We start from the raw sequence: 132,683 nt of genomic DNA, 5'->3' as shown, positions 1-132,683 counted from the left end.
ATGAAATAATGCCACAAAGTCTTCCATATTCCACATTTAAATAAATTTATATGGAAGAGATGGCTGGCAAAAATATTGAGAATACAGAGAAACCCGAGCTGAATATATTGTGGTAAGGGTAGTTTTTTAGATCTTTGCCTTGTTCAATTTTTAATGTATTCATTTTGCATTTCTATACAGCATCTTTCAACACGGAAGAACTGAGCTAAATTTAGTTCCAGTTAATGGGAGCTCCTCACTGAGCAAGGAAGGGTTGTGAATTCATTTGTCAAGATCTGCATGAAGGGCTGTGGCAGCACAAAGCCACTTCCAGAGAGCCCCAAGGAGAGGCTTGGAAGTCAGTGACATGAGATGAGAACTGCATGCAGTCTGGATCAGCATTTCCCAACAGCTCTGCTGCAGGGGGCCCTTCCCAGCCACAGCCAGCTTCAGGCTGCTGCTGTTTTCCAGGCTGGAGCCTCGGGGAGGACAGCAGTGCAATTTTCCTCAGCCCCCAGTTGAGACTGATGGTGTGTTTTGTGTGTTAAGGTATCCTGCTTTCCATACTACCCCCGTGGGCTGAATTATGGCAAGAAAATCTCATTGCAGGACTGCAATGGAAGGGCCAATATGCTGTGGGAAGAGAAAAGCAGCAAAGTAGAGCCTGTAATATAGGAAAGAGCATCCCAGGTGGTTCCACAGACTGAAAACAAACCTCAGACATGATTCTGCAGGGGAAATGTTGGTACTGCAAGTGAAATGCCAGTGGTGCAAGGGAAATGCCAGCTTAGCTGTGGAGCCATGGTGGTGGGAGCTCTTGGACCCTCTTGTCCTGCCAGCCACACACCAAAATCTGCTGCTCTTAGGTCACAAGCATCCAAAGAGCTGGATCCAGCAGCCATGCCTCCATCCCTCCATCCTGCTGATACCCTGAACAAGGCTTGGTCACTGCTGGGCAGACTGGTTAGCTCAGCTGGAGCGTGTGTATCTGTTTGGCCCCCATACTGGGGATTTTGCTAACCCAGCAGAGCACAAGCTGCAATTCTGCAGAGGATCTGTGCTCCATCTGCTCAGCAGGAGCATGTGGCTGCTGGTGGATCACCCCAGTGCAGACTGCTGTGATCTGCTGCCCAGGTTTCACCCAGCTCTGCACAGGGACAGAGCCCAGCTGTGCCCTGTGTCCCTCAGTGTCATTCCACCCTGAGGATGGGCTGCAAGAGGCTCTTTCCCTTCTCACCCACTGGCATGAGGGTGAAAACCTGATTACCCATCACTTGCCTCTCTTCTCAAACTTAATTGCCATGAGATGGCTGTACAGCCATGGGCATAAAGAGATGTTTTGCACCTCACTCCTCAGACAGACATACCAGCAGTCTGCATTAGGAGTACTCTGTGTAAGGCAGTTGTCTCCTTCCTGGTTTTGCTGTTATTTTTACCCTTTTCTTTTACTACATCTCAAAGAAATCTGCAATGTCTTAGCTAATTTGGCTTCATTTACTGCAAGGATTTCAACATTCAGTAAACCAGACCAAATTACTGATTTAAATGTCTGGTGTATAACATGGATAGTCTTGAATCAATTACAACCAGCAGAAATTATGTCTGTACAAAAGTGAAGCCTGGTTCTAGCACTATGCCCCTTTCTATCTCAATGTTTTTCCCAGGAACTTTCCAGCAAGTTTCCAGTTTCCAGGAAGAAACTTTCTCAACAAGACACAGAATCCATGATTTTACAACTCTGCTTTCTAGAGATCAGTCCTGAAGCCCCTGACACTCTAAAAAACAAGGGCCAGCAAGAGCCTTGAGAGTACTCTGTTCTGTGGCTACAGGGTTCTTTCTCATGTGTTTCAGTAAAACCCTTCCTTCATTTGCTCAGGTTTTCTACCAGCATAATCCCAAGTGTGGAATAGTTAAAATTGGGAAAAATATTTGCAAAGTCCATCCCAAAATATTCTTCCCTTCTCTTAGGTAGCAATTTACTCTAACACAACATATTAAATAATTGCATGATATGAAAAATTCACATCAAGATTAGTTGTTCCAATTGATCCAACAGTTTTCCCCAATTAATCTTTCTGTAATATAAAAACTAATCAAGTCATTTTATAGATTTGCAAGGTGAGCTTCTGAATTAATTAATCCAGATTTTTATATTTCTGAGGTGGATTTGTAGTGCTAAAGAGTAGGGGTGTGTGTGAGTCAGGTTAAATAATCAGACTAAATTATCTACAGTGTATATGTAAAGTTGCAAAATATTAACCTTAAAGAAAACACCTTAGAAGAACATTTAATGATTATTTTCCTATTATTTCAGCACTTTTGAAAGGCATTTCTTATGGCTACAGGGTGTCAAGTAAGAAATATTACGGTGTTTTGCCTTGGGGGGATTGTGTTCTTATCTTCCAGCTTGTGAGAGGCCTGGGGTGAAATGTCCAAGCTGTTCTTGCAGTCACAGCCACAGAATTCCACTCTGCAGTGTGTCAGGATTCCCTCTGAGCTGTTCCTCCGAAACCCTCCCGTTACAAGTTGTCTTCAAAAAACAGAAACAGCTTGAGGAACCCTCAAGCTGCAGGGCCATGCCATGCTCCTTTGGACAAGCTGCAGAGGAGAAGAAGAGCAGAGGAGGAATGAAAGGCAGCTGATGTGCTGGGACTGGGGAAACTCACGCCTCCCGAATTCCGCGGATTTGCTTTAATCGGTCCCGCCATCCGTCCGGCTGAGCCGTCCTAAATCCTGCTGGAAGCAACCTGAGGGGTGTTTGGTAAGGCTGAGACAAGGGAGACTTGTTTGCCTGGGCTCATTCCACAGTCAAGGGAGAGAGAAAAAGTCTTTTCCAGGAGGACACCTGGGGCTGTGGGAGCACTGAATTGATCTCACGAACAGATGCTGAAAGAGCAGTGTCTCCCTCTGGTCTGTCTGCTCCCTCCAGCTTGCTCTCACTCTCACTAGGCTTTCCCACCAGCCAGATCAGCTTTCTAACACTGAAGAAAATTATTCCCTGTTTCTCTGCTGGGTTAGTCTGCTGCCAGGCTGTGGCTGAGCTGGCCATGGGGTGACCTGGCCTTCTCTAGGCAGGGCTCCCCTCTCAGGGTGATGAGCAGTGCTTTGAGCCACTGAGCATCTCCACAGAACTCTGGCTTACAGGCACCACCACAATTCTGCATTACATGTATGTACCTCCAGCTATCAATATCATTATGTATTTATCAATGTGCATATATGTTTAAATTCTAACCATAAAGACACACACCCCCCTATATCTACCTAAGAAGGGGTTATACAAATGCATAAAAAACTACATTGAGGAGCAGTTTGTTTAAAAACTGTTGCTATGGCTGCAGTGGCTTTTGTGTACAGTTACTTAAAATATGGGCTTGTGCAGGATGAAGTGACAGACAGATTTGTATCTTCGTGTGGTCAGACTGCCACTGGCTCAGCTCTGCTTGCTGGTTATAACCAGGGGCAGCATCCCTCTGATGTCCTGGGTGAGCAAGGATGGAGCTCAGCACTCAGCTCTCTTCAGGCAGCTGTGACTCAAACAACTGCTCTGGAGCTGTTTGTTTGCTTGAGAAAGGAGGTGGATGTGTGTCATTTCCTTGCCTGGACACATAAGCATCATTTTCCTTTCTCTTTTTTTTTTTTTTTTTTCTGTTTTGTTGGGGTTTTTTTATGTTTTGTTTTGTTTTTGTAATGAGACGGCAAATCTCTTGCTGCAACACAAACTGCATCAGAAGGCTGAGGCTTCTGAGCATAAAAAGACTGAATTTTTTTACAGGTCTTCATCTGAAATCCTAAAAATTCCAAGAAGAACCTGAAATGTCAAGGCACTTGAAATGGTTGTCCTTGGATTACACATGGGTAAAGCAGTCAGAGAGCCTATCAAATAATGAAACTTGTGAAACATGGAGGAGAGTGTGGGGCTGAAAGAACTGCAGCAGAAGTGAGTTCAAGGAAGAGCAAGTGAGTGCTTGGCAGACCTGAAAGGAATATTCTCCATCTCTGTGGATAGTTCAGCCTGAACCATTCTGTGATTCTGTCCCTCAGCTTCCCCAGGAATCAACTGGCAAATGCTGTGTGCAGCAAACAGACCCCAATCCTGTGAGGCCCTCTCTGGTATTTCATATCAGTTCTGCCAAAAATGTCTGCCAAAAGTCAATTTGCAATTGTTTCCATAGCTGTGTCTCTTTATAATGGGGTCATTAATTATCCTCCATGTTGTTTATGAAACAGTTCTAGTGATTTTCAGATTTGGCCTTTCCAGGCTGACATCTGTGCTCCAGAGGTGCATCCACCATCACTCTGCTGCCTCTGAGTTCCACCTGGGCAGAGCCTTGCCCAGGTGAGCTCTCTGGAGATGCAGACCCTTCCCCCAGCAACCACAGCAGACCAGGGCCTGAAGGTTTTGCTCCAGGAATTTCAGAGGTGAAACATGCCCAAGCTTCTAATTTAAAAGACAGGAATAGGGAGATCAGGAATAGGGAGATCAGGATCATACTTGGCTGGTTTGGTTAGAAAGTACCTTTCTATCTACAGAAAAAATACTGTAGATCACTGCCTTTATAATGCTGATGACATTTATATGGGAGAGAGCCTGTGCCCATAACTGTGCCAGCATTGCCATACCTGTTATCCACCATCAGGTGGAAATACTGAAGAGAAATAAGGAAAATGCGTCAGTCATTATCTGGGAGGAAGTGTAGCAGAAACAGAACAACTCCCAAGGGACCTTGGTACACTGTGAGGTAAACACAGCACATCCTTAAAGAGATTTCTGAGTCTGTAGTCTGAGCTAAATGATCCTTCTCTGTGAGTAAATAGGACAAGACCTGGATGTGAGCACTGCATCTGGCCATCCTCCTCATTAGGCTGCTGATGGACACATGGCATTCTTGTCTGCCCATGTTCAGAGTTACCAGGGCCAGCATTTCTCCCTAGACCCACCTTGGTCTAAACACCACGTCCTCAAAGAGAATGTCTCTCCCAGCTTCCACCTGAGAGGTGCTCAAGGTACATTTTGTCAGGAAGAGAGCAAGTGAAAGTGTTAATATGAAGGTAATACCTTCAGAGTCAGGAATCCTGTAGTATAAACCTTGTTCCTGTTCACCTGCTCCTGCAGATGATTTTCAGATGTAGTGCATGAATAGTCCCAGAAAGGGGTTAAAAATCAGGCTGGAAGTCACTTAGACTGTCCCAAACCTTTGTCAGGGACTGGTGCTGGCTGCCCCTGTCTTCAATGCTCTGAATATTCCTCATGGAAGAGTGCATGCACCTCCTTCCTCAGATGATGCTGTCACACATTTTGAAAGAAAGGAGTGGATTTTATTCCTAAGAAACAGGAGGCCCCTCTCTTGACAGGGGGCAGAATATGGATCCCAAATGGATAAAGGCCCAGGCTAACAGCTCCATGAGGTGCTTCATTACTGCCCGTGGGTGAAGTTTATATAGTTATTTCTGCTCTTCCCCCAGCAGCCTGGTGATCCTGGGCTGCACAGAGAGGACCTGCTCCTTGTCTGAGGATGCCAAGCACCCAGCACTGATGATGGATTTCTCTGTGAGCTGTGGGGTTGCACTGATGATGGATTTCTCTGTGAGCTGTGGGGTTGCACTGCTGTGATAATGACACACTTCCACCAGCTCCTGAGCTTGCACTGCTGCAGGGATGCTGACAGGGCTGGCTGGATGCAGCCAGCACAAACCACAGGTCTACATCCCAAACCAAAGTGTGTTGTGCAAACCGAGTAGGAAATGACACAATTTACACACCAAGCACTGTTTGAGCTCATGGAGGAGTTGTTGGGCACTGATTGAGCAAACACACCACTGCTGACTCATCTCTTTGGCCCCTCAGCTCCTCTGTTGGTTACTGAGGTGTTAAAATCCCATTGGAATTGCTGGGACTCCTGAATATTGCCTTTGTTGCCCTGAAGCCAGGGCAGGAAGGAGAGATGGCTGGATCACAGAGCACTTGCCCTGTGTGTGTTTGTGTCTCAGATGTGCCTGAGAAACACACACCATGCTCTGGTTGATGCTGCACTATTGTACCACCTACAGTGACATTACTATTCCAAGCAGGCAGTATTTTGCAAAAATCAATAACCATGTTAATTAATAATGGCTAAAACCTTCACAGACTTTTTTTTCAAGAGATATCCATGTACTTGGCAAGCATAGGAATAATTCATGCTCCTATAACCTTGTCTTAACTTATTGGAAATATTTATGTAGAAGAAAGAATAGGAACATCTGCTTATTTCCTACCAATGGCAACAGAAAAGATGAGTGAGCCTTGTGTGGTTTATTTTCAGAAAATGTCTGGCACTTCTGGCTTGACTGGATGCAATGTTGGCAGTCCATTTTATTTTCTTCTTTGCTCTAACTTCTGGGAGACAAGGTTCCTCCTGGGTCTGTATTTCAGTGCTTTTGATACTCTGCTGGATTAGATTCACTAAATTAAGGGAGGTGGCTCAAGATCCCTATCTTCACATTTGGCAGTGTGCTGGAGCAATCAAAAGGAAGAACTGTACCAGAATAGAGAGAAGTCTGTGTATAAAGGCAGAATTAATGAAACTACTCCAGAATCTCCTACTAGTGTGTGACACTGTCTCCTCTCCTCTTACCAACCTGTGTAATGGATTCTGTATTTTACCACTCTGGTATCACAGCAGGAGTTCTTAGAGATTGGCATGTCAATGAAACAAGCAAGTCGTGGTGTATAAGTGAGATATTTGTCAGGGTGAAATATTGGTTACTTCTGCTGAATCCCCAAATCACCATTCAGTAGATCCTGAAATCTGAGCCAGACAAAATTGTTTCTCATGCATGTTTCAGATAAAATGACTGGGCACAGCACACAAAACTACAAACACAGAAGAAAACTGAAAGGAATAATAGATGAGAAATCACAGAAACATTGAAAAATTCAGGTTGGAAGGGACCCCTAGCTGTCATCCTGTTCAGGTCTTTTCTCAAAGCAGGGCCAATTATATGGGTTTCTCTGGACCTTGTCTAGGTTTTCACTGTCTTCCAGGATGGAGATTTTCCATCCTCTGCCTTGCTCAGTGCTTGTCAGTCCTCCTAGCAATTTCCCTGAGTAGGTGAGCTTCTCACTCCTGTTTTTGTCCATTGTGTTTTGTCCTGTTGCTGTGCACCTCCAGGAAAAGTCTGACTGCATCTTCCAATACCCTGCTACAAGGCAGCTGAAGAGAGCAGGAAAATCACCCTCAGCTTTTGCTTTTTCAGGCTGAACAAGCCCAGTTCCCCAAGTCCCTCCCTGTACATCGTGTTCTCCAGATTCCCACCCATCCTCTCTGCTGAACCTCCTAATTTTTAGGCCTTTTAAAACCAAGAATAAACAAGTCCAGCTGGACAGTGACCAAATTGTGCCCTACTGGAGAGAAGAACAACTGCACTGAGGTTACTGGGGCATTGTCAGAGCTCTCTGGGCTCCAAAACATTCCTCCAGAACCAGCAATTTCTAAAATACAGCAGTCTCTGGATCCAAAGTGCTCATGAGTGTGGCTGCCAAAGTAGTTCTAAATTTCTGCTCATTGCAGTTACTGCTGCAGGAACATTGCTGGCAAAACATTTTCTCCTGGAGTCTTTCTGGAGCACCTGCTTCACTCACCATGTGTGCAGGCATCAGCCAGGACAGATGCTCAGGGAAAGAAAGAGCTGAAACCCCCAAAGCTCACAGAGCTGACGCCCTTTATCAGAAAAGAGGCCACCCAAGTTCTTGTTTTAAGTGTGGAGGCAGGAAAAAGCCTTTGAAGAAGAAGCAGCTTCCTTAAAGTGTTTAAGGAAACTCTTTCCAGAGAGAATATTAAAAATGCATGGGTGGAGTGAGAGAGAAAGAATTCTTATTTATGTATAAAGTTACACATGGAGACAATGTCCAAAATTACGAAAAAAAAAAAAAAAAAAAAAAAAAGAGTCTGTGTGTCTCTGTTTTCCTGAGTTTTGACAGCATGTGTTTAGTATTATGGCTAGTCCATTATAGGAGCCAAAGTTAACATCTTCCAAAGCATAAGGGGTTTTTTGAGTTTTTTTAAAGCTCAGTTAAATTCTAGCACTTCAAACCTACTTAAACAAGGCAAAATAAAAATCTCTGGAAAGTCTTTATTTAGTTTTCTGTAGTCGAAACAATTATGCAACTGGATAAGCAACCAAGTCAGTTCAAATTTGTGAAATTCTGCATTACAGGGCAGGATGAATTACATTTGATCCTGGAGAAAAAAGCAGTGTAAGAAATGTAGTGGAGATTTTTCCCCTTTAAGAAAGGACAGACACACAGGTCTAGTCTAAAGGGGTCTTGCTGTAGCTTGAGGAAACAAACCCAGAGACTTTGTGGGGTGATGCATCATGCACACCTTGCAGCACACAGCTGCCACAGGACAGCTGGATGCAAGGAGCTGGAGGCTGCAGAGGGGGACTTTGGAGGCTTTGCACAGTTCTGGCACACAAGTGCACAACATTCCAGTCACTGAGGGTGCTCTCTGTGGGTTTTATGTGCCCACAGTGCACATAAAGCTTTGCTGGAGTGAGCAGGCTCTGGAGGCAGCAAAGGGGAGACAGGAGAAATTTGTGCCTCCCCATCCTGTCTTTTCAAGCAATTCATCCATCAGATCAGCAAGATGGTAAGGCACAAATGTGCTCCCCAAATGGCTTAAGTCACTTGTCTTTACAAAAAACTTTTTGTTTGCTGAGTAAGAGCTTCCCCTTTTAAGAAGATCTATTCAAAGCAAGCTGCTGGGAGTGGATGTTCTGTCAGGGACTTTCTGTGGAGCTGCTGGTAGGAACAGCATAAAAAGGAAGAACAGCTGTTTTAATGAGTATTTCTTATGTAGGAAAGGGCATAAAGCTCAAAGAGATGATACTTCCCAAAAAATCAGTCCTGCCACATCCTCTCCCTGCTGGTGGCCCCCAACTCTGAGCTGGCTGGCAGTGGGACATCCTGGCTGTGGGGCTGTGCTGCCAGGAGCTGCCCCTGAGACGCTGTGGGAGCAGCAGGGCATGGGCAGGCTCATCTCCTGCTGCTTCTGCCAGGACCAGATTTTCTGCTCTGGTCTTCAGTTCAGGACTAACAGATTTGGATTCTTTTTCCAGGTTCTAATTGCCTAAGAAGATATAATACTGCTATGTATTGTTCACACTGGGTTTATCTTTAACAATTTTCTTGTCTTAGGGACTTAAAGACAAGGGTCAGGACAGTGCAGCACTTCATAATGCCAGGAGAAAGGGACCATTGAAAGCAAGACCTGTGATCCCTTCCAAAAGTCAGCTCTGGCAGGACAAAAAAAGCACAAAGCTGATGGAGTTTCTCACCTCATTTCTCACTCGTCCAAGGACAGTTAATTCCATATGGTTTAAAATAGGGACACTGAACAAGAAGCAAAAAGGCCCCTTAATTAAAACCTGAGGGATTCAGCACAGACTCAGTGCCACCCAATGTCAGCCAGAGTTCCCATCCATCCATCCATCCATCCATCCATCCATCCATCCATCCATCCATCCATCCATCCATCCATCCATCCATCCATCCATCCATCCATCCATCCATCCATCCATCCATCCATCCATCCATCCATCCATCCATCCATCCATCCATCCATCCATCCATCCATCCATCCATCCATCCATCCATCCATCCATCCATCCATCCATCCATCCATCCATCCATCCATCCATCCATCCATCCATCCATCCATCCAAACTCAATTTCCTGCAATTTAATTAATCTCACCAAAACAATGAGTAACAAATCACCTTCTCAGGCAGCACAGAGAGATAGCCATAATTCCACAGCACAGCAATTGGAAACACAATGTCACTGAGGACTCCTTGGGTAAAGAGCAGCCCAAGCACAGAGAAGATGAATTCTGGTGGTTTCTTACATGAGCAGAGCAGCTCAGTTTTTTAATCCAGCAGAAGGAGGAAAACACTGAACTGTTAACTTGATTGATACTGGCATTGTCCAGGCTGCCAAGTATTCAGCAGCTGATAGCTAATTTGTACAGCTTCTTTCATCTGACTGATCCAATATATTTTCCAGAGTTTAAGGGGAAAACATGGCCAGATCGAATTTCTATATTTTCAGAGAACTGACAGAAAAGACAAGCACAATTAAACACAGGCACAACTTTTTTCTTCACAAAAGGCCCGGAGAACACAAATCACAGGAAAAACCATGAATTTTCAATGCTTTTAGGGCTGGATGGATCAGGTTATCTCCATCCAGTGAGCCAAGGAAAAGAGAGGAGAACAAGTTTTACTACAGATCATCACTGCAATGGCACAGACTTGTGTGACAGAGCCACCTCACTGGAGTGTTTGCTTGGTTCTCAGCTTTGGCCCCTGAGTTTTATTTGTTCTCACCTTCCTTGCCATTACAGTCTCTCCACCTCACTCCCTAAGTGAAACTCAGAAAGGAAATATTTTTGACAGCCTGCCTGCTCTGCAGGGATGTTTGGGTAGGTACAATATTAATTGCTTTCTCTCTTTGGTGGTTATAACATTATTAACCCTGCTTTTACCTGGCCACCATTCTCCAGTGTTGCTCAAACTTTGCAGTGGGACCTTGGATACACTTAGGTGAAGTTCCTTTAGGAGGATACAAGCAGCAGTTTCGTAATTGTCACTGTTTCTCCAGCCCAGCTGCAAATCCCCCCCTTCCCCATGCAGGCAAAGACAACCTCAGATATAAAAGCCTCACAGGATCTTGTAGGTTTGATTAAGTGGGTTAAATAGCCACAAAGATGAAATTTGCAGAGACCTTCCTGCGAGGCTGCTCAGTGGATGGGAGCAAGAACCTCCTCTCTAATTGGATCACTTGAACCCCTCTGTGTTTTAGAGGCCCAGCCAGCAGGCAGAGATGCAGGAGGAAAGCCAAACTATCCAAAACTGCTGTGAGGGTCCCGTGAGTGCTCTCCGACACTGAGCACCTACATGTATTTAGGTAACCTATTATAAATCACTTATTTAAGTTCCAAAACAACCTCTCCTTCTTTCACTGACTTCTCAGAAGAGCACAAAGCAGCAAAACCAGCTGGACTCAGGCCCTTGGTTGAGTTCTCTGCCTTTCCCCTTCACAGTAAAACCCCAAGTATGTGACAAAACCAGCACTCCTCACTGTGACTGTGCTCCCCAGAGCCCATCACAGCCTGGAAGCAAAGCAGATGAGCAATGGATTTATTCCATGCAAGAGGCACGCACATCTCTCACCCACAGCAGACGCCTCACAGCAATCTTCCCCATAGGTCAGCCATCAATACAACCACATTTTCTTCCACAAATGAGCTTGTGTTGCTAAATATAAATGCCTGCTAGGTCAGAAAGTCCCCTGACAGTTCTCTCTGACAGAGACAAGAAGCAGATTCCTGGGGAAAGAGGTAGGAAATACAGCACATACTGAGTTACCTGTTTCCTGCTTTACCATTCCAGCCTAGATCCCTGCAACCAGTGCTGTAGGGACTGGGAATTACAGGGAACATCTGAATTATCTTATTCAATAGCTCTCAGTGGACTTCTTCTCCCTGAGTTTGTTGAAACCTGTGCAGGCTTTTGTGCTCCACAACATCCTGCAGCAATGAGTCACGATTCAGTTATGCATTGTGTGAACAAGGACTTCCCCTTGTTTATTTTCAAATAAATCTGCTACTTGCTCTCTTCACTGGACACCCTTCAGTTCTCGTGTATGACAAATAATGCCCTGCTGCTCCTCAACCATCTTGTCTTTGGGACTGTAAAACCCTCTTAATTTTCCCCCTTTAATAATTCCTCATGTTCTTCTCCTTTTTTTTTTTTTTTGCTATTTTTGCTTTCTTGTTATTTAGTGCCCCAATGCCAGGAATCCAGCAAGGCCAGTGTCCTCAAATGCAATCCAATATTTTCTGCCTGACCTAATAACGATCCTTATGAAGTGGATCAATTATTTTATGACCCAAAGGAAAAAGTACCTATGAAAAGATTAAAAAATCCCCAGGTGTATCACTTTAGGATGGTTTAGGATGCAGGAAGATACTCCTCATCTACTTCAAAATTTACCAGTTCTTATACCCAATCATTTTGCTACAGTTGGTTTAGCCACAGGAAAACTGAGCTCAACTGGGTGAATGTTTTGAGCACTGATAGAACTCTCTCCTGGCTAGAAACCCCAAACACCTTGATTTTGTTTTGTACAATAATTTATCCTTGCACATATTAGTCCAAAGTACATTTCAACAGCATTCAAAGGAGATAATTGATGCCCAGTCCTCACCAACTTGACTCTGCTTGTCTTTGAGTCACACAAACATAAGATGTTGGATGTTTGAGTTGTGGAAATGCTGCTGAAACCAGACACGCCTTCAGGTGGTAACAGGAGCATCCTTTGGCTCAAGGGCTTGCTGAAAAAATGGAATGAACCTCAAACAACACCTGGAGTAGTTTTGGGCTGTACAAAATTAGCAAATTGTCCAACACAGGGCAAGGATTTTTTATGAGAACAAGCAAATGCTTGCCATTTTTATTGGCATCTTGTGACCACTAAATAAGCTGGGACACTCTTCTTGCAAAACAGCTTGACAGTGCAATCTGAAATGAGTATGAGACACAGGACTGACCCCATAGGATGATAAAAAGGAAGGGTATGGCAAAGAAATCTGACAGATGTGCAAAAAAACTGTCTGCCCACAATGCCCCTTATGAGGCAGCTATTTTAACAAAACTGGTTTTGCACACTGATGAATATTACAGCCAGGCAGAGGAAATCACATGTGTGAAATATGAAAATATTAAATTGTTATGAATAGTGGTAGCTGTAGATGAGCCCTTAAATAGTGTCAGAGGTCAGGCAGTGTAAAGTAATCTCCTCACCCTGATGGCCAGGGACTGACAGACTCCAGGCTTGAAGTTTGGTGATGGAATTTATTCTCCATAAGTGATGGATTGAGGTTACATTTCAGCAGCCAGGTCACAGCAGGAAGATAAGGAAATCCAAGGGAATCTGTTACTCATCATGGGTTTATCTCACTGAACCACAGTGTTTTACTCCTAATTTACAGCAGTGCAGAGCTGAGCTGAAGGAGTTCACTGCTGCATGAGTGGCTCTGTGAAGAAAGTGTGATTTGCTCCACCAGCTATGCCAACACTGAGCTTTTCTTATGCCAATGTGGGGATTCTCCATGGGGAAACATTTGATACGGGGCTGGAAGGGAACTGTGATGCCCAAACAAGTCTTGTGCTCCAAACATCATGGGCTGTAATATTAAAGTGTCACAGACTGACCTATGGCTATGAAAAAAAATCTGTGATGAGCCTACAACTCAAACTCTCCAGCAATGGAAAAAGATGTCATACTGATGTTCTTTCTGCCACAGAGAGATCCCTTCATTCACTGCCCTGGAAAACTGCTGCCATCAGGGGGTTTGGTTGTTATTTTTTTCTCCCCCTACCTTCCTTGGTGGAGAAAGCAATTTTTCTTCTTTCTGAGTTTGGAAGTTTATGGCCTTTGACCCCTGTGTGCACATGGAGCTGTTCAGGGTCAGCTCCTGGGTGAGGAAGGGTTCCAAGCAAGGGATACCAGAAGGGTGGCTCTGGAGAGCCTCACTGCAAACATTTTTGAAGGACACTGAAGATTGTTGCTGCTGTGTCTGGTGAAGAGCCCTGGCAGCCAATGCAGATGAGCTCTCCTGCTAGGACCAAGGGGATGGCAGGGAGCTGTCAGACAACCCTGCTCTACAGCTGCCAGCCCTTGTTCTTTCAGAGAAAAAAGGGGCCTTTCCCTTGTCACTGTCATATTTTCTGAAAAATCTCTTTGCCCAGGATTCTTCTCCTGGGAAGCTGAGAAGCCTCAGATAAAAATGAAAACAATATTATCTCATTGCTTCTCCTGTGTTTTGCTGCTTTGGAATGTGGTTGGATATTGTTCACCAACAGGTGGTTGTTTCATTGGTTTCATGTGAATTGTTTTCACTCATTGGCTGATCAGTGCCAAGCTCTGTGGAGGCTCTGGAAAGAGTCACAAGTTTTCTTTAGTATCTTCTAGACTTCTGTCTGTATCCTTTCTCTAGTATTTTGTCTAGTTTTAGTATCATATTATATAATAAAATAATAAATTAGCCTTCTAAGAACATGGAGTCAGATTCATCATTCCTTCCTGCCACGGGGCACCTTGCAAATACAACATTCCCTTAATTCCTTCTTTTCCTTCTCCTAGTCTGTCTCTTCTAATTCACCACATTGGAGGGCAAACTTATTTTGGTGTGGGCAGAGTTAATTTTCTCTCTAGTATCTGGTATGCTTGTCTCCAACCCTGCTTGCCTGCCAGGGCTGAGACATGAGAAAGGGAAAACATGCAGTTTCTCTTGCCTCTGCACCCCCACACCCCTTCCAGATCCTCTGGGAGGTTCTGATATCTCCATCTCACTGCTGGATGAAGCCCCTGCTGTGGGGTGGGATAAGGCATCCCATGCCCCCAGCTTACTGGCATGGAGAGCAGGGGTGCACAGAGAAGGCTTCAAGAGGCTCATTTTTAAATTTTTTTCTGGGACTTCCACTGCTCTCCCCTGTGCTATTCACATTCTCTGAACAGAGAGAGACATAATTCTCTCTCCCAGGATTTTTCCTGGGAAGGGAGTGAGAAGCACAGAGAGAAGAAGAGAAAACAATTCTTATCTCTATTCACTACTCCCGTTGTTTTGCACCTGTAGAATGCATTATGAAGATTGTTTACCCAAAGTGATTTATCAATTAAGTTTTAATGAGGATTGTTTTGTTTCCTTAGCCAGTTGGGTCAAAGCTGTGTCCTGACTGTCTCAGAGAGTCACGGGTTTTTCTTTAGTATCTCTTCAGTATAATTTTAATATAGTATTAATGTAATATGGAATAGTGTTAGTAAAGCAATTGTTCATCCTTCTGAATCATGGAGTCAGAACACATAATTCCCAAGCTAGAAGATCACCTGCTTCTACAATACTCTCCTAAATAAGGCAAGTGCTGGCTGGGAGCCCTGCTCCACATGGGAGCTGAGATCTTGTGCTAAATGGGATGGGAAAGCTTTCATCTGGCTGCACTAAGAGTATTTTCCTCACTTTTGAAAGTCATCTGAACTGTGCAGTTTTGTCGCTGGTGGTATGGGAAGGACAGCCCTCCAGGGGGAGAAAACTTGGCCAAACTGGCCCCAAACAGTCAGCACAGGCTGATGTTCAGCTGAAGAGCAGCTTTACAGGGTTTTTGAACCCCCACAATCCTACAGTGGCAGGGTGATGACCAAGCAGAGGCCCTCCAGGAGGGAAGTTTTGCTTTGCCATCATATTTGGGCAGCATCTCCCCAAGGGATCATGGAGGCAGCTACACCCAAACCACCACAGGACTGCACTGGCCAGGATTTAGGTGCATCCTGGGTGCTCTGGATATGATCAGTCTTGCTGCCTGACTGTTTGCTGTAGGTGCAGCCACGGCTGACAGCTTCAGGGGGGGCTCCTCAGAGGAGCTCTCTGTAGATGCAGCAGCAGCAGGATGAAGCATTAGGATTTTGCACACATCCATACACAACTGGCTGTGCCAAGGGAGGGAGGTTGCAGAGCTCCATGCTGGGGCTGGGGCCTGGGGCAGGACACCAGAGTGTGGATGTGCCAGAGGGATTGGTGCCCATCCCCAGAGAGCCCCTGCATCCAGGCCAGGGAGAAGGAGGGTGCTGCACCTCCAGCCAGGTCTGTGCAGCCCCACAAACAGCCCCAGTGCTACCCACACAAATTAAGGTGAGTTCCCACAAGATCAGATTCCATCCCTGCAGCCTTACACTGTCATCTTGTTTGCTTGCTTACCCTTTCCCTACATATCCCAAAGGCAGAGCAGTGAAACATGCTTTTTCTGCTATGGCCATGCCTGTGTGCTTCTGAGTAAGCTGACACAGTTCCAGCCTGAGCTTTTTCCATTCTAATGGCTTCAGGTTTAATCATAAAGCACTGCTATAAATAATGGATTGTGAGAGACAACCTCTTCCAGTAAATCCTGCTGTGTCTGCTTGCGTTTGGATGGCTGCATTATGCCAAAGTCAGTGCTCAGGAGCTACTGATGTGGGGAGGGACGGAGGGGGGGAGGGAGGGAGAGAGGCATTCAGCTCTTTGTTGGGTGGTGATTAAGGGGCAGTGCTGGGGTGACTGGTTTGATCCTCAGAGTGGCCTGACTCTGCTCTGGGATAAACCATGGGCAAAACCAAGCCCAGTAGGAGCTGGATCAGACAGCTGTGTGCTTGATTCAGAGCGTAAAGGGGATTTGAATTGTGGATGGATTCACCTGGGATCCCTGGCAAAGGGGTCATTTGACTGATTGGCAGCCAGAGAAGCAGGAATATGGCAGGGAACTTCAGTTGTGGATCAAAGGATATCCCCTTCCACTTTTACAATGTATTCATAGAGATTTCAGGTGGAATCTGCTAAATGCACAGTGGAAATGTTCCTACTGCTCGTGCAGCTGGAACACACCACTCCTCAGCAGCAGGGTACACAGGATCAGCAGCTGGAGCTTGTCCTTGCTGGGAAATTTCTAATATTAAACCAGCTTCTCTCTGAATGCAGTATCATGATTAGATAAGACCTGAATCAAATTAAACACAATTCAGAAAATATAAATGGGACTTACATGGCCTCCTTTGAGCAGCACCCTGAGTTTTGATGGATTTAATCTCAAAACTCCTGTGAAAGTATACATCCTACAGCTCCCAGTGTGTTACCAGAGAGCTGAAACAAGAGGAGCTCAGCTTGGCAAGACCTGTGTGATGCTGGTGACAAAGAGTGAGCCCCTCTGTGTGAGAGACACCGTGCAGGCACCCAGAACGAGCATAGGGTGGGCAGGCTGTAGGACTGGAAGCTGGATAGCTGGGCTGTAGCAGTGCTGTTCCTGCAGGAGCATCTTCCAGGGAAGCTGGGCTGTGCCTGTCCTGGGGCTCCCTGCTCCTCTTTCAGTGCTGTGTGCTGTGCTGTACCACCCTGCCTGGCTCCCTCACACCTCCCTGCACACAAATGCTCTGAATCTCCTCCTCAAAAGCAGCTCAGTGCAGGTCCTCACTCCAAAGGTTTGCTTTTACAATACCCCCACACAGCTAGCCATGAATAAAGTACAGGAATGCTCTTCCCAGGGAGGTGGTAGAATCACCATCTCTGGATGTGTTTAAAAAAAGACTGGACATTGCACTTGGTGCTGCAATCCAGTTGAGGTGTTAGGGCACAGGTTGGACTTGATGATCTTAGAGGTCTCTTCCAACCTCACTATTCTGTGGTTCTGTGAGTTACTGTCAGTGGACACACAGCACTTCACAAGCCTACCCAAAAATGGATGGATTGGGAAGTCCTCACCGAGCTGTTTTAATGACAGTAAATGACTCTAATGAAATACTGTGCTGTGAGCAATCACATGCTGGCTCTGGACTGATTCATCACAGTTCCTGAGCTCTTTGTGCCCTGCATAGCTGAGGGCAGCATCATCCCCAGCAGGCACAGCCTTGCCCCTGGATGGAGCCCAGTTCACCCCCCTTTGTTTGTGGGAGGTGCAGCCTGGGCCAACCCATCCTGCTGCTCAGCACTGCCACGTCCAGACTGGGCTGGAGCCACAGGTAATGCCCCAGCCCTGCAGGGCAAGGGATGTCTTATACTTCCAAACATCCCATATCCCACCTCCTTGAGTCAGACACAGCCCACACCCAGGAATATTAGGTGTTACAGGAATCTGGATGGCAAATTATGGTCAGAACCTGAAGTGTTGTCAGTGAGAATTGCTTTTGAAATGAGAGATTATTTTTCAAACGCCACAAGAGCTATGGTTGTTCATTAACTTGCTCAGCATTCTGAATTTGCAAACAAAAACTTTATTCCATTTTGATGCAGAATGAAACATTTCCTGGTGTTTCACATTTCTCACTTGTTTAGATTTTGCATGGCTGCTCCTCCTTCTCTGCTTTTCCAACCCAAGTCCTCCAGTCTGTCACTGATGGACCTTGGAGAGGAAGAAAATAAATAAAGAGAACCATTCTACTCTTCTGTTGAAATATGATTTACTGGAGATTCAAAGAATTCCCAGGAGAGTGTTGGGTGGGAAGGCCAATGTAAGTTGTTATAATCACCTTCTGACTAGGACTGCTCCCATTTCCCCCAGCTTCCAGACCCAAAGCCTTGCTGAGCCAGCAGTCCTGAGCCTGCTGAGGGCTGCTGCAGTGTCCCACATTCCTGCCTGCAGCATCTCAGCCTCCAGCCAAGACTGGGAGTGCTGCAGACCCCAGCACTGAACCTTTCAAAGGGCTCCTCTTGTCTTGGAGACACACTGTGCAAATATTCTGCACTTAATGCGAGCTCCTGGCCTGGCCCTGAAATACTGAGTGGTTATGGCAGAGAAGGAGTCTGTGATGGGTGATCAATTAGAGATGGTAAACAGGCTGTCAATGACTGTTCCAGGAAATACCAATTTTTTTGAGTTATTTTTATGTGAGAACATGAGGAGGGTAATTAGAAAAGCTAACAAGTGTATTCACTTGGAATGAATAGCATCTCACTGAGATACACAGGCTTCCCATTAGCAGTGGAACAGAGACACCCTGGAACCCAGACTTTAGAAACGGATTAAGAATAACAAATGCAGGTGATGTCACCACTGAAAATCAGATTTTTCAAGACATCATTCACCTGTTAGGCTGCTCCTGAGGTGCACACATGTTTGGGGTGGCATTTTATTCTCAGATCTGACTATTCTGGGCTCAGAGAGCCTAAAGGCCCAGCTGGTTCAAATCAGCAATATCCCCATCTCCACCCAAAGCCAAGAGAGTTAAGGTATTTACACCTGTGGAGTACTCCTCAAGAGATTTATGGAATGATCTTAGGGAGGGCAGAGAGCTGAGAAAGGGCTGTGCAAGAGGAAAGAGTTTCTGACCTGCTGTCCTGACCCTGGAAGTTGCAGTTTGAGAAAAACATTGGCATTAATTTTGTTTATCTCTGTCTTTTTTCCCAGCACCAAGAAACAAAAGTTTCACAACGGGCCTCTGAGCCTCATGAAACTTTCCAGGGATGTCTGGATCTTCCCTCATCCAGTCTCATGAGCCTCAGACCCCTCCTGAGGGCACAGCCCACCTCCCTGCCAGTCCCCCAGCCACTGGAAAGCAGGGTGTCCTCACTTCCAGCAGCAAGGATGAGAGTGGGCCAGCACTGCCAGCAGCTCACTTGGTGCCAGGGGTGAGGACAAAAGGCAGAGCCCACCCACCCAGGGCTGCCTGCAAGAGAGAATTGCCCCTGGGCTGCACCCTACAGGGCTTGGTAGGCTGCTCATTTGTGTGTTTCTGTGGGGTAAGTAAGTTGGGGAATTTCTCAGGGATTGCTACAGTGAAAGCAAGTCAGAAATGAAGTGATGTAATGTTCAGACAAATTAAATTATGTAATATTATCCCAGAGAGATTTTCTCTTCTGATTACCCCGGAACACTCTTGTCCTTATCCTGTCACAGTTCTTCACCCTCTCTCTGGATTCTTCTCTTGCCTCTAGGCCATGTTTTCCCTTCAGTCCCTCACTCCCTCATGTCTGCCAGGTGTGCTGCCTGCATCCTTCACCCTGGCCTTGCTCTGTGCCATTTTCCATACCAGTCCTTCCCTCAGGAGCATCAGCTCCAAGGTGTGCTCTTCCATGAATCCATTGATCCAGACCCACCTGCCACTCCTCACTCTTGCTGGTCTGTGCTGTGCTTCTCACATGCCCTCCTCCCCTTACCTCCATCCTAGAAGTCTTTTCCAACTTAAGCAATGGTTTTCCATGGTTCCTGTGCCCTTGGAGGAGGTGAGTGCACAAGCCAACCTCTCTGAGCTTTCCATCACAATTAGGCAACATCAGAGCTGCAGGGAGAAGGAAGTTCTGGATGCCTTTGGTGAGAACCAAGGCTCCCGTGGGCAGGAGCACAGGAGAAGCTGAGGGAGCTGCAGAGCTGCTCCTGGCCAGAGTGGGGCTGTGAGTGGAGCACCAGGGAGGCTTTCTGCACGGGGTCCTGACTGCAAAGCATGCTTCACTCACCCTCCCACTTCCAGGCACTTTGGCTATGAGGTGCTTGTGATAACTTCCTATTCTATTTAATTCCTGCTGCCATAACTTAATATACCCCACTTGGATCACAGCCTGCTGTCTGTTATGAGTTTGTTGTTAAAATGTTTGGGGAATGGGGAGTTACTTGTTGTGGGGGAAAGGAAAAGGGAGAGTTATTTGTTGTGGGGGAAGGGAAGGAGTCCAGGACTTGGTGGGGGCAGAGGGTGGACAATTCAGAGAGTGATTGGGCTGGAGCACCAACCAATCACTCGACGCCCTGGAGAAATGATTGGTCCAAAATGAACATCGATAAGGACCAATCAAAGTGCCCGAATTCCACCAATCGGCACACGGATCCAAAACCCACCAATCCTGGACCAGGGATGCGTATAAAAAAGGGGGTTTTCGGTTCAGTTGGGTTCTTTTTTTCTGTTGTGGTCAGTTGTGTTCAGTCCTGTTCACTTCTTTTGTTCCTCTTTCGAGCTGTTGTGTGGGGATCTGGGCGTATCCCGGATCCTCTGTTCTCCCCGGCTTGTGTTTTAATAAACGAAAGCCTTTTTCTTCGTTCGCTTTTTATATCACTGTCTGCTGGATATGACCCACCCATGGCGCACACTCAGAAGTGCCAAAGGAAGGTAATAACAACATAAATGTCTTTTTCATCGGTGGAGCTCCGTGGGAGTGCTCTCATGGGAGTGCTCCATGAGAGATGCCAGGACAGTATCCTCTCCATGAAGGGGAAGCTGAGACTGTTAAAGGCCTTGTCCAAAGTCACCCAGCAAGCCAGGATTCCAATCCAGGGTTCCTACCCTACAGGGCACTCCTCTTTGTTGTAGGTCTTTAAACAAAACGGTATGAAACACCTTCTCCTCAATTCTCACCTCCCCAGAATAACAAGGATCACGTTGAAGTGCCAGGGCACATTTCACACATTGCCTGCAGAGAGTCTGCAGCCACCCTCCCCTCTGGCCTGGGACCAGGAGCAGTGTTCCAGCCTGCTGAGAGACTGGTGCACGGACAAAAGCCTCTGGCATGGACACATGAGGGTTATTGCAGTTTCAAAAGCCCATATGTGAGTTCTGCTGGCACAATCTGGGCAGGAAATTTCACAAACATGCCAACTTTGTAACTTCATCTCTCCTGACAGTGTATGTATGACTCATTCAGACATATCTGCACTCCATACTTCTCTCATTCCTTTTTCATTTATTTGAACTATGTCTCACTCTGCTTTCTTCCAGAGAATGCCCTGTCATCTCACCAGTACACAGGAAAAAAAAAAGTGACCTTTGTTAAGAATAAAAGGAAAAAAAATAATATTTCAGTAATATTTTTTTTTGGTGAGTACTATGATGACTGAAATCATCAACAACAAGCTTCAGGTCAGGAATCACTAAGCCAATTAGGCTGGAAAAGGCTGACACAGTCAAGCTCTTTAGCTCACATATATATATATATATATATATGTATATACATATATTTAGACATACACACACACACACACATATATATATATATACATACTCAGTTATTCATTACAATCCCTTCTTTTATATCTTCCTTTTTCTACTAACCACATCTTTTTTTTGCACCTTTTGGATCACACTGTGGTTTAGGCATGTATTTCTGTTTTCTTAGGCTCTGAAGCTGTACAGATGAGTGCTGGCTGTGATGGATGTTACAGCCAGGGAGTGATTAGCAGCAAATTAGGCAAGGATGAGTTCCTCACCCACACATTTCTTGCAGCAATCCAGATCTGCTCATCTCCTTGGTATGGTGACCTGGCAGAGCACAGGTGAGCCCTGGCCCTGTCTGTCTGCAGGGCTGAGCAGCAGCTGCCCAAAGAGGCCAGGAGGGATCTCAGAATGGCCCAGATCACAAATGGGGTGTTGGTTTGGACAAGGGAAGCCTCAAGAGGTCTCAGCAGGGACAGTCACTCCAGAGGTGGTTTTTTTCTACAGCTAGAGAAGTGGCTGAAGGTGCACAAGCCTTCCATGGCAATGTCTGCTCTGGCTGATTGCCAGAGACAGAAAGTTTTGCCACAATAATAATTAGCATGTATTGCCTAATGGCATTTCTTTTGGAGGTGGATGTTGTCTAGGATTTTGCAGGGAAGAAGCAGGGTTTGGAAAAAGGAATTACAGCTCCTAAATACCCAGCTTAGCCCCTGCTCTCTGAAAGATACCAGAGCATCTGACCAAGCCTGGGCATGGAGCTGGGCCCAGAGGATTGAGGTGCAGTAGCTGGAGGTAACTTTTGGCCTTCTTCTGGCCAGGACAGCTCCTGACTCAGTTTCCCCATCTGTAAAGCAGTGCTAATTATATGTTTAGTCCCTTTGTGAAATGCTTTGAAGCCTACTCATACTATGTGTTACCTACAGGGCTGGTAATGGCTATTATAATGAAATTAAAATAAAATTAATTAATGTGTGTATATATCTATAATTTGCATATACATAATAATTAAATTATAATTAAAACTGGTATTAATTTTTTCATTACTTCAGACAACACACACAACAGCTCCCAGTAAGCCAGAAGACTGCAAGTTTGTCCAGTAGAGAGCAAAAATGCAATTAATTTAAAGGTGGAGTTCTAGTGTAAGCAAACCAACAAAGAAAAGCCTAAATTGAAGAAAAAGTATCAAGGGATTCCAGGGTTGTTAGTACTTTACTGAGTATTTCAGTTATTTAAGCAGAGGTGCTTTTCAATGTTGTTTTAACAATTGTTTTAACAATTACATAAAAGTAGAAGTAACACAGTTCAGTTGTCTGAATCTAACCTGGAGATCCAGATCTGGTTTTGTCCATTTTTTGTCTGTTTTTTTCTGCTTAAGCTCAGGATTACTAATTCATAATTCAGACAGATGTGTTGACATTTTGTGGAACTGGCAAATGGTTTGATTCTTCCTTAATTTAAGTGGCTGTTGGCTGCCAGTCAGAGGGAGCTTTACTCTTTCCCACTGGTTTGCAGTATAAGACCAGTTCAAGCTTTGCATTAATTTAAAAGCTCTTTCCTAAAACTCTAAATTCCAGCAGTTGTTCAATTTAATAAGAAAAAGCTGAACTGACATGTAAGACAGGTTGATTTATTTGTGACTCAAATTGTCTGGGAACATGATCTCCAAAAAAGAAAAAGAAAAACATTAAAATAATGAAGCAATGTCAGATGCAGGACACAGTTCTGTGGCTGAAGATGGAGTGAGTTGCATTTCCAATTTACCAACACATCAGTCACCTCTGTTTCAGAGGCACTGTGACATTGAATGAGTTTTTACTCCTAACAGGGCACTGGAAGTATTACAAAAATTAGGGTTAGAACCAGAAATGCATTTATCTGTTTAATGCCTAATTTCCATTCATTTCAGTCAAAAGGCAAATTTTGCTTAAAATGTTCAACTCTCTTTTTTCTCTTTTTATTTTTTTAATTGTTTTGGCAAGGTCACCAAATCCCACCTTCCAGTGGCACCTTCCCTTCCAAGCCCTCCCCCTGGTGAAGGGGCTCAGTCAGTACTAACAGATTGTGGGACCCCCTTTTTGCAGTCACCACCTAAATCCCCCCTTAGCAGTGGGGTTTCTAAACCCAGACCCCACAATGCCCCTCCAGCTTTGCAAGCCTGGGATTTGTGCAGAAATTGGGCAGGGTGAACACAGGAGGATGACCATGCTGAGGTCTCACTGAAATGAAAGGTCTGTAGTTTGTGCCCCCCAGGCTCCAGGGCTGAGCCCTTCCCACCTGCTGGATGTCACCTAGAGGGTCTGGGCAGCAGCAGAGCACAAAAAGCCTTCTCCAAGAGCAGGCAGAGAGAGCTCAGCTGGGCTTGGCTGCAGCTCTCACGAGCTGTTTGGAGAACATTTGCCATGTTTAGAAAGATGCCCTCAGCTCACCTGCCTTCTCCTGCCTCTCACTTTGTGTTCAACAGGTGCTGGGAAATCACACCAGGTCTGAACTCTCAAGAAAGACAACACAGCCCCCACAGTCACAGCCTGGAGGTTGCTGCTCCTTCAGGAGAAGCTCCTGCCACGTTTTGTCTCTTTGTGCTGAGCCAGCAATCCCCACTGCTCTGTGCTATGTGATTAAATAAATTACTGCTCTGTGGAAACCATGCCTGCTGCACATCTCCAGCTCAGTAGCTGGGGGAAAACTGGGGCTGATTTAGGTTATCTGCTGATAAAATAGCCCCTGCACTTCTCCTGTAGACATGAAAGCTTTGCCACCACCTGTAGTTTATTTCTGCTGTGTTGTGGGTGAAGGTGTGTTAGAGCCCCAAACCAGAGCTGGAACTCTCAGCTGTGGATGCTGCAGAGAAAGCAGTGTGTGCCACCCAGTCCCAATGCACCTAAACAAGCAAGGAAGGCATCAGGAGGAAGGCAGGACTGCCCAGGCTGGGCCTTGAGGCTGAGCTGCACTGCTGCAAGGTCCTTGGCAGACACTGACCCAACTCAGGGCAATCAGGTACCTGCATGGGCAAGAGAACTTCAGTCTGAGCAACCTGCTGAAGATTACACAGGAAACCTGGGATAAAGTTAGGAACTGATAGAAAATGCCAAATTGCTGGTCAGTACCTGGTCCACAGGGCAATTATCTGACAGAACAATTTCACAGCTGCCCAAGAAAGAGGCAGAGGGCTTGGTCTGGCAACTTTGCTTGTGTGAATTTTCCCTTTAGGACCTAAAGGTTCCTTCTTTCTCTTACCCCTGAGGGTACCCATTAAGCCTGAGTGAGTGCTTCCAAGCTGTAATTTCTAGAAATACAGGTAATTAATTTTGCCCTGAGTTGCTTTTTTCCAGCAACAGGTGCTGTTGGAGAGTTTTGCAATGGCTCAAGTAGAAGTGACTTCACTGGGGGAGAAGGCAAGGAGCCTCCTGGGAGATCTGAAGAGCCTCTGGGTTGAGAGAGGATTTTTTGAAGAAGCAGAGAAGATTTTCTCCATAAAGAGAGTGAGCAAGCAGGAGCCACACTGCAGCAAGAGACAGTGGGTAATAACACTTGATAAAGGTGCTTTGTTCTGTTAAAACCTGGTTTATTTTGCTGAAACTCCTTCAGTAGGAAACACCACTTTGGAGTTTCTCTTTCTCAGCCCCAAGTGAGCCCTTCACAGTGCCACCAGGCTACTCAAGGTGAGTCCCTCGGGGCTCATGGACACACCAGGTGCACCTTTAAGACAGAGAGAGGTTTTGCAAGAACTGGGAGAAATCAAGATTTAGCACTCGAGATAAAGGTGGAAGCTGCTTTAATTATAGATTCAGAGCAGGTTGCATTAAGGATTACTCAATGTTGAGATGACCACTCAGTCCCCACATAACCTCATTAAAGACTGATAGGCTTGTCTCTTAAATATGTGCTTTTCCCTGTGCCAGATCTTAAATGCTTCTCTCCTGGTAATGCAGCTGCACCTTTAGCAGACCTTTAGCTTTTTTTAGGTTATTGAAGATGCATAAAAAATATGAATCTGCAATGCTTCAAATCTTGGATCTTAAATGCTGACTGCTTGGCCTTGTCAGAAGGCCTGGGGAGCAGCTGCTGGGCTTCCAAAGGTTAAGTGAACCAAATGCCAGGATGTTTTTGGCAGCCAAGCCTGTCAGGCTCAGTCACCAGCTGGTGAGTGCCACACTGGCAGCCCTGTGTGCTCAGAGGTTTGGATTGGCCTCATGTCTGCATTGCAGTTTGCACTTGTTTCCCTGGATCTCTCAAGACCTACAGAGTTTTCAGTGGTGGTTGTGAAAGGACCACAGGGGATGTGAGCCTACCAGGACTCAAGTGAAAACTCCAGGGGGATGGAGGAGGAGTGATGGAGACACCACCAAACAGCACCTGGGTGCTTCTGTCTAACTCCCACTCATCCTGAAATGAGCTTAGGACATTTCTTCTAGGAGAAAAACAATCTTATGCATCTAGGACACTCTCCAGAGTCAATTCAACCTTTTCATAGATTCTTCCTGTGACTTCAGACAACTAAGCTACCTTTTCCCTGCCCTTATCTCAGAAAAAAATGAGAATAACAAAATTTGCCTATGATTTATTTCCCTCCAAAGTCGAGGTAAGGCAAGAGCATCTCAGCTGGGGTCAATGGATTTGCAAAGATGTAAAAGCAGGTGAAATAAACAATGTTCAGTTACAAGTCTAGTGAGGTTTGAGGTGTCCCTGGCTGTTTTTGCACCTTGCTGTATGATGTGTATATAATACTTGGTACACTATGTCACCATCTCAGCTGGAGCCATCAGATGATTCTATCCTGTAATTAATGAACACTGTTGTCTAAATATGACATGCAACATTTCTAACAGCAGAGTATTTTTCATCTGAGAGTCTTAAAACACTCTCAGAACAAACACTGATTTCTGCTTTAGAAAGATGTGCTTTTCACTGGTCTCATGGAAAGAAACCAGCCCTCCCCCTTGTCTCTCAATCTAGAGAACACAGGGTAAAAAAGCATTTATATGTCTTTGCATTCCTGCCAAAGTGATTATCAGTGTCTTGAACAATTACAGTATTCTGAAGTGAATCATCAGCCCGCATCTCATCTGAGCATCTATTTTTTCCCCATAATCTGCTTTTAGAGAGGCTTTTAACTGCATCAGATTTTACTTTCCCATTAAAATGCTGTCTGGATGACTGGAAAATAGAATAGCCAGTCCTCACTGCTTAGTTTCCATAGTGAATGTCTGGAGCAAAGGGCTGTGGGATTATTCAATTACTGCAATAATGGCCTTTGACCTGCTAAAAAAAAAAATCCAGAAGACAGAATTCATGTATTGGATTATTTTTAACATTAATCATATTCTATTTAGAAATCACAGTGAGGCAGCTAGGGTTGAAGAGAGACTGTAAACTATTTGTATATACTTTATTGAAGTGGTGAAAATTGTTATGCTGCATAGCTGTACAAGTGATGCCTTCAGGGATTTTCCTCCCCTCCCCACATTTCTGTACCTTGCTAAATGTGCTTCAGACTGCAAAGCCTCCTCCCTCAGCAGTGCATTACTAAATGCAACAGCTGGTGTGATCTGTGTAGACATTAAATTGCAGATAAAGAAATGTTCTTGGTCCTGGAACTGCAGAAGAGAGGGAAAGCAACAACACCTCACACTTGAGCCCAAACTGGGCATTCCCATGAGCTACAGGAAAGAGACAGCAGACTGAAAGAACTGTCCCCCCTTAACTGTGCCCCCTGTCCACATGTCACAACCCTCCCCACAACTCCCCTTTTCAAAGACATTCCTTTGGAAGAGTGAATCTCTGCCCTGGACAAATTCCAGGGAAAGGTTCCTGGATCACCAACACATGTGTCATCTAGATGTGCTCCCCTGATGTCCTGAGCCACTGACTGATGCCACAGCACAGCCATGCCACCACTCCCAAGGAAGGAGGAAACACACAGGGCTTGAAGAGGAGATCTATGGGGCTATAAATCAGGATTAGGTTTTAAGTTCAAGTACCAGTTGAAAAACACTCATTATTCCTGCCACCTAACACAGGATCAGATGCCCTTGCTGAAATTTCGGGAGGTTTTTATTGGCACCAGAGCTACACCCACAGCAAGGACACACTGAGGACACTGGCAATACAAACAAACATCTGAGAAAGGAATTCACACAGCAGAAACACTGGCAATACACAGCTTCCCACCCAGCTGTTGTAGAAACTACAAAATCCATCTGCTTGGAAACCTGGTGGCTGCAAAGAAGAATCTCTCCTTATCAGGAGCACCGTGACTGGTTCAAACAGCTTCATCCTCTGTGGGAAGAAGTAGATTTGTGTTTTGGCATGGAGGCAGTGGCACCAATCTCTCCATCCAGGCCCTCCCATGGGAAGCACTCCCAGCTCGTTTGCTGCATGCTGAGGAGCTCTCTCTGTGCTGTCCCCTTGTCACAGCGTGTCTGCCACTGAGAAGAGACTGGTCCTGCTGGGCTGATGGAGATGAAGGGATGGGAGCCCCCTTCCCCCCAGTGAGATCTCCCTCCTGCCAGGTCTGCTCATCCAACTACTCCCAACAGCACCAAAACCACCCAGTGCCTCTGCTCCTCTCCTGCACCTCCAGGGCTCTGCAGGGGCAGATGTGCAGGCTGCCTTTGTCTTACACCAACAAACACTCCCACTGAAAGCTCCCCTCCAGCAGCATGTCTGCGGGGACATGTTTACTTCAGACACACAGCAAAAGGAAAACTTTGCTGGCACAAAGGGAGGTCAGCCCTGGAGCTCCTGAGCTACGAGGTGTGAGGCAAACCCTACAAATTGTCACCACAGAGCAGTGGCTGCTCTGTGATGTTGTGGCTTTGTGGCTGTGCCTTCACACTGGGGCCAAGCACAGTCCATGCTCACTCTGTCCTGGCTCTGCCCAGGGCTGGATGACTTTCAGAAATCCCTTTCAGCCCTTATTTTTGATGGTGCTGCGATAAAATTTGAGAGGATGAAGAAAAAAATGTAACATTTCCCACTCTAAATGTAAACTAGTAATTTCCTAACGTCGGCATAGTGAATAAATCAGGTGTGTGCTCACTCTGACAGCAGGGTCGGTGGCACCCTGTGACAGTCAGTTATAAATGGCCCAGCAGAAATTCACACTGGGCAAGATCAGGAATCATTGTCAGAGCAGGTGGCATGGATGTGCTGAGGGGAAAATCAGATGTTACAAATGAACTGTTACCTGGAGGGAGAGGCTGAATGCAAAGGGGGTCTTAAAAGCTCAGTTCTTCCCTGAGAGCCCTCCAGGTCCCTTCCAGACCATTGGAAGCTTCACTGCTGCTTCCTGCCAGACAGGAATGTGTGCACACGCGCGTGTGTGTGTGTTCTGTGTCTGTGGCCAAGATGCACAAAACACTGCCCTGGTTTATCAGCCAGCCTCTGCTGATAAGGCTCTGTCTGAGAGCAAGGAGTTCTGTGTGGGGGAAAGATTCACCTGATCTGAGGGGATGGTTGCACAGAGCATTCTTTTGCAAAAGCTGTTTATGCTTTACCTCCCTCAAATGCAATGCAAAAGCAAATCTGAAGCCCCCCAGAGCGCACTGCAAGAACAGACTGCAGAGCAGAAAGTGTGAAAGTGAATCTGGAACTTCACATCCCTGCCTGAGGAATTGCCCCACGGGTGTCAGTGGTGCAAGGAATGAGAAAAGCAGCTGGCACTCGGTGCCAGTGGCAGCTGGGACAAAAGGAGTGCTGCAGATCCCTGGCTCAGCTGGGGATGCTCCCGAACACCTCCCTCTGCACAAGGGGGTGGTAGTTGGTGCAGACCAGGGCTGTGCTCCAAGGGGAGCAGGCAACCCTCACAAATTGGAGCCTTCCAGCCCTCCCCAAACAGCTACAAGCTGTCCCTCCACCCTCCACCTTTCCAAGCTCAGCCTGAAAATGAGGCTTCTGTCTCCAGGCTGCCACCAGCCAGGGCTGAGCTGCTGAGCACCATCAGGTTTCTATCAGGTTCAGGGCTGGCTGGATGTGTCCATTTAAAGGGATGGCAAACCAGTGTCAGTTGCCATCACTCAATGGCAAAAGCTCTGTATTTTGGCACAGGGGAGTTCCAGAGCCCTGCCTTGGAGCAATGACCTTGCAGCACCACACCAGAGCTTTTGGCCTTCCAGCTGCTGGAAGTGACATGCAGCAACCTGGAAAGAAATCCATGGCTTCAAGATGGGAGAGGTACAGACAGGTTATAAAAAAGCCAAGCCCACACTAGCACAGGTTTCTGTAAAAGCAGGGAGAGCTAACCCACTTCACCATGGAAGTGCTGCTTTTGATGGGGCTCTAATTGGGGATTTTTATTCAGCGTTGACTCTCTTTTATCAACTCCTTGTCTGCATGAGGTTCTTGTAGGCATGGTAAAATGAGATTCACATTACCACATTCCTGCTCCTCCAGGCATTTTCACATCCCTTTTCCCCTCTGCAGATGAAAAGCAGTGCAGTAATAAGTGGCATTTCTGTGGGATATACTGCCTCCAGACACAAACTGCATGCACAATTACTTCTCCCTATGGGGAAAGCAAGGTGACTGAAGACATAATGATAACAGCACCTTGCCTTTGCTAGGCTGCTTTGATCCTGGAGGATCTCACAGATTTCCAGAAAACCTTATCCTGAAGCAATAAATCATGTGATCAAGGCAAAACACTTCCGAAATTATTTTTTTAAATACAAACCCTGGTCATACATGGACAAAGCCCAAGAGGTTCTGTCTGATGTCTCCTGTGACAGCTCTGCATAAAAAGAGTGAGAGAGAATGAAAAATGCCCATGGATAAGCATACAGCCAAACATTCTGTATTTTCCTTAAAAACTGAATCTCTTACCTGTGTTTCCTACATCATGACAACCTGCATGATGTGTGCAGGTAGGGAGAACTTTACCCCCTCTAAGTGGGGCTGGGCACAGCCCAGAGATTAGGAATAAAAACATTTTATTTCTTCAGTGCCTGCAAGGGATTGGAGTTACACCCATCTAGCTGTGGGAAGACCTGAGTGCCCATCTCAGCTCCCAGAAACCCCTTATCCCAAGTATCCTATAGCCTGGAGGTCAGGGAAATACCCTGTTAGAGAGCTGTTTGCATTGTACCATGTGGAGAAGGGCTTAGGCATGTCTTCTCCATCCATAAGTACAAGATCTCTGAGATCAGCTGGAGCCACGTCCCTCCAAGTTCACGTTCTCAGGGCACAGGCAGACCTGCAGCAGCCCAGAAAGAGAAATTACAGAAAGAGAAATACCTGGCAGCACGAACCATATTAGGCAAGACTTGAATGCAAGTGGCATTGCACTTTTGAAAATCTCCATTTCCTTTCCTTATTTAGCTTAAAGACAGGTGATGTCAAATGGGTGCTTTGCAGTCAAATAGCACATTTAGTGCCTGGGATATTCCATGGGAGTAGAAAACATAGCCTGACCACCCAAGTCACTGATCTGATGTAGCTTTTTTAGGAGTGAGCTGTAAAGCACAGTAGGGGGATTTAAGAAAACTTTTGGTGATCTGGCTCCTAAGTCATACAATGAATGCAGAGGGCCAGTGAGTGAATATACTTCACAGTCAGCTGGAGTTTCTGACCACTGGCTGGCTTGTGACAGCACTCACTGACCGACAGGCAGAGACACCACATGAAAATTCTGCCATCAACAGAGCTGCACATCTGAGAGTTTCCTTTGGTCTTACCCTGTGCTGATGGAAAACTTTACCTCCATCACCTAGCTTTCAGCCAGATTTCATTTTCACTTGGTGTTAAACAGACTCATTAGACCATTCCTGAGATGTGCTTTGGTTGGCAAAACATCACTTCCTGAGACAAAGTGAAGTGAGAAAGGAAAACTTGAAAGGTAAGGCAAGAGGATTTTGCTTATTTTCTTGAGGAGATGGTTTTGCAGGCGTGACCAGGAAAGTCTTCCCAAAATCTGCTTTCATAAGCTCTCCAATCTGCTCTCTGCTGGCTGGCTCACAGATACTTTGCTGGCTCGGTAATGAGCTGTTATAAGTGAGACTCCTGGAAATCAGATGACTCTGTAGTCATTTGATGCTTCTATTTGGCCTGCTGAGTCACAAGGACAGGGGTTACATCATGTCAAGCTAATCATGCAAAACGAATTACAGATAGAGCAGAGCTCTGGGGTGTGCTCAGGGTGGCCCTGAGGTGGGGGAGCTGGGCAGGCACCATCCTGCCCTAACCCCATTGTCACCATTGGTGGGGCTCTGTCCCTCACTTCTGCTCCTGCCACAGCTCTTCCTCCTCCTCTGGTAGGAATATCTCCTTTGAACAGCATTTACAGCAGACCTCTAGAAGGCCCCCACCAGATAAGGTCTGGTCACACACCCAGGTTCAGAGCAAGGTCAGACAGGGCGTCCCAGCACAGCCTTACAGAGGATGCTATTTTTCTTTAAGACAGAAAAGCCAAATCATTTTCTTTTCCAACATAGTGTTCCCTCTAACAGCCCATCCCTGACCCCGCCTGTTGGCTGCACACTGAGCCATGCTTCTTCCTCCCTCAGGTTCCTCCTCTTCTGCACCTTCTTGCTCCCAGCCATGCACCCCCTTCTCATCTTCACACCCATGTGCTGGCACTTACCCACTGATAAATGCCAGGCAACCTTTAGACTTCCTAAAGAAACCAGCCTTCCTTGAAGGGCTTAATGCAGGAGGGATAATTGGAGTTGCTGTCAAGTGCTGCCCTGTGCTGCAGCTGGAGGTACCCACCTCTCCCACCAAGCTGTGGCATCTCTTTGTACCTTTGGCTGCTCAGTGCTCACACCAAAACCACGGAGACAAGCAGAGTGGTAAACAGACCTATTAACACCTTTATTTTTTTATAGGGATGCAGCAGTTCAGAAGAAAGAGCATTTCATTCCATTAGTCTTAGGGTAGTCTTGCATCATGAAATAACTGAAAAAACCTGCAAGCTGAAGCCAGGATGAAAATCCCATAAGTTTACCAAAAAGCAGTGTTTGGATAATGGTATTCTGGTGTTCCCCAGTGAAATATTTTGCAAGTTATCTCTCACAGGTCACTCTCTTTTCTTCAGATTGTAGAAAGCAAAAAAGCCTCAGCACATGCATCAAGGAAAAAACTATGACTTTGATGGTTTAGCAGTCAAGCCACTCACCTAGAAGAAGGGGCACTCTGCTCCAGAAAACCACTTCCTTTTTTTTATGTGCTAAATATTTAATGCAAAATGTACAACAAGGTTTGGCAGCCACCTGCTTACCCTGACCACTAAATCACAGTTGTATTTGCAGTGGTGCCTCTCTATCTGATCAGAGTCTGAGCTTCTTGCTGCACAGCAGAGCCATTTTCAGGAAATGTGATGGGAATTCCCACAGCTCCCACTGGACTACCTGGTGAGCAAGCATGGATTTTAATCCCATTACTCAGCAAATGTGGCTCCCCCAATTCCTGAACCAAAGCTCCAGATGCTGTGTAAGCACTGAAAAGGAGGAATGGATCAATTCAGACAGAAAAAATTCAGCTCTGGTAAGGTCTGGGAAAGGAGGTGTGTGCTTCAGGGAGAGGTCCTGGGTGGTGGATCCCAGCTGGCTGTAGGTGTCTCCTTGCAGTCCTGGAAAGGACACTGGTCCCACTGAGGCACAAGTGCTCAGGTACCAGCCTGGGCTGGGTGGTGGCACTCCTGGGGCAATGTCAGCCACTGACAGTGTGAAGAAACCAGTGAACTTACTGGGCCACTGCAGCTGGGCACCAGGAGCAGGGCAGAGGGCAGGTGGCCAGCAGACCCTGCTGGCTGCAGGAGAGGGCTCTGCTCCAGCACACAGTCTCTGGCTGAGGATTCAGTCTCTGCAAGGCACAGTGCTGTGCTGAGCCACCCCCAGCTCCCACAGAGCAGCAGGTTATTCCTCAGGGAGGGCATTATCTCTGATGGCACTGCAGCTACCCTCCCTCCCAGCAGCTCTTAGCTCTCCTCCAGCCATGCATTTCAGTTATGTGACCATTTTCTGTTTGGGATCACACTTTTGTTCACACCCAGAGTATTTTCCTAGGGAGACCAGTTCAAGAGCATCACACATTTGATTTTTGTTCCTATTTTCTGGAAAACAGCACACCATGTACCACTTGATCTCCCCAGGACAAGTAACTCTAGAGCTGTCTGCTGGTGCCTGTGGGGACCAGCAGTGCCTGTCCTGGCAGCCCTCACGTGTTGCTCAGGGCAGGTTTCCTGCACAGATCCAGGAGCTGGAGGACAGCCACAAGTAGGAAGGAGATGAATACGCCCTCTCAGTAAATGATAAAGGAACAGAGCAAATGCTTTTGTTTGTGAAGCAGCATCATTTGGAGCACCATGAGAGCCTCCTTCCAGAGGCAAAGGCAAAGTGTGGAAATCACAAGCAGCTCCTAACCCCATGCCAGGCACTGGGTGTCACTGGGTGAGCTGTGCAAGTCAGCTTACACTAGAAAGGACCTTAATCATTCCCACCTCTGAACAATGGCCCCTTTGGAAATCCCACTGATAAGGATGGTGATCCACTTGTTATGAACTCATCTCTATAAAAGAATTTTCTTTATCAAAAAACCAGCATTGAGGAACCAGGGGAAGGATCCTGGCATGGAGGAAGCAGAGACAATGAGAGAGCAGATGCAACAAAGGCTAATGGAGTGGGGGGCACTGCTCAGGTGACACATAAACCTGCAGCAGATAGAGGAGACCCACAGCAAAGATGGACTGGGCAGGTTTCAGCACTGGGACAACACATGGAACCCTGGAGTTAAAAGGCCTTTTTCATGTGGGAGATTATTTTGTAGGGATGAGTCATGAAAGACTCACATCAGGCATCCTGCAAGGCAGCAAGCTCTGGCAACACAGAAAGAAGAGATGCCCACCAGCCACAGCATTCTGCCAGCCTGGCCAGAGCCCAGTTCACACTTTTGCTGCTGGGTTGAGGGGTGTTTTCATGCAGGGCACAGTGCCTCTCTCCTGCTCCATGGTGCAGCCAGTGCTCTGTGAGAGGTCACCTTTGGGCACCCTTCTCTAGGAAATGGAGGGAATTGCTCTTCAGCTTCTCACCTTCCAGGAGTGTCCTGCTACTCGGTGCAAAGGCAGGTGGCCTCTCCCCAGCTGTGTTCTGTGACAAAAGGGTGGCTTGGACATGATCTCCAGGGAAGAGTCCATGGTTACAGATTCCAGGTGAGAGCAGCTACTTCTACAGCCCAGAGCTAAGTGTCTGTATCTTTGCAGGTCCCTGCTACTCTCCTTGCCATTTTCCTCAGGCTAACTTAGGGATTTGCTACTTGTTGGCCTTGGTGAATCCCACTTTTATATGCTGAATTCTCCCAGAATCTGCACAGAACTCCAATCAGAAGTGGATAGAGAAATGTAAGGGTAAAGTCCTGAAATACTCAGCCCTGCATCCCTTCTATCTGGGCAGTGCATCTCATCTGGGTGGCTTTTCCCTGGTTAATGGAGGAGCACTGATCTGACCATTGTGGAAGAAAAGACCTGCCTGCACTGATATTTTCTCTTCAGCTGGGAACAGGAGATTGGGAAACTGAGCTATGGAAAACAAGCAGATTTTAGGTAACCAATACCTCTTCATAGCCCAAGGAATGTAACACTGAAAAATGTGTCCTTGTAAAAGGGAAGAAATTTCTGTAATTGATTTTCTGGTACTCAAATGGTTGAAAAAGAAAGAGATAAATGAACTGTCCTCATTACTGGACAAATCAGGGTATGCAGATACTTTCTTGTAAAAATTAAAGCTTTTGTATAGTTGAGGTTGATACATCTCACTCAGAAATTTTCAGATATATTTTAATGAAACTTTCAAAGTTATTTTAATAGAACCCTAACTAGGAGTCTTTTTGGGTAAACCAATAAGGTATTATACCTGATTGCCTCAAAAAGGAAGCCTGAAAGCAAGTGTGTTTTATTAGGAACATCTGTACTGAACTTTAGCATTACCACAGTGTGATGAGAGTGTAGGAGACTTAACCTGGTCTAAGTTTTTCTCACTGCTTAAAGCAATGAAATCTCTTCTGCCCAAGCCTTGGTCTCTGCCTAGAGACTTATCAGGAGGAGGCTAAAATCAGACAGCTGAGAGGGGACTCTTCTGAAAGGTACAATGAGGAATAGTAGAAATTCTCCAGAAAAAAAAAAAAAAAAAGGAATTTAGGCACACGGGGTCCAGCTGCAAAAGCCAATATCTTTACAAATAATAATCATGAATGGATCAGTCTTTACAGGTCCTTACCAGTCAGCCTGAGACAGATGCTGAACTATATTGAGACATCCGGTGTCTGAATAGCTTTGAACAGCTGGTCAGTAGAGCTTGGCCAACAGAACAGCTGAGTCAGGACACCAAAACATGACCCTACAGAAATTCACTGGGCACTGCATATTTTCCTCCTTCCCTGCCCCATGGGTGTACCAGTACATGCTCACTTACATGCACCAAATACACATTAAAAAAAGAGAACAAGTGGCCATGACAAGATCCTTTACAGTCAGGAACCAAATTCTGGAGTCCCCACTTAGTCCAGCAAAATGGTGTGGTGCCAAGTTACTAAAGGAAAAGATCTCAGGCTAGAAGGAAACCACCAGTGTAAAGAGCTGTGCCAAATTTTGTTAGGAAAGGTCCATTTTTTCATGCACCTGGCCTCTGCACACTAAAGGCCAGTGCACCTAGGCTCCTTCTGCATCAGGGATGCTGCAGCAGAAGCTGAGGGTGCCTTGAATGTTCATTTTGGATACTCCATGTGCACAGCTCCAACAGTGGTGCAAATCCCAGACATATTTAAAAGGGAGGGATGGGCCTGGGAGGCTGAAGTTGAGAAGGGTATTATTATTTTTTATTTCAGGCAGAATATTTTAATATTTTTAATCTAATTTTCCCATGTACAATTATTAGCTCTGCTCGCCTGTAGGAACAATTTCAGACAACTCCTAAACTTGCTTCTAAGTTCTCTGTTCTGTTCTTGCTGTACTGCTTAAAAGTACATGGCAGGACATGGCAGGAATGAGTGACACCCATTTGGCTCCAGGGAACTTTGCTGTCTGACTTTCCCATTTCATTTGTGCCAGAAAAGGTTTGTGCATCTGAGCTGAGAGCAGCTCCCTAAGCAGATTTTTACCTTGGGGGAGTGATGAGCTGAATGTTACTGTTGGAGGAGATTGTGCAACTCAGCAGATACCAGATCACAAAAGTGAAGTGGGAAAAGTCACTGGAACTGGTCCATGTCACGTAGACTAAAACCTCCAATCATCTAGAAAGTTATGTAAAACACTCTAGGAAAAAAGCACAGAGTCACATAAAGAAAACAAGAAAATGGGTAATTCAGGAGATGTTGCAGGACCTTGCAGATCTCAAATAGCTGAACTGGCCACAGTATAAATCCAAGCAGAAGACATCTGGAAAATAAGAATGGGCACACTCAAGAGGCCATTGAAGGGGAGAGGGAAGGCTGAGGAGGGACTAGCTGAGCCTCCTGTTGGACATGGAAATGTGAATGTTTCCCAGGGCAATGCGTCTCCCCTCTGATCCCAACAGACCTCTGTGGAAAAATCTCCTGCAACCCATTTTCCATAATTGCCCATGCAGTGGCAGCCCCATCTGACCAATAACCAACCCCTGAGGGTCAAAGGGAATGAAGAGAGAGGAATCTGGGCCCTCAAAAGAGCAAGTATATTAATTTGGATGTAGAGCACAAACGCTGGGATGCACGTAGGAATCGAGGCTGGGAGATAGCTCTGCAACCTGGAAAGTTCCAGTGCAGAGTGACAGCAACATCCATGCCCATGGGAACAAAGGAGTGACAAGTGCTCCCAGTTCAGCAATGAGCTGCTGCAGAGCAGCTGAAGGGCTGGAGCAGGCACTGCTGAGAACAGATGCTGATGCTGAGCAGCCTTCCCCCAGCTCCGAGTTCCAAAGGCACGAGCTGTGCTCCCCACGTTTTGCCCGAGTATTTGAGGATCAGGGAGGCATTCAGCCTCATTGACCTTTCAGTGGTATGGAAACTGCAGAGCAGAAGGACAGCTGGAATTCCTCCTCCCATAGGCACTGACCTAGGGTGAAGTCATCTGAACACTCGGGTGTGTGGGGACATGGTGAGTGCTGACATTCTCAGGAACTGCTCAGGATGTAACATGGACCTGCTGGAGTGGGTCCAGGAAAGGCCACAGAAAAGATCAGAGGGCTGGAGCACCTGTCCTATGAACCCAGGAGTTGCTCAGCCTGGAGAAAAGAAGGCTCCAGAGAGACCTTATAGAACCTTCCAGGGCCTGAACGGGCTCCAAGAGAGCTGGAGGGGGAGTTTTTACAAGGGCATGAGACGAAGGGGAAAGGTTTCAAACTAAAAGATTAGATATTAAGAAGGGATTTTTGCATTGAAACTGGTAAAATACTGGTTGCCCAGAGAGACAGCAGATGCCTCACCCCTGGAAGTGTTCAAGGTCAGGTTGGGTGGGGCTTTGAACAACCTGATCTATTTGAATATCTCCCTGTTTACTGCAGGGGGTTGCACTATATGACCTTTAAAGAACCCTTCCAACTCAAACTATTCTGTGATACCTCTAGGAAGTATATTGCCAGCCCCTACTTTCTGGCAGTATTTACATTTTTTGCAAGTCTATGGTGTTACTGTGAGAATCGAGGAGATGGGGTCTGTGCCCTGACCTCACCCTGGCACTGTGCTCCTGCAAGGCTGCCCTCCTCCAGCACCACAGAGGGAACGAGGTGTGCCAGGCCAGAGCCATAAATCCCACTGGAGGAGTCTCCCCTGTGAAATGAACTGGGTCACACATCCAGAGGAGGAAGTTTCTAACAAGAAGCCCTGAGAGGTGTTGCTATCCAGGAAGAACAGACAGGACAGAAACACAAGCTCATTTGAAGAGCCATCTTCACTTGTGCTGCACTGTTTGGATGAGCTGAACTGCAAGGGAAAGAGCAATTCAAACAAAACAAGTAGGAAAGAATGCAGGAAAATAAATATGCATCTCTGAACAATTTTGATCTACCCATTATTCAAATTGCCAAGATCCAGAACAGATGTGTTGACTCAGCTTTAACAATGTCAAAGTGCCAGGTTCAGCTGTCCAAGTGTAGGCAAGTCGTGTTCTCTGAGACCACCAGGATTTGCTGTCTTGCCTCTGCTGGCCTCTCTGGAAGGGGACAGGTTTATCCTGGGTCCTGGGTCAGATCTGCCAGCCCCATGTAGATGTCATGGGGCCTTAAGGTACCTAGGATGGGCATCAGGTACCTTTGTGTACAGAAGAAAATTGAGAAACTGGACTGAATCCATCCTCCAGGCTCCTTGAGCAGTTATGGAGAGATGTGTGTGTCTGCAACACCCATCTCTAGAAGAATCTTCCTCCACAGGTAGATTTCTCTTTCCAGACACTATTAAAAAGTCCTTGAAAATTACCTTGTAATGGTAATGTCCCCCTTGAAAACCTAAAGACACTTCAGTTACTCTCTTCCTTAGTCATGCAAACATACTCCTCCCAGTATCTCACTTTTGGGTCTTTGTGGACTCAGTTGGAAACAAAAAGCCCAGAAATACCACACCACCACACTCTGGCAGCCAGTGACTGCCTGGCTCTGGGACATGGCTCAGTTGGTGGCCTGGTCCAACTCAGCCTGGTCCAGGAGACATGACAAGAACTGAAGGGACACAGAGCAGCAAGGCTGCACAGCACATGGAAAAAGGCTCCCAGACAGGCAGTGCTCCCAAAACCGCTCGCAGCAGGGATTGCTCCTCCCTCACCACAAATTTTCTGGGGTACAAAATGTCACGAGGAAGGTCTGGTATTGTCTTTTTATCTTATTTTTGTTCACAGCCCCTGAGGGAGCATTAGCACTTTGCAATTGCTTTTCCCTGTTTTTCTGTCATCTGTGGATATTTCCATGACACACTTGCCCTGAGGCCATCAGACTCAGCTGCCAGCCCTGAGGGCATCTCCACCTGGCTGAACTAATGAGCAGAGCAGGGAGGGCATTTTCAGAGGACAAGAGGCTTGGATTTTACAGAGAAAGGGTATGATCAGAAAACTGTAGCATTAGCCCTATTCCCTGGTTGGAAATGCTTGCAGAGAGCAGCAGGAAGGCAGGGAAGAGCCCGGGGAGGGCAGGCTGAGCTTTGGCCCTGCAGAGGCTGGCCAGGTGGTTGTGCAGTTCTAAATCTCTGGTCCCTTCTATCAGCACCCCAGACCTTGTTTCAGCAGAGACTATGGTGACATCTGGCCCATGGGCAAGCAGCTACTGATTTATGGCCATTTCCTTCAGGAAGGGGCTCTCACTTTCCCTTCATCTGCATTTGTGAAGACTCTGATGGAATGCATTCAGCAAGCAAGAGACACAGAGCTTTCTTAATGCTGTCAAGAAAGGATGTTTTCCAGATCCAATGAAGCTCCATATTTATGTCTCTGGTTCTGCTGAGGTAAGGAAAATGTGAATCCAAACTCTCACCCTTGCAGAGCAAGCTGAGAACTGCACACAGACCAGCTGCATGCCAGGAGAGTGCTCCATGGACTGGTGTGTTATGACAAAAGTAGGCACCACCCCTAAACCACTGCAGCTGGAGAAACCCAAACCTCCTACCGTGGATAAATTAAGCTCCAAGGATACCTAACAAAACATCTCTGGAGATCCAGCAGCTCAGCAGACTCAGGAATCCACTGAACTTCTCCTGCAGAGCAGCCCCCTCTGGGCCTGTGTGGGAGAGATTCAATCTCTTGGGAAACAGAAACGAGGTCCCTCCAGAGGATATTTGTGTTTAGCACAAGGCAGCAGCCCAAGCAGGGATCTAGACTCATTTCTGCACATGTCCTGCTTCAAGCTCTGAAACCTCATTTAAATCTATTCCCCAGTTACAGATCTCTTCCAGGTCCTGCCCTTCTGCTTCCTGTGCTGGACAGTGACACATTGGTGCATTCCTTATCTATCCTGCACACTTTCTGCATTCTACAGGAATTCACTACTGACACCAGAAGCAAAAATAAAGCTAACCAAAAATATCTGCCCCAAGAGGTATTTTGGCTTTCTAGGTGCAAACATATGGCTGAAATGAGTAAATAGGGAGATCTTCCAGCTGAGTTGTTCTCCTGTGTGTGCATGCACATGTGCTTGTATCTGCATTTTTACTTGAACTTGTCATCGTCACTAAATATTTTACTATGTTCAAAAGCATTTCTTTAAAGGGCTTTCAACAGTAGGGAAGAACACATGGATTTTTTATTCCTCTACTGCACTAAGAATAATTCACTTGTCAGATCCTCCACTGCTCTCTTGATCAGCTGGTTCTGCAAATAGAGAGAAACCACATCCTATGCGCACAGAGAATCCCTGAGTCACCACTCTACCTTCTGATCCATCTTCTCCATGTTTGAGCCAGGACAAGCTGGGGCCTTGGACTGGCTCTGCTGCTCAAGGATTTATGCCATCAGGCACAGTTAGCAGAATGTAAATGTTACAGATACAATCAACAAAATATGGTTGGATTACTACAGTCCTTTGGCTGCAATGGGACAGAGCATGAAGCTTTTATTCTGTAGATATCTAAAGCCATGGGAGGTGAACCCTGGCCTCAGAAGCCCACAGACCTGACTTCTGGTGGGGGTCACCTCTCCTGTGATCTTTGAGGCATCAAGTCCCCACAGAGCTGCTGGGGCCAGGCTAACTGGTGTCATGGGGATCATGCTCCTCAGGACAAACTAAGGGCTAGGCATAGTCTAAGGTGGATGCCAAGCAGCACAGCCACACTTCTTGCCTTCCTTGCCATAAATGCCAAGGAGGCCAACGCTGGCATGAAGCCTTGAAGTCCCTTCCCACCCTGTGCTCTTCACCAATGCCACCGAGATAGTCACAGCCAGAAAACAGTGGTGATGGTATGGACACATTGCCTGTCTTTAGCAGCACTGCTCTCTTGGCTCAGCCTGGCTGCTCTCATCTCTCCTCAGCCTCCACTAGGACCAGGGAAACTTGTCCTGTTGATCTCAGTGGGCACTGGATCAGACCCAGTGCACATTCTTGCACAGCAGCTGGTTTTGGCCCCAGGCTGGTTACATGTGGAATGGCAGCATGATTTTCCTGTTTTTTGAAGATTACTAATGAAATGTCTGAGCATTATAATAAGTTCAACACAGAAAGTCTACATGAAATTTGTATCTTGTTCTTTTTCATTTTTGGTGGTGGTAAGTAGCTGGCCATGAAGACAAGTTTGTTTCCAAGATGTGTCCCAAACCCTTTCTTCTGATGAGTGTCCAGGGTTTAAGAATGTAATTTTAAACAGATGAGTGGGATTCCCTTCTGCTGATTTTGGGGTGGGGGATGTGGGGAGGGGGGGGAGGTGCATCAGATCTTGCTCACAGGGAGGGGAAAATCCCAGGGTCTGCTCATCCTTCTTGCATGCTGCCCTGCATTTCCTCAGGGAGGCATGCAGAACACTTCCCAGCCGCACTGCTCCTGGCTCTCTCCATCACCGGGAGGCTGCTGTGCTCTCCTGTCAGCGTGGCCTCTCCGCTGGAGCTCGGGGAGTGCAGCAGCCAATCGGGCAGCCCTCATCAATCTCCCTAAGTGTGTTCAGACTCTGCGAGGAACATCCTCACCACTCCTCTTCCCTCTCTGCAATGACCTGAACTCCAGCTCTGCAAGCAGTGAGGCATAATGCAATGCAGGGCAGCCCGGAATAATCTGGTTGGCATCCAAGGATGTATATTCACTGAGAGGCTGGGCAGTGTGTCAGCATTTAGTTTCAGTCTAGCCGCACTTTTCCTGCAGCACAGAATCACAAAGTCTCCGTCTCCTCCTCTGGATTGGGACTGATTCTGCACCGGGACCCTCTGAAAAGACAAAGTTTTCCTCTCTTGTTCTTGCTGTACCACCACAATCTACCAAGATGTGTGACTGCTTTCATCTAGTTCTTCCTAACTGGCAAGGATCTCCAGCCAGTGGTGGGCTTACGTTTTCTATACTTTTCTGTATTCTGCTTCTGCTTCCCTGCGCTCCGCTCGCTGCGACTCAGCCTCCCCGGCAAGCCCTGCAGCTGCTGGGGTGTGGCTTTCTCTGATGCTGCATGAATCAGATAAGGAAAAATAGAGTTAAGAAAAGCCTGTCGTTACCTCCTCTAAACTTTCCTGCACATGTCGAAGCTATGCTTAAAGAAGCGTTTGACTTTGTAAACAAATTAAATTCAAGCTGTGTCTAAATGACCTCTTTCGGGTTGCATGCCTTAATTCACGAGCTTGCCCTTCATTTCTCAGAGTAGCAGGATTCCTGCATGATCCAATCCACCCGGCATTTACAATGGCTAAAGCTGTGCTCTGCAGTGTATGTTTGCAAATTCAACGTGTCCTGTGCTCTGTATTCGGTCGGTTGGCTGGACAACACGGCACTCTGGAAGAAGGGATTGTTTCCTGGGTTTCCCTGCAGAGCAGGGGGAAATTAGCTTTTTTTTTTTTTTTTTTTAAGGGGAAAATATACACATTTTAATATAAAATATTGCTGAAGCAGAGCAGTGATGACTGGAGGGATGAGTCTAAAGAGTAATGCAAAACAGTGCTTAGCTGGCAGAAGAGTATCAATAAATTACAAATCTGCTCTTTAGTTTATGCAGAGATTGACCTGTTTTAAAACAAGCAACTTGTAGTCTTAAAGTTGTGTCTACAAAAATGGCAGGAATCTGAAAATTCTGCAGTATTTTTTTTCTCCCTAAAATATACAAAAAACTATGTTTATCTACATTCTGCAATAAATTTCCTCGCTATTTATTCTGGTAGAAGTTATAATCTACGAAACACAATCTGTTAGATTTTGATAGTCTGAAAGAGGAGCACTTTTATTTTTTTTCTTTAAATGCCTGATTATTTCTGTTTTCTTTTGTAAATAGTTTAGGATTTTATTTTCCGTAACAATGGAAAGTCAGAAATTGCTTGTCAGGCTCTGAGTCCCATTATTGCCTAAGTTGACTTGTTGGAATCAAGGAGACAACTCAAGGAATAACTCGTATCTCTCCACCCAACAAAAGATACATTCTGACTCTCTGCTGGTTACCTGGTGATTAGATAAACCAATTGAATAAGATTATAGCAAATATTTTGGGATTACACTTTGACAGTATTTAAATATGATTTATTCAAAATATATTTGACATAGTTTTGGTGAAAATACTTTCTTTTATAAATGTGACTTTTCCAGTAGTAGCATTTTCTTAATGTTTGTCTGCCTGCACAGATTTACTTGTTTAGCAAACAAACTAGTTTTGTGGTTCTTACTACTCTTTCTGTTTACCACATCAGAGACATTCTTGGGACTTCTGGGTGCTACCTAATAGAAACAAATACAACCAGAACACTAACAGTGCACTCCACCAAGCCAGTCTTTCCTCACCAATAAACAAAATGTTTAGGGTGGGTTTTTTTTTTTTTTTTTTTTTTTTTTTTTTTTGGGTAAGGAAACAGAATTCCCCCATTCCATGAACCGGGGTTGTTACTTCCATGCTTCCAGTTTTCTGATGGTGTGAAAGGATGCTGTTGGTGTGTCTCATGTAAGAGGAGCATCTCCTGCACGGGGTCGTGCCATAACCAGCTCCTGGTACCTGGGAGGTGCCAAGCAGGATCAGGACCTACAAAAGATCTGTGCTGGGAAGGGATGCAGCAGGGAAAGATGGCTGCATGTGAAATCTGGCAGGCATCTGCTTTCCAAACAGTTATTGCTGATGTTTCCTGACAATGGGTTATCACCCTCGGAGCTCGGGGTGTGGCAGCTCTGTTTTTCTCAGACAGGTAGGCTGGCTGGCTGCCCAGGCATGTGATATGGGCTTGAGAAAGGAGTATCAGCGTGGTGATGAGGCAGGATCATCTGAGCAAGGGTGGGGAAAACCACACCATGAATCCCACATCAAGCAGAGCCTATTAAATGCCTCGTTTCCTCCCCAGTGTGGAAGGGAAGGCTGGCTAAAAATAGGCTGGTTTTGTAAGCTCCTGTCTCTGCTGGCTATATTCACTGCTCCTGCTTTAGCTGACTGTCAGTGATGACACAGGTGAGAAACAGATAAACAAAAATTTGCCAGTTTTCTTTATTAGCCAGACAGGAACAGGCATGCACTTGGATCTGACATCTGGAGGAGGCTGGGAGTGTTTTGCTGTTGCTGATGAACATGTTTTTCATGGATCATTTTTGAGTCAGAACGACAAATAAGTAGAAGAGAAGATCTCCATCAGCAAACTGCAGCAAATCCTAAAATATAGAGGTCTTTCTAGCACAAATGTTTTCTAAACCTTTTCTTCATCTTGTTTTGGGGCACGATCTAAATCCCCAGAAACTAATGGCTGTAAAAGATTCCGTTCACTGAGACACTGGAGCAAGTGTGTGTGGCCTCCTAATTGCCAACAGATTGGAGCAAGGGTCAAAATAAAACATGTACCTCAGTCCTTTGCTGAATGGACACCTGGACCACAGGATTGCTGCTTCTCAGGTGCCATGTTGATCTTTGCACTGTGTGGGAATAACACAGCTGAGGTCCTGAGATCAGCTGTAGAAGTCCCTGGTCAGGGCTCCACTGCAAGCTGTGACATCCAGAAAAACTCTACAAGTACAGTGACATCCCTTCTCCTCTCTTCTTGTCTGCCATGCCAAAGGCTGTGTGCCCATTCCACTGTACAAACTGCTGAATATGGTCCACAAATTTTGAGGATCTAAACCAAAATGCCAGCACAGTTGCACTTTTTCGTAGAAATATTTTCTTAAGATGTTTGACTGTGAGCTGCAACAGCATCTATTCCAGCCCCATCAAGACACAGAGCTAAAAAAATCCTGTAGGAGTCAGACTCCCAGCTTGGGTGAGGAACACCCACACTGGCTCACAGGAGAAGCTCTGACCCGACACACCAGCATATTTCCCTCCTTTTCCTTCATTCAGTGAGTATATTGTTAAAATGACAAGCACTTTCAGCTTCAGCAGACACTCACTCTCTGCACAGTAATGCTTCCCAATATCTACTCTTGTTCTACCCATGGTGACACCAAAATAACTGTGGTGCCAGCACAGACTGAAAGGGAATCTGATTCATCTGGCTCTGGCAGAGAGCTCCCTGCCAGCATCATGAATCAGGCTCAGTAAATTGCATCCCTCTGGCTTCTCTGGGTCTTCCCTCCCTCCTGACTCATCTTCTTCCCTCCAGAGTTTGTATTTTTAGTTATTAGTTTCACACTTCTATTTCCAATGGGTACGTACAGGCTTGTTGGTGACTTATGAGCACCAGTGGAAAAGAAACATCGGCATGACAGAGCCCCACGGGCAACAAGGCTCTCTTTGTCCATGCCCTGTGCAATGAAGGGTTTGCTGTTCTCCATCAAGCTGCAAGAAATGGGGATGGTATGTACCCGCCAGAGGCACAGCACATTGTGTTTGCCACAGCTTCTGATTCATGTGAGAACGGACATACCCCAGCAGCAAACCAAAACCAGCTGAAAAATGCTGATTTTTCTTTACTGCTGCATTTCAGAACTTCAAGAAGGAAGATCAGCAGACATCTCAAGTCTGCTTTGGTAGTGTGCTCCTCCCTGGGCACCAAAGCGTGATGCATTTTGCCTAGCAGTTTGGGCACCATCTGTTTTTGTCCAAGACATGTGGCTGCAGCAGCCTCTTTTGCAGGGCTCTTGTTACTGTGTGAGAGGTGGAAGAATGTGAAGCAAAGGCCAGGGAGAGCCCCCACAAGCCAGGGCCTCCAGGGCTGCTGCTATTGCTCCTCGCTCCGGCGAGCGCTGCCACCACCGGAGATAAATGACACCCTTGGTTTGAGGTGGGGGCTTGCTGCCAAGACAAGGAATCAGCCAGGCTGGGCTTGTCTGTACAGAGGAGTGGCTGCAAAACACTTCTGGATCCAAGCTTGCAGCACGCATGGTCACCAGTGCCAGTGCCCTGCGCAGATGGACGTCGTGTTTTCCTCCTTTCCGTGTTTCCCATGGCACAGGGCAGTGCACCCTTGTCCCAGCAACAATGACATCCCAGTGTGTCTGTCCTGTAGTGTCTGTCAGTGCAGCCACCATGGCTAACCTGGGTGTGTGGGGTGCCTGGGGCTGCATTACTGAGCTGTGGGATATCCCCATGGGGTTTTGGTTGGCAGAGAGGCTGCAGGAGGGTTATTTTCTCCCTGGTCTAAGGGAGAGCACACCTTTGGGGATGATGTGGCAGAGCAGGAGGTGCAGAGAGGGGATAACAAGGACCTCCTAGAGCCAGTGTTGATGTGTAAGAAAAAGCACATGGAGCTGGTCTTCTATTCTGCAGGAGGGAGCTTTCTCCATCCTGGCCAGCCCATGCTAGAGCGTGTTCACTGTAGGAAATTCAGGGCCCCAAACTCTCAAACACCAAAGGAATAACTATTTCTCAAGGATACAGCCCTGCCTTTATGGCAAGACAGACAATTACATAACTGTGTCCAGTCATGAGACACAGATGAGTTTGAAAATGCCAATAAGGTTCCAATTTTTCTAGCCTTAAGCCTCTGTACTTATTAGTAGTAGATATTACAACTAAATAGCAGTGTCTGTGTACCAAAACTTGCTGGCACAATATTTTGTCTTGAAGTATCTTCAGGGCCATGAGAGTTGGACAAGTGTAACCTTTCATTCCTGTTTCTGCAGTAGTTTGTTCCCCTACTAACCCTGCCAGCCGTGTGCTTGCACAGAGCCTCACCACGAGGACAGCAGCCAGGTCTGAGGTTGCAGTAATTAGTCCTGGCTGGGCTTCCAGTTTTCTTTAGTGCATGTTACCATTAGATTTCTATCAGTGTATCTTCCTCTGTCAGAACAGGCTGTACCAAAAAAAAAAAAATCTATCTAGTTGTTAGAATTACTGTGGGACAAATATTAGTAAATTAATGCTAGCAAATTAGTTGTAAATTACACAGGTGCATTACACATATACTCTTCTACCTGCACTTAGAATACACAGAATACATAAGAGACAAGCAACAAATCTGTTTCATCTGTCTTTCACTGCCATGGGGTTCTCCATATCAGCTCAATACAAACTTAATGAAACACACAGCTGGCATGGACCAGCAGACTAGTCCTGTGTGAGAACATCATGCATGCTCGTGGGCCAAGAAAATTAAAGGAAACAGCCCTACCACCTTCACCTTTTTCTTAGGGCACAAAAAGCAGATGCACTGCATAATCTGGGAAGTTTTCCAGGCTTCTATCTTTTTTTTGAGTTCATGACACACAGCATGAAGCAGAATCCTTTAAGCTCCTGTGTCATCAGATGTGTTTCAGGAGAGGTGCTGGGAATGAGGATGAATGCAGAACAGATCAGGTTCTCCACACTTTTGTTTTCAAGGTCTGGTTTGTGTTGTGGCTAAAGCTGTGTTTAGCTTGGACTGACGACCAACATCAGTAAATCCCTTTGGGACTCAACAATAGCATGGAAGGGAAAACCTATCCCCAAATCCTGAGGGACCTGGAAGCTTGCTGCCATGGGCTGGAAGAGGAAATGTGATAGCCCCAGTGAAGACAGTGGCATATGGAATGGCTTGTCACAGACAGTTATATTTCCTCTGACCCTATTCAACAAAACACCAACCCCAAATTTGACACAACCGTGGCATGGCAAAAACCATTCTGTGGCACCCATTTTCCCAGTGGGATCAACATTCTGGTAAGACGTGGACAAGAGAGAGGGACTTTTTTTTTCCAACTCCTATTGCTGATTTTGAGCCAGGAAAATCAATGCGGGGTTTCACCACAGAGCCACGAGGGACTTTTCGTGTACGCCTTTGAGAACATTGCTGCCTTCTTAGTGCCTCGCCCTGAAAATGATAACCCTTGTCTTTATTGGGCTCCTATACTTAATTAATGGCTGAAAAGCATCTGGAGAAGGTTGAAGTAGGTAAATGATGCAACTTAAGTCCCAGTCTGATGATTGGTATCACTGTTCCCAGACTACAATCTCTCTTTGATATTGGAAACAACGGCAAGAAAGATGCTGATGATGGTGACATTGGTTTTGGCTCTGGCTCCTGAAAGGTACAGTCATCTCATATCTTATGATCCCAATTACACCAGCAGATTTACTCCGGATTCACACTAGTGGAACTGGAAAAGGGAGCTGGACCACAAAAAGCTTTAGTTAATGGGGATTACAGCTATGATTAGAAAAACATAAAGGATTACAAGACGGTATGGAAAAAGATGGAAAAGGTGGGTCAGCATGGATCTAAAAGAGCTGGATCTGAAGTTGTTGTGAAGAACAGAGTAATTTGTGATCTGGCCCAACAGTCAGCATATCTGAGCCTCCAACAGCTGTTCTCTATATTACATAGAAGGGCCAACAATATCATGAGAAGAGTGAAGCATATGAGGAAGAGCAGGAGAAAATATGAGATCTGGAAAGAGCCACACAGATCCCACCCATCATCAAAAGGCAACAGTGACATTAAAGGGAGGAGGAAGAAAACAGCCTAAGAAAGCTTTGCCATGAATGATCATGAAATGATGTCAAGCACCTATAAACAGTCTCAGGAAAAAGCTAAATAGCAGAACTTTTTTTTGTCTCACTCCCTTCCCTTTTGTGCCCTCCCCTAATCCAGAGTGACCTTAGGAAAACAGCACAATAATAGCTGAGCTCCACCTAATTTGGACTAAGGATAACTCACCTCCTCCCTACCCTATTTCTAGTTCTTTGCTTGACTTGTGTCATGTTTGTCTCTTGCACTCTGATCTCTGGTATGTGCCACAGCAGGAGAAGTAGGGAAAGGAGAGATGTTAACCTTTCCCTTGAAAAGCAAAACATGACTGGTGTGAGGGTGAACACAGTGCCTTTTCTTGGCCACTGAATAAGGCAAGCAGAGAAAAAAACTGCCCTTTGTATGTGCCTATCCTGATTTCCAAAGGGGAAAAATTCATAAAGGAGAATATACTTCTCGCCACCATCAATCCTGCAATTAAACTGAACTTTAGCAAAATATTTGCTGGGTTATGTAATAGGAGCGGATTACAACAGGCTGCCACATGGCTGGAAACTGCAGTTTTAACCCCTGGACAAACTGCCTTGTGGTAGGTAAAGATAAGTGACATCATGGAGCTGTAAGAACAGTCAAGCTCAGACAAACCTTTAAAATACAGTTTGATGGTCCATCTGATAGAACAACTCCAAATATCTGAGGCTGCTTTTCTTCCTGATGTTCTTGCCTATACACGGCCTTTCTGTCTTCCTCCTGTCTCTCCCTCTGAGCAGTGTCAGAGCAGTTCTCCCATTCCTCACGTGCCTCTTTCTCAGGCTTCCCTCTCTTTACGGCTGCGGAGGATGCCTGGAGGTGTTCCTTTGCACCAATGTGTTCCTGGTGTCCTCCTTTCTATGTCACAGCCACCCCTCCTGCAACTGCAGGTGTTGATGGCTTCCCCTCTGTCACCTGAGCCCAGTGATGGGTGCCAGCACCAGGAGCACAGATGTGGCAGTTTTGGCTGCAGGGCACTGCAGATACCAAGCTACAAACCCCATTATGATACAGACCCCAAGCCTCTGCGTCTTTTCTGATGTTCTGTGCATGAGCTGGATGAACCTGCCACTGGTAGAGACCACCTTCCCTCCCCAGCACACCTTCAGCCCTGGCTTTAAAATCTCTCTAGGTCTGACCAGCTATTATTTGGGCAGAACTTAAAAACTGGAGAAGCCGAGCATTGTAGCTAATTAGCTGAGCCAGAAAGGCACAAAGGACGTTTAAAACAGAAGAGAAAACAAACAAAGCCTTGGCGAGGACTCAAAGGCGAGGCAGGCTGGCTGCAATTCCCGCTCAACACGCAGAGATGCTCCTCAGGAGGGCTCACAGAGACATGGGACAGAGGAGCACCCTTTGGGAAGGGCTCGCTGGGCAGGGCTCACATCATGTGAGGCGGGGTTTGGAGCCAAAGCCGCCCCTGCTGGCCCCACCCAGGGACCTGGGTGCATGAATGGCCCAAAGCTCCTCATCCATCACAGCCGGGACACTGCCAGCAGGACACCGGCACCGAAACCTGCCCGTGGCTGCCAGGTAGGAGCTCGCTTCTTGCAGCACATCTGCTTTGCCCCCACTGCCTTGCTGCTCGTGTGTGTGAGAAGAGGCACCTGGTGCCCTCAAGAAGATGTAGTTTCTGGCTTCTCTGAGCAAACACCACATCAAGACTTTCTACCTGCATGTTAAGTTTCTTCTCTCTCTTTTCCCCAGCTGCTGGGGTTTGAAAATCTTGTTGGATGTGTGCTAAGGTGATAAACTGGTTTTATTTCCTTTCTGCCTGGTTTTGCTGTCATGACAAGCAGAGAAAAGTAGGAATACCCCCTACCCTGACAGAGCAACCAACATGCTACTGGGCCATGTACATTTGCTTTCTTTACAAATGCCTGCAAAACAGAGAGTGGCAAGGAGCTTCTTGAAATGGTTATGCATCACTGAACTTAACTGGCACTCACCCAGACCCCCAGATGGGAGAAGAGGAGCTTTTTGTAAGCCCTTCCCACATTCTTGTGCAAATAGAAAGGATGAATGATCACCATCCCCTGTGCCAGACAGCTTTCTGGGCCAAATTCACACACAAGGGTAGGAAAGCCAAGGGGAACTGGAACTGGTGAAGCTCTCCCTTCCTTCCGCTGCTCACAGTGACTGCGTTTCATATGTTCAAATCCTTCTGGGATTGCTTGGACTGACTTTGTGTAATTATTTTCATCCTTGGATTAAATAGGCCAAATATGTAAGCTGGATCTCAACTTGCTGAGATCTTACTTTACACCATATTTTGTCCCTCTGGCATATATATTACACAGCAGCAGATTGCATTTAAGTAGTTTTTTCAGAATAAAAGTCTGTCTTTGCTTGAGGGTGTAATTTTTCTTGTAATTCTTGCTGTTCTGTCTTGTATGGATACTTCAAAGGATCATGGAAAGGTCCTAAACCAGGCATCCACCCATACTGGCTTTCAGTACACTCAGTCTGACTGACACCTCTCCAGACTTGGAGCATGCACAGATTTCTTAGCCTAGAGGTTAGAGGGAAGGTGTGACTTGATGCAAAAGCCTGTAACTACACCCTTATTTCTACCAACTGTGCTTGTCCTTCATTGCTTGTGATCACTGATGAGAAGGGCAAACTCATGGATGTGCCTAAACCTGAGGGACAGCCTTGTTTTCAGAATGAGTAGACCATGATGCTTTTTGAAATTAAAGACAAATGGATGCAAGGGGCTATGGAAGCCCCAAGGTAGGAGTAGTGGCTTTGAAATCAGCTTTTAATTGCCTTGTGAGATGCCAGTGTGTACAGTAGAAAGGGTGGCCATTCAGTGTGTCATGCCATGGGAGGTCCTGAGTGCATCCTGTCCAGATGGACAAAGAATTTATGCATTATAAAACATTCACTGTGTTCCATCTGTCACCAGGTCAGGGTCATCAGGTACGGCCAAAATTAAAACCAGCACTTTTGATGTGCACCACCTTTCTTTCTGCTGGCAAGGTGCCACCTTAAAAGAAGCCTAAATCTTTCATGAGTGAAAATTACTTGCTCAGCAGTCAGAGATTTCCAGGGAAATAACAATAGTTTTGCAATCACCAGCTGTGGGTGGTGGTTTGTTCAGTCGGTCCTAACTTTTTCTTTGAACATTTGGGGTCTAAAATAGGAATTGTGGTGTTTGGCCATCACTGGATACACCTTGGCTAAAAATCTTACCACTCAATTACTTCATCTACTATTAAGGGATGCTCAAAATCTTCCTCTAGGCTCTTCCCCATGAACCTGTGTGCCAAAGGATTTGTGAAAAGCAGTTGTGGTGAGCAGAAAATGCACGAGGGGCAAATCCTAGCTACTACCCACACTCCTGAGAGGACTGTTTCCCACTCAACCCATCTCTCCAACACTCCCCTCCTCCTTGTTCCATAGGAAAATTAAATTCCAGCTTCTTCTCTATTGCTGGCATCTGCGTCCAAGAGCTCTGGAGGTTTCCACCACACTTCTTGTTCAGTCCAGGTGAAGATGTTCTCTCCTTGGCTGAGCCTTGACTAGGTCCAGCTTGTACCTGAGCTTAATCCCTCCAGCCTGCCACAGTTCTTGCCTGCTGTCTCCCCTCTCCACCTCTACCATCTGCAGGATTGATCCCAAGCAGAGGCTGATGTGCTGCCATCTCTCCTGCCACAAGGGATGGGTGTTCCTGGGAAGGACATGTTCTGTCCAGAAACAGTGAAGTTTTGGGGGGTGAACAAGGAGGACAACTGAGCTGAGAAAATACTGCCATGGTTGGGAAGGAAGGGCTGCTTCAGGCTCCTGTCTGTGTCATGCTGGCTCTATCTGAAGCACATACCCAATGCTCTCTGCATCTTGGCCCTGCACTGTTCTGCTCTGCTGAGTTCCTGGTCAGCTTGTTCTTCATAAAGTGGCTGTTTCTTAATATTAATGGGTGGTCTTGCTGGAAGACTGTAGCTAACATCTGGCAGGGTGACTTTCCTTTTTGCAGCTCCCTGGATGACGACTGTGGGCCTTGAGCTGCAGATTCCCAAACCTGCTCTGGTTCATAGGCACCCCAAGGGTGTTCTGCAGTGCTGCTCTGTTCTAACTTGTTCCCTACTAAAAAAGCCAAAGTCTCCTTGAGATTAAAAAGTGTGAACTAAGAAAATAGAAGATTAGTGCTGTACCTGAAATTGATCTCTTTCCCAAGATGTCTTTAAGGTTTCACCAAGGCTTCTCCTCTGTGCAGTTACCAAGAACCAATTCATCCATGCTCTCCTTCCTTTGCCTCACAACCCTTGGTCCTCCTTTCTCAAGGTTTACTGGAGGGTGCTAAGATAAATCTTTGAAGCTGCTGCTTGCATCTGCACCCTCCCTCCTGCCTCCATATCAGTGCAGGGAGTTAGATTTGCAGCTTGGTTGAGATGTAAGCATCTTTGAGGCTGTAAATAAAACACTGTGTGTGATTATCCAGGTCGTCTGGATTTGCTGAATTTGCACTGGGCTCACGCTGCTCTTTAAAAGTGAATTGGCTGCCCTGCCTCATCTCTTCCTGAGTATCATGACTCACACTAGAAAACTCCTCTTGGGTTTCTAATGGCTTTATTATGGGGTATGCACATGCAACATCTTTTTGATGGTCTCAGAGTTTGTGAGATGTGGCCAGATTTTCACAGAGACCACACACAATATGATAATAAAACTGACTAATTGGGCATTTGGGATGTTTCACTCCTTCATTCCTTTACCAGTTTTAAAGTTTCATTTTGTTGATTGGGGACTTCATGTTATCTCCAAGGGCTTCTGCTTTTCTGTGGTGCGTGATCAGTTTGGAAATGGTTAATGGGTCCTTCATTTCTCACCAAAGGATCTGTAAGAAAGGAATAAGTTCAAAATCCAGGAGAGGAAATTAATTATTTTCGCAAGAGAAAAAAAAAGATCCATTCATCTTTGAGTGAGAATTTTATATGTGAATATAAACTGTATTTCATTGGTTTTTCCCTGTTGAAATTTCAGCAGAATGATGAGAGAAACTTTTCAGCAAGGAGAGAGAGAATAATCAGAAAAGGCAATCTGCAGCTTTTCTGTTGTAATTCCTTGGCAAAATGGACCATAAAAATATTCTAATGCAAGGAAAGAATAGTCCTAGGCCACGGCATTATGGGATGTGGTTCCAGAATTAGTCTTGGAGCTGAAAATGATGGAAGCAAGGCAAGCAGAAAAGTGTCTCTGAGGGGGTCGTGGGGGAAAAGCTGAGTACCTTTCTGCAGTGTGCCCAGCCCTTCCAGCTCCTCCTGCAGCTCTGCAGGAAGCAGGGGAGTGGTGTTCACGTTTCTTAACTGAAGTCCCCAGTGAGAAGGGCTCAGAAAAGAGAGTGAATGAGAAACCCTCTGGACCTGGCATAACTCCACATGAGAGGGAATACAAACCAAATCAAATCTGGTTTAATTGCTGTTATTTGGGTTTGTGTGCTAAGCAAAATCTGTTCTGCTCCCTTATCCCCTTGCTCACAAGGGAAGAACAGAATTCCACCTTCCTCTGCCATCTGTGGGAGCTGAAAAGCACCTGGGCAAGCAGACATAGTGAAGGCTCACCCACGGTGCACGTGCTGTGCCTGTGCCCGGGCATTTTTCAGAACCAAGAGAAAGACAAATGTTGTTGTAAATGAGATAAATTATTAGGCCCTGTAGCTGTGCTTAATTCTACACAACTACAGGCCTACACCCAGTGAGGCCTGTTTTCCACACAGCATGAATCACTTGCTGGGTTTCTGGGCTCACCAGATTTACGTTTGGGTTTTCCACTCCTCTGGCTTTCCTCAGGCGGGTGAGCGATGGATCGCTTGTACCGCACCCGCGGTATCAGCGCCCGTGACATCCCTTCAGACAGCTCACAGAGCACCAGAGCCTGCCCCTGCAGCCACATGGCATTCCCACAAGGGAGTCAGGAGGGGATGGATGCCAGCCTGGCAGCCTCTCCCTCTGCCACCCAAAATAGCTCTCAGAGCTGAGTCACCAGGGAGCCGGAGTAACAACGGGTGATTCCTTTATTCCTCTAACAGGGACAATACTGAGCTGTGCTAACAATTACAGATGGAAATGGGCTCCAGGCAGTAGTTTATCACAAGATACTCTGAGCCCTGTCATTGCCCTAAGCAAAAGAAAAAGGCAGCCCCAGGACTGACCCGGTGCTGTTTTCCCTGCAGGACCTGTGCTGTCACACTCAGCATCCTTCTCATTCATGGGTGCTGCTTAAAAGATAACTTTCTTCCCTTCTTGCATCCAAAACCTTCATTAAGGACTAACAAATCACACTTGAGCAGATGATGCTTGCAGTTCTGCTTTTTTGTTTCCCTGTCACTCCTTTTCCTCTGTCATGTATTTGTTGAATAGTTAGAAAAGGAATAGTTTCCTGAAACCAGGATTTTGAGTTTGGAAATATGTAGGGCCAGTGCTGTTTAACTGAACCACTTCTCTACAAAGAGAACCATCAGCAGAAGAAGAAGGTGATGAATCATGTGGCTGTGTAGTGGGAAATTGGAAACCTTCATAGAGCTGCTTGTGAGGTGTCACATGTGTTTGTTTCCTGAGTCACTCGTATTACTCAGGATCATGGGCTGGGATGTGGCACATGGGTATGCCCGGGCAAGAGCCCAGTCCAGGCAGGATCCTGCAGCTGCCAGAGGGCCTTGGAGGGAGCTCAGGACCATGTGAGCAGGAAGGATCACCCAAGTGATACCATGAGGAGCACTACAGCCTCTGTCTCAGTTCCTTGAGCAAGTACTGAACAGTAGCTAAAAAAATGCATTTTAAAAATTCTCCACTAATTTCTGTCTTAACTATTCATCCACAGGAATATCCATTTCAAATAAAGGAACTTCTAAGAACACTTTCCCCCATTTTTTAAAAATGAAGCTGTTTCAACTAAGCTAACATAATTAAGCTGACCAAGCATGAGGTAGAAAAGAGAAGAGCTGCATTCCCCTCTCCCTTCTTTTTTTGCTGTTCTATTTTGTCACTGGTCGATCCAGGTACTTCTTGGGATTCTTTTAATTAATTATGTAAGTTCTTATTTGAAACAAGACAAAGACAAAGCTAAACTATCAGTAATTCTTTATTTAGCTTTTCAAATCCTTTCATGAACACTGTATAAAAATCTGCAAGATTCAGTTCTACTCCTACTCCCCAAATACATTCAATACCTTTTTTTAAAGGAAAAATAAAACTAAAATACTTTTTTTTATAAGCAAACAAAGACTGAAGACACAAGCACTTGTGTGAAATAACAGATTGTGGAAGAACAGGACTCACTGCTGGCAGTGTTCAGTTTGCTGTGATCTCAGAATAAATGCTCTTCTCTGCTCCTGACCCATTTTGGGCTCTTTCTTCTCAGCCTACATTTACAGGGTTTTCATCAGCAACTGAGAGCACTTCTGCTGCCAAAACTCCACAATATATATAATGTCTCCCTTTAAAAAAAATATGAGCTATTCTCTCTCACTTCATTGATTCCTATCTATTGGCAGCTGCAGCCAGAACCAGCATAGCACTGTGTGCTGTGCTAGACTGAACAGTGACCTTGTTTACCATTAGCATCATTGAAAATTAGGAGGAATTAATTATTACACACTGGGTTTCTTCACCCAACCAAGTGGCTGGCAGCTGAACTCAAAGGCCCCAGTGCAGTAGTGGTGGGGAAAGGTCTCTTTTAGGGCTTCTTCCTCCACACAGAAATGCTGCCTCATAGCTGAGTGCTTCAGCAGAACCCAAAGGAATCCTATTCATACTTATCAAGCTGATTTTCTCTGCCAGGAGCATCAATCAATGCTTAAATTCAATTTTTGGATGTGTATTGAGGAGTCTGGCAGTTTCAGTAACATTTTACCTTTCTCTGGCACAGACTGGTGAAAAAGATGACATGATGGATTTCTCACCCCTGTCTGAGGCTGGTTGCTGTTGTTTCCTCTGCTCTTCAGAGGGAGAAAGTCAGGAACGAAGCATTAAAGGGCTCAACATTGCTGCCATTAAAAGTCACAGGCAATACTATAGCTGACTTCAGTGACAGCAAACGAATGAAACAAAAATACACACGTGCCAAGACCCTTAAAGCTCAAAGATTTCATTCTAGCTATAGGAACTGCACAGGACAAAGCCAGTGGAATCACAATAAGTAAGGAAAGGAGGGAACACTCCTTTCCTCACTCCCTCTTGGCTGCTGTTTCCCAGAGTTTTCCTTTCTGGGACACGGGCGAGCCAGTTCAGCTGAGTAAGCTGAAGTGCAGAAGTCAGATAACTGTGCTGATTATCTGATTTTATTTGTCCTGTACTTCTGGCTTTCCCCTCTCCAAGGGAAGGCTTTTTTGTGATGGAATGTAGGCCTTTGAGGTGAATTTTGTGTTGTTGGAAAATCAGTCGTAGCTCTGTGATGAAGCAGGAGACTTAGAAACCCCAGATGGAATTAACCTAATGCATTTCCATCTCTCACTGATGTTGTTTACACAGTGCAAGCCAGTCCAGAGTGGTGAATGGTATATTTAAAACGAGGTCCTCTAACACTTGGATCCACCCCATCACTCAACTTAACAGATACTTGATACCAATCAAGTGACTCACTTCATTAAGAAATAAACCCTGCTGTGTTGCTGACATCCTGCAGCAAACACTGAGCCCCATTGTCATCTGCTGAGTCCTTTCTGAGTCCCAGCCCACGCCCTGAAGATGCACACCGAGTCTCAGGCACAGCAGCAGCACTGACCCTGTTTTTCCATGGTGGTGTGTGCCAGCCACAGGCACACAGCAGCCCCTGTGTGTGTGAAATACCCTCCCTTAATCCCCAGCCTCCCTCTGTGCCCCTGCAGCCGAGGGGCAAAACAGGGTGAGCATTCATCATCTGGAGGAAAACAGTTTGTTTTATTAGCAAGACAGGAGCTGGTGCTTGCTTGTTCCCCTTTTGAGGGAGTTTCTCCAGTTTTTCCCACTCACCTGGGCTTCTTGCTGCTTGTCATAGGCAGCATCTGCCAGCTGGTGCCCACCAGGTGGGACACAGAAACAGGTGCAGGTAATCCAGTGACAGGTGCTATTCCAGATGTGTGTGAGGGTTTAGGTTAAAACACTGTTTAAAAAGAAGCATCGGTAAGAAATACAGATGCCCAGAGCCACTGCCAGCAGACAGCCCTCTCCTGGCTGGGGCTGCCTGGGCACAGGCAGGTGCCCAGGTGAGCATTTACCCCCCTTCCATCGCCGGGAGCAGTTTTCATCGGGACCCGAAGCCAGAAGAAAGGGATTAATTCAGTGCAGATCCCAACTACTCCTTCCACAAACGTGCTAATCACTGGTAACCACCACTAAATGCCATGGAAACCCCAGGGCACAGAGATCATCTGCCAGGATTCTTTTATTTTAAGATCTGTGTTTAAGAACTGTTCTAAGGCTTTGGAGAGAAAGACAAGGGAGGGCTCACTGAAGCATTTCCTCAGCTGGGATGCCATAAACCACACGAGCACCCACAAAATGCAGGAGTTTATGCCATTCCATACAGGGACTGGTAAAAAGGAAAAGGGAAAAAACCCCGACCTTTAGTGAAGCATCTGAAATGTATTTTGCTGTAACAGATGAAAAGTTCTGCTCTTTTCAGTGTCATTTGAGCTACTGCATTTAATAATTATACTTGGTTTTATTGATGTCTGCTTTTTACATGAGATCTTTTTATGTTATTCCATAATGGTGGCAATATCCTTCAGCTTCCAATATGATAGGAAAAAAGTGTCTTAATCAAATATAACAAATGTCACACAGATGCTTAAAAGTACTTCAGAAATATCTAACTCAGTAAGTGATTGAAAATGGAGAGTTTGTGAATGTTGTATCCATACTTTGACAGTCCTTAGGGCGTTTTCTTCCCTGGATTTCGAAACGAGAAAACTTACTGACTTTGTAATATCCAGAAGTACCAAAACTGTGGAAATAAAAGTGCTTAAGGCAGCATTATGACATTGCAGAAAGAGAAACAGTTTGTTTCAATAGTTCTTTTTCCAGGTGCTTGAGCATTACCACCTAGTACAAACAGGTTATTCACGGGAAATTAACACCCATCTTTCCAGCTTGAAGAGCTGCTTTTGTTTTCCTCCTGTCGGCTATTTGTCACTAATACTCACTTTTCAGGGAGGAGCCCAGGTCTGCTTTTCATACATGACAGGTTTTGAAATAGTAAAATAACAAAGGTCCACGCTCATCCAGCTCTGAATTCCATTTGAGTGGGGAACTGAGAGCAGCAGAGAGCGGGGAACGAGATGGTTGTGGGGAGCATGCAGTAAATACTAAAATACTAAAAACTTTTAATTAAAGCCCTCCACAGCACAGTCTGGAGACGGGTGTCCAGCAGCAGCAGTGACTGCTCAGGCCAAGGGGGTGATGAGTCCTGCAGGTGGTGGCTTTGTCCCCTCTGAATGATGTGACACGCCCCTGGCAGGGCAGGAGGGCAGCAGCTCCAGGGGTACCCTGGGTTTTGTCACCCTTGCCAATTCCAGCAGTTTTCCCCAGGTCCGTAGCCATGGCTGCGTTGCCCCTTGCTCTGGCTGGCTCCTGCTTTTCTGTTTCGTTCTGTCCAAGCTATTTTGGCTGCAGAAGGTCAAAGCCAGCACTGTCAGGGCCAGTGGAAATGCATTTGGGGGACAAAGACAGATGGAGCATATGCCGGAGGACAAAATAAAAGAAACTGTGCAGGGTGAATTAGTTTCCTCTTTCTTCTCCTCCTCCTGTTAGAGAAAGGATTGCTCTTGGAAATGTCTCATTTTGTTTCATTTCTAAATAGTGCTTTCTCTGTTGTTGTTGGGGTTTTTTGTTTATGCTGGTTGTAGATCTGCATTTTTAGGCTTTTTTTTTTTTTTTTCCTCTATCAGCAACAATATTAACCACTAAAGTGAAAAAAAAAAAAAAAAAAAGGTCTTTAGGATCCTGGAAGAGAATATTTCAATTTCTGAAAAGATACAACTTTTCCCTAGGTTTGTTTGGGTTATTTTGCCATGAGTTTGGATTTTACTACTCCAGCCCTGGATACCTGCTGGAGTTGATATTTATTTATCTTCACGAACGAGAAACCTCTTTCTATACAAAATATTATCAGTTGCATCTTGGTGTTAGTGCAGGAAGCAGGTAGTGCTGGTAGAACTTGCCACAGGCAGGTAGACACTGGAGTCTCTTTTGAGTAAATTCTCAGATGAAAAGACCAAACTATTTGGAGGACAGACTTCAGCTAAGTTACAAGATACATGAATGACACCCATTCACTTTTTTTGGGGGGAACTCATCTGAATTGACTAACTTCAGAAAGAGGTCTTTGAGTCCAACCCTGAGGTTTCTTAAAAGAGGCAGTGATGGAACCTCATTTCCATACCTGGCTCTCTCTCTCTGTGAGGCTGCATGTCTACCTGAAAATGGAAGAGTTGTATGCAAAAAAAATGTTAAAGCAAATCAATCAAATTAATGTCTTATGTATTGCAAAAGAGAAGAAATTCAGGGGAAGTTTGTGTGGCTGCCTTAAATACCTTTTCAGTTCAGACCAACTGACTGTGAAATAGATAAATATATACATTCCTGTGTCCTAACAAAATGCAGTCATGGGAGACAAAGCATGGGAGATGTCTAAGTTGGTGATTAACGGTACATTTTTCTTCCTCTGGGCTAGAACTGAGAGTTGGTGGCCAGATGCTTCCACCCATTCACTCCTCTCATTGCCAGTCTGATGTTCAGTTCCATCCAGTCTTCTACATCTTGAGTTCACACTGATCTTGTCTCTCCCTTCCTTTTTCCTGTGGTTCATTCTCTTAGCAGCCTATCTCTCTTTCAGCTGGAGGTCCTCAATTTTTTAACTCCTTTCTGAATCGTGCAGACAACTTTGCTTTCTCTAGCTGATCTCTGTAACCCAGCCTTTCCTACTCGTGGAAATTCATGGCTTTCTATTTTTCCCCCAGATACCTGAAGATTTGTAACTGCTAAAAAGGAAAAACAATAGAAATGATCACCCTTGCATCTTCCACATTAAACTACAAGGGTTTGTGTTCCAGAGCATGCTTTACTGCAATCTCATGGAACATGCTGCCTCTCTCTCTTTGGGTCAAAGAAAACACAGGAACATTCCTGTTGTTTATAACCTCATTTCTCAATTACTGTTAAAGCAGCACACCCTTATGCATAAGTCTAACATGAGTCCATGCACAGGTCAGGGTGTGAGTAGCACTAATAAAATAAAGCTTGTCATTCAACTGTGTGTTTGCAGATTTACCTGTGAGCAGAGTAGAGAAAACAACGTTGAGAAAACAACAGGGAAGTTGGGAAACGAGGTTAGATACAGGATAGAGAAATGTGAGATACAATGGGGCCTCCTGGCAAGGCAGTTGAGGAGAAAGGAATATTTTTTCATATTGCTGCATCATAACTCAAAGAGCTTTATCTTTTAATATTTAGATGTCTGTCAAGAAGAGTAAACACAAGGGCTGTTTGGAGTGTTCCCACAGAATAACTCGTGCTGGAATCACTTGGTGAATTGGGAATTTATTGGTCTGATAGCATTTTTTCATTAGCTCAGTAGACAAACAGTGGATTTGAGAAATATTTAAAAATAAACCAAGTGAGCATTATGAATTTCAGTTAGTCAAATAACGTTGAAATAATTTGACAGTCCCAGAACAGCACCATATTGGCTGAAAAGGGGAGATTTCAGGCTTGGAGTTGTGTGGGGATAAATCTCTGACACAGCAGTTGTCTTCACTGGAGTCACAGCTGCAGGGCAGTGCTCAGACATCCGGACTTACACCTTCAGTTCCGAGATAAAACTGGAAAAAAGCCACTGACAGTGAACATGGATTTCCCAATACCATGAAAACCATCAGAGTCATTTCTTCCAGGTTTATGGAAAAACAGTTGGCTTCTCTCAACTCAGCCAGGAGTTTGTCTCCTGTGGGCTTTAAAAATTCTTAAAAGATCGAAACAACGCCCATCCATATATTCAGCAAGGACAGCTGAAATGCAGCACTGCCTGGGGATGGAGCACACTGCAGCTGCTGCCACCCCACAGCCTGTCCCTTTGTCCCTGCTGGAGTGCTGCTGCTGGCACCACTCGCCAGGGAGGTGGGAGTCACATCCCTGCATCCAATGAACTGTCCCCACAGCAATCCATGATGTAGGCTGGGTTACTTGTTTTGCATGTCTGTTTCTAAAAATGTATGTTGTTTGTCAGGATGTTGTAAGATGGCTCAGAAAGGCTGGACTGGGTATGATCCTAAAGACAGTGCACAGAAATAGGGATGGCAGCAGAGTGAGCCTGAGCCAGCTCTTAGCAAGGTCTTGTTCCCATTCTCAGCCATCTCAGTTCACTCTGCTGCTGCTGACTGCACCTCAGGAGGCCTTTATTGCTTCTGGCACCTCCATCATGGAGGCAGCTGCAGGACATCTTGCTTGAAACACAAAATCATGGAATGGTTTGGGTTGGAAGGGACCTTAAAGACCACCCAGTTCCAAGCCCCTACCATGGGCAGGGACACCTTTCACTAGATAAGGTTGCTCCAAACCCCACCCAGCCTGGCCTTCAACACTTCAGGTGCCACCTTCTCACTTCCCCTGTGCTGACACTGTCCCATTGCTTCACCTTCCTCCTTCACAGCCTTACCACCTTGCAGTGGCTACAGGCAACCTCTGCTTTTAACTCTTTATGTGGGTGCCACACTCACAAGATGACAGAGGTTGTGTGTGAACTGCATACTGCTTCACAACATGTTTATATTAATTATATATGATTATAGATATAGTATATAATCACACATTATATGTGATTATATATTATTTATTTTGTATAGATATACAATAGAATCCCATCATAAATAGACACAATTGCTGAACTGTTATTCAGTTCATGTGCTGAAAAACTGTGTATATTAATTAGATAAAATTACATATAGTACTTCTAAATTAAGTTATATCTGTGATCTGTCATTATATTATAATGTATAATTAGATGTAATAATATACTTTAATTGCACAAGTTAAATAATTGGCTTTACTATAAATACTGTAGTTTTGTGACCCTGTTTTCATAAAATGCCTGTTAAGCACCCACACAGGATGGAATCAGGGATACACACTCAGTTTTCCCTTTTAGATTTTCAAATACCCTCTGTGGAAACCATGTGAGCCCATTCCAAATTTGGGCCCAGAAACCCAATATCCACAGAATTTCAGGTGTCAAAACCTATTCAGAGCCAACAGCATGAAAACCCCCAGCACAGCATCTGCCTCCACACGAAACCAGGCTGCTCTGTAAACACAGGGCTTTTCCTTCTCCTTTGGCTGGAGTGTTTTTTACCTGCTCTGGGGTGTTGGCAAAGCAGCCGGAGCAATTGCAGGACACTCCCAGGGCTACTTACGTGTTGTTTGTATTCTGCACCCTCTCTCACCTCACCCCTATTTGACAGAATGCAAACCAGCAGCCAGATGCTTCTGTGAAACACGGAAACTCCGGCTGAAATCTGGTGCTGTGACTTTTCAAAGCTCCAGGGAGGAGGAGTCAAAGGATCAGTGGAATTCCTGGGAGAGGGAGGAATCAGCTGTATTACAAATTTCTTTCCTTTACACGGGGTGAAATAGACACAGGTGAGAGGAGGGGCTGGGAATTATCAGAAACCCGTTTTTGCTGGCGTTAAGCAGCTTCCCTCGAGTGTGGAACATCAGCACAGGCTGAACGCAGCACTAAGCACCGGCACTCCCGCCTTGCCAGGCACCAAAAGTGCTTCTTCCCTTGGTCTGAGCACCGTCAGCTCAGCACTCAGGGGGCTTTCGGAGAGAACCAAACAGCTGATTAAAAGTGACAAGGAAAATGACCTTGGAGGGGACATTGGGACAGCCTCGAAGCGCGTCTGAACCGCGCTGTTGTGACAGGCTGCATCCTGCGTGTGTGCATGCCTGCATGAGAATTTACTAATACATGCAACGCTAATTACCCAGTTATGTCCTGGAGCAAGGCTGGGAATGAATTTCAGGAAAAGAGATGTTTGTTTTGCGCGGGCGCCCACATCCCATACACTTCCAGTGCCGCGGAAATCGGCCCGCATCTCCACCCTGCGAGCGCCCGTGCCTGCAGCCAGGCGGGAGCGGACGCGGAGCTCACGGAAAGCCCTGTGCCCCCATTCCTCAGCCTCCCGCGACATGGAAAGCCTGACCAGCACCAAGCCCACGGTCTGTCCTCTGCTCCCGCCTCGGCTGAAGGCGTACAGCTGTTGCCTGAGCAGAGAAAGGGATTGGGTTTCACGGGCTGTGTAATCTGCGACAGTGCTCTTTGCCTTGGGGATAGCAGCGAGCCTCGCCCAGGCTCAGCCGTCCCCTTTCTGCCCGTGAGGAACGCCCCGGTCGACATAGAAGGAAAATTGTTTGCTGAATTTCTGCACAGCCCTCCTTCCAATTGCTGGAGAGAGAGGGGGAGTGAGAAAGAGAGAGAGTTTAAGGCAGGCTCTGCACTGGTGTTCTGGGCTATTTCAACTTCAGGGCAACTTTAGAGAACTTCAGTTATTTTTGGTAAGTTTTTTTTCTTAAAACCCAAACGTCTCTCTCTCTCTCTCTCTCTTTCTTTCTTTCTATGAAATCTCTGGTGCAGATTGCAAAAGTTTGCAGTAGATGATGGGCTTTTAAAAATGCAGAGAGATGTGGGTGTGAGCATTTTGTGTCCTTTGGTACAGAAACCAGACTTTACAATTGTAAAGACATAATGTTCCCAGCTGCTGTACTGGATAAGCGAAACCTGAAGATGTTGTGTGTTAAATGACACCGCTGGGGAAAAGTATGCCCAGAGCTTCAACCAAGGTGCATCTCACCTGGTGTAAACCTTTGCCCCTTTCTTGTGTATGGGAAGAGGTGAGATCAGGGATGAACAAATGTGTTCACCCTGATAAAAAAGTTTCTGGTCCACGTTTTTACGCAGGGGGTTTCAAGCCTCTAAGCTCCCAAAGCTTTCAGAGGGATGTTGGTTCTTAGCGTATACACACCCCTCCATTCAGTAATCTCTATTCCAGATCACGCATGTTGTTTTTCTAACTTCCCCTGTCTGTATACTTAACCCATCGGGACGATCTCAAAGATAGTGAAACTCTTTTGTAGTGCAAAGAGCCAATCCCAATAGTTGCAATGAATTTCAGGGTGCAAAGAGCCATTTTCTTACAGTGAGGTTGATTTCTGATGAATATGAGTTTTCTGTTATTTGTTCGTATCCTAGGTATGTTTGGATTTTATATCTCTGCTCCTATAAGAGGAATACTATTTGTGTGGATATTATATCTCAATAGATACTATTTGCACTACATATATACACTGACTTGGCATTAGGATCTCTGAATGTCCACGGAATTTGAGACTAAGATTAACCTTGAAGCATTCAAAAAGCAGATCCATAACCTTGTCAGTAGAAGCTGGATCCTGGAAGTGCTCACTGCAAGGCTGCTGAGGCTAGTTAATAAAGTGCTGGGAAATTCACAGTGTAAAATTATTCTGTCCACCTGTCTAGGTTCCTCCATGTACTCTGATACCTTTCTGAGCTTGTGAATGTAAATGGTCAGAAGTAGAACTTGTAACAACCTGTAGAGAAAATGAAAAGTCCATTCTCTCAAAGCTTTGAGAGAAAAGACAGAAAACATTACTCATATGAGACAAAAGACCAGAAGTCATTGCTAAAAGAAAAAAAAAACATTATTCTTTATAATTTATGATGCAGAAAGCACAGAAAGTTGGAAGATGACTTGTAAGAGACACTGTACTTATGATCACCTGTTGCATGCATGAGGGAAAAGGTCTAAGTATTGTCTCACTCTTTCTTTTACTATAATAAAGACAAGAATTTTTGCAGATCTAAGCAAATCAGAAGTAAAGCAGCTTACAACAGCCAATTTACTTCCAAAATCTATTCCAACATAGGTCAAAAATCCAGCATTAAAAACATGTCAGATGTTTAACGGCGCGGGAAAACCTATAACATCTCAGGATTTATTGGGTTTTATTAGCTATGTTTAAAAACGATAAGCGTGACTGGAACCTTTAATTGCAGAAAGTCTATAACAATGGAGTTAACAATAACCCTTCAGCACTAAACTGAAAACTGTAAATCTGCGCCGGGCGCTCTGCGGTGCTGACACGCTCCGTGATGGCCGTAGCTTTTCCGTGCAAGCATGCAGATTTGTTAGCTAAAACTGCATTTTACTATCTTTGGTGTGGCACTCTCGTAAAGTAAACTCTACTATTAGATTATGAGGCTTGTGTAAATCTCTGACTGAAGTCAGTTTGACTCTAGTCAGTGCTCGTAAGCAATCCATTGGGGATGGCTGCCTTCCAAGCTCCTCTGCAGCGGGTGTTAATGGCTTTTCAGTCGGACGGGGCAGCGGCAACTTCTGGCAGTGGCTGGCCAGGGGTTTGGAGATGGCACGTATTCCCTGCTTTTAATTGTCTTGGACTCTCAGTCTGTGTTCACAAAACTATGAGGTCAACGTGCCTCTATTTGCTTTTGGCTGTACTTGAAGCTCATCACTGAAACAAAATCCAGCAGTCTGTAACGCGTGGTTGTTGGGAATAGCTGGGATCTGAGTTAACCTCCTGTTGACTTCAGGGGGTGCAGTGCCCTGTGCTTGGACACACCTTTCTCCAGGAAGCCACACCGTGAGCTTCGCAGGTGTTTCACTTAACGTTGTCACTGTGAGTGGAGGGAGCATCAGGGTCTTACTGAGATATCATGCCTTACATGAAGCCACAGGAATGTGGATTTGAAGGTTTGAATCTCCAAATATACTCAGAGATTTGGGTTGTTTTTATTCCTTAAGTTTTCTGCTTGGGCAAAGAAGTTCATCTTCTACAAGTGTAAAACACTGAGGGATTAGAGTAAGATTGTTTTCCAGGATTCCTCACATTCAGAGACTTAAAATAATTAGAATATAAGGCAGTGTATTTGGAAGGTGTGAAAGCTTATAAGCCAAGTAAATATTTGAGTAAATAGAGTCAATCTAATTTTTTACATCTAGCTATTTTTGCATTCCATAATGTTGCTTACATTTGGAAACAGCAAAATATGCCCTGGAAAAACCCGGTGTTTCCTCCTCTGGAGAAACATCTCTCTGTGTTTGTGAGCTCTGTATTGCAGGTACAATGTGAACCAGTAAGGCTGGGAAAAGCCTCACCCTTAACCTTGTTTGGAGTGAGGAGGGGACCTGGCCCTTTGCACCAGCACAGGCAGACCCAGCAAGGGCAAGCACTTGCTCTCAGGCAGTTTGCCATGTCCCTGACCCCCAGTGCACCAACAAACTGTTTTCCTGACAACACCAGCTAACAACTGCTGCCTTGTGTGCTTCCCTGAGGTGTAACATCCCAGCAGGCTTTTCCCTCCACAGCCAAGTGCTGGAGCAGCACTGAGCAATGTAAGGGATTCAGCTCCTGGTGGTGCTAAGATTAAACCTGACCTAAACTAATTTGCCATCTCTCCACATGCTGCAGGAAACAAGGCAACATCCTTGTGGCAAGAAAGGTCCTTTGGATGACCCACAGCTGTGCCTAGCCCCAGTGTGGGAGGGTTATGCCTGCTCCAAGGAAAATTTGCTAAATTCACGTGTTTGCTCATTTCACTCCAGATTTCAGAGTCAAGGCTGAAATTCATTATTTCGTATTGGAAAACAAAACCTCAGCCTAGGAGAGGGCTGTTCACGTGCTAAATACTTCCTACCAATATGTTTACTTCCTGAAAGGGGACTGTAGGTAACCAAGTATCTTAAAGTCACCGCTGACTTATTGCAGAGAATGTCTGCAGTTTTCTGTCAGAGAAGGGGATGACCAAGTGTGTTGTCCAGAGTGACAAGTGAAAATAGTGAGTCCAGAGTGAAACAAGTCAAAGTGTGCTAAGGGTGCTATGCCATGTAAGTAATAAATAGGCCGAAATTGATAGAGGACCCAACAGTAAGGGACAGCATCTCTGCAAGGGAGAGAGTCCCAGGCCATGGTAACAGCCCAAATCTCAGTAAAATTCCATGGAGCAGGAATGCAAGTGCCTGAAGAAGAGCAGGCACCAAGTCTACTTCATCTGCCTAATAAAGATAGCAGTGTCTTCAGGGGGCAGAATTATCTGTTTGTCAGAAACACAAACAAGGAGATAAGGTTTATATGATTTCCAAGCTTGCTGATAAATGCTCGAGACTCCAAAGCTACAGGAACTGCTCTTCACTGCTGGGCAAATGTTGTTTCTTCTCTGTAGTTAAGAGAACAAACACTACTTGAATTTGATAGCAGTGCTCTGTACCTGACTTTCATAGAGTCAGAGGAGCAGCTCTTATCCATGCAGCCCTCTGATTTTAAATACCTTTTACCTGCCCACTGACCTCCCAGTTCTCCCCCCTTGAACAGTGGTGTGATTGCAGTCTCAGCCAGCCAGCACTGAAAAGCAAAGGTTTCAAGCTGCACACACTTCTTCCCATTTCCTAAAGTCCTTGCTAAACAGTCTGACAAATGTGACAGATGTAAAATATTCCACCTTGAAGTGCATCCTGAAAGCTCACACATTTTCTTAGTCCCGGCATCCCCACTTTTCCCAGGATTCCCATACTCCATACCAGCCATAGGAAGCAAATGTCATCAGGTTTCCACAGGTCTTCTATTCATTTACTTGCTGTGTGATTTACTCCAGCTCCTGGACCTTTGACTATCAGCCAGGCACAGTGCTCTACTTTTCCCTCAAGTAAACACATGCAGGAACTTTTCTTTCCTTTTCCTCACATCACTCTTTTTTAATCCAAAGAATTTGCCTTAGCACTATTACCTGGAGGAGTGAATTCCAAAATGGGAATTTTTGCCTGAGTAGAAGAAACTCAAAGGACATGCATGCAGGAGCAAAAATTATTAAAGTTAGCAAATGGGATAGTAACTTTTCCACACAGTAGGAGTGGCTTTAACTGATGCTTGCATTGTATTCTGAAGGGGGAAAATGGCTCAGTGGCACTAGGCATCATTATCTTGAAAATTAGTTAGAGATTAGTTAATTTTTGGTGAACCTCAAAGAAGTTAGCAGCTCTCCCTCAGATCAGAAGATCAGATAAGCATCCCAAAGATTGGGTTTGATTTTTTTTTTTTTTTTTTTTTGCTTGAAAACTGATTATGGTGGTATTAGGTCAAAGGTTGGGCTTTATGATCTTGGAGGTCTTTTCCACATTTAAAGATCCTGTGATTCTGTATGTGTGAGTTTATTGGAAGGTCTATAAGAGATGAAGATCTGTGAAACTATCATGAGAAAGTTGGTGGTTTCAGTTGCTGATGTTTCCTGATATGAGCTGAGCTTTCCCTATTCCTGCTTCTAAAATCAGCCGAAAGCAAATAATTTACAAGAACACAAAAATGTCATTAAACATTCTCCAAATATTTTCATATATGTCAGAGCTGATCTGATTTATGCTTCAGTGAAAGGTTGCATTGATTTTTATATGAGCTGTGTCCTCACACTCCTTAAGGCTGACTTTTTCACATAATGGCCTTGATTATGAGAAAAAAATTGTTTGCAGAATGAATAGCTCAGCCAGCCCAGTGCCTAAAGAGTGACTGAGAATTCATTTTGGAGGCAAACTGGGCATTTTCACATGAGAATGACTACATGCAGCACTTGGGTTCTTGGTGATGCCACCTTGCTACTCAGGCTCCCTGTGAGCAGTGATGGGTGGTGTGTTCTTAGGCTTTGCTGTCAGTGTCCTTTTGGGGGCACGTCTCAGACTAGAAAATGATTGGCTGTGTAAGTGGTGTAAAACAGACTCTTCACACACAGGTATTTATGAGGGGACATTCCAGTGATCAGCAGAGCTGGATGGAGGCAGGGCCCCCACAGGTCTGCTATGAAAGGAATAAATTTAGTAATTGCACTGTGATCTTATATCTGTATTTGGATTTTATGTTCACAGTGGATTTAACCACTGCTTCAGTCAGTCTAAAAGCAATCTGTGAATGAAAGGGTTTAGATAGAGATAGCAGGAGAAATCATGGTTTTCTTTTTAAAATTATCCTTCCTCAGAGATTAAAAAGAAGCTTTTGGATAACTGTACTGGGTTATGCCAGGAAAGCTCATCACAGGGATTAGTGCATTAACTACATAATTATAATGTATACATTGCATGCTTCACCAGCCAAATATATAAACCTTATTTAGTCTAAATAAACCTTAAAGCCCAAAGAATAAGCCTAGCACTTTCAGATAAGCTCAAGCACGAATGTAATCTCTCCTTAATATACCAACTTTTTTCTTAGAAAGAAAACAGTGTGCTCAGTGCATGTGACAACAAATCATCCCTGGGTCTCATGGTGAGGAGATCAGAGCAGCCATCAGGAGTCCCTGAGGAGCCCAAGCAAACTGTCCACAGCAGCATTTTCCCGGGAGCTCTGCCCAGTGCTTCCCCCTTCTCTCCCTTTCTCACTTTTTCTGACTTTCTACCGTGGATAAACAGCCCCAGCCCTGCAGAACCACTCACATCCCAACCACATGGCCAGTCCCAGGCCATGGGACCCCTCCCAGAGACCTGGATCATCACTTCCCTTCTGCTGCTGCTGAGCACAGCAGGACTAGGAGTGTGCAGGGTGTGTGGGTGCCTGAGGTATCCCTGCTCAGAAGGCAGGCTGCTCAGAGGGTATTGGCAAATGCAGCATCCCAGACTGGCAGAATCTCAGCAGCAGTAGGTAGGGAGAATCTGGCAGCAGAAATGTATTTGGAGGGCAGCAATTTTTTGTCATTCTGGGGCCAGCATGATCAGGTACATGTGGCAGCAGCCTTTACTGCACATCAGGAAGATGATGTTGTAGTCAAGCCATAAGCTCCAGAGCATGTTGTCACACAAATTCAGAACTGCCCCTCTCTTCATTAGGAAAATGCTGCAGTCCCTCTCTGTCAGTAGAGCCGTGGCTTTTCCAGGAGAGCAGTGCCTGGTGCAGGGCAGGGAAGGCTGTGGCAGGCAGCTGGCAGAGCAGAGGGGTGGTGGTTCTGCAGGTTGGGTGTTTGCAGGCAGGCAAAAGGTGCAATGCTAGCAGGGGTGTTTGGGGAACTCAGCACTGCACTCTGGAACAGAGAGGGTGAAGCACCTGAGTCAGATTAACATGTTGGATGTGGACTGTGGTTTGATGGCATGGCTTGGGAAAGAAAACCTATGGAAAAAAATCTGATTTCTTATTTTCAGCTTCTAGAGCTTTTTTTCCGAGGAAGAAAAGTTTAAATTCATACAGCACTCATGAAGGAAGATTGTGACAGGCCCACCTTGAAGTCCTTTGCAGCTGATCCCTCTGGGATCAGTCTGCTTGGCAGAGGCAGTGTTGAGGGAAGATAACGTGGCAAAAAGACAGGTATGGGAGCAGGGGAGCCCACAGCACACCCCCCTACCACAGGCTGCTGCCTCAGCAAGGCTGCCCAGAGGTACCTGCAGACCCTCAGGATGCAGTCATGGAGTCAAAGACAACCCTGGAGCAGGGACAGAAGCAAATGGCATGGAAAGAAACCCAACTATTTTGGATTATTTCTCAGGGGCACTGAGAAAACAGCCAGCAGGGCCACACACAGACACATCCAGCCACAGGCCAGTGGAAACCAGTGTGGGTGAGACAGCCTCATGCAGCAAAATCCCATGTGGGCAACCACAGCATTTTCCAGCCCAGGAGAAACACCTTGTAGGAGCTGTGTTTCACATCAGCAGCAAGCCTCACTGCAGTGTGTTTGGGGTGTTTCTGCTGACCACTGCCCCCATCATTCTCAGCTGTGCTTCATTAATTTATTTGCCCTCCTGTGTGTCTGGAGCTTATTGCTGGTTCCCATTCAGTCCCTGCCCTGCTCTCAGAGAGGGGGACTGGAGTCAGCAGATCTCCACCCTGGTGTTTGATAGGGAAGCGGCGCTTTTGCAATGATCCCCCAAGTTGTGACATGCACTGGAAACTGGTCCTCTGCCAGCAGTCCTCTGTGCAGGGAGCTGCAGCTTAGCTCAGGTGCTGCATGAACACCTCTGCACTATCACACTGTTGGTTGTTTCATGGCCTGGGCTGACAAAGTTTGGGCTCCATGACAGCACACACAGATACAGCCCATGGAGCTGGGGCTTTCATTTGCACCAGAGCAAAGGGAGGGTAAAAGAGCTGTGAAAACCCATTATGAATGTTTCCCCTCCCCACAAATCCTCCTATTTAAAATGCCCAGTAAGGGATGTAGGGGGGAGGGAAAACCATCATCCTCTAATCCAAAACAGGAGCTGCCTGTCATACCAGCACAAACAGACCACGCCAACTCCTCCACTAACTCTGCTCTTGTGAGGAGACAGAGATGGACTGCGATAAGGTTTTGGCTCTCAGACACACTTGGAACCATGGGGAAGGCCAGCCAGAGCCTGTGCATCCAGGGGAATTGCTAAATCAGCACTGACAGATTGCAGCAAGGAGCAGTGTCCTTGACCTGGCTGCAATAGCTCTGAGGAGCAGGAGTGAGAGCTTCCTGCTTCTCAGGGACTTTGCAGACAGCAGTGTCTCTGGCAGGAGCACAGGCTCAAATCTGTCAAACTAACTGTTGTTGCACAAAAATGGCATAGCCCAGCTGTGTTTGTCAAGACCTGTTCTTCATTTATTGCTGCTGCAGTCTGAGGGCAGGTTAAGGTGCCCACCTTAGGTGATACACAGTCTCCTGCCCAGGGGTGCCTCAGAGGATTTAGAAGGTTTGTGTCACACAAGTTGAGTAAAATGGAGGTGACAGTAATGAGGAATAGCAGAAACAGTTCTACAAAGAAAGAAGGAAGGCTTTTTCGAGGTGCATTTTTGTGTGTTTCGTTGTCTAGAAGATCTCAGAAAAAGTGGATGGTAGTGAAGCCCTGCTGGCTGGAGCAGAGCTGTGGATGGAGTTATCCACCAGTGGCTTCATGCAGAGTCCTCGTGGTGGAGGCACCTGATACAAGAGCATCTAAGAAGACCATGAGCTCTTTGACCTTGCCATGTGTGGATCTCCAGCTGCTCTTCTGCAGAGGAGCAGGAGGCTGCTGCTCTCTGACAGGAGACCTGAATGTAAAATCTGGAGGGCATTTGTTTTCCAGTCAAGAGAAATGAGGGAGTTCAGTGTTTAGGCAACCTGAAGCTGCTGAAGTTTTTGTTCCCACTGTCATGCCCCTTGAGTATTTGGGTGAGAGGAGGATGCAACATGAAATGCTGCATTTCTTTGTAACTTCTGTCCAGCTCCCCTGAAGTACCTTCAGTAGACAGAGCAGGATGTTGGAAGTGGAGTTATAGCAACAGCAGCACAATACCCACAACCCCAGCTGGATTTGTATGGTGACAGGTAGGAAAAATGGAATGGCATTCACCTTGAGGGAGAGAAAACAGGCAAGTAAGAGTGTTGAACTGCTCAGAGAGGTGGACTCACCTTGGGCTGACAGCAGCAAGGATGTTTTGCTGACAGGATTGACATATTTGATGGAAATGAGATTTACATTGCTTTTGGAAAATACATGGCCTAACACACAGACACCATAGATAGCTTAATAAGCAATTTAAAAATATTTGGATGTTCTGTTCACAAAATAAATCGATGTTAAATTAACATTAATTAGCTATCAGTCTTTTGGCAGGCCTGAGTTGCTTCAATGAAACAAACATCCTGATAGACTTTCCTGCCTCTCAACTAAATAAAAAGATATAGAGGCTTGTCATAAATTTATTCTTACAAAAAGCATCCTGTACCTTCTTTTTGTTTTTCTTTTTAATAGTAGTAGCTCAGTTTATTCACTGCTTGGTTAAGTTGCTGTCATGGTTTAACCCCAGATGTCAGCTCAGCCCCACAGAGCCATTCACTCCCTCCCTCTCTCAGTGGAATGGGGAGAGAATAGGAAAAGTGAAAAAAACTCGTGGGCTGAGATAATAACAGTTTAACAGATAAAACAAAATCCACACACAAAAGCAAAACAAAACAAGGAATTAATTCACTGTTTCCCATTGGCAGGCAGGTGTTCAGCCATCCCCAGGAAATCAGGACTCCATCCCAGGCACTGGGGAAGACAAATGCCATGGCTCTGAATGTTTTCTCCCCCTCCTTCTTCTTCTTCCCCCAGCTCTATATGCTGAGCAGATGCCATATGGTCTGGAATATCCTTTGGGTCAGCTGGGGTCAGCTGTCCCATCTGTGCCCCCTCCCAGCTCCTTTTGCACCCCTGCTCTGCTCAATGGTGGGGTTGCTGTGAGGAGCAGAAAAAGTCTTGACTCTGTGGAAGCACTGCTCAGCAATAACAAAAACATCCCTGAATTATCAACACTGTTTCCAGCACAAATCCAAAACACAGCCCCAGACCAGCTACTATGAAAAAAAATTAACTCTACCTCAGCCAAAACCATCACAGTTACAAAAACTGTGGTTTTGTAATTAGTGGTTCTTTGCAAAATCATGAAATATATATATGTATGCACAATGCCTATCTGTATAAAAGTAGTATGTGCTTAAATGAGTTTTGCACTGATAGGCTCCTTGGCAAAGAAATCACTTTTAGTTATCCATTAGGGCTGGATTCAATAGAAATTTTGGCTGACTTTACTGCAAGCCTTGGAAACCATTGGAGTATTCAAGATTTAGGCAGTCAGATGCCTGCTTTAATTTCTATTGACAAAGGAAAAGGAGGGATGAGTAAATGTAAAACATTTCCTTCCAGCTAAGAGAGGCAGCATGGTGCAGGGAGGAGGTGGAATCCAGCACATCTGGGTTGTATTTATTGCTGGCTCTGCTGCCAACTTGCTTTGTGTCTTTAAGCAAGTAATTTTTTTTTTTTTTTTCACTTTGCTGTCTTACTTTCTGCAAGGTGGGGAGAGCTGACTGAGTTTCACTTGGTGCTTTGGGCAGGTGGAGGGAGCTCCTTGGTGTCCATGACCAAGATGGGGCAGTTGCCAAGCTGGCAGATTAATAAGTGCCAGGCAGTGCTGTCTGTGTGACAGAGGGTGCAAGGGGTAGCTGTGCCTTTTGAGACCCAAAGGGAAGGATGTTCATGAAGTAGCCCCATGCCTGCATAATCATGTGTCCATAAGTGCCAGTAACCAGTGCCTCCTACATCACAAAGTAATTTGGAGCTGAAGCTGGTTCGGCAACCTCTACCTATGATCTCCTATTTCATTTTCTACAGCACTCCCGGGGAAGAGCAATTGCTTTGGGGCTAAATCACAGAGAATGAAGTGGCTCTTTTTAAATGGTCTCTGTATTTGTGCTTCTGGACCCAAAGTTGTTTTCAGGTTCTCAGTGTGGAGGAAAGAAGGCTGGCAGCTTCCTTTTTTTTTTTTTTTTTTTCGTAAGATACATTTTCTGCCAAATGTGAAGAACTGAAAAAGCATGTGAAAGCCAAGAGAGAGTCATATATGGCCCTCTGCATGCCACTATGACTGTGGTCCAGCAGTGATACTTGGGCTATTCCCAGAAAATTCCTGCCTATCTCTTATTTGCCTTTGTTTCTCACTTTATACAGCACTGATGCCTTAGTGCTACTTGCTGCATCCACCAATGGAGCTCATGGCTAACCTACAAAATGCTTGTATTTTTTTCTCAAAGCTTTTACTCTTACAAGGTTGCAGGTGTGGTTGCTATGAGCAGTGATGTGTGCTCTGCTGGATTTTGCAAGATGAAGTCAAAGCTGACCACAGCCCATATCAGAGTCTGAATTACAAGCTGAATGCAATGTAACGTGCCATGTATCAGTGGGGCCAAGTGATGTCTTGCTTGAGTAGGCACTGAATGAAATATCAGTACTTCAGGATTTGATCCTGTGGCATTAGATGATCAGCAGGTACCATATAAGTCCTACTGATTTTTTGTAAGCTGCCATTTATGGCTGTGTCCTTACGATCCTACTGGTGGATCAAGATGGCTTTCATGAGGCCTTTTGGAAATACCTGGAACGTGAAAGCTTGGGCAGATTTATCTCTCCACAAAGTTGTACAGGAACTCGAGACTCTGTTGAGTATTGTACAGATGATGGAAGAACTAGTCAGGAATAGTGGTAATCATGTGCCTTTATGCACTGAACAAATCTGAGAATAAAGATGCAGTATATAGAGACAGAGTGATTATTAAAATCAATAGAAAACATTGATGGAGACTGATCTCATTTATACACTCTACTGCAATATTCTTTATTTTTTTTAACCTACAAAGGAGAAAGGTTATTAAGAATAACATGGTAACACGGGTATAAATTCTTCCTGACTTAGTGTAGCTTTGTTGTAAGCTGTCCTAGTTTAGGTGTCCCTTCAACTGCATTGATTTTCTCTCCTCTGCAGGGTACATAATATATTCTTCTTCTCACAGTAACATATTTAGCAAATAGAATCAGTCAGTTGAACTGATATTCAAGACACCTGGGTTCAGCCTCTGGGTGGGTGATGCAGTGATATCACCTCTGTGTGTCTGCCTCCCCCTCTGTGCAGCCCCCTCCCCCTTTGGCTCTCTCTGTTAGTTTAACAGAAAGCCCTTTGGGGCCAGCACTGCTCTCCATTGTGTATTTGTACAGCATAATGAGGTGTCAGCCTTGGGGCAGGCTCTTGGAAACTACTAAAGCATAAATGGTAATAAAAATTAATTAAGTGAATACCCATGTCCTAGGTGTCAAGGCAGGGTGTAAAAATTATCTCCAGTAAAGTGCTCTGAGTGTTATAAAGTGTGATACAAAGCTTCTCCAGATTTCAGAGGCTTAAATCCATCTCTTAGCATGCAGCCAGGACTTCCTGCAAAGTTCTCTAGTCCTGCACAGACAACTTTGTGATGTGAAGTGAAAGCTGGATTTGAATTGCTGTAGGTTAAAGGCGGTTATTCCCACAGTTCCCATTTCCTCATGTTTTCCACTTATGATGTTCTTCTCTTTTAGTGTTCATAGTAACTTGTGCCAAAAAAGGTGTTTCCTATCATGTTCTCCTCACATTGTGTGTTGTGGTTTAGGGATTTTTTTTATTCCATATTTTCAATCCCCAGAGAGAGCTAAGGTTAGTCATAAACATGCTTTTGGCTATCAGATTCATGTGTGGTTTGCTATAGCAACAAACAAAAGCATTAGTCAGAAACTGGCATGAAGCTATAAACACATATTTTTTTGTGATATTACCCAGAGTTAGCTGAATTTATCTGGTACACTGTTGCCACACAACTGCATTGTATTTAGATTATAATCCTGGTTGAATAGGAACATCATAGAAAACTCAAATAATACATTATAGAGAAATAAGCAAGTCTTTTAACTGCTGTTGTTAACTGTCTGAAGATCATGGCCAGATTCTGCTATTGCACTGTAATAAATTCAGCTGAACACCTTCAGGACACGAATTTACACCAGAGGCTGGAATCTGAATCTGTATCTATGGAACAAAAGGAAAATTATAATTAAAAAAAAAATCTTGCTTTGCCTTTGCTGTTTTCACCTCCATAATTCTACTGCAGCAGAGTGATGAGAGGTAGGTGTTACCAGAGTGCAGTAGATGGTCTGAGTCCACTGCCAGCACTCCTGGAACACATTGTCTGCAGCATGGCTGGGAGGGAGCACTGGTGAGGACAGTCTGTGGCTGGCTGTGCCTCCACAGCACTGGGAAGGTGCAGTCTGTGCAGAGCTGGGGTCTGTCCAGCCAGTCTGGGCACGGGAGGAGTGGCTGGTGCAGCAAGTCCTGCCTTCCCTGGGGAGCTGGTTGGGTTTGTAAGGCGTGCACTGAAATCCCACAGCTGCCAGTCCCTGAGCCAGCTAGTTTAAAGGTTGCCCTGAAGGCTCTGCAGAAGTGGTGATTTTTGCCTAGGCAGAGTAGGCACATTCCTGCTTTATTCCAACCATTTGTCTTCTCATCCCTGCACCTTTTCAGGAACATGAGCCCTGCTCTGTTTTGACAGCTGCATTTAATAAAAAACATATGCATGAAAAATGTGTTTTCCAGTATTCCTGAGCTGGCACTGCTCTGCAAGGAGAACTTAAACTTCCCTAGAAATTGTTCAGATACATTTTCAGATCCCTCTATTTGAACATATATGTGTGAAGTGGTCATGACCTACCCTGCTGCAGAGGTGTGCAGAGTGACATAGCTGCAATATCCACACCTGCCCAAGTGATAAGAGTAACAAATCCATCAGAACCTCCTTGTACCAACCTGTCTAGAAGTTGTTCACAGGGCCAGTGGTTCCAGCTGCAGAGGATAAGCCTGCAGCAACAGGTACTTTGCAGATGTGTGCTTGAGCCCTCTGAGAATTGGCTTTAGAAGTTCAGGGATCAGGAACAAGACCTAACATTGGCTAAGTTGTGGTCCAAAAGCAAAGAGTTCTTTTCCTTAACCAACCCCCAGCAGAAGGACATGCCCCAGGAGACCCTACATTTCAACCCTCCCTCTGTGCTGTGCTTAGTGTTCTTGAATCTGGGTCCTACATGCTTGAGACCCTGGCTCAGGTGTATTTTCAAAACCTTTTGAGATAATTTTTCCACAGTAGATGTCTGTGATGTAGAAGGACCTGGTTTTCAGTTAGCAGGACTTCAGGAGGCTTTGAGCAACCTGGTCTAATGAAAGGTGCATCTGTCCATGGCAGGGGGTTGGAATGAGATGATCTTTAAGGTCCTTTCTAAACCACTCAGTTATTCTATGATTCTGGGACTTACTCTGGGCTTATGTGTGGGTTTGTCTTTGCCCTTTTCTCATGTGTCTCCTTTTCCATCAAGCCCTGCGCCTGATTTTTCTGAAAAGAAGAGCTCTGGGCATTTGTCTTTTAAGGTCAGCAGAGTGCTTTTCTTTTGCTCTGTTTTGGTCAAATTGGGGCAGATCTTCATAAGTGTTCAAAGTGGGATTAAGTAGTGTTCAAAGTATTTGCAATGAAGAAAGAAACAAATTCTGCTCTCAGTGTAGTTGCAGAATTCTGTCAACACTGCCCCAACACCACTATATAAAGCAAATATTTCAGTCTCTGCTAAAACTCTGTTAACATCTCAGTCCATGGAGGACTTTGGGACTGCAGCATTTAAAAATGTCACAGTAAGATGGTGGTGGAACCCTTTGTTTTAGGCAGGATAATTTCATGGTAGCAATCGTTTTCCTTTTCTGGCGTTATTGACTGTAAGCTGTGCATAGTGCAAGGAATGCAAATCCACCTTCCTTAGGAGAGGGCAGTGGTCTCTCTGCTGCACACAGAGCTCACAGAGAGCTGAACCACTGCTCAGACAGCAGAGTCCTCATGGGGCCATTGGATCAGGCAGGGGGCAAGACAGCACAGGTAGTAAAACTCCATTGGTTTAAAAATACTCTTTGGAGAGGTGTGCAGAAAACCCTACAGATGGACTGGAGGGCATCTCCAGGGGCCTCCCATTCTTTCCTTTTGCTCAAACACATCACAGTTCCACAAATCAAGGTGGTCATTGCTATTCTTCAGAGTGGGGACAAGCCACTGCATTGTCCTCCTGTTGCACAGATTTAAATGACTTTGAAGAAGCCACCTTGGAGCAGCTCTCAAAAACTGTAACTGAAGCTCCAGGATCTTCTTTTTCCTCATACTTTGTATTGGTACAAAGCTCTTTTATTTCAGTGGGTCTTTTGATCTGGCTGAAGAGCAAAATGTAATTTATTCTCCCTTATGAATTACTCTGAATTTAGCACAGCTGTTTATCAAGAAAAACCTTATCATGTGCCTCCAAAAAGAATGCATCCTGTTTTAATTGAGTTAGAAGATGCTTAACCTGAGTGTGAACAGACCATTATGATAAAATTACTCATTTCCATTAGATATCATTATTTTTGTATTACAGAGAAGCTCTGGATGTTTGGAAATGCTATGAATCAGTGTTAGGGTTGATAATCAAATCCAAGAAATAGTCCTATAAGTGCTTTCAAACAACTCCACCCATCTCAATTCATTCATCAGTTACGACATGGATGAGCCACAGTGTAGTTACTTTCATGCTATTTCAGTCTTTGCCCAGAAAGAAATCCAGAACTGCAGTAATGAGTCTTGAAAGAAATGGTTTCTCCCTATCCTTTATACTTTTGCCTGTGAAACCTAAAACTGAAATCTACTTCCTTAACTAAACTGTGTTTTCCTCTAATCTATTAAGCAAGGGTTTTGATTTGTTATTTTTGGGTGCTGGGAGGTACAGAAATGGAAAATCAGCACTGAACCATTTAAAAACCACATGTAAAGATTCAATTTTAATTTTTTCAAAAATATAATGCAACAAAAGCTTGTCAGGATCAGTTTTTCCTTCTGTAAATTAATATGCACTTAAAATTCCAATGCTTTTCAGTCTTACATAATTATTTCTAATTTCAAACAATGAAGATTAAGTTAACATATTTAATTCCTAAAAACATGTGTCAAACAACATGTTTAGAAAATGCTGGGGCAAGGTATGCATCTGTTAGGGAAAGGTATTCCAAAAAGAGGTAAAAACCAATGGGCTGAAATCACGAGACAACATTTTCAAAAAGAATTTGGTATGTGACCAATTAAATTATTTTGAAATCTGACCCTTTTGTAACCGAAACCCAAGTTTATTGTCCATTTATTCGGATTTGAATTACACTGATATGGGCAGAACTAAGCTAATTTATTTATTTATCTGACTCAATGGATTAGCTTGTCTGTAAATGAGATTTTACGCTTTTGTAAACCCACAGTCTGCATCCAGAATTCTCTCCAATTTTAAAGAGAATCTCCTGCCACACAAAAACAAGGAAAAGTGAGCTGTGCCAAATGCTGTTTTGCTACTGTCAGTGTTTATTGACAGAAAAGATTTTTATCTTAACGAAGTGAGGGAACTGTTAACTTTATCTTTGATGTAAAGTATTTTCCCATAATAATTTTCTGTCACCTTTATCCCGTATCTCTTGTATTACATATACATTAAGGAATTTAAAAGCTTAAAAAATATTTTCTTCTTTGGTGATTTACATCCAAACAAGTTGCCCAGGGAATTTTCTCTCGAGCTGAAAACCTGTTTCCAAAGGCAGATATTTATATAAAAGCCCCCATAAAAGGTTGTGGGAAAACTACCAGGTTTTTTTCTTCATTCCTGTTTTGAGAGGGGCTGTGCCCAGCATACCAAAGCGACAGCCAAAGTAGCATCACTCCATTAATATTGCTGTATCTGGGCACTTGATTGTACACTGAATTTTGTTGGTTGGGTAAGGAGAAATAAAGGTCTTCTTGACCATAAGGACCTTAAGGCCATAGGGATCATTGTACTAACTCCTTCTATATATGTATGTATGTGTTTATATTTATCTCTAAATACAAACATTTTTACTGAGCATTGATTCTGATGAGGATTTTTTTAAGCAAAGGGTTTGAAGAGCATTTGTAGCAGTTTGGGCTAAAATGTCTGTTTCTAATTTGGAGTGGTAAGTGCCATTTGTACAAAGCCTGCATCAGTTTCTTTGGGCGTTTTGCAAAGTGTTAGCAGTTCCTCTATTCTTATCTTAAGAAGATCTTACAGAACAAATGTGCTTTCTACCAAACCCACTGAGAATTAGCATCTTTCTTCAGTGTGTCAGTACTGGGCTACCTTAAGAGACAGCTTGGTGTTACAACCACTTCTTCTTAAGAAATACTGACTCTGTGGCCAGAGAAATTGTGTCTCAGGGCTGCCAATCAAGCCTACGCAGGCAGAGAGATCATTTTCCATAAATGCATTCATTTGATTCATTTATAAATCTGAGCAGGGCTGTGCTTTGGCAGTGGAACAGGCAATCTGCTCTGGTAGAAGCCTGAATTCTTGGAAGGGTGAATCAGAGAGGAGAAGGAATGTGGCAAAGTTAATTTTTCTGATCCTTATGGGCCTTATCTGCAATAGGCACCACCTGCCTGGGCTTCTGGGTAAGTCATGGTAAGAGCTGAGTTCACTGCTGTCCAACAGGGAAGACAACAGGAATCAGCTCCTTGCTCTGTGAGGAAGGCAGATGTGCTGTACATTTCCTTCCCAAGTCAAGTTTGTAGTATAGGTGAAGGAGTTTCTTTCAGAGGGGAGGAGAAAGTGGCAAGATGCCTAATCAATATACTGGACAACCAAATAGCTGCAGAGTAGTTCCCACTAGGGATTCTGAAGCTGGTAAGCAAGTGAGAGCTCTTCATTTGCAACACATTCCTGAAACCCTTCTTAAAACTCACATCATCCAGATGGGCAGTGACACTCCAGGAAATTTTATTTGGGTATCCATACAACTACTTACAGCACAGTAGCAAACCAATTGCAGGTAAAACCAGTATATCCCAAGAGATAAAACTATTGAGAGTCCCAGGAGATAAAACTGTTGGGGATCAGAGTGGATTCGACCAGTCTTTACTGCTTTATTTGGCTGTGAATTGCTAACTCACTTTCTGTCAAAAAGTAAGCATTTTGGTTCAGTCCAGGAGTTTGGGCACACATAGCAACAATTACTAAAAAGTTATTCCCTTCTCTTATCATCTTTGTGCAATCATGGAAAATCATAATTTATAATTATCCTGATTCATAATTATTCCATTATCACAATATTATGCAAGAAAACACTGTACAAATCCATGCAGGAAGTAAAGCACAGACTGGAAACCCATTCTGTCACATAAAACCTGAGAGAGAGGAAAACTCCTGCCTAACACATGCAGGACAGAGACATGGGGCAGGAAATTACACCTACCCTCCATGCAGACAGACTGAAACTGTAGATGATACAAAAAGATGAGACAGAGCCATGGCCTAGGGGAAGCAGCACCAAACCTCTGGATGCCTGCTGGGTATCATGAGCATTTACCTTTTTCACTCATGTTTTAGCTAGGAAGAGGAGGGACAGACCAGGAGAGCCAAATACAGCTATCAACCACTGCTGCCTGCTTTTGCTGTCTCTTTTGGACATCACTCTATTCATGTTCTTGCAATAAACTTTGGTTGAGAGCTTATTTTCAAACTCTCTGTTACTTGTGGGAAATGTTATTCTGTTTCAGTAAGAGGAGAAATATCAGACTAATGAAATACTTTAGTTAATATTTTATCCTTGTAACAGAAGAGTTATATGAGTCTGGCCAAACTACATTTCCTATATAGCCAAGTAACCAATAAATGATGATAGCTAGATGAAAGTCCTTAACTCAGGATCTGCTAAATTTCACTTTGACAGTTGGAAGAAAAAAAGTCCCCTGTGCTTTTCATGTTAAAATATGACTCAAACTGAGAAGGTCTGTGCAGAGCCCCACCAGAGTGATTTATTTTCACACTCTGGATTGTTCTGTGGTTTCTATTAAGTTTATCTTTACCATCAGAGAAAAGGTAGACCACTGTAAGAATCAAGAACTTCTTTCTTCAGCCTTCCTAAAGGTTTTGCTCCTATTGTGAAGTGTGAGCAGGAATGCTTTTAATACTTTTAAATCTGTGGGCAGAGCTTATCAATAAACACACACTCATGGGAAAGCCATTCACTCTTCTTTTCATCTGGGGGCTGTTAGTTTCTGTTTTTATGGTAGTGTTTATATCAGTTCTTAGTTGCCAGTGCTCTTACACATCTTTCCTGATATTAGTCAACCTGTAGAAAATGCTCTGTAAAATCCTACAGAGCTCAGTATGGTCTGCAAGGAACCTTAATTCCCGAGACATTTCCCTGCTTGGATGTGCTTTGCAGAGCAAAGTACTGTTCCTTTTGATAAAAATAAGTGTTAACTTCATGGACAATCCTCTGGCTGGGCAAGGAGACTCATGATTGTAACTCACATATATATAATGTCTTCAAAAGATTTGGAGATTAAATGATTTGAAGGCTTTTAATGAAGTACTCTAACAGCCAACAAGGGCAGCTTAACATACCAAGGCAATGAATCAAAACATCTCGTTCATGCCTTGAATGGAAGGAAACTATTCACACACGTTGGTTATTTGGGAGTAGCTGCTCCTTTAGCACGACTGTGGCCCTGCTTTCGGCTCCCAGGTCGGAGCTGCATTCATCACAGCACAAGTATGCAGCGCAGGGACAGAGTGCAGCCAAGGGGCATTGCCAAACCAGAGCAAAACAAAGGCGGGAGTGTAGCTTGAACACCGGCCCAGCTGGTTCTGATAGCATCCCGCTGATAACGAGGCCTGTTAAACTCCTTCAGCAGCAAAATCTTTATCTTCATTCCACAGAGCAGCCCTTTGTCTTCATCCCGCAGAAATTTCAGGGCTTGGTGGGGAGGGTCCCACTCGCAGCACAGAGCAGAGGGGAAGCGCTAAAGGGGCGGTGCTGATGCTCACTTGAGCGCCTTTTTTTGGGGCAGAACGGCTGCTTTTCACTGTGGCAGCCGCTCCGTGCAGAGCTGACGGGCTGGTTCTCCTAGGTGGAGCTGCTGCGTGCCCCGCTGTCTCGCTGGCAGCGGTTCAAGTGCAGTACCACGACATTCCAGCCGTGGAGGGCCGGGAGGGGCAGCGCTCTCCGTGACAGCGCCCGCATCCCTGGCCGTGGAGCCGGCCCCGACAGGGTGACAGCCGAGCATTCCGGCCGTGCCCCAGAGCCCTGCCCAGCAGTTGCTGTAACTCAGTCCGTGGGATCTTGCAGGACAATGGAATGAATCCAGGTCTCTGGAATGCACTAGAAAATCTCTGTAGAAGATGAACCTCTTGATTTTTTTTTTTTTTGCTGGTGGTTTTCCCCAGCATCATTGGAGCTGTTGACTGGAAATGCCACGAACCTTCTCGAGGTCGTGGTGGAGCCTGCACAGGCTGTGCAAGATCCTGTGCTATGACCGTGTTTAAACCTCATGGCAGCTTCCTTCAGGAACACAGCACATGCATAGCAAGGTTTATTTGCAGACTCTTTCAGATTCTTATCTTCGCAGCTGATGCTTGCAGGATCATTTCCCTCCAGCATTACTTGCTTGGAAGTCAGGTGAGCTTACCTATCTGAAAAAGTGCTCTTGAGAGGCCAAATGAGCGGCATGTGCATAGTGTTCCTGTTACCAAGTGCTTTCCTGAACTGGGACCCGCGATTTAAAACATTCTAAGTATTCTAAGTATTCCCTATTTCAACTACAAGAAGTGAATCAGAAGGAGCTGCGGGACCTCCCGGCAGCGCTGCTCAGGAGCTGTGAGAGCTCTGAGGGAGGAAAAGGAATCCCAGTAATTGTGATACCTGCAGGAGAGGGAGAAGCTGTGGGGGAAAGTCAGGCACACCATCCATCTGGAGAGAGGGATGTGGTTTTGAAACCAAAAGACTTTCTGGAGAAATGCATTAGCAGTTACCAGCCATTCATGCATGAGGAGTGACAGCCCTGTGTGACAGGGTGCCTGAGGGCAGAGGGACAGACAGACAGACCTGCAGGTACAGGGACTGATGGCTGCAGGAGGAGAGGTCAGGTACAGGAGCCAGCTGAAGCTGTCCCCTGACAGCAGCCATGCACAGCTTTGTTTACAGCAAGACTTAAGCCCATGAGGGAGCACCATGAAAACTGCTGACCTACATGTATGAATTCTTTTAGTGGGTCAAACACAGTGCCAACAACAACAATGACATTAAATTATTACTGCCGTTGTTTGTCTTGCAATTATTCATTCCTCCTTCTCTTTAACACAAATGAGGTTATGTGTACAGAGTGTGCTTTGCACTGTCAGAAAAGACCTAATGTAAAGATGTCCCAGCCTTGCCCACATGTCAAGATACAAGTTTTCTAATTGGCTGTGGACACAGAGTTATTTCCATAGCACTGCACAAACAGAACTGTTGGTTTCTTGTCACAGCTTAGAAATGGTAATTAGCAAATGCCAAAATCCTCATAAAGAAAAGGCACAGGTTGTGTTCTTGTTACTAACAATAAGAGAGTGAGCAAAGCATAAAAGTTCTCACCTGTGGACAGATATTTATCATGGATCAGGTTTCTGTCTGTTAAGAGAAATTATTTGTTGAAGTAACGTTGAAGTTGATGCAAGGAAAAGTAATGTGCTTAAAGATGAGAGCAGATCACTCAAATTCACTATTCATATGCAAATATAACTTTAATACAAAATCTTAAATAGCAAAAAGTGGAAATCTAAGAACTGCAGAAAAAGGGCTATAGTCTGGAAGCAGAGAAGCTAGGATGATCAGCAAAAGACATTTTTGTTTCTTTTATTAACATCTCTGGTATTTTCATGTACTATTTTATTTTTAAGTATACAGATCACAGGAATTTTATATGCCAGTGTTCCAATTAAAACTAGGTTTCTCTTTATACAATACATTAAAGCACATTTGATTTAAATTCAATGACGCTGTCATACTTGGAATTCATTAAATTGTATCAAATGTGATTTTGGAGGCTCTTGCCCACTGAATGTGAATACCAAACAAGTAGCCATTTTTACTTTTTTCCTTCCGTTTTTGCCCAAACAGTCCATCTGGGTTGCTAGGCTAAAGATAAAATAATTTAAAAATAATTGCATTTCAAAAAGCAGATACACATTTCAGTCATATGATATGAAAAAGATCCAGCCTATATAACTCCTACTGCTTACTTTGAAAAAAATTCCCTTGTTCTGAAGTCAGTCCAGTGGCTATTAGAAGTAGTCACTGATGTAAATTCCATCTTGTTTATGAAAACATTTTGAACAAAGCATTGATTGTCCAGGGTCCATAAAAAAAAGTTAAAATCTATAAAATGTTGGTATTGCTACTATTCAGGGCATGAGAATGACATGCATATAAATCATAGTTTATTGGCACAGGCTTTTCTACTCAAAAGAAGGCTTTGCTGCAAATGTACTGTAATGCCCCTCTTTTATAGATTTCTTTTGAAAGTATTCTGAATCAGGAAATAATCAGAAGTAAATCTTAGTTTACAGTAGGAATCAAGGGCACAAGTGTAGCTATCATAGATGAGCAGCCTAGGGAGAATTTGGGGAAATCAGGGTGGATGGAAAAAGCCTCAGTGTGAAGCTTTGGGAGGGAAGGTCATCTGTGTATCTGATGCCCCTGCATGCAGTCTCACCCACCTTGCTGTTAGCCCTGGGGACAGTAATATGTTGGTTAATTTTTTTAGGAAAAGGTGCTACTAGCACAGTTTAGGAGAGATGCTGTACTTGCATTGCTGCAGTTCCAGACAAGTGAAGTGTCACTGAAGTTACATCAGAGTAAAACAAGAGAAACTGCAGTGAACCAGCCTAAGAAGTCTCACAGATGATTCTTTCCTGTTTCTTTTCCAGTAGCAAAATTATTGGCAGCCACCAGGGATCAATGCTGTAGTTATCATTGGAGTGCTGCACTGAAGAGCAAACACTCCATCAATCCAAGCAATTTTCTGTTAAGTCATTCTACTGGACTGCAGGGCTTGTGGGTGGGATTCTCCCAAGTGAAAAATATGGCAATGCCACAAGACTAAGTCCTCACTATTTCTTGGAATTTTAGTAACAGCCATAAAATTTATTGTTGGCACCTGAATCTTTAGAAGCACTAGGCAAATTAAACAAGCATCAATCCTGCAGCTCTTCTCCTCATATGATGCTTATTAAAATACATTTGGTGAAGTGCTTCATGAATGGACTCCAGAATTTTCAAGCAGAAATGCTTAAAATCAGGTTCATAACTCCATGTCTGATTTTTTAATATGGTTATACTAAATTTTCAATTTTTTTGAGCTTCTGAAGACTAAAAATGCTTGAGCTTTTGAAAAAAATAATCAAGCTAAATTTCAGGCAGGTAATTAATCTGAGCTAAACTGTGCATTAGACCATTTTCTAGAATTTTCTAGAATTGTCCATTGTAGGTGTCAGGACTAGTGCTGTGAAGGCTAAAGGACAAATGGTTTGGCAGCCCTGATGTGTTCTGGGCTGATCCTAATTCCCTGGAGCTGGAATGCTGCAGGAGAACTGATTATGGTGATGTACGTATGGCCAATGTGGATTGCCTTTTATTTTGTCAAGTTTGGAAGCCTGACCCACAGATTGTTAGGGGATATTCCCACTGGAAGCACACTATTTCCATCCATCTTAACAAAGTGCTCCATCACTGATGACTGGGGCATAACTCTAGCAAAGCTTTGCCTGTACTGTGTAATTTCATCTTCAAAAAATCAAGGAAGAAGTAAGGAGATAGAAAACTATGAGGAGTGACCAACAAAATCCCAGCCAAAATCCCAGCTCTTTAACAAGAGCTTGGCAACGTGTGTAAGTCAGTGATTGCAGACATGACTAAGTCGTGCCACCTTGTCTGCACACAGAGTCTGTAACATCCAGAAATCTTGTGTTCCAGCCCAAGGATTCTCCGTTTGAAACAGACAATGAGTTGCACAGTTCTTCTTGTCAGTTGTTTTCTCTAGTTTTTGAGCATATTTTTAAGCCAGAGGATCTGTTTAGGAGAGCCAAAGCTATGTATAGTAATGGCAGCTGCAGAACTGAGTGTTGGGGAGCTAGACAGCATGATGGCTTGGAAAAAACAAGCATGGAGACAGGAAAGAGACATAGTTATTGGGACAAGGACTTGGGCATGTGTGTGAATAGCTGGTGCATTAGAGAATACGTAGTTCACCCACACTGTCCTCTACTGGCTAAGCCTGGATCTCTGAAAACGTTTCTATTTCATGCTGTTTTCATTCTTTGGTGCCCAATTTAAAGTGTTTCAAGGGAATCATACTTTCAGACAGCCTATCTCCTTCACCTTATCTCTGTCTGCCCTCAATACTTTTAAAAACTAAGAAAACAGTGTCTTTTGTACTGTCAAGGTTCATGATATTTACTCTCCTGTTCTTAAGACCTTTGTCCGAAGTGAGGACGAGTTTCAATATGGGGAATTTCAATCAATTTAATTCATTGTGAATTATCAAACTGTTAATTACTGACTCTGTTATTTTAAAGAATAAAGCAAGTCAGGAAGAAACACTTCAGATTCCCTCTGTACACATCTCATTACGTTTTTGTGTTCTCCAGTCCCTCCAAGCCTTTGCTGTGGGCTATGCTCAGTCCCTTTGGAAAGGTGGGGGGAGGAGGAGGAGACAGGGGTCAGCAGATGGTCAATGCTTTTCTTTTCCTAAAGATATCAGAAATACTCATATCCAGAAATGTAAAGGCTTTTGTGAAGGAGAAAAAACCCCCATCCTGGAGAAAATGTGGAATTAGAAGTAAACCAGACTGTAACCCCATGCCTATGGCTAGTAGGGAGAGCTAGATGATCTTTAAGGTCCCTTCCAGCCCAAACCATTCTGTGATGCTGGGAATCTAAATTCAGGCAGGCCTTTCCAGTGGCCTGTGCACAGCCCTTGCTGTGCTGCTGCAGGGGGTTTCAGCTTGCAAGCTGACTGCTCTGTGCTCTGTGTGGATGGTGCAGGCACCAACAACCACAACCTGTGTGCTGCTTTCAGGTTCTGGACGACAGCTGAGACCGGCCGAGCCCCCTGGAGATGCTGATGCCGACGCAGATGCAGAGGAGGAAGATTCTGTGAGTTTTTTAGAGTTGAATTTTTCTGTGATGTCAGTTTGGCAAAATGAGATCTTAAATGTTTTGTTTATGGTTAGGTCTTGCTGATGGTTTTCCTTCCCATTAAAAATGTTGTATTTTTGGGATTGTCCTGCCAGCTCAAAACCCAGAAAGACGTTTTAGTGTAAAGGCATCTCCTCTTTGCCATGGGTCGTTGGCATAAGTTTACTACCAAGACTTAGCAAACTATTACATGGCTGTTGACTACAGTAAGTTTTCTTTAAGGATTTAGACAGTTTAGGTTCCCTATTGTCTGACTGGAGAAGGAAGAATGCCAATTGCTTGTCAGCAGAAATTCCTGCTGGGAGTTTTGCTTCCTTATACAGGGCAATAAAGTTTGAAGCCATTGGATGCAAAGTTTAGGTATGCAAATAGAGCAGGGAAGGGATTTTTTTTTTAACTTTTTCAGTTTTTACTAGTTGATCTGTCTGTTTTCAGTCTGTTCAGTCTGAAGATTCACACAATACCTAAAGAAAATCAAAAGAAGCTTACCACTGGGTTTTGTCTCTCAGAACTCTGTCCCTTGTGGGTTTGAGTACTTTAACATGAGAACTGTATTTGTTCTTGATGTAAAAAAAAGTTATTGGTTATTTTTTATCCACCATCACTAATGAAAGATTTTTACTCAGAAGGACACTATGGATAGCTGGAGAAACATTCCTAAAAATGAGTCACTGTTTAATGGTGGGTGTTCCTTTACCACTGCTCATGTCTTTTTTTTTCACAGGTTAATGAAGTGGCAGTAGAAGATATTCGTCCAAGGCCACAAGGATCCTCTCCAGTTTATGAGTATCCCATAGAAGAAGACTATTTAAAGGCAAGATACTGAATTTTCATGCAGGCATGGCTTTATCAAGTTGATTCAAGAGGCTTTAGCTCCCACAAGTAGCAGAGAGTCATATGCCATAGAATGGGACATTGCTGCAGCCGTATTGTCTTCCTGTCCCCACCAAAACTGCATCTCTGTTCATTGATGGGTTTATTTTGTGCTGGGCTTCCTGACCATGTTCTTGTTTCTTGGCAAGAAAATGCATTTGACTTAATTCTGTAAATGACACAAGGCAGAGAGCATAAAGAAATTGTAGTATTTTTTCTGTTAGAATATATGGCTTGAACCTAATTAATAAGTATTTCAAAATTACCTGTACCTCTTGGTTATTCCAAGTTAGAGATTTAATTCAGCCACGTTAAGTAGGCAACAGTTTAAAATTCATGCTGAAATTGAATAAGTAAAAAAAAAATTATGTTTGCAAAACTGAAAGATGAACAATATACTACATTAGGACACAGAAAAGCTCCCAGTGTCTTAAGACATTTGGTCTCTGACCAAGTGCAAATTTTGTTACAACAGTCTCTGATTTAATGCAAATTTTGGTACAATGAAGAGAGGCCTTGGCATCTGATTTACTGCTGGGATTAGTGTAGTTAAATCATTCATGTTGTACATGGCACTTGATCCTGATTTTGCTCTGTTGCCATTAAAGTCAGCCTCTTTTTTTGCTCTAAACCCAAAATTTTAACTGACCTTTGTTGTACTTAAGAACACCCTAGCTTCTGAACTTGAAATAATTAAAAATTGTTTTTCAGCTTCAAGAAGAAAACAAAAAACATTCTACAGACAAATCAAAGCAGAGCCATCTGCAGGTCAGTCTAAAAGCACTCTGTAGTTTTAGGTATGAGCTTTGTAAATAGTAAAGTTTGTTAAAACACACAGACATGAGTGGGTGGACAGAAGGAAGGACAAATGGGCAAAGAGTCACTTTGGACTTGTTTTGATTAGGAACTTCATGAATGGCCAAGTTGTGGCACAGGCAGGAACATTTATTTGTCCTACTTGTGGTCCTTCCATAATTCTTTTTAGAATTCTTTCTTTAGCCATCTCTGATTTGAGTGCAATACAGCATTAGCTCTTACTCTGACTTTTCTGGCCCATTGACTTTAATTCCAGTGGTTAACATCTTCACAGAAAATACAGTCTTTCAGCCCTAAAAGTTTCCATATGTTTCACATTTTAAAATTATAACCTATTTTCCCTATGACCCTGATTCAACGTAACCCTAACACATGTGCTTAATTGTAATTTAGAACAGAATCAAACCCACACTAAGTATATCCTCTATTTTGGATAATATTTCTTGAGCTATTGAAAATATACCTGAGGACACAGAATTTTTTATTGTAGAACAACTTAGAACCCTTCAATACAAATGAATAAAAATAATAAATTCACGTATTTTTCTATCTCTAGGAGACAATGGAAGTGACCCTGAAAACAGAAGTGGAAGCTGGAGCTAGTGGTTTTAGTGTGAAAGGTGGAGGAAATGAAGGAATATTTATTAAGAAAGTACTTAAGGAATCTCCTGCTTCAAAAATATTTAGTCTTAGAGAAGGTACAGTCTGATTTTTTATTTTGTTTTGATTTTATTCTGTATCTTTAAATAAGGAGATTGGTAGCTGTGTGATCTGCCATCTCTTTAGGTATCAGAAATAGTAGGTTTCAAACCAGCTAATGTTATCTATGAGCTTAACCTGTCCGTAATAATGATTTCTAAGATCATTTGCTTGAACAATAATGAAATTTGATGTTTTTTGTATACCATAACAAAATCAGTTTTCACTGGAACAGTGGAATAGACACACAGAAAGTAGTATATACAAAACTAAAATGGGAAAAAAAATGTAAGAAAACACAAAGTAATTAAAATTATGTGTTGTTCCACTTGCAGGTGATCAGCTTCTAAGTGCTACAATATTTTTCGATAATATCAAATATGAAGATGCACTCAAGATTCTCCAGTATTCCGAGCCATACAGAGTCCAATTCAGCCTCAAAAGAAAAATTGCCGTGCAAGAAGATCTGGAGCACTCTACAGCCCAGCACAAAAAGGAAAGGATAGGCCAGGTACATTTCTGATTAGTTTACAAAGTTTGGGTAACATACTATAGTAATGTGCTGTGGAAATAGATCATAAAACACATGCTTGTGTCTTCTTAAGATTTAGGCATATGTTTAAAGTTGCTAGCATGAATATTCATGATTAAAAAAAAACCCCACACAATATTTGCAGCTTTTTAAATATCTTGAGTGAGACCATGGATTTTATATAAATCCACAATCTTGTTTTAGGTGGTGAAAATATTGTTTAGTGAGTCAGCATTTTTTAATTTTTAATTGTCCACTGATGGAACAGACTTGGGTAATCTTTGTAATACTTATGATAAGTATGCTCAAAAATGTAAAATATCAGTAAAAATTTTTATCCAAAGCTCCTCTGTAAGATTTTTCTATTAAAAAAAAATCTGTGTCTAACCCCTGATATTTTGCCAGACCTCTTCATAGGTTTCCATCAACTTAAAGATTATATTTTCTTCACATACATATACATAAATACCATATATAACATATTTGTACGGGCATACAGATAGATAGATAGATAGATAGATAGATAGATAGATAGATAGATAGATAGATACATACATACATACATACATACATACATACAGAAACCACTGTTTACTGTAATATTTTTCAAGGAATGAAATTCTTCAGAAATCCATAATAACAGTCCATTTGTTTTATGTAATTTCTGCCTGAAATTGCGTATTTTTATAATCTTCAGCACTTTTATATATAAAGTAGATACTAGTAATAAAAAGAACATTTTTCTACATGTTTTATGGTATGTTTTTATTTTCTGTTGCACCTATATTTAGGTTACTTCTAATCTTCTGACTACTATTTGTTCTTTTAGGAAAAAGAACTCAGTGAGAGCATTCCTGAAGAAACACCTCATGTTTCAGGAAAATCCATTTCAGAAGAAGACAGGGAAACATTAATTGTAAGCCAAAGAGTAGGAAGAAGTAAGAGACCTAAAAAAGATAGATTATCATGGCCAAAATTTCAATCAATCAAAAATAAAAAGATATTGAGGCACAGAAGATCTCATAGTACATCAGATGCATATGAGCCTGCTTTGCAGGATATTTCCCCTACAAGCACGGACACAGAGTCTCAATTTCCACAAGAGGTCCATACCAAAGAGAAAAAAGGAAGCCAAAGGAAGCTGAAGTTCCCAAGCATTGGATTCAGAATGCACAGGTCCAAACCAGAACCACAAGAGAAGCAAAGAAAAGAAATAAAAACGACACTGATCTCTGAAAGAGAAAAAATACATCAGTATGATATAAGCCTGGAAAATCCTGAAATTTTAACTGTTGAATATACCACATCTCCTGCTTATGAAATGAAAACAGGGGAGGGACATGAAACTTTAACAAAAGATGTAAAAGAAATGAAAAATGGCATTCCGTCTCATGTAAAACAATGCCCTGAAGTTGAAATAAGCATTAAAAAAGACAAGGAAGCAACATCAAAATTTAGTGTACCTGAAGTAGCAGACATAACTACAGACATACCAAAGCCTAGTTTAGAAACTGCTGATCTGAAAGTAAGCCCAACTAAAAAATCACCACAAGCCTCATCAAAATCCCGAAAAAAGAAACAGAAGGGAACAGCAGATAAAAAAGATGGAGAAAGTGGAATCAACATAGACTTGATGGGTCACAGTACTAAAGGATCTGTACAGGTAAAAGGCCTAGAAATTGGCACTGCTAAAGCAGAATTACAGACATCTGAAACACTGCAAACAGGAGAAAAAAAAGCAGAAGAAGACACACAAATAATAAATATTCAGAAAATAAATTACGGAATTTCAGTGCCCAAAAGAAAAGAGACAGAGGCTGACACTACCAAACAGAGAAGTGACGTTCCACAGTCAGTACAAGAAAAAACAGCTGATATGACTTCAGAGGACAGCAGGAATGTCACTGGGAAAACTCTTATGCCAGATACAGAATCAGACGTATCTACTTGGAAAATACAAATGCCATCATTCAAAGTGGCAAAAGCACCTAAAACAGATATAAAAATAACAAGAGAAGAAAGCAAAGAGGACACAGAAGACAGGGTAAAAAAGGAAAGGATGGAGGAAGATGCCATTCCCACAAATGACAAAGCCTTAAACATAGAAATTGGAATGAAGAGAGGAGAAAAAGATATAGAGGGCAAAGAAAGCAAATTCAGACTGCCAAAGTTAAAATTCCCAACATTTACCTGGTCAAGTGCCAAGGAAGAAACAGCCCAACCTGAAGCACAAATAAGTGATAGAGAAGTAAAAGTGCAAACCCTGGAAATCACGGGAGAACCTCAGGTAAGTGGACCACCAGAAAAAATTACGGTACCAACTGCTGAAACGAAAGTAGTAATATCCATAGGAAAAATAGATGAAAATGATACAAAACAAAAACATGAAGGCCAGATGCTGAGTCCGAAAAAAACAAATATAAAATCATCCCCAGTGGAAAGGAAAACTGAGGACACAAAAGGAAAAATGTGGATTTCAAAAACAGATATTGAAATAGAGAAAATGGAGTTCAATGAAAAATCGAAAGATGAACTTTTAGAAATGACACCACCAAATATCAAAGCTCCAGAGGTGGACATCAGTCTGCCCTCCGTCGACGTCACTCTTCCACAGGCTAGCGTCGACCTGCAGGCGCCTGAGGCCACGATGAGCCTTGAAGGGGAGGCCAAAGTCCCAGAGAAGGAGGCCGCCAAGACCAAGGACGGCAAGTTCAAGATGCCCAAGTTCGGCATGCCTTCCTTTGGCTGGTCCAGCAGCAGAGAGGCCAAGGGCACCGTGGCCGCAGAAGTGGACGTCAGCCCCCCCGAGCCCCAAGTGACGGTGCCTTCCGGAGCCACTGAAGTGGAGGTGACCCTGCCCGCGGCCGAAATCCAAGCGCCCGGTGTGGAGGTGACCATAGAGACGGCCACGGTGGAAGCGGGGGGAGAGAAAGGAGGATTCAAGATGCCCGACGTCAAGATGCCCAGCATCAAGCTGCCCAAAATGAAAGCTCCCCAGGCACAGGTCAGCCTGCCCAAGGCCGAGGTCTCGCTGCCCAAAGCCCCGGAGGGTGATGTCGCCCTGCAGGGCCCCGAGGCCGAAGGCAGCCTGGAGGTGGCCGCAGGCAAAGCAGAAGGTGGCGGTATGAAAATACACATGCCCAAAGTCAAGGTGCCCAGCGTGGTCTTCTCCAAGCCCACCCTCAAGTCTCCCAAACTGGAGGCAGACATCAGCCTCCCGCAGGCAGAGCTCAAGGCCCCAGACAGCGACATCACTGTCACAGCCCCAGATGACAAGCTGCCCTCTGTCGAAGGCTCCCTGGAGCTCCAGGCGCCTGACGTAGACCTCAAAGCGCCGTCTGCCGAAGGCAAGCTGGAGCTGGAAGGCACGGGCCTGAAGGGCAAGCTCAAGATGCCCAAGTTCGACAAGCCCAAATTCAAAGTGTCCTCGCCCAAGGGTGAGGTGCCCACAGCTGAGGTCAGCCTGCCCAGCGCTGAGGTTGAGCTCCCCTCCGCCACCGTGACAGCTGCAGGGGAGGGCATCGGTGTGAAGCTGGAGAAGCCCTCCCTCAAGATGCCCAAAGCTGACATCAAAGCTCCCAAGGTGGACATCAGCATGCCCTCCGTCGACGTCACTCTTCCACAGGCTAGCGTCGACCTGCAGGCGCCTGAGTCCACGATGAGCCTTGAAGGGGAGGCCAAAGTCCCAGAGAAGGAGGCCGCCAAGGCCAAGGACGGCAAGTTCAAGATGCCCAAGTTCGGCATGCCTTCCTTTGGCTGGTCCAGCAGCAGAGAGGCCAAGGGCACCGTGGCCGCAGAAGTGGACGTCAGCCTCCCCGAGCCTCAAGTGACGGTTCCTTCCTGCGTCACCGAAGTGGAGGTGACCCTGCCCGGAGCCGAAATCCAAGCGCCCGGTGTGGAGGTGACCATCGAGACAGCCACGGTAGCAGCGGAGAGTGAGAAAGGCGGATTCAAGATGCCCGACGTCAAGATGCCCAGCATCAAGCTGCCCAAAATGAAAGCTCCCCAGGCGCAGGTCAGCCTGCCCAAGGCCGAGGTCTCGCTGCCCAAAGCCCCGGAGGGCGAAGTCGCCCTGCAGGGCCCCGAGGCGGAAGGCAGCCTGGAGGTGGCCGCAGGCAAAGTGGATGTCGGCGGTATGAAAATACACATGCCTAAAGTCAAGGTGCCCAGCGTGGTCTTCTCCAAGCCCACCCTCAAGTCTCCCAATCTGGAGGCAGACATCAGCCTCCCGCAGGCAGAGCTCAAGGCCACCGACAGCGACATCACTGTCACAGCCCCAGACGCCAAGCTGCCCTCTGTCGAAGGCTCCCTGGAGCTCCAGGCGCCTGACGTAGACCTCAAAGCGCCGTCTGCCGAAGGCAAGCTGGAGCTGGGAGGCACGGGCCTGAAAGGCAAGCTCAAGATGCCCAAGTTCGACAAGCCCAAATTCAAAGTGTCCTCGCCCAAGGGTGAGGTGCCCACAGCTGAGGCTGAAGTTGAGCTCCCCTCCGCCACCATGACGGCTGCAGGGGAAAGCACCAGTGTGAAGCTGGAGAAGCCCTCCCTCAAGATGCCCAAAGCTGACATCAAAGCTCCCAAGGTGGACATCAGCATGCCCTCCGTCGACGTCACTCTTCCACAGGCTAGCATCGACCTGCAGGCGCCTGAGGCCACCATGAGCCTTGAAGGGGAGGCCAAAGTCCCAGAGAAGGAGGCTGCCAAGACCAAGGATGGCAAATTCAAGAGGCCCAAGTTCGGCATGCCTTCCTTTGGCTGGTCCAGCAGCAGAGAGGCCAAGGGCACCGTGGACGCAGAGGTGGACGTCAGCCTCTCCGAGCCTCAAGTGACGGTGCCTTCTGGAGCCACTGAAGTGGAGGTGACCCTGCCCGCGGCCGAAATCCAAGCGCCCAGGGTGGAGGTGACCGTCGAGACGGCCACGGTAGCAGCGGAGGGAGAGAAAGGCAGATTCAAGATGCCCGATGTCAAGATGCCCCAGTTCGACAAGCCCAAATTCACAGTGTCCTTGCCCAAGGGTGAGGTGCCCACAGCTGAGGATGAAGTTGAGCTCCCCTCCGCCACCGTGACGGCTGCAGGGGAGGTCACCAGTGTAAAGCTGGAGAAGCCATCCCTCAAGATGCCCAAAGCTGACATTAAAGCTCCCAAGGTGGACATCAGCATGCCCTCCGTCGACGTCACTCTTCCACAGGCTAGCGTCGACCTGCAGGCGCCTGAGGCCACGATGAGCCTTGAAGGAGAGGCCAAAGTCCCAGAGAAGGAGGCCGCCAAGACCAAGGACGGCAAGTTCAAGATGCCCAAGTTCGGCATGCCTTCCTTTGGCTGGTCCAGCAGCAGAGAGGCCAAGGGCACCGTGGCCGCAGAAGTGGACGTCAGCCTCCCCGAGCCTCAAGTGACGGTGCCTTCTGGAGCCACTGAAGTGGAGGTGACCCTGCCCACGGCCGAAATCCAAGCGCCCAGTGTGGAGGTGACCATCGAGACGGCCACGGGAGCAGCGGAGGGAGAGAAAGGCAGATTCAAGATGCCCGACGTCAAGATGCCCAGCATCAAGCTGCCCAAAATGAAAGCTCCCCAGGCGCAGGTCAGCCTGCCCAAGGCCGAGGTCTCGCTGCCCAAAGCCCTGGAGGGTGAAGTTACCCTGCAGGGCCCCGAGGTTGAAGGCAGCCTGGAGGTGGCCGCAGGCAAAGCAGAAGGTGGCGGTATGAAAATACACATGCCCAAAGTCACGGTGCCCAGCGTGGTCTTCTCCAAGCCCACCGTCGAGTCTCCCAAACTGGAGGCAGACATCAGCCTCCCGCAGGCAGAGCTCAATGCCCCAGACACTGACATCACTGTCACGGCCCTAGACGTCAAGCCGCCATCCCTCCAAAGCTCCCTGGAGCTCCAGGCGCCTGATGTACACCTCAAATCGCCGTCTGCCGAAGGTAAGCTGGAGCTGGAAGGCACGGGCCTGAAAGGCAAGCTCAAGATGCCCAAGTTCGACAAGCCCAAATTCAAAGTGTCCTCGCCCAAGGGTGAGGTGCCCACAGCTGAGGCTGAAGTTGAGCTCCCCTCCGCCACCATGACGGCTGCAGGGGAAAGCACCAGTGTGAAGCTGGAGAAGCCCTCCCTCAAGATGCCCAAAGCTGACATCAAAGCTCCCAAGGTGGACATCAGTCTGCCCTCCGTCGACGTCACTCTTCCACAGGCTAGCGTCGACCTGCAGGCGCCTGAGGCCACCATGAGCCTTGAAGGAGAGGCCAAAGTCCCAGAGAAGGAGGCCGCCAAGGCCAAGGATGGCAAGTTCAAGATGCCCAAGTTCGGCATGCCTTCCTTTGGCTGGTCCAGCAGCAGAGAGGCCAAAGGCACCGTGGCCGCAGAGGTGGACGTCAGCCTCCCCGAGCCTCAAGTGACGATGCCTTCCGGAGCCACCGAACTGGAGTTGACGCTACCCACGGCCGAAATCCAAGCGCCCAGTGTGGAGGTGACCATCGAGACAGCCACGGTGCAGCGGAGGGAGAGAGAGGCCGATTCAAGATGCCCGATGTCAAGATGCCCAGCGTCAAGCTGCCCAAAATGAAAGCTCCCCAGGCGCAGGTCAGCCTGCCCAAGGCCGAGGTCTCGCTGCCCAAAGCCCCGGAGGGCGAAGTCACCCTGCAGGGCCCCGAGGCCGAAGGCAGCTTGGAGTTGGCCGCAGGCAAAGCGGATGTCGGCGGTATGAAAATACACATGCCCAAAGTCACGGTGCCCAGTGTGGTCTTCTCCAAGCCCACCCTCAAGTCTCCCAATCTGGAGGCAGACATCAGCCTCCCGCAGGCAGAGCTCAAGGCCACCGACAGCGACATCACTGTTACGGCCCCAGACGTCAAGCTGCCTTCTGTCGAAGGCTCCCTGGAGCTCCAGGCGCCTGACGTAGACCTCAAAGCGCTGTCTGCCGAAGGCAAGCTGGAGCTGGAAGGCACGGGCCTGAAAGGCAAGCTCAAGATGCCCAAGTTCGACAAGCCCAAATTCAAAGTGTCCTCGCCCAAGGGTGAGGTGCCCACAGCTGAGGCTGAAGTTGAGCTCCCCTCCGCCACCGTGATGGTTGCAGGGGAAAGCACCAGTGTGAAGCTGGAGAAGCCCTCCCTCAAGATGCCCAAAGCTGACATCAAAGCTCCCAAGGTGGACATCAGCATGCCCTCCGTCGACGTCACTCTTCCACAGGCTAGCGTCGACCTGCAGGCGCCTGAGGCCACCATGAGCCTTGAAGGGGAGGCCAAAGTCCCAGAGAAGGAGGCCGCCAAGACCAAGGACGGCAAATTCAAGATGCCCAAGTTCGGCATGCCTTCCTTTGGCTGGTCCAGCAGCAGAGAGGCCAAGGGCACCGTAGACGCAGAGGTGGACGTCAGCCTCACCGAACCCCAAGTGACGGTGCCATCCGGAGCCACCGAAGTGGAGGTGACCCTGCCCGCTGCCGAAATCCAAACGCCCAGTGTGGAGGTGACCGTCGAGACAGCCACGGTAGCAGCGGAGGGAGAGAAGGCCGATTCAAGATGCCCGACGTCAAGATGCCCAGCGTCAAGCTGCCCAAAATGAAAGCTCCCCAGGCGCAGGTCAGCCTGCCCAAGACCGAGGTCTCGCTGCCCAAAGCCCCGGAGGGCGAAGTCACCCTGCAGGGCTTCGAGGCCGAAGGCAGCCTGGAGGTGGCCGCAGGCAAAGCAGAAGGTGGCGGTATGAAAATACACATGCCCAAAGTCACGGTGCCCAGCGTGGTCTTCTCCAAGCCCACCCTCAAGTCTCCCAATCTGGAGGCAGACATCAGCCTCCCGCAGGCAGAGCTCAAGGCCCCTGACACCGACATCACTGTCACGGCCCCAGACGTCAAGCTGCCCTCTGTCGAAGGCTCCCTGGAGCTCCAGGCGCCTGACGTAGACCTCAAATCGCCGTCTACCGAAGGCAAGCTGGAGCTGGAAGGCACAGGCCTGAAAGGCAAGCTCAAGATGCCCAAGTTCGACAAGCCCAAATTCAAAGTGTCCTCGCCCAAGGGTGAGGTGCCCACAGCTGAGGCTGAAGTTGAGCTCCCCTCCGCCACCGGGATGGTTGCAGGGAAAAGCACCAGTGTGAAGCTGGAGAAGCCCTCCCTCAAGATGCCCAAAGCTGACATCAAAGCTCCCAAGGTGGACGTCAGTCTGCCCTCCGTCGACGTCACTCTTCCACAAGCTAGCGTCGACCTGCAGGCGCCTGAGGCCACCATGAGCCTTGAAGGGGAGGCCAAATTCCCAGAGAAGGAGGCCACCAAGACCAAGGACGGCAAGTTCAAGATGCCCAAGTTCGGCATGCCTTCCTTTGGCTGGTCCAGCAGCAGAGAGGCCAAAGGCACTGTGGCCGCAGAAGTGGACGTCAGCCTACCTGAGCCTCAAGTGAGGGTGCCTTCTGGAGCCACTGAAGTGGAGGTGACCCTGCCCGCGGCCGAAATCCAAGCGCCCGGTGTGGAGGTGACCGTCGAGACGGCCACGGTTGCACCGGAGAATGAGAAAGGAGGATTCATGATGCCAGACGTCAAGATGCCCAGCGTCAAGCTGCCCAAAATGAAAGCTCCCCAGGCGCAGGTTAGTCTGCCCAAGGCCGAGGTCTCGCTGCCCAAAGCCCTGGAGGGCGAAGTCGCCCTGCAGGGCCCCGAGGTTGAAGGCAGCCTGGAGGTGGCCGCAGGCAAAGTGGATGTCGGCGGTATGAAAATACACATGCCCAAAGTCAAGGTGCCCAGCGTGGTCTTCTCCAAGCCCACCCTCAAGTCTCCCAAACTGGTGGCAGACATCAGCCTCCCGCAGGCAGAGCTGAAGGCCCCTGACACCGACATCACTGTCACGGCCCCAGATGCCAAGCTGCCCTCTGTCGAAGGCTCCCTGGAGCTCCAGGCGCCTGACGTAGACCTCAAATCGCCGTCTACCGAAGGCAAGCTGGAGCTGGAAGGCACGGGCCTGAAAGGCAAGCTCAAGATGCCCAAGTTCGACAAGCCCAAATTCAAAGTGTCCTCGCCCAAGGGTGAGGTGCCCACAGCTGAGGCTGAAGTTGAGCTCCCGTACGCCACCATGACGGCTGCAGGGGAAAGCACCAGTGTGAAGCTGGAGAAGCCCTCCCTCAAGATGCCCAAAGCTGACATCAAAGCTCCCAAGGTGGACATCAGTCTGCCCTCCGTCGACGTCACTCTTCCACAGGCTAGCATCGACCTGCAGGCGCCTGAGGCCACGGTGAGCCTTGAAGGAGAGGCCAAAGTCCCAGAGAAGGAGGCCGCCAAGACCAAGGACGGCAAGTTCAAGATGCCCAAGTTCGGCATGCCTTCCTTTGGCTGGTCCAGCAGCAGAGAGGCCAAGGGCACCGTGGCCGCAGAAGTGGACGTCAGCCTCCCCGAGCCTCAAGTGACAGTGCCTTCTGGAGCCACTGAAGTGGAGGTGACCCTTCCCACGGCCGAAATCCAAGCGCCCGGTGTGGAGGTGACCATCGAGACGGCCACGGGTGCAGCAGATGGAGAGAAAGGCAGATTCAAGATGCCCGACGTCAAGATGCCCAGCATCAAGCTGCCCAAAATGAAAGCTCCCCAGGCGCAGGTCAGCCTGCCCAAGGCCGAGGTCTCGCTGCCCAAAGCCCCGGAGGGTGAAGTTACCCTGCAGGGCCCCAAGGCTGAAGGCAGCCTGGAGGTGGCCGCAGGCAAAGCAGAAGGTGGCGGTATGAAAATACACATGCCCAAAGTCACGGTGCCCAGCGTGGTCTTCTCCAAGCCCACCCTCAAGTCTCCCAATCTGGAGGCAGACATCAGCCTCCCGCAGGCAGAGCTCAAGGCCACCGACAGCGACATCACTGTTACGGCCCCAGAAGTCAAGCTGCCCTCTGTCGAAGGCTCCCTGGAGCTCCAGGCGCCTGACGTAGACCTGAAAGCGCCGTCTGCCGAAGGCAAGCTGGAGCTGGAAGGCACGGGCCTGAAAGGCAAGCTGAAGATGCCCAAGTTCGACAAGCCCAAATTCAAAGTGTCCTCGCCCAAGGGTGAGGTGCCCACAGCTGAGGTCAGCCTGCCCAGCGCTGAGGTTGAGCTCCCCTGCGCCACCGTGACGGCTACAGTGGAGGGCACCGGTGTGAAGGTAGAGAAGTCGTCCCTCAACATACCCAAAGCTGACATCAAAGCTCCCAAGGTGGACATCAGTCTGCCCTCTGTCGACGTCACTCTTCCACAGGCTAGCGTCGACCTGCAGGCGCCTGAGGCCACCATGAGCCTTGAAGGGGAGGCCAAAGTCCCAGAGAAGGAGGCCGCCAAGGCCAAGGACGGCAAGTTCAAGATGCCCAAGTTCGGCATGCCTTCTTTTGGCTGGTCCAGCAGCAGAGAGGCCAAGGGCACCGCGGCCGCAGAGGTGGACATCAGCCTCCACGAACCCCAAGTGACGGTGCCATCGAGAGCCACTGAAGTGGAGGTGACCCTTCCCACGGCCGAAATCCAAGCGCCCGGTGTGGAGGTGACCATCGAGACAGCCACGGTAGCAGCGGAGAGTGAGAAAGGCAGATTCAAGATGCCAGACGTCAAGATGCCCAGCGTCAAGCTGCCCAAAATGAAAGCTCCCCAGGCGCAGGTCAGCCTGCCCAAGGCCGAGGTCTCGCTGCCCAAAGCCTCAGAGGGCGAAGTCGCCCGGCAGGGCCCCGAGGCTGAAGGCAGCCTGGAGGTGGCCGCAGGCAAAGCAGAAGGTGGCGGTATGAAAATACACATGCCCAAAGTCAAGGTGCCCAGCGTGGTCTTCTCCAAGCCCACCGTCAAGTCTCCCAAACTGGAGGCAGACATCAGCCTCCCGCAGGCAGAGCTCAAGGCCTCAGACAGCGACATCACTGTTACGGCCCCAGACGTCAAGCTGCCCTCTGTCGAAGGCTCCCTGGAGCTCCAGGCGCCTGATGTAGACCTCAAAGCGCCGTCTGCCGAAGGCAAGCTGGAGCTGGAAGGCACGGGCCTGAAAGGCAAGCTCAAGATGCCCAAGTTCGACAAGCCCAAATTCAAAGTGTCCTCGCCCAAGGGTGAGGTGCCCACAGCTGAGGCTGAAGTTGAGCTCCCCTCCGCCACCGTGATGGTTGCAGGGGAAAGCACCAGTGTGAAGCTGGAGAAGCCCTCCCTCAAGATGCCCAAAGCTGACATCAAAGCTCCAGAGGTGGACATCAGCATGCCCTCCGTCGACGTCACTCTTCCACAGGCTAGCGTCGACCTGCAGGCGCCTGAGGCCACGATGAGCCTTGAAGGAGAGGCCAAAGTCCCAGAGAATGAGGCCGCCAAGACCAAGGATGGCAAGTTCAAGATGCCCAAGTTCGGCATGCCTTCCTTTGGCTGGTCCAGCAGCAGAGAGGCCAAGGGCACCGCGGCCGCAGAAGTGGACGTCAGCCTCCCCGAGCCCCAAGTGACGGTGCCCTCAGGATCTGCCATTACTGATGTGACATTTTCTGACTCTGAGATCCAAGCGCCCAGCTTTGATGCTCCGCTTGATTCTTCCTGTGGTAAAGGGGAGGACATTGGCAAATCTAAAACTTCTGTATTTAGAATGCCTAAAATTTCTCTTTCTAAGACTTTCAAACCTCATGCTCAAAGCCAATCTGGATGTGATGTTTCTGTTTCAGAAACTCTTTGTTATTCTTTAACAGAGGATGCTTCTTCTGTACCTTCTGAGAGTGTTGAACCTAAGCGTTTTTCTGATGTTAAGGGGGAGAGTGTGTCTAAAAGTACCAAATTCAGAGTTCCTAGCATTGGTTTTTCTAAATCTGAAGTGACTTCATCTAAAATTGATCTGGAGTCCTCATTACAAAAGGGGGATGTTACTCTTACTAAATACCAAATTAATCTAACAGAATCAGAATCAAAATTAGCTTCTCTTGGTGATGAAAATCTTTCAGATTTTGAAGTTTTAGGTGAAGATGGTTCTGAGGAGCAAGGAGGTTTTAAGCTAGAGGGCAAAACCACATCTGCTGAAATATCTTTGGTTGACACAGAGGTCACAGTTAAAATTCCTAAATTCCGAAAACCAAAATTCAGAATTCGATCTAAGGGAAAGGCATCTGAAGGTGACATTGGTTCCAACGTGCAATCTGACATTTCCAAGGGAAGGATATCATCTGATATGACTGGTCCTGATATTGAAAAAACAGCTCAAATTTCTGATCCCCATCTTGGTGTAAAGTTGCATAAACCTTCACTTGAAGTTGTTCTGGATGCACCAACAGTGGACCCAAATCTCTCACCCATGGAGGCTACCTTGCCCAACTTAGAAGCAGAAATCCGTGGCCCAGATTTAGAGTGCAAGGCAGAACAGGAAGTAGCTACAGGAGAAAAGGGTACTGAGGAGAAAGAAAACAAATTTAAATCATCAAAATTCAAGCTGCCTTCATTTAGGTGGTCACCAAAGAAAGAAGCTATTGCTCCTTCTCCTGTTGAGGAACATCTGGAAGGACCCACTTTGTCTACCTTATCTGGAGACATGGGATCTGAATTAACTTTACCTACTCCTGAGAATCAATACACTCATGAAGAATTTGATACAACAGAAAAAGATGGTGAAAAGGCCAAAACCAAGAAGTCCCAATTTACCATGCCAAAGATCTCATTCCCTAAAATTAAGGGTCAGAAAGTACAGGTCTCTCTGCCTGTACTGGAAACTGATGTTTCTGGACCCAAAGAAGAAAAAGAAGCTGTTTCTGTTCAGAAATCTGAGAAAGGAAGTAGTGGAGAAGTTGCAGGACTGGGCATAAAAGTGCCTAAAGTTACAGTCCCACCTTCAGAATTTTCCAAACCAGAAGCCCAAGCTCCCAAAGTAGAGATGCATATTAGCATGCCTACAGGTGAGGTCAAAGTTCCTACCTGTGAAGGAGATGATCTGACTCTGAAATCGGCTGCTGCTAATGCCAGCCTCTCCACCTCAGATATTAAGATGACACCTGAAGGTTTGCTTGAGGTGAAGAGTCCTGACATAAGTGTTGAAAGAAAATCAAGTGAAATTGCTGTGGGTGATGTAGAGATAAAAGCTGAAGGTTCTGAAGCGAAAACAAAAATGTCTAAATTCCAAATGCCAAAGGTAGGAATTACACTTTCTAAAGGGAAAAGGTTGGAAAAGGATGTTGGCCAATCCAAATCAGAAGTCAAGGTTCCCCAACTAAAAGCAACAGTAGAAATATCTGACATTGCTGTTGAAGCACCAGACTTGAAGGCAGAATGTGGCACAGAAAAAAGGATTTACAGCCCTGAAGCCAAAATTACCAAAACTGACAGTAAGACATCAGAGGCTGATGTTCACCTCCCATCAGCTGACATCCCTTTTCCAAAACCAGACAGTGATATTCAGGATTCAGATGCAGCAGTAACGATCAAGGGGGAAATAAAGCAAGATGGAGAAGGAGAAGAGAAGGAAGGACATTTCAAAATGCCCAAATTCAAACTTCCGTCCTTCAGTTGGTCACCAAAGAAGGAAGCAAGTGTTAAATCTGATTCTGGAGCAAATTTGGAAGACCAAAAGCTTGCTGTCGTGTCAAGCAGAATAGACACAGAAGTGAAAGAAACTGCAGCTGATGATCAAGGTAGTGGGGCAGACCTTGATCTGGAAATATCCTCAGGAAAAGTTGAACAAAAAAGTCCAATTAAAAAACCTCAATTTGTCATGCCTAAAATTTCACTCTCCAAGATAAAGGTTCCAAAATCTCAAAAAGTTGAAGTTGATGCTACTCTTCCTAAAACAGAAATAGAGGGTGATGATTCTATTAAGATACCTGATATAGAAAAAAGTCATCCTGAAGGGACTGAAGAAGGGGCACAAATCAGCATAAAACTGGCTGACACTAGAGTCCACACTCTGGAGTTTTCCAGAGTAGAAACTGAAGCCTCTAAAACTGAAATAACAGTCAGCTCAGCAAAGATTGATGCTTCTTTGACTCCCTCAGAGAGGAGCTTTCAACAGGTTGACTTAAAAATAAGTTCTGCCAATGAATGTAACATTCAAAAAACAGGTACTAAGCTCCCCAAAGGAGAAGCTTCAGTTGATTTGAAGAGCCCTGATATACTAACAGAAAGCTCATCAGTTGTGGATGGAAGAAAAGTGAAATTGGAAGGTCCTGAAGGGAAGATTAAAATGCCCACGTTCCAGAAGACAAAGTTTGGAATCTCCCGAATAAAAGGGAAAGTCCCAGAGACAGAGATCAGCTCTCCAAAAATAGAGGCTGAGCTACCCCAACTAAGAACAACAAATGAAATTGCTGGCATTGCTGTGGGAGTTCCAGCATCAGAACTTATATCTGATATGTCAGATCCTGGAGGAGTTGATGGTAAGATAAAAACACCCCAAGCTCTGACAGGTGGCATTGAAGATGCAAAGGTAGACATAAGCACCCAGTCAGTGTCCAAACCAAAGACAGAGAGTGTTAGTGAGAGTCTTGAGGAGAAGGAAATCAAACTAAAAGAACATGAAATAAAAGCTGAAGAAGTTCAGACTGAAGAACATCAGGGATGGTTTAAAATGCCAAAATTCAGAATACCTGCATTTGGCAGGTCATCCTTAAAGGAACAAAAAAGTGATGCCGATATTGAAAGAAGTATGGAAAAAGCTCAGGCAACTATTCCTTCTGCTAAAGCACAAACTGAAACAAGTGTTCCTGAAAATACCTTCTCATTACCACATGCAGTTGCTGAAATTACTATTGGAAAAGAAGGGATTCAAAAATTAGAAGATTCTGTGAAGATGTCTAATGTTAGCTTGCCAGAAATTGAAGGACATATTTCATTATCTGCAGAAAGAACAGATAGTGGAGTGAGTCTTCCAAAAACTGAAACTTATGCAGAGGTAGTTAAGCGCAGTGCTGAAGGACATACTTCAGAAATCACAGTGTCTACAGCAGAATTGTCTAAATCATACCCAAGTGCTTCAGAAACTGACAAAGCCAGGAGTTCAACAAATAGGTTTCCTACGTGTACTCTGACGTCTCCAGAGCATAAAGGCAAATCACAGGATATAAATGTCCAAAAAGTAGAAAGTTCTATGAAATTAGAGACATCAGGGGTAGGATGCAAGCCATCATCAGCTGAAATTACTCTGGATGCAACACAGAAGAAAATAGATGTTAATCTTCCAAAGGAAGAGCTAGATATTCCAAACAAAGAGGCAGCAATCAAAAAAGGAAAGATAAAGGGCGAGGTGAAAATTACAGGAAAAGACAGTGAAGAAAGTCAATTAAAAAGGACTGTGTGTGAATGGTCTACAACAAAAGGATCAGAAGATGGTACTTACGTTACTGCTAAACTGGAAGATCTAAAGGTAGAAGTTCCGACATTGAAGACGGATGTTAAAATTACTGGAGTAGATCCTGAAATGAAATTTTGCGTGAAAAGTGTTGAAAAGGATGTGTCTGCAGGAGTGGAAGTGCAAGTAGAAGACAGAGCAGAAACAAGTAAAATTAAAGCATACAAGTTTAAGATTCCAAGGTTTGGAATGTTGCATTCTGAAATCAAGGGGTTTGAAGATGATACCAGTTTGCCAAAGTCAGAAGCTGATTCAGCACCTCAAAGTGAAAGAGACACTGCAGAAATGCAGTTACAAAAACCAGAAGGATTGATTGGCCTGAAAAGTCCAGGTCTAGATCATAAAGAAGCATCTGCCAGAATAACAGGGGAAACAGTGGACCAAACACAAGGTGTCCCAGAAGTAAGTGTAAAAATTCCCAAACTAAAAATACCAAGATTCACTTTCAGAACTCTCCCAATTGAAGCTGATGTTTTACTGTCAAAAGTAGTAACAGATCCAAAGGGATCTAGTACTGACATTGAAATAGTGCGACTGCAAGCAAGCTCTGCTATCTCTGAAGAAACACAGGGAGCTGTAGAGGGGGGTATTCAAAAAGCAAAAAGCAAAATTTTGACACTGACTGAACCTGACATTAAAACAGCACAAATGACAGCTACCATAGAGTCCTCCCTTTCAAGTGCAGGACAAGACATTCATTGGTCTTACATAGAGGGCCAAGAAGTAAGTGAAAAAGTAGAACCTGAACATGTTGCTATTGAGCGGTGTGAAATTTATACTACTGAAATACTGAAAGAATCAGAGATTCTGTCATCAGAGGTCAAAACTGCTGCTTTGGGATTCTCATTGCTCAAGGCCAAGTTGCCTGAATCACACAGTGATTTAGATGTGCTGGTCCAGCAGCCATCTCCAACAGGAGATGCATCAGTGAGAAGACCTACAGGTGCTGGTGAAAGCTTTGGAGCAGCAGCACAGAGAACTGGCAGTGCTGAGCTTAAACTGTCTGACAAACCACACCATGGGTCTGAAGAATCTAGAGGAAAAGTAAGTTTGTCAAAGTTAAAAACATCTGCTGCTGAAGTAAAGGGTTCCAGTAAACTTGAAGAGGGTTTTCCTGGTAAATCACCAGAGGGAATAACTGCAGCTCCTCTCTCTGAAGATGAAGATGTAGTTGAAGCAGTGGAAGGTGAAGAAAAAGACATAACCAATGAGAAAGAAAAGACTGATAATAAAAGATCTCCTGGAAGATTTAAATTTTGGCTTCCAAGTATTGGCTTTTCATCTCCTGGGGATGAAACAAGCACAGATGCAAAAGCAGAAATAAAAAAGTCAGTTCCAGAAGATGTGAAACCTGCTGACACATCAGATGATTCCTCTAAGCAGGCTGAAAAAGCTGGATGGTTTAGATTTCCCAAGCTTGGTTTCACATCTCCTTCCAAAAAGGCTAAGTCTGTTGACAAAGAAGAGGTGGGTCATAAAGAGGGGAGACTCTCAGATGAAGATAGCCCAACAGATAAGCCAGATGTGTTTTTTGATGCACAAGAAAGCTTATCACCTAAAGAAACAGGAGAAGGTGAAAAAGCTGAAACTGACGGGGCCTCATCTATTGTGACATCTTCAGCAAGAACTGAGCTAATCTTGTTGGAGGAAGAAAAAGATATTAAATCTAATATTGTTGGAGATACAGCCAAATGAAGGTTGTATTTTCTCAATCCTGAATGAAAACAAAATCATCCACAGAAGAGAATGTTTTCCTAATTTTCTACTAACTGAAAATTAAAACCCAAGGTTGGTATTCATGAAAACACTTGAATAAATTTTCAAGTACATGGATGTACTAGATTGTACACTAATAAAAATAATAAGGGCAACAATTATGACAGGTGCAGATGAGCCCATAGGCTGAGCAAAGTCTGAGTAGATACCAGAACCACGAAAGTAAATCATTGAAAGGCTGAATGATACCAAAAGACTTGTTAAAGAGGCTTCTCAAAACACACCAGTTATATTTGGATTACAGATTATTTCCAGAATGGGCTCTAAACTAGTATTATGCGAACTATACTTACCTGTTTAGATTTTGGAACTTTCTGATCTACTTTTGCTTTGTTGTTAAAACATTTTTTTCTTTATTTCAGCTAAGGTAGTATGTATATTCCACAAACATTTTAAAATATAAAATAAAAATTAAATATTAGTGTAGAGAGATTAATGCTTTGCCTCTTCCACTCTTTTCATTTTTTTATTATTTTGTAGAGAGACCAATGCTTTGCTTCTTCCTCTCTTTTCATTTGTTTTATTATTGTGGCAGGTCATATTTAGCCTTACAATAATTTAAAAAAAAGAACAGCAAAACCAAACAGAATAATTTCAAGACCAAAAACCACATAACTAAATCATGTTTGTAAGATACCAGAATAAAACATGCTTACAAAGAATATTATTCAAATGTGGATAAATAAATTTTAATGTATATACTTATGGGATAGTTAAATGCTTAGAATGATCTGCCACACTGGTGGAATTGCTTCAGAGATTTTCTGAGAAAGGAGGTGTATATAATTATTTGCTCCTTTGTTTATATTAATGCTTCTCTCAAGTGCACAATGAAAACCAGGGGGCATATGTGACAGCCTTCACATGTACCATTAAAACACTGTCTGTATTCTTAATTCACAATAAACTCACTATATGAATAATAACTTGAGTAGCGTGAGTTACTGACATTTCTGATTTGGAAAATCCCAGCTTAAATTTGCAAAAGTTTGCGTGTACTTCATGTACTTAATGGCAGCACAGTTCCTTAATGTAGGGGCAATGGAGACTTTTCACTCAAAGTTGAATCATAGAATGTGTTGAGTCAGAAGGAACTGTCAGAATCCTTGAATCCCTCTCCTGGCCCTGCACAGGACACCCCAGGACTCTCACCATGTGCGTGAGAGCACTGTCCAAAGGTTTCTTGAACTCTGTCAGGCTTGGGGCTGTGACCACTGCCCGGGGGAGCCTGTCCCAGTGATCAAACACCCTTTGGGTGAAAAACCTTTTCCTAACATCCATCCTAAATCCCTCATGACTCAGCTCCAGCCATTTCCTCAGGTCCTGTCACTGGCCATGAGAGTGAAGAGATCAGCACCTGTCCCTCTGCTTCCCCTCATGAGGATTTGAAGGCCACACTGAGCTCTCCCCTCAGTCTCCTCCAGGCTGGACAGACCAAGTGACTTCAGCCACTCCTCATACAGCTTCCCCTCCAGACCCTTCATCATCCCTGTGGCCTCCTTTGGATGCTCCCTAATGTCCTTTTTTTTTTACTTTGGCACCCAAAACTGCTCACAGGACTCCAGGCAAGGCTGCCCCAGCACAGAGCAGAGCAGGACAATCCCCTCAAATACAAAAACATTTTACTGGGAGGCTTTATTCACTAGCTCCCCAAGCAATCTGAAGTCAGCTCTCCTCCTGTCCAGAGTTGAAGTTTTGCTGTCCCTTTTCCTACGTCAACAGAGATTTTAAACTCAATTTCTTTTGTGACCTCTTTGGCCAAAACGGCTGCAATCACCACTTCACTCACGAGATCCTCTCTCCAGAATGACAAGTGCAGACATGCTTCATTCTACTATAATAGTTTTCTCTTCCCATATTTCTCCATGTTCTTCTTAGTACAGGAAAGCAGACGCAGCAAAACACTTAGGAAAGGGGTTGTAAGTGAGGTGCACTTGGCTGCCTAACCATCTGTATATTAAGATATTCTTCATTTCTTCTCTTCTTATCACAAAATCATAGAATGTTAAGGGGACAGAAGGAACCTTAAAGATCATCCATCTAACCCCCTGCCATGGGCAGAGACACCTTCCACTGGCCCAGCTTGCTCAGAGCCCCTTCCAGCCTGGCCTTGAACACTCCCAGGGATGGGGCAGCCACAGCTGCTCTGGGCAGCCTGTGCCAGGGCATCACCACCCTCACAGAAAAGATTTTTTCCTTATATCTGATCTAACCCTGTTTCACTTTAAAGACATTTAGAATAGAACAGAACAGAATAGAATAGAATAGTTAATTTAAAGGGGCCCACGATGATCATTCAGTCCAATTGCTTGACCACATAAGGGATGACCAAAACATTGAAAAAACATTGAGGTTATTCAGGGCATTGTCCAAATGCCTCTTGAACACTGACAGGCTTGTGGCATTGAACACTTCTCAAGACAAGTCTGATTTAGTGTTTGACCTCTCTCTTGTAAGGAAATGTTTCCTAGTGTCAAGTTTGCACCTCCCCATATGCAACTTTGAACTATACCCACACATCCCAGCACTGGATACCAGGAAGAAGGAACTGGCATCTCCCTCTCCACCTCTTCAGGAAGCTGCACCCCCACCATCTACCCTGCAACTAAAGCTGACTTTTCTGGGCCTCTGCAGAGAGCAGATGTCTGTGAGTCAGTGCCCATGGCCCAAGAGCTATCCTCTAAGGATTGTGGAGATATCAATGACTGTCAAGAAATTAAGTGTGCCCTGATATGGCATAAATGGTAGATGAAATGTTTTCTCAGTACCTGGAATAAAGCAAGGAAGATTTGTTTATCTGTAACAACTGGGAAAGGAAAATCCTGGGTAATGGCAGGAAAAAATGTGAACAGATAATACTGAAGTTTTTGGAACAAGCTGGTGTCTAAGGTGGCTTTGTGGTCATGTCAGTACTCATAACCCCTGGAGCCAGCTAGGATCTGTCTTGCTGTCTCCTGCATTGCTGTAGCAGCACTGTAGCCACATGGCACTGCACCAAACCAAGATCTTCCAGAGGTGATCCTGCTGGGGGAGCAGTGCAGCAGCTCCTCCTGAAAGCCCCTGCAGTAAAGCAGTGACAAAAATCTGAACAGCCTACAGTCAGACTAGACAATTACAGAGTGTCCTGAGCCAGAAGGGATTCACAAGGTCCAGCTACTGGCTCTACACAGCACAACCCCAAGAATCACACCACATCTCCAAGAGTGTAGTTCAAATGCTTCTTGATGTGACAACTTTCCTGGGGAGTCTTTCCAATGCCCAACCTTTTTCCAATAGCCAATCTGCCCAAGGATGATGCTAATAAATGCCACTGGAGAACCCAGGATACATTTGGTATAGTCCTTAGCTTGGAGAAATCACAATCTAAACAAAAGAGATGAGTAAGAGATGAATGGGTAAGAACTATTATTAACCTTATTTCATAAATAGAAAAGAACTGAGACTCAAAGCCTGGTTATAACTTACATGTCTAATAGAAAACAAATAAGAATCAAGGTATGAACAGGCTTCAAAAGTCTCACAAGAAACCAGGGAAATACCCCCAAGTTCCTCGTAGATCCAGTTCATTGTATTAATTGTAAACTCCCCCCTCACCTTCCCATATGTAGAGGAAAACCAACAGTGAAGTCAGTAGAGAAAAGAGAAGAGCACTCTCCTAAGCATCCATTTTTTCTTTTATAAGCCAAACTTTAACCCACCTGAGATTTATAGGGCCATAAGAAAAATTCTGCCACCTTATCCAGAAACTCTGTCCCACTGAACAACTAATCTAGCACTGTCAGATTTGAGCTCCTGAACAGAAGAGAAGGAAGTTTTCTTCTTTTCCCGGCGATATCTAGCCCTGCCAAAAGAGAAAACACAGCTTGGAGTGCCATCTAGAGGAGTGCGCTCCTCTACAGGAAACTTTTGTTGAGTTGAGGATGTAACGTCTCACAAAGATTTTCAAGCTAGCTCTAGTAAGGAAAGAGGGTGTGAGAGCATGAAAAGCCCCTGCATGTTCCTCAATATTTTGGCATGTATGTGAATACTCCCAAAATTTCAATGATATCTGTACATACAACTACATGTCTTTAAAAATCTGCCACAGTAACAAGAAGCATTGATTTGTAATGATGGATCAAATACTCCAAGGAATCATGGAAGTGTATGAAGAGATTGCTAAGGAGCAGCCTGGAAACCAAAAAATGGAACATTTATGGGGGTCAACTCTAAAAGTCCTTATTTGTGTGGGGATTTTTGTGTATGCACAGCCCTGGCAAGGCTCATGGAGCTCCAGCCCAGTGTCAATCACTGCTGGAGCACAAGCCCTGCTCTCCTTTCCTGTCTCCTCATAAAGTCACCCAGGGCAGAGCTGTGGTGGATAGGGGTATCAGCACCAGATGGCTCAGGGCTGTGCTCCCTGGGTGACTGCAGGAGGAAGGGCAGCCCAGAGACTCAGCACTGCTCAGGGCCAGCACCAGGGCAGCCCAGAAGGAGCGAGGAGCCTCTCCAAGCACTGCCCACAGTGCAGTTGAGATGCCCCAGCCACAACAGCACCCACGAAGCAGCTTTGCCCTGCTCCCCATCCTGTTTGCTGCACAAGACGGACACTCAGACATCCAAACACCCCCAGACACTCGAGGTTCCAGGGAAGCTGAGTTGGAAACTGGCCCCAAAGTTTAAATCTCAGGCATTTATCTCTAGCAGCTAGCCCCAACACTTAGAATCTCTAATTTCTTCAATCAACATTAATCCCTGTATCTCTAAATTCTAAATGCATTTAAAAATCTGCCCTTGCTATTGTAGGTGATCATATACATGGCTGAAATGTTAAGGTAGTCTGGAGTTTATTAAAAATGTTTAAACACATGTAAGCAAACACTGTTAATGGAACTTTTAGGTTGAAATATATAGTTTCTAAAGATAGAATGGCAGAGAAATTATGATCTGTGTCTCTGATGTTTGCTTTAATGTCAGACAGCTTTCTTACAACATTGTATGCATTTCATTAACTCTGCAATGAGATAATCACACAAAAAAATCAAACACCACACACTGACTAGTGGTTTTGCAGGTAGAGTCAACTACAAGAAATTCTCATGTCACCAATGTGGATGCCACGAGGAAGTGATTTCTCTGACAAAGACAAAAAGAAGAGATTTCCTTGATTTGCACGTGAGCAAGATTCAAATGCATTTTTTTGTTTCTATTTTAAGTGCACATTTCAATTCACTTCAGGTCTAATCCCAGTTACAGTCTTTCTGTCCCTGCACATCTTCCAGATTCACCGCATATTTGGAATTCCAGTCTCGCTCAAAAATATCTTTCAGCTGTTCCTGGACAGGCTGCTGCCTTCTTTGCAGGTTGGTCAAATTCTGTTTGATAATTAGTCCCACGCCAGCTGTGTCAGTGAAGTAGTTTTCTGACCAATTGGAAGTCCCTGTGCAGTGGAAAAGTAGCTGATTAGAAAACATTCATTTTCCAGTGTTCTGTTTGATCTCTGGGCTTTGTTGATTTGCTCCTTGACTGCAAATCTCATTAGGACCAACGAGGCAGCTAAAATCAGGTCACCTCCTTCTTATGCCAGACCTCAGGTTTTGAAAACTTGGTATTAACTGCAGCCCTGAAGGTTCATAACCTTCTGATTCATTACAGCCTGTACAGACTGAATGCACAAATCTACTCATAAACATGGCAATAAAGTGCAATATTTGAGTATTAAGAGAAGTAAAAGCCAGTGTTTGACAGGGGATTCAGTGTCTAAAGAAAAAAGTCTTTAATTTACTTAATTCTCTTCATTTGTTAAAGGGAAACAAAAGGAGAAACTGGACTCCTGCTCAATAAACCCTTGGGAGCTGTTCTGAGCTTGACACACAAAGCCTGCTTCTAAACCAGGCAAAGCTGGAAATCCAGCTGCAGACATTGTCTAGGGCTCTCTCCAAAGCTACCTCAATCCAGACAATCAAGCACTGTGAACAATGCACATTTTGTCACTTATGCACTTCCCCTCGTGATCGCCTTAGCCGGAAAAATCTGTCAATTCCAGAAGGTGCTTAGGCATGAAAACAAATCACCTGCCTATCTGCCTTCAAGTGTAAAACAAGTTATTAAAGTATTGAAGGCAACTGGAGCTGTAAACCCTCAGCCAGTTGAAGATCAGGCTGTTTGCTGGTGTGTATTGCTGGGAGGATGAGCTGGCTGAAATGACAGAGCACTTTCACGTTTCCTATTTTGAGGGTTCCTAATAAAAGAATGAAATGTAAACACCATCTCGGCTTTCAGGAACAGCACACAGTTGACATTACTGTTTTCTCATTTCCTTTCCTAGAATTCTGTTCAACAAACAGTGCATAGAATTAATTCCTCCCAGCAGTTCCTTTTTATTAAAGCACTCTAATGCTATGTACTGGAGCACCAGCTATCCCTGTGTCATCCTGAGCACACAGGCTGTGAAATCCCCACTGTGCTGTCACAGGCTGTGCTCTCAGCCTTGTCACACTCTGCTCCTAATGGTTCACAATCATATGAAATAATCTCCTACTGAACTTCACCTACATTATTTTCTCCCTTTCACATCTGTCCTTCTTTACCTAAGACAGACTTTGCTTTATATGGCAAAATGAGGTATTTTTTTGGTATTGCAGCTGATCCTATCTCAGCCTCAGTGCAGTAGATCTGGAGATACTGTGATACACATTTGGAATAATGGAATACATACCAATGTAGGCTACTTTATCAGTGACCATGTACTTGTTGTGATTCACTCTCCCATGAGGAATGTTTGTGTGATTGAGAACAGGAACAATGAAGAGTTTCTGGAGGGAGAGGAATTAAAAATATTAACACAAATACTAGAGTGAGGAACAGACGTCATGATTGGACACTGCATGTTTGCTATAGTTTCAAAGAATAGAAGAGTGTGGGAAGAACAAAAGAGAACATACTGCACTCTGTTATTGAATAGACCACAGAAGAGATTTTGCTCCTATCCAAGAAAACTAGCAAATAATACTTCCACTATACATAAAACTGGATAAGCAATTAAGATCAGATACAGAAAATGTTTGCCTCACAATGTTCCATTAGTGGCACAGCTATTATCATTACAGGGCAGACAATTAAATGCAGTTTTAGGCAGCTGTTTAATAGATTGCATTTACCACTGATTGCTGCTCTTATTTTGTGTGAGAATGGGCTGATCACAGACACAAGGGGTACTGTAGGCAAATATAATGCCTAACTTTTTGTGCTAACTCTTACCAAAATCTACGTTTCCCTTTTATTTTTTTTTTTTTCTGAAACCCACTCCTCCTCCTGTAATATTTCTCTGTTGTGATTACTGCATCATGTTGGGAGCATCCACACCATCCCCACTCCACCTGATGCATTCCAGCCTAATGCCTATGGCCTGTGTGCAATATTTAGTGTTCAAGAACAGATCTATCTGTATAGGCAGACAGCAGAGCTCTCAGTTTTAGCAAACTGATACCAATTAGATCAATTTAACATATTCCATGCAGGAAAAGGTCTCTGAGAGGAGCACTAAGTTATCATATAAACTGTTACTGTCACAGTGCTCAGCAAAAGCAGCTGCCTGGATAATGTCTCAAGTGCCGCAGCCAGGCACATACCTGTTATCACTAGCAGCTTTAAATAGCTGCTTCCTCAGAAGTTATATATTGGGCCTATTTTCACAAAAACAGGAAGCAGTCACTGCAAAAGCAGACAACCTGCTTCTCTAAAAGCTAACATTTGTACACACAAACAGCAACTTATTCTCAGAAATCAGTGTGGGGCCGTAGCCTCAAGCTGTCTTTCCAAAATCAGGTTTCCTTCTCATACCACGTCGATGCTGATGTGGGCGTGTGGGTTGTCGAGAGCACGCAGGGACCTCAGGTAGTGGAGCATGGCTGGGTCAGTGTACGCCCAGCAGCTGACCAGGAGCCGGACCTGCACTCTGCGGTTGAAAGCTGCACGTCTCAGGGCATTGTCAATGGCTGGCCAGTATCTGCAGGAAAGGAGGTGTGTGCAAAAAGGGATGTTTGTTTTAAACAGTTCCCTAGAAAGCTGTGAAGTTAAGCTGAGACTAGGAGTGATGATGCACAGATGGGATTTCTGATCTCTAGCAAGTGAAGCGCTTGTGGCTTCCCTGGAGGTACAAACAAGGTTTCTGTCTTCTACCAAGTCTGTTCTTTTCACAGAACGTGTTTTGAGACCTCCAGACCCTGCCAAATTGGGGTGAAATTAATTCAAAAGTTTAAAGCTTAGTAAAGTGCACATACACAGATACAAACAGCATGGTGCCACTATGCTTATCTCCTTAGGAAACTAAAGATAACAATAGCAACTCCAGGGTAAAGCCAGTTCATACAGCACAAAGTAAAAGGGTACTGCAGAGCCCAGAGGAAAGTCTAAGAACCATTTTGCAGAATATGGCTTTTTCAGGCCACTGGAGACTGTTTCCAGTGTCTGCAGTGGTCCCTTGCCATCAGCCAGCATGGGCAGGCTCCATCCCTCCCCACCCCTCCCTGTCCTCACTGTGTGTACCCAAGGTAATGGACACAGCTGTGCCCTCCATGTTTCCTGAACATGGGAAAATCCATTTTCCTGACACTTGTGTTGGCTGTAGCTATGGGGAACATTTTTAACATCCTTCACCCAGCTACACAACACTAAGAGCTGGACAAAGTGCATCCCAGGGCTGGTGACTCCAAACACCCAGGTGGCATTTTCATCGCACAGATCCTAACAAATGCTGCACAGAGGGAGACAAGCATGTTTAGTCCAGATTGGAGGGCTGATACAGAGAGAGGTCCAGCATTTGCTCACAGTCCCATGAGCAATGATGAATTAATTTGCCTAACTTAATCCTTTTGGTCTTATGTACAAAGGCCTGAATTCTCTGCTCCTCCCCCGTTCACCGTCCTATTGCGATCAATGGCCTGGCCACGTGCTCTGAGGCTCAGACTTGACTTACAGATCCTGAAAAGCTTGGAAAATCATGCTATTTGAAATGCAACTTTTGAATGGTTTCAATTTTTTAAATATATCAGTTTCTAGTTGATTAACACTCAGGCATTGGACAGCAGCTTTGTTTCCCCTGCCTCAGCTGCTGGAGGAACCTAACCTGAACTAATCAGCTTCAATTCATGGCACTACAGCTGGTTGCTGTGGAGATAGCCCGAGGCCCTGTGCCACTTTCCCTGGGCCTTTCAAACTCTTGTTTGCATCTGATCAGCCCTAGATGTCACAAACTGTGGATTAAGCCTTCAGGTGAAGAATAAGGAGTATTAATGCACTGAATCCTAATGGGGAAAAGAGACTTTCTGGGAACTTATTCCCAGAAAGATGAGTGGGTTCTCAGAAGATGAGAAACCCAGAGACTCAATTGTATTACATATAAACTGAAAATCCTCTGAGGTGTTGGATTCATTAAAGATATCCTCCAAGTAGAGGCTAGTCTCAAGATTTGGTTTCTTGGACAGTAGAATTATCTGTGTCTCTCTATTGTCCTAAAATCTTCCCATAACACACCTATGCCTCAGCTAAACAGAGGCTTTACTCAGTTGTGGCAGAGGGACATGATGCATGGTATCATTCTGGCTGAATGGCACCTAGAGCTCACCCTATTCACCAAGACATGTTGTACATAACTTTCACTTGAACTTCTTGTTCAGATCATTTAGTTGGTTGGAAAACTCAGGAATGTTGTAAACAGATAATTCAGAGTACTTGGTTGCACATAAACATCCCAATTCAAGCATATCTAAGAGGATTTGGGAGTCTTAGTGCTGCCCCATGACTGTGTACCTTTCTGTGCTGCTCAGGTTTGGGTTCATGTGCAGAGTCTGCACAGTTCTGCTGTGGCCTCGGGCAGTCTCTGGTGGTTCACCAGACTCAGGCTCAAGGCCAGGCTGGATGGGGCTTTGAGCAGCCTGGTCTAGTGAAAGGTGTCCCTGCCCATGGCACAGGAGGGGAGAAATGGAATGGTCTGTAGCTCAAACCATTCTATGATTCTGTGATTCCTCCAGATCACCACTATCACCTGATCGCTGAAACTGCTGCTGGAACTTAAATGGAATTATTAAAAACAAAACAAAAACCCCAAACAACAACAACAACAAAAAAAGCCCTCAACAACAGCAACAAAAAACCCCACCAACCACCAAACAAACAAAAAACCCAGAAGCTTCTTTTAGAGGCTGTTTCAGCTCTCACTGCAATAGTCAGGAGAGTCAAGAACCACCCTCTAAACTATTGGTCAAGTGCCTCAAGCAAGAAATGGAGCAGGAAGTCAAGACTCTTCTGGACTAAATTTCTGGTGTTCCCTTTTCTCTCTCAATTCATAAAGTTGCTGTGTTGAATTTTGGAGGATGTGGAACCTGACTGTCCTTAGTGTGGCATTTCACAGCTTTTTTGTGGTGTGTAGAGCACGGGAGGGTGCTCCAGAACACCAGCAAAGCACACAGGTATTGGTAATCATCCTTCCTGCAGCATCAGGACTGGAATCACAGAATCCTAGAACTGTTAGGTTCTGGAAAAGACCTTTAAGGTCATCAGGTCTGACTCTCAGCCCAGCAGCAGCACCATGTTCACCACTAAACCATGTACTCAGGTGCCATAGCCACAGAATTTCTAACACTTCCAGGGATGGTGGCTCCACCACTCCCCTGGGTAGTCTGTTCCTATACCAGACAACCCTTTCCATGGATTTCTTTTTCCTAATATCCAATCTAAACCTCCCCTGGCACAACTTGAGGCTGTTTCCTCTCATCCTGTTCCTTGGTTCGTGGGAGGCACAGTCTATGGGATGGTTGTGAATGCAGAGCAAAGCCTCTCTCCATTCTGAATATTTTCATTGCAGAAGGAGGGGAAGTTTTTTGGTTTTTTTTCTTTAAATAGTACAAGTAGCTGACTTGCTCAGGATTGAAATTGTACCTTTTTGGATGAAGAAAACGGCTGGTAGGGAAATATTCCATGACAGAGACATAGACAAACTTCTGTGCCTGACTGATAATACTGAGTATAGCATGGAGGTCATGGGTGCGACCTGCTGGACAAAATGCTGGAGGGGAAGCCTGTAAAAAAAAACAAAAAAGAAAAAGGAAAATACATAGATCAGTGATTTATTTATTTTTTTTTAAATCTCAGACTGCAACTCATTTATGTTTAGATCTGTCAAGTTTTCATTAAAATATCACAAAGCACTTGAGAATGGATCACCAGCTTTCCTCATGCCTTCCATATCCTGCTGGGTCAGATACTTATTGATGTATTGAGGTGATTAAAAGAGACCTTCATGCTGTTCCTGCTATACAATTTGATAGCTTATGCTGGGTTTATCCCTGTCCTTTGAACATTCCAGAGAAACCTAAGGAACAAATTATTATCCACCTGGAGCACAAGCAACTGAAGAGGACTGCTGAAGAAATTTTCCTGCTCAATCCTTAAACAGTTTACACTGATGTGTTATTTTCAAACATACTTACAGAAAAATAGGTTTCTGTCAAGATTCCATTAAATTCTACTTTCAGAGGCTGATGATTGTTAATGTGGGTTGAATAATTAAGAGGCCAAGGGATTGGGATGGTAGCATTAGGATATCCAACCTCCCAGTAGGTACTAAATGTTTTCCAGAGGTCTTGGGCCAAACAGCTGCAGTTATACATCACAGCACCAAACTCTTTCACCTGCAAAGAGAGCAAGCTGTGTCACAGCCCCAGAAGGAGCCACCTCCAGGGGTTTCTTTGCTGTTTCTTCTGCTCTGACAATATTTTTACATCATTACAATTTTTCTCTGTTATCTGCCAGGATATGAATCTTCCCCCAGATTTCAGAATATGCAGCAGCAGACATCACCTGAGATAAAGATCTCCAGTCCATGTTTGCACTACCAATAAATATGTGCTTCATATCTACTATCCAGAATTTGCTATGCAACACTCCTCCTGTCAAACGTCCAAAATCAATCTTTTTCACATGAGCCCCTGAAGAAAGATGGAGAGGGAAAAAAGAGTTTAGATACAGCATGGAGATGGTTCCTCAACAGCCAGAACACACCTGCATGTCTGACTCTTGCAGGCAGTAACAGCTACCACAATTCACAAGCACTCATTCCTGGGAACACAGGAACTTGAAAAACAATATGCAAAATGTGAACTTTCAGAAGATCCTAAAGAGCATGGCAACACAGAAAGAAAGCATGGACTAGTGAGCAGATGGTGCTTGTCCTGTGAATCTATTTAAGCACTAAATCAGAACAGGCCTTGGAAACCAGGTTTCCCACAGATGCCTTTTTGTAATACAGAAGCTGTGAGTGAATCACTGAGGGGAAATAATTACCTTTTTCCTCTAAAAGCTCAAGGTCTCTTGATTTTGTAGCCAGAGTTGGTGAACTTGCTGCAATATACAGAGAGACATTCTCTGCGAGTAACCTCTCAAACCTCTGCAGAATATCTTCACCCTGTGTGGTGAATTGTTATTTTTTATATTTTGTTACAGAAGGTGTAGTAAGATACATGCAAGGACAGTGGCACTAATGGGTGCTTCCTTTGAAGAACCCCCGCACAAGGAAGGTCAGAAATTTCACTTATTTCTGCCTATCTTGACTAAAGGAGGAAAGCTGGACTGTTGCTTCAGAACAGCATGGAAAACCTTCCTGGATTTGCAGGAGGAGTTAAGCAGTGTCTCTGGGAGACAGACCACAGACCCAGCCTGTCCTCTACCACATAGATATGAGGAAAAACAGCCACAGACGTGCTTGCTGCTGATTTTACCTTACCTGCTTGGAAGAGGAGTCATTGACACCAATATCCTTCCCAGTGAGAGACCAATAGTAAGAGGCCACGTGCACTTTTTCCTGGGCTAGATCCAGCAGTCTTGTCCAGGCTTGGTACAAGGGTTTGGCTGCAGTGCTGTTTATCTCGAAGGGTAAGTCATAAGGAACATTTTCCACAAGTTCAAAGCTGCAATGGCAATTTTGTGTTGTGAAGCAAGTGACTGTGACCCCAACAGGACACCAAGCACCTGTCAGGCCACACAGTTGGCCATGCTGGGTGTCAGCCTCCACAGCAAACAAGGTGAGCTGGACAAACAGGCTGGGAGTGCTCTCTAGCCCAAGTTTTTATAGCCAGGCTTCTATTGTTGTACAGTGACCTCCCAAATTCAGCAGAATGGTTTCTCAGTAGCCATTCTGAGCTTTTTATTTTACCGTGCCTAAGATGTGGAGAAGAGCAAACCCCCATAGCTGGATGTTGCTAGGGTGCCCTCTTCACCCTGTCCCAGCACAGACATTCCCTGCCCCTCCAGCCTCTGAGAAAGGCTGCTCTGCCAGCTGGTGACTCTGCTGCCTCCCACTGCTGCCAAAAGGAGGAGGGCTGGAGGGAACAGAGGAGGAACTGAGCTGAGATGAACATACAAGCACAGGACTGGGAGAGGAGCTGTGACACTGCCCTACTGTCCCCTCACAGCAGGCAGCTACCAATTACCCAGTGCCTAAATAGCACCCCCAAATTAGCCCTCGTCCCAAATTAGTGGTGCTTCATCACTTATGATACAGTGGGAAGCGAATAAAACCCATTCTGATATTATCAGTACTGTAGCTATTTCTCCCTCTGTTGATGACTTTGCCATCTAACCTGACTCACCTGCAGGAGTCATTGCATCTGTTGGTGCCCTCCTCAGTTACTGTGGCTCCTGGGAGATCTCCATAGAGTCCTTCTTCCTCTGGGAGATCTCTGTACAGTCCTTCCTCCCCCACCTTTCTGTAAATGCTGACAATTGCTGCTTCTTCTCCGTTGCCATCAGCTGTGCTGTCCATACTCAGGAAGTAAAGAGCCATCAGGACAAGAGCAAGCGTCAGAATCGCCCCTAAGATTTGAAACTAGAACAGAACCCACAGAGGAGAGGATTTAAGTGACCACCAAGGCATTGGTGCACCAGCTAATGGATGGCCACCTGTGCAGGTGAATCAATCTTTTATTTAGTCTTTGAATGAAAGATCTGCTTGCAGCTACTGCCAGGCAGTGCTCCTAGGTGCAGCACTGAAAGTGAGAAACAGTGCTCAAGGTCTGCTTGGACAGGGCCCTGAGCAGCCTGATCCAGTTGAAGATGGCTCTTCTCTCTGCAGGGGGGGTGGACTAGATAACCTTTAAAAGGTCCCTTTAAACTCAAATGAGGTGCAGTGAGAAGGACCAAAACTTGCCAAAATTTTACACATTGAAACCCCAAACTCAGGGAAGAAAGAGACAGGAGAATAAATTGAAGAAAGGAACTGCTAAATAAAAAAAAAAAAAAAAAGAGAAAATTCTGAAACTAAGTGAAAACAATAAAAGCCAATGGGATGACATGACATGCAGGGAAATGGACCAAAGCTTCCCCAATTGATCCTCGTTGAAATGGCAAGATTTCATTCCCTTCCTGAAAGGAAGAATTTCCTGAAACCTTGAAATCAGAGAATCAAGTGGAACAAACACTCTGGAAAGGAGATATGATCAAATAAAGTGCAACTGGTGAAAAAAAAAAAAGAAAATTTGGAAATGGATTGGTGTTGGTTTATGTGAAGACCATGATTTTAGTTGCATTCTTTGGTTCAATTTTTTTGTGCCAACATATCAATTCCTTGTTATTTTTCCCAAATTTTGTGATTAATTTGACATTGATTAGCTTTATTTTAGCACAGGACCGTTGGATGTTCAACAAAATTTCTACCAAAATCAAAATAAGGAAATTTCCAACACAAGATTAGCTGTGAGATTGAGCCAAACATTTCCATGAAAAGGAAATTTGTGTTGTCAGGGGAGAAAAAAAACAGTTCAGAAAGTGTCAGAGGCAGAAGGACATTTTGTGGTTTCTGAATACATACTGGTTTTGTCTTCAAACTCCCTTAACTGAAACTACACAAATCTCATTTATCCATGTGCACAAATCTCATTTATCCATGTCACTCTAGTGTGGTGAGTTAGTTTCATTTCCCTTTTGCTGCACTTTCAATTTTTTTCCTGAATGTAGATAAGAAAAAAAAAAAAAAAAAGTAGCCTGGCTACCTGGTAGCTTCAGATCTGCAGTCCAGCCACTCACATGCTGAAAATTATTGCACCAGGCTCTAAAGGCTGCCTTGAGCTGAGCAGGAAAAGACAACCAGCCACACATGCAGTTCTATTTCCCCCCAGTAATTATCATGGCTGGCTCCCCATGGCACTTAGTGGGAGCTGGAACCATCCACCAGCCTGTGATAGGCACCATGGACCTCAGAGCTGAGCTTCTGAGCTCAGCCTGTGATAGGCACCATGGACCTCAGAGCTGAGTTTCTGAGCTTCCAGGAAGGAGAATTGAGTCTGGGGGTGGTCGTGATGCTGCAGCCGTAAATCTGAACTCCCAAAAGGGCACATGGGAAAACCACACAGAAACCACTTGCCTCTGAAAGTTTCTCTTTCAGTTTCTACGTGGATAAAGCTTCTTGCTTTTAATCTTCTCTGCTTTTCTCAAAATCTACAGTGCTGACATAGATTTCAGGCAGTGATTTGAATAAAATAATCATCTTTAAGCTATCTATCTAAATTTTTGCCCTCTGGCTTGTTCTCTACCTTGCCACAAAAAAAAAAAAATCTCACCTATTTTTAACAGCTCCACATTTCATCACATGAACACATTAGCAAGATTTAGGTTTTAGAAGACATTTCTAAGGTAAAAAATCTATTTTGAAGTCACATCATGGCTGTCACCATGCTACGTGCTGCGATGTCCAGGTACTCTGGGCATCTGAATAAATGAACAAATGAATACATGAATAAATGCTGTGCCAGTGGTGGAAGTGAGTCTGTTTGTATGCGTGTGGTTTCCTTGTCCTGAGCCAGACAGAGCTGCAGGATTTATCTCCACATTACTCCCTCTGGGCAAGGTTTGATCAGGCTACCGGATAAATCAATGAGGGTTTTGTCACTCACTTGTTTACAAATGGGATTGAAACCTACAGAGTTTTCAAAAATGGCCAATAAAATAATTCTCAACCTGTTATTTCTTTTCAGAAATGTCAGCACAATCTCAGCTCTTGTAAGCAAATGTGGTGTATCCCAATAATTACCGTTTTGACGTCTTTTTGATTGTTCACGCCTAATTTCATGTTGGAGGACTCATCAAACATCAGGGAGGTTTTTAATGCTTTTTTCACAATCTGAAAAACAGAAATGGATGCAAGGGGAAAAATAAAGCTTTATGACCACATTTGTGTACAGCCAATTACAGACAAAAAGTGCAGGTTACTGCCACTGCTTTACACAGTGCTCTGAGATTTGAGTATGGGTCTGTGCAACATCCTCCTGTATTATGGGTCTTGAGTGACATTAACAGATTCCAAAGTGACAGAGGGATGTGTCCCCACTGTTTTCCCCCACTGCTCTCTACACACAAAAATCCCTGCAGTAATTAATGTGTAAACAACTGCATCACTGCCTCTTCCAGCCATCCTTCAGCATCCACTTTTGTCCTGTTGCAAGCGAATGTATTTGCCAACAAGCAGTAATTAAATGCAGAAGCAGTGGGTGATAGTGTGCAGCATCAGTCTCATCCTGCATGTGACTCTGTCAGGCTTCTGCTCTCTTCCTGTGCCTGTTGTCTTCAATGCCAGTGTCTCTTCCAGAAGTGACTCTGTTAAGGAGACAGGGACCAGGCTGAAATGCAAACTCCCCTTCTCCCCTGCTGCAGTCATGACTCTAGAAGATAAGTTATCTTCTTTTCCTTCTCAGGCAGTATTTCTCCAATCTTTTTTTACCACTAGCAGAGGCAACCATAAGAGCAAATACCAAAATATGCCAATATGGCAGCAGATGGCCAGACAGGGGGAGTTGGCACTTGCCTATTTTACCTCCTCAAAAAATTGACACATGTCCAGTGCGTACTGAATCATCCCTGCATTGGCAGAGATGAATTTACCCCACAGTGCCTGATGACACTTTTCATTCTCAGAAGCAAGAAGCAGATCCTGGGGTACAGCAGGTCTCAGAAGGTGCTGCCAGATGATAGCACCACCTGTCCAGTCCCTGAATGACTGCTTCTGACCCCTGAGCCACTGGGCTTTTGTAGCCTGGAGGATGAACCTGCTGCACTGGTACTGGATGTGGAGTTGCTCTGTGGGTGGCCACACTCAAACAAGGTTTATGTAGGAAGGATCCTGCCAGACTTGTCCCATCCATCTTGGCATGTGTTCACAGCTGTTGTCACCTGAACTGGGTGGGCTCACAGTATCTGCCCTCCCCAGCAGTAAAGCAGCACGGCCCTACACATTCCCTGCTGCTTCTAGCCCCTGCCCACTCCATATTTCTGGATGGATGCTGTGGCTGCATGGGACAGGCAGGGGTTGGACACAGCCCCAGAGGCTTCCTCGACTCACAGGTACTGGTGGGGCTGAACCAAAGAGGTGGAGGATGTCTTGGAAGACAAGGGAGGCGGGTCTGAAACAGCAACTTGGGGAATGCAGAGAGGGATGTGGAAAGGGGGGGCCTGTGGTAAAAGAGCAGACAAGAGAGAATGACAAAGATGGAAAAGGTGGGGAGGGAAGAAAGGGTACAAACATTCCTGCTTAAAAGCATACTGGAGCTGCATGGAAGAGAGCCCTGTTTCCACTTCAGGAGCTGGTTGTTGCTATCAGCTGCAATCACTATAGCAGGGCCCACTTCCCAAAGCAGTTTTACTCACACTTTTCACTGTCACTTCCTTTTGCTGCCCCAGGCTCAGCTGCAAGCTTTTCCACTAGAAATAGTTACAAATGCTGGCAGGTATGCTTCCATTCTCCCAGCCCTGGAGAAATGGAGTGGCTGCCAGCAGTGAAGGATAGTTGGCCATTCCCAGACCTCTGAAATCCCAGTTCATGTTTTCAGTGTAATATAAAGACCCTTACCCCAAAGAGCTGAGAGCCCAAGCAGATGGGGGATATAACCCACCACACAGAGAAAGGTGTGACAGCAACACACACCAGAGGAAGTGGTCACATTGCAACCCAGAAATCTTAGTGGGACGAAAGGGAGGAGAGAGCAAGAGGGAAGATGTGAAAGAGTTGGGTAGAAAGTGAGGCAGAGGTATTTTAAAGGAGGAGAAGAAAGGCATCTTTCAAACAAACAGCAGCAGCCCTTCAGGCTGGGCCAGGAGAGCCCACTGAGGCTGCAGGTCACACTCCACAGCTTGTGGCTTTGGCACAGCTGTCCCAATGATCTGGGCTGGCCAGGAACAAACAGCCATGTGTGCTTCTCATCACAGAACTGGAGCTGAAAGGTGTTGCCTTGTCCCTCTATCTCCCTTGTCCCTCTATCTCCCTTGTCCCTCTATCTCCCTTGTCCCTCTATCTCCTGAAGTCCCATCTAGTGACCCAGGCAGTGTCTTGGTAAGGAACTTCAGATGTCAATGCTATTAGAGCCACATGATGGTCTCAGATGGATGGAGCTTACCAGAAACAACTTGTTTCACTTCTCTTTTTCAGCAGCAGTTACAAAATGTCTTCCAAAAGCAGCATTTTTCTTAAAATATGAAGGTAAACAGATTTCATATGTGCTGTGATAGAATCATCAACCATTCTGTTCAAACAAAGCCCTTCTTAAAGTTTTTGACTGGTGATGGGTTGAAGTCCCACCTGCCGTACAGAAGTTGTGAGAACTGCTCTAAAACAGTTTAATTTTCAGGAAGGGAAACATCTCAGACACAACCAGAATTCCTAAGAATAATACTGTAGCTAGTCAGCAATTAACTACAGCTCCCTCAAAGCTTTCAGGGCCCTACCAGCTGCCAGTTTCAGTGAATTTTTTTTCATTCAGACTGAATGAAGTTCATCCAAGAGCAATAAATATAAGCACTACTTAGCATTGCTGCACAGGCTGGGGCACCAGCTAATGGCAGTCTGCTGAGTACCCACAGGACACTGCTGGTTATAACATTATGGTTGCTTTCTCCTTGCCTCCAAAGTACCTCCAAAGTACTTTTCTCCACCAGCAACAAATTGTGTCAGACTTTGAATTTCAAACACAAGAATGTGATTTTTCACTGTACCAAATCCTCCCCAGGGGCAGTTTGAAGTTCCTCAGATGAACAAGGTGCATTCATCTCTCCATGGTCGCCCCCCAGCTCCCTCAAGATGAAGACAAAGGTACTCACCATCCTGGAAGGTCTCCTCCTGTGTGGATGTCCCCCTGCACTCTGATGTTACTCCCAGCCTTGTGTACAAAAGGCAATACTCATGCTCTGTCAGCATATTTGTTTAGGCTTCTTCTGGTTTTCTCCCCTCCTGCTGTAGATCACTTCCTCTTAGACACTGAGTTTCACAGCATGTGCTGACAGGGTACTAAGTTATCCTCCAGTTGTTGTGATCCAGTTCTTAAACTCCAGGTCCTGACCTTCACAGGTTTGCCATAACTTGCTCTGATGGATGGCAAAGCTCCCACTCAGTGGTGGAAAGTCAGAGTCCAGATCAGCAGGAGAAGACACTGGCTGGAAGGGCTGCTTGGCTTTGGTGCTGTTAGCAGCCCAAACATGGCTCTATTTTCACTTCACTATTCTTAACCAGAAGTTTCATTTGAAGCAGGCAAACAAACCCTCCAAAACAAACTCTCTACAAAGTTTTACTTGAAAGCACTTTCCTGCTCAGTCATGCTTGGACAAACACAAGGGAGCAAGCCAGCTCCTTTGAAACAATGCAGCCCTCGTCCTGAACAAATGGCATTTGGAATTTGCAGTGATGCTGTTCTGGAGTTATAGCTGACATTGAGTTTGGGGCAGCTTCTAAGAAATTATGCCTTCTATAAAAATCCAAAGGCTGCACCTTAGCTGACACAAATCCTTCTGGGAATGCTGCTGTTTTCCTCCAGGCAGCCTCTTGTTCCTACTGAGCCCAAGGATGCAGTTCCCTAGTGCAGTACCAGAGGAAGGATGCTGTAAGGAGTGAGTGGAGACAGCCTGGAACATGAGGCTTAGCACACTTTGTATTAAGCTGCTGAAGATGGAAAAAATAAGGAGCCAGAGGATTGGTCTGCTACAACAGAAAGAAGGCTTTCCCTGGGAAACTGCAAGTGCCATGAGTCCCCTGCTTCCCTCAAGACCAAAACACAAGCATGAACTCAAAGAAGTCCAAAAAGTAATCAGTGGAGCAGACAGGACAGCTCTCTGCCCAGCCACCTCACTGCTGAATTTACTGCTGTGCACAGATCACTTATCATGGGAGCCATCCCAAATCTCTGGATTTACAACAGGACTTAAAAACAAAGCCAAGGCTGCTGCTGTCCCTGTAGATCTGAGTTACCAGAAAGCTGGAGGCAGCATCTGCAGCCAATGAAAAGAGCTCCAGAAAGCCACCCCTGCTAAAGGTCCAAATCACCCCCAGGAATTGTCCCTGGCCCTCAGATGACTTCAGAGGCTGAGCATTCCAACTACATATTTCAGCTAAGCTCCTGCTTCTGTGCAGGACTGAAATCCTGGCATGAACTGTGTCAGACAAGTCACAAAAGCTCCCACTGACTTCGGGATTGAGCCACACAGGGAGCAGCACCTGTTTACAAAGCTCAGGATTTATCCTTTCTTTCTCCAATATCACAAACTCAGTTTAAGAGGGTTGTATCAGAGGAAGAGCAGCTCCCAGGAAAAGGAATGCTCTGTATTTCTCCTCTTTGCCAGCTCTCTAACCACTTGCAGCACTGATAAATTCCATTGTCCTCCTCCACTCCAGCTTGCAAAATCCTGGTTTCCTTCTCATCTGACCTCACATACCAGCCCACCCATTTTGCATTTCTGATCTTACTAGCAGCGTTGTAGCTATGACAGCTCCAGGATGGAAGAGGGTTTATGGGTAGAATAGGATTCTATTTGACCAATGCACGCAGCTGGGGGCAGGAAAGAAAAAAAAGAATAGCAAGTTTTAGAGCAAACAGGAAATTTTATTTCTTCTTCCTCTTCCCCATCTCTCAGACAAGGCTCCTTCTACCAGTTGCTCTGACTCAGTTGCCACCCTCCCACACAGAATAAATGCAACTCCTGCTGTATGGTTGGGGGGGACTCTGTGGTTAACATAATCCCTCTAAAAATCATGCCTGGGCTTCCAGTTTGTTACAGGGTGCATTAAAAGATACAGCAGAGGAGCTTTTTCAGCCTGTGTGGGAGGTTTGCTAAGAAGAAACTGCCAGTTTAATGCATCCTCATCTCTGAGAGCTAATTATAGACAAAAACATCAGTACCACTGCAGAGATTACTACACAACTACACTTTCTGTTTCATGAGAATGAGGCTGGGCTCCAAATACCAACAGCTGACAGAAGGATGGGAGGCAGGACTAGTCAAGGCCTGAACACTTGAAAAGAAAAATGCTCTATTTATACTTTGTGCCAAAAGATTGTATACTTAAATTAGCTGGGGAAGGGGGGTGGGGAACCAAAAGAAATTATTTCAGGTTTAGAACTGGGAAGTGATTCAGCTGACAAGCCATGGGAAAATTGCAAAGTCTAAATAAAATTGTGATTTTTTTGGAAGTATTTTTGAAAATTTACTTAGTTTCCACTTTAAAATATTCAGTAAATTCACTAAGATCATGGACTTGAAACATTTAACTTGAAATACAAAACTTATTTGGAGTAATTTAATTCAGCCTAAAATTAAATACTCTATGTCTGCCAGCCATGATTTGTTTAGAAAAATATTTCAGGGGAAAACAAGTAAAGCTGTGATTCATATAGCTCAAGAGATTGCAGAGTCCTTTGCTGTCTCAGTCTCGTCACTCATCTTTGTAGCACTCACCCTCCAGTCACACCTGGGAAAGATGACTTGCAAGTATTAGAAAAATATTTCAGTGTATGCTGTGTGGAATGTATTTTCTATTATAAAAATTATACTCCTCTTATCTCTGTGGTTATTGCTGCTGCTGTAACAAAACCTCACCCAGACCTCTGGATCTCCTGTTTGGGAAGTGTCTGCAGGTGCCAGGTGGATGCTATATTTTGTGGGTTTTTGTGGTTTTCTTCCCTTCCTGTAATTTGAATGCTGACAGAAGCATTTAGTGTTGAACAAACCCTTTCTGGCACCAACTCTTTTGGCAAGTACAGTACTTCCAGTATTTTCTGTTCAGAGGAGAAAAGGCTTAATCAGGGTAGATTCCTAATGAGTGCTACTTTCTTATACTCAGTGTTCTTGGCTTCTCTTGCTCAGCCCACATCACTCAGAGAGCTCAGCAGCCAACCCACTGCAGGAACACCTTTGCTAGGTAACTGCACAGGGGAGTGTGCAGGTGTGTGCTGGGGCTCAGAGCCTTTGCAGGGTTGCACCCAAATGGCTGCACCCCACTAAGGAAAGCAGCACCCCTGCAGGCAAACTGCTGCCCCACACCAACCCCATCTCACCAGCTGGGACTAGCAGGGCTTTGCTCTTCAAAGCCCAAGGGTGTCTGTGCTAAGACACAGTGTTCTCCCACCATCACATGGGCAGAACCCAGCAGATGAGGGTCTACTGCTGGATCTTCACACAACATCCAGAAAAAGAGAATTTGTCTCCTCCAAAGAATGAAAAGGTTTGTTCTGAAAAAGGATCCTGAAAACCCTGCCCAAGGGAAAGTGTTCTGCTGTTCCCTGCTGTGCACATGTGGAAAACCAGGCTCTATTTCCCAAAGCAGCTGAGGATGTTGGAGAGCCAGGCTTGCAGCTGAAGGCTCAGCAGGAAGATGCACAGAGGAGATCATTACTTTTCCCATCTATCCTTTATTTTTCAATTCTAGCAGCTTTCATTATGTTGCAAATAGTTTTGGCTACAGTTCCACCGCCTCTTATGTTTATTCAGTCAAACAGTTAAAAATTAATGAAGTGGGTGCACTATTGATTTCAAAAGGGCCCTTTGCACAGCATCCCAACTCAAACACTGCTCCTCACTGTCAGGGAAGCCTGGGGAGAAGCAACATTGTCAGTGTGTAATGCAGCCCTGCATTGCAGGCAACACAGAAAACCTCTGCAGACACAGCACACAAAGCTTCAGGAGCTTTTTAAGAGAGACATAAGATTTAGTGGGTTTTTAAACACAAAATTCCTCCCTAAAAGTTTTCAGTGTAAAAGATTTCCATACACAAGTATCTGATGGAAAGATAACCAGGAGATGGAAAATCTCCCAGTGATTCTAGTCAGGGACTAGTACTTTCTTCCTCTTTCTGTTTTAGTTATTGCTGGCAAACAATGCCATGTTTTCATCAGCTGCATGTGCTCTTCCTACAGGAGCTGTGCTAATGCAGAGTCCCATGTGGCACCAGGCAGGGTGGGGGAGGCTGAGGGCAGTGCAGAGAAGGAGGAATTAACATTATTTCTAAAGTGCCAGGAAGGATGCAAAGCTCAGACAGAACTGCAGGAGGGAAGGAGGACACTGGTGGAATGAAGGAAAACATCAAAAACTGTAGACACAAAAGCTACATAGATATCTCTAAGGTGAGAGGAAAAAAAAAAATCCAAGCATAATA

General features: G+C 45.3%; 2 protein-coding genes and 1 long non-coding RNA gene across 52 annotated transcripts; 1 reads left to right on the top strand and 2 right to left on the bottom strand.

Moving 5' to 3' along the window:
* Nucleotides 1-64,240: 64,240 nt before the first annotated feature.
* Nucleotides 64,241-110,172, top strand: AHNAK2 (AHNAK nucleoprotein 2). 50 transcript variants are annotated; one of them, XM_050975539.1, is made up of 12 exons: nt 64,243-64,435; nt 89,181-89,257; nt 90,024-90,113; nt 90,884-90,940; nt 91,545-91,686; nt 92,023-92,198; nt 93,049-96,798; nt 97,363-98,137; nt 99,133-99,353; nt 100,349-100,481; nt 101,157-101,218; nt 102,215-110,172. In XM_050975539.1, exons 5-12 carry the CDS (start codon nt 91,551-91,553, stop codon nt 109,163-109,165), a joined length of 12,204 nt encoding a protein of 4,067 aa, XP_050831496.1. In that variant the 5' UTR covers nt 64,243-64,435; nt 89,181-89,257; nt 90,024-90,113; nt 90,884-90,940; nt 91,545-91,550; the 3' UTR covers nt 109,166-110,172. The 50 variants fall into 50 exon arrangements, with proteins under 50 accessions (XP_050831493.1, XP_050831492.1, XP_050831496.1 ...); XM_050975537.1 differs by having other exon boundaries at nt 99,133-99,467; nt 100,463-100,481; XM_050975538.1 differs by lacking the exon at nt 99,133-99,353 and adding an exon at nt 99,354-99,467 and having other exon boundaries at nt 97,363-98,358; nt 100,463-100,481.
* LOC127059706 (uncharacterized) lies at nt 94,717-96,989 on the bottom strand. Its single transcript, XR_007777770.1, has 2 exons — nt 96,853-96,989; nt 94,717-94,845 (listed from the first exon to the last, which is right to left on the bottom strand). It is a non-coding gene; the product is annotated as an uncharacterized LOC127059706 (long non-coding RNA).
* A 3,999-nt stretch (nt 110,173-114,171) lies between the features above and the next one.
* Nucleotides 114,172-128,517, bottom strand: PLD4 (phospholipase D family member 4). Its single transcript, XM_009101693.4, has 11 exons — nt 128,363-128,517; nt 125,307-125,396; nt 122,872-123,107; nt 122,007-122,190; nt 121,568-121,688; nt 121,085-121,212; nt 120,715-120,915; nt 120,164-120,303; nt 117,068-117,233; nt 115,944-116,040; nt 114,172-114,665 (listed from the first exon to the last, which is right to left on the bottom strand). Exons 1-11 carry the CDS (start codon nt 128,363-128,365, stop codon nt 114,466-114,468), a joined length of 1,566 nt encoding a protein of 521 aa, XP_009099941.2. The 5' UTR covers nt 128,366-128,517; the 3' UTR covers nt 114,172-114,465.
* Nucleotides 128,518-132,683: the final 4,166 nt, after the last annotated feature.

Source organism: Serinus canaria, chromosome 5 (assembly GCF_022539315.1).
Source record: "Serinus canaria isolate serCan28SL12 chromosome 5, serCan2020, whole genome shotgun sequence".
NCBI classification, from domain to species: domain Eukaryota; kingdom Metazoa; phylum Chordata; class Aves; order Passeriformes; family Fringillidae; genus Serinus; species Serinus canaria.
The sequence above is the reverse complement of the archived record's forward strand: the minus strand, read 5'-3'. Positions and strand labels throughout refer to the sequence as shown.

What these genes read in the sequence shown, in the direction of transcription:
- AHNAK2 (XM_050975536.1), top strand. Translation starts at nt 91,551, where the DNA reads ATGGAAGTGACCCTGAAAACAGAAGTGGAAGCTGGAGCTAGTGGTTTT. An exon ending in AAAAGGAAAGGATAGGCCAG is followed by an intron (nt 92,199 to 93,048) that starts GTACATTTCTGA and finishes TTGTTCTTTTAG; the next exon opens with GAAAAAGAACTCAGTGAGAG. An exon ending in TGTCCTCGCCCAAGGGTGAG is followed by an intron (nt 96,673 to 97,236) that starts GTGCCCACAGCT and finishes CCCAAGGGTGAG; the next exon opens with GTGCCCACAGCTGAGGATGA.
- PLD4 (XM_009101693.4), bottom strand. An exon ending in ATCAAAAAGACGTCAAAACG is followed by an intron (nt 123,108 to 125,306) that starts GTAATTATTGGG and finishes GTTCTGTTCTAG; the next exon opens with TTTCAAATCTTAGGGGCGAT. An exon ending in CCCACATCAGCATCGACGTG is followed by an intron (nt 116,041 to 117,067) that starts GTATGAGAAGGA and finishes CTCTCCCTCCAG; the next exon opens with AAACTCTTCATTGTTCCTGT.